General features: G+C 44.1%; 2 protein-coding genes, 1 long non-coding RNA gene and 4 other non-coding genes across 7 annotated transcripts in view; 4 read left to right on the top strand and 3 right to left on the bottom strand.

Moving 5' to 3' along the window:
* Window positions 1-19,275: 19,275 nt before the first annotated feature.
* On the bottom strand, window positions 19,276-47,454 carry LOC128467417 (uncharacterized). Its single transcript, XR_008345722.1, has 2 exons — window positions 47,380-47,454; window positions 19,276-19,330 (listed from the first exon to the last, which is right to left on the bottom strand). It is a non-coding gene; the product is annotated as an uncharacterized LOC128467417 (long non-coding RNA).
* A 3,079-nt stretch (window positions 47,455-50,533) lies between these two features.
* TRNAT-AGU (transfer RNA threonine (anticodon AGU)) lies at window positions 50,534-50,607 on the top strand. The gene has a single exon. It is a non-coding gene; the product is annotated as a tRNA-Thr (tRNA).
* Window positions 50,608-50,740: 133 nt separating this feature from the next.
* On the bottom strand, window positions 50,741-50,822 carry TRNAS-UGA (transfer RNA serine (anticodon UGA)). The gene has a single exon. It is a non-coding gene; the product is annotated as a tRNA-Ser (tRNA).
* A 306-nt stretch (window positions 50,823-51,128) lies between these two features.
* Window positions 51,129-51,201, top strand: TRNAT-UGU (transfer RNA threonine (anticodon UGU)). Its single transcript has one exon. It is a non-coding gene; the product is annotated as a tRNA-Thr (tRNA).
* A 618-nt stretch (window positions 51,202-51,819) lies between these two features.
* TRNAW-CCA (transfer RNA tryptophan (anticodon CCA)) lies at window positions 51,820-51,891 on the top strand. Its single transcript has one exon. It is a non-coding gene; the product is annotated as a tRNA-Trp (tRNA).
* Window positions 51,892-53,224: 1,333 nt separating this feature from the next.
* On the bottom strand, window positions 53,225-106,597 carry SLC25A45 (solute carrier family 25 member 45). Its single transcript, XM_053449040.1, has 6 exons — window positions 106,490-106,597; window positions 94,809-94,852; window positions 88,530-88,601; window positions 76,952-77,134; window positions 56,551-56,818; window positions 53,225-53,757 (listed from the first exon to the last, which is right to left on the bottom strand). The coding sequence occupies exons 1-6, from the start codon at window positions 106,524-106,526 to the stop codon at window positions 53,489-53,491; spliced, it is 873 nt and encodes a 290-aa protein (XP_053305015.1). The 5' UTR covers window positions 106,527-106,597; the 3' UTR covers window positions 53,225-53,488.
* A 24,437-nt stretch (window positions 106,598-131,034) lies between these two features.
* LOC128467409 (sulfotransferase 1 family member D1-like) overlaps window positions 131,035-134,177 on the top strand; it is a 13,554-nt gene continuing 10,411 nt past the window's right edge. The window contains 2 exon segments of the mRNA XM_053449055.1: window positions 131,035-131,105; window positions 134,006-134,154. Coding sequence (XP_053305030.1) covers window positions 131,083-131,105; window positions 134,006-134,154 — 172 coding nt within the window. The 5' untranslated portion in view covers window positions 131,035-131,082.

The following is a 134,177-nucleotide window of genomic DNA, read 5'->3' as shown; positions in this document are numbered from 1 at the left end:
GGGAGGTATAAGGCATTTCAAGAGGCAGAGTGGCGTAAAGGGGGTTAAAACGCATATCTGAAGGCAGAGCGGCATTAAGGGGGTTAAAAGGCATATCATAGAGCACTCTCCCTACAGAAATGCCTTTTGCCCCCCATTTAACACTCCCCCCAAACTCACCGGTGCTTCTGACTCCCTGGTGTGTAGTCGGGGCAGCGGGTAGACGTCTACACGATTCGCGTAGGCAACTTCCGCTACAGCATACACCTTCCGGCTGTCAGAGAGAATTCCCTGCAGCGGTGCGGGGAACTCTCCTCTCTGACAGCCAGGGAAGGACTGCGCGTTGGCTAACTGCAGCGGGGGTTAACATAATGTAGTTAGATAATTGGACATTATTGTGGAACAATAAAAGTGGATTAGCTGAAAAAATTAGTTTTAAGTCTTTTTTAGAAGTCTCTAAAGATGGAGTAGGAGCAAAGTGAAATAGCAGCATCGCAGAATGCATTGGAGCCTGAATTTGTGCGCACTCTGGGCACTGAAAGAAGAGAAAGATGTGTAGATTGAAAGGGGTGAGTTGAGATGTAGGGGCATAATAACTCTTTCAGGTAACAGTGGCCTTGGTTCTTTAGCACTGTAAATGTCAACAAACACATCTTAAAATAGATTCTGCATTTAATAGGAAGCCAATGCAAAGAGCGGAGAATAGGTGTGATATAGTATAATTGGGGCTGATTTGTTAAAATCCCGGCTGCTGCAATTTGGACCATCTGTAGGTGTGTCACGGACCAGGTCTGATAGGAGCCCAGGTGCAGGGGATACGAGGGGCTCTGTCTGTACCCCACAGTGCGTGATGGCTTCGGTTTGTTACAGACAGGCGCAGGAAATAAATCACAGACAGACGATGCTGATAATAGTTGTATTGCAAATGATGGTACAACAACATAAATATTTGGAAAATCTCTTGGCTGGAAGCCCTCTGGATGGGGCACACACGGCAGGAGGCCCTCTGGATGGGGCACACACGGCAGGAGGCCCTCTGGATGGGGCACACACGGCAGGAGGCCCTCTGGATGGGGCACACACGGCAGGAGGCCCTCTGGATGTTAACGTTAATGTCAAGGCCCAGACTGAAGGGCTGGGCAGGTTTATAAAGGCTGGCTAAATCAGGTAATAAGGTGCAGCTGGACCTGATAATCAGTCTGAGTGGTTCAGAGTGACAAGGGTGGCCACTAGTGGTTGGAAACGGAAATGAGCAGCACAAAGTTTAAACAATTCCAGACAGAGAAGGGTGAAACGTTACAAGGTGATGAAGTTCTTTTGCTGTTAGGCCTAGGTATAGTGCATTGACCAAGACGAGATGTCACAAAAGCATGGATTATATTTTTTTTTACCTCAGCTCCCACAGCAACCAGAGATGGAAACTGGTCCCTACACTTAACTACATAAAATAGAGGAGAAGTACAGAAGGAGAGGCTCAAGGGCAGGGAGAAGATTACAACAAAAGAAAAAGAGACAGAGTCCATCTTAGATAGGCATTTATAATTTAAGTGATAAACAATTAGATTCTCATTATCTGACAGTTTTAAACTATGGCTTAATATTTCAACCGACGGACAAAAAAAAAAATTCTAAATATGCAGATATCAATAAATATATACTCACCCTATGTTCGAAGAAACACTTTTATAATATTTATAAAGATAATCTAGAGAAAGATCCTATGGATATTCATACGAAATACAAACATACACTTTAAAAAAAGAGTTTTTTCAAACCCTAGTAGTGGAAGATTTTGAAATACAACATAGAAAAATAAGATACAAGCTTGTGGGGACAAATATTAACCTGCAATGCCATGATGGTGTCATACACAATCGCGGCATTGAAGGGGTTAACACTGCACGATCGCACTTAATGGGGCGACTGGGCTGGAGGGGAGGGTTGGGGCCGGTCTCCACTCATGTGGAGACCGTAGAAACCTTTTTGCCTGTCCCTAAAGCTGCCTCTGGCAGCTGAGACACAATCGCCGGTAAACCGGTGATTGCAGGGAGGAGTCTCTTTGATCACTCCTGTAGGAGTGATCAAAGGGCTTGTGGCGGCTCTTTTTTGCTGTTGCTGGTTTGCCTGGAAGCTTCAGGGACAGCAGCAGTGACCCCGTGATTGTGGTGATTGTAGCGACGTGAAAGCATTTTTTTTGGATGACGTACCAGGTATGTCACAGAACCGCTGAGCCCCCTTAGGCATGGCGTACCTGGTACATCACCAGACGTGAAGGGGTTAAAATAAAGCATTTAATTATGTGTAAAACTAAAAACGTGATCTATTTATTATCTTGTGCCTGTGGCCTACAACATGTAGGCCGTACATCTTGTCCGTTGTGTGTTAGAATAAGTGAACATGTAAGAAACATTCAAAATAGCTACACAAAACACAGTGTATCCGCCCATTTTATTTTCCATCATAATAGCTGTCCATCTTTATTGCAGTTCATTGGCATAGATATAGTTACAAAATTCTGGAGAGGGGAGGATTTCATAAAAAAAGGGGACAGGTGTAGATGAAGTGGTTATTTAAATTAATAAGGACAACTACTAATTATATTAACTATTTACAAATGTATACATATTATTTGGTACATTATTTCTCAGAATTCATCTCTTAAATATAGTAAGTATAACATAAATCCAATATTATAAATCAATGTATTCAAAATAAACTCATTAATGTAATTAATATATCAGATGGAGAAAACAAAAAGGTTAAAAATTAAATTCATAAGACAAAATATTCCTATTGTTAGTTTTTATTAGAACAACCACTAAACAACTAAAGTTTTTCTTATTTACAAATACTATATGCGATATGTTGTATATTTTGTTGTACCTTGATTAACCCCTTAACGTCCAATGACGGGCCAGGCAATCAGACAAAAACGGTCAGGTAACGTCATTTCATTAAGCAGACTTAGAAAGGGATCTACAACGTCAAGGCATTCAGATACACTGAGATCCATGTCTGCCCCCTCCCTGGGGCGTGAACATCCGCCATACACTGTATGGCGGCAGAGGCCCATGTTAACCCCTTCAATCCCAGGGATTTTTGGTACCTCAAAGCCCATTTTTGGGGTATGTCGGTTTAGCGATGATTCTCTTATCCTGTGAATAGTGTACCCATATAAACTATATATTGTTTTTTCAAGGAGAGATAGAGCTTTCGTTTGATACCATAGTTAGATGATTAGCTGAAAATTAGCTGATTATGAAAGGGACATAATCACATTAACATCAATGCCCTGCCCAGACAGCCTGGCTCCATACTCAGGACACCAAGCTCAGCAATGTCCGTATAACCCCAAACCGTTGTTTTCAGGGTGATCCCGAGGGAGCGGCGGCAATTCTGATGGATAGCTCGGAGTCCCTAGAATATTCTGTCCAAAAAGCGCCACGATCCGCTGCGGGGAACCCGAGCGATACCAGTTTAAAGTTTCCCCGGGACGGCCCATGATATAGCCGGGCGCGCGTTCCATAACCGCGCCCGATGATATATATGTTGTTTGCCCAGGGTGGGTTGATATACATATATAGAGATAGATGTTTTACTTTGGATATTTCACGAATCCGGTATCAAAATCGTAAGTGGTGGCAGACTACCTGGGGGGGATACAGGCAGGATTTGGGGTTTAATTTGGTATAATTTATGCCTCGTTAAGGGGGGAATTTAGTAAACCTAGAGGCCTGGTTTAGAGGCCCATTAACCCCTTCATGCCCACTTCCTGCACACCGTCACAGCTTGGCAAGTAGTCCTGACTGTGACAGTAAAATTTAAAAATAATTATGCAGTGATGTCACCATTAGGGCAACCATTCAGTTCCATTAAAATGTAAAATAAAACCCCTCAAAAAATAAAATAAACAAATAAATTAAGTTTATTATTATGAGCAAGTGCTAAAATTTGCTCTGTATCTTCCCAAAAATCTGGACATGCAAATACCCAAGGGGTGTCTACTTTGGCCTTTTAGCCCCGAAACATGAGACAAAGCCATGCATGGGTGGTATCATTGCTGAACACACATTGGGGTGTTTGATAGTGATGTATACCTGGAGCTATAAATTTAACCTGAAGGCTGGTGGTAGAATCTCATGCATGGAAAGGGTTAAAATACTAGCATTTGAAGTAGAGGTCTGACTGCAAGACTAAGATCCAGATCCCCCGCAGTGCTGCAGGGGACCTGGATCCTCCTGTTTGGCAGCTGGTGAATGCAACCAGCGGGCTGCTGTCTGGACTTCCGACGGGGCTTGTATGATGGAGCACTGGCATGACCATCCGGTGTTCAGTCATAGAAGCCCCGGTGGAACTAACAGGCAGCAGAGGTTGTCTACGCACATCGTGCAGATGTCCAACGGCTGCCCACACTAGACAACAGGGAGTCTGAAGCATGGGAGACAAGTCTAGAGATGCATTGGTAAATAGGGGGAGGCAGAGTGGCATATTGGGGGTATAAGGCATTTCTGGAGGTAGAGTGGTATATATATATATATATATATATATATATCATATTGGCCATTCTGTGGCTGGACCATTGCCCATGTATTGGCCACATGCTACCTTGATGATTGCTGTACCTGCGGCCTCCATCTGACAATGGGCTGCAGGGTTGTGTAGGTCCTCTCCTGCATTTAGGACAGACGTCTGTGGGGAAAATATAGGATTAACTAAGCCACTATCTAGACACTCTCTGCTTGACCCTCTACAATCTGGTTTCCGTCCACAGCATCCCACGAAGACCGCACTCACTAAAATTACTAAAGACCGCCTCGCCGCTAAAACAAAAGGTCACTACTTGGATCTCTCTTCAACCTTTGATACAGTTGACCACCCCCTCCTTCTACAAACCCTTCATGTCCATGGCATCCACTACACAGCTCTTTCCTGGTTCAAATGATTACTCTCTGACCGCACCTTTACTGTCTACTTCACTGCAACTTACTCCTCTCCCCTACTGCTATCTGAGGTGTTCCTCAGGGCTCAGTTCTTGGACTTCTATTATTCTCCATCTACCGTATTTGCTCGATTATAAGACGACCCTGATTATAAGACGACCCTTCAAATCTGAATATTAATTTAGGAAATAAAAGAAAAAGCCTGAATATAAGACGACTGTGACATTCTGCCCTGGTTTCCTGGCTCCTGTATTGTGCATTCAGGTTTTTGGACTGTTCCTAGTTCAGCCTCTAGTGGCCGCTCTGCCTATGTTCCTGCTCTCCTCCTTTTGTTGTCACCTGGCCTCGTTACCTGCTGCCCTGCAGTATAAAGGGCTGTAGCTTCCTGCAAACTGGGCCTTGGCATTGTAGTAATAGGACTGTTTTGCCCTGGTCCTGTTCCTGAATTATTCCTGGCTTCCTTTTTGTTCCTGATTCTGTATTGCTCCTGCCTTCAGCCCTGCGAGTGGGCTTCTTGTCGTGTGCCCTACGAGTGGGCTTCTTGTCGTATGCCCTGCAAGTGGGCTTCCTGTCGTGTGCCCAGCCTGAGGGCTTCCAGCAGCATGTCCAGTCCTGTGCTCTGCCAGTGAGCTTCCAGTCGTGTGCCCTGCCGGTGGGCTTCTATTTCAGCATCAACCTTGCCAGTTCCAGTCCCGCACTTCTGTCTGCTGTGTGCCTGTCTACTTTGCACCATGAATCGCGGTGTACAAACAGACAAGGCTATCCCTGCACCGAGGCCCCTCGCTAACCTGCTTACCCAGTGTGTGACAACGACCCTATAGGAAAAAAGTTTTACCAATAAATGTTAATTCATCTAAACTATATTTTTTTTAATGAAAGCTATGATTGAGAAAAATATTTTGGTTTTATTTCCTTCTATTTTCCAACCTGCCCCCCAGTTATGCACATCTGCCCCAGAAATGCCTTATACCCCCTATACGCCACTATGCCCCATGATATGCCTTTTAACCCTCTAAATGCCACTGTGCCCCATGATATGCCTTTTAACCCTATATGCCACTGTGCCCCATGATATCCCTTTTGACCCCCTATGTGCCACTCTGCCTCCAGAAATGCCTTATACCCCTATATGCCACTCTGGCATTTAGAGGGTTAAAAGGCATATTATGGGGAAGAGTGGCATATAGGGAGGTTTAAGGCATTCAGGAGGCACTCTGCCTCCAGAAATGCCTTATGCCCCCCATTTAACACTCCCGCCGCCCCCCCCCAAAACTTACCGGTGCTTCTGACTTCCCTGTCATGTAGCCGGGGTAGCGTGTAGATCCCACGTACTTACGCTGCAGCCGGAAGGAGGCGTGGCTAGCAGCGGGGGTTGTCTGCGTACATCGCGCAGACCTTCCCCGACTGTCAGAGATCTCTGATCTCCGACAGCTGGGGCAGACCTTGCCCCAGCTACACACCGGGGACTCAGAAGTACCGGTAAGTGGCGGGGGGGGGGACAGGAGGATCCAGGTCCCCTGCAGCCGCGGGGGATCTGGATCTTAGTCATCTCATAGTCAGACCTATTTGAGGTCTGATTATAAGACGACCCCGATTATAAGACGAGGGGTATTTTTCAGAGCATTTGCTGTGAAAAAAACCTTGTCTTATAATCGAGCAAATACGGTATAACTCTTTTCTTGGACAGCTCATATCTTCTTTTGGCTACCAATACCACAGTTACGCAGATGACACCCTGATCTACAGTTAGGTCCAGGAAAATTTAGACACTGACACAAGTTATGTTATTTCAGCTGTATAAAAAAGTTACATTTAAAAAATGAATATGGGTGTAAAGTGCAGTCTCTCAGCTTCAATATGAGGGTATTCACATCCAAATTGGAGGAAGAGTTTAGGAAGTACAGCTCTTTAATATGTAGCCCCCTCTTTTTCAAGGGACCAAAAGTAATTGGACAATCAACTCAAAAGCTGTTTCATGGACAGGTGTGAGCTATTCCTTCTTAATTTCTTTATCAATTAAGGAGGCAAAAGGTCTGGAGTTGTTTCTCATTTGGAAGCTGTTGCTGTGAACCCACAACATACGTTCAAGGAGCTCCCAATGCAAGTGAAACAGGCAAACCATAGGCTGCAAAACAAACAGATAGCAGGAACATTAGGTGTGGGCAGATAAACAGTTTTGGTAAATTCTGAGATAAAAAAGAACGCACTAATGAGCTTTGCAACACAAAAAGGCCTGGATGTCAATGGAAGACAACAGTGCTCGATGATTGTGGGAACCTTTCCATGCTAAAGAAAAGCCCCTTCACAACATCCAACCAAGAGAAGGACACTCTCCAGGAGGTAGGCATTTGATTATCCAAGTCTTCCATAAAGAGAAGACTTCACAAGAGCTAATACAGAAAGTTTACCACAAGGTACAAACCATTCATATGCCTCAAGAATAGAAAGGCCAAATTAGGCTTTGCCATGTAAAAAATCCACTCCAGTTCTGGAACAGCATTATCCCGACAGATGAAACCAAGATCAACCTGTATCAGATTGACGGGAACAGAAAAGCATGGATAAGGCTGGGAATGGCTCATCTTTAAAAGACGATGGATGCAGTGTGATGGCATAGGCATGCATGGCTTCCAATGGCACTGGGTTGCTAGTGTTTATTGACGATGTAACAGAAGACTGTAAAAGCCGTAGAGTAAAGGGATATATTGCCTGCTCAGATTCTGTCACGCCCCATCCAAGCTGAGGAGCTGCATATCTATGGTTTCCTCTGTTTCGCTACAGTTACCCTGTCTCGCTACAATCCATTCCTGGATTTCCTTATGCTCTGTCCTGAACTTCTGATTCTTAGATTCCAGTCCTGCCCTTAGCTTCATCTTCTGTTCCCTGTACAAGGTATGCCCCACCCATTAAGTTTGTCTCAGTCTGCAGGGATGTCTTTCTCTGATATGTGTTCAGAATCAATGTTTAGTTTGTTTATTCGTAGTTCAGTAGGCAGGGTTTAGTGTTAGGACCCTATGATATATTGGAGTACTTTGGCGTAGTGGTGGGCTAAGCATGCTATGGCCATTATATGTGACGGAATCTCCAATCTTGTTATCTTATAAAGGGGTTCTATTCATGTCCTTGTCTAGTCTATTCTGTTGAGTCCTGTTATTTCTGTAGTCTTGTCATGTGTAACCTGTTCAGTCTTGTCAGCCCTGTACTCTGGTGTCCTGTCCTGAACCCCGGCAGAGGGGTGTCCTGAACCCCGGCAGAGGGGTGTCCTGTCCTGAGCCCCGGCAGAGGGGTGTACTGTCCTGAGCCCCGGCAGAGGGGTGTCCTGTCCTGAGCCCCGGCAGAGGTGTGTCCAGTCCTGAGTCCCGGCAGAGGCAATTTCGTGTCCTGAGCCCCAGCAGAGGGGTGTCCTGTCCTATGTCGGATATTGTGTGTAGCCTGTCCCTGTAACCTGTATTCCTGATTCTGTAACCTGTTTCTACTCCTTTGGCTCTGTCCTGCGTTTTCTGTCCTTCGCTCCAGATATCTCTAATATCTGTATTGTATATCTCCCGCTGCTATCTCAGCATCTTGGTATGTGTCCACACAACCCTGATGGCCCAACACTCGGGGAAGTGTGGTTACCCTGCATCTGGTCCCTGCATCTCCTGAAATTCCATCATTGGGCGTGACTGATTCAGCCTAATTCAGCAAAGTTGATTGAATGGCTCTTCACTTTACAGATGAACAATGACCCAAAACATAATGCAAAAGCAACCCAAGAGTTTTTGTTAAGGCAAAGAAATAGAATATTTAGCAATGACCGAGTCAATCACCTGATTTCAACCAGAACGAGCATGCACTTTACTTGTTGAAGATAAAAGTTAAGGCAGAAAGACCCACAAACAACCGAAGACAGCTGCTGTAAAGGCCTGGCAAAGCATCGCAAAGGAGGAAACCCAATGTTTGCTAATGTCCATGCGTTCTAAACTTTAAGCAGTCATTGCCTGCATAGGATTCTAGACAAAGGATTAAAAAAGAAACATTTTATTTATGATTGTGTTGATTTGTCCAGTTACATTTGAGCCTCTGAAATAAGGGGACTGTGACTACGAAAATGGTTGCAATTCCTAACATTTCACACAATATTTTTGTTTAACCCATTGAATTGAAGCTGAAAGGCTGCACTTCAATTGAAAAATGTTGCCAGTATCCAAATATTTGCAGACCTAACCATATTTCTTCTCTCTCGTTCTTTTGCCATCTCTTCTACCCTGTCTCACTGACTGTGTTTCTGGAACTGCATCATGGTTGTAAGCTTGTGAGCAGGGCTCTCTCCACCTAATGTATCAGTTTGTCTTAGTCTAGTCATATCCTTTGTATCTATATGTATTGTATGAAGAGCTGTGTAAATTGTTGGAGCTATATAAATAAAAGATAATAATAATCATGGATGGCGTACAATTACCTGAAGTTTAACATCAAGGGGGCGAGTTTATGGTTATCCCGCCATCCCCTGCTGACATCTCTATCATTGTTGACAAGGCTACCATCCAACCAAATGACGAAGCTCGCTGCCTTGGTGTCCCACTTGACTCTGCCCTCTCCTTCATCCTCACCAAATCCTGCAATCTTCACCTGAAAACTATCTCCTAAATTTGCCCAGTCACGGGGTTCTATTCATGTCCTTGTCTAGTCTATTCTGTTGAGTCCTGTTATTTCTGTAGTCTTGTCATGTGTAACCTGTTCAGTCTTGTCAGCCCTGTACTCTGGTGTCCTGTCCTGAACCCCGGCAGAGGGGTGTCCTGAACCCCGGCAGAGGGGTGTCCTGTCCTGAGCCCCGGCAGAGGGGTGTACTGTCCTGAGCCCCGACAGAGGGGTGTCCTGTCCTGAGCCCCGGCAGAGGTGTGTCCAGTCCTGAGTCCCGGCAGAGGCAATTTCGTGTCCTGAGCCCCAGCAGAGGGGTGTCCTGTCCTATGTCGGATATTGTGTGTAGCCTGTCCCTGTAACCTGTATTCCTGATTCTGTAACCTGTTTCTACTCCTTTGGCTCTGTCCTGCGTTTTCTGTCCTTCGCTCCAGATATCTCTAATATCTGTATTGTATATCTCCCGCTGCTATCTCAGCATCTTGGTATGTGTCCACACAACCCTGATGGCCCAACACTCGGGGAAGTGTGGTTACCCTGCATCTGGTCCCTGCATCTCCTGAAATTCCATCATTGGGCGTGACTGATTCAGCCTAATTCAGCAAAGTTGATTGAATGGCTCTTCACTTTACAGATGAACAATGACCCAAAACATAATGCAAAAGCAACCCAAGAGTTTTTGTTAAGGCAAAGAAATAGAATATTTAGCAATGACCGAGTCAATCACCTGATTTCAACCAGAACGAGCATGCACTTTACTTGTTGAAGATAAAAGTTAAGGCAGAAAGACCCACAAACAACCGAAGACAGCTGCTGTAAAGGCCTGGCAAAGCATCGCAAAGGAGGAAACCCAATGTTTGCTAATGTCCATGCGTTCTAAACTTTAAGCAGTCATTGCCTGCATAGGATTCTAGACAAAGGATTAAAAAAGAAACATTTTATTTATGATTGTGTTGATTTGTCCAGTTACATTTGAGCCTCTGAAATAAGGGGACTGTGACTACGAAAATGGTTGCAATTCCTAACATTTCACACAATATTTTTGTTTAACCCATTGAATTGAAGCTGAAAGGCTGCACTTCAATTGAAAAATGTTGCCAGTATCCAAATATTTGCAGACCTAACCATATTTCTTCTCTCTCGTTCTTTTGCCATCTCTTCTACCCTGTCTCACTGACTGTGTTTCTGGAACTGCATCATGGTTGTAAGCTTGTGAGCAGGGCTCTCTCCACCTAATGTATCAGTTTGTCTTAGTCTAGTCATATCCTTTGTATCTATATGTATTGTATGAAGAGCTGTGTAAATTGTTGGAGCTATATAAATAAAAGATAATAATAATCATGGATGGCGTACAATTACCTGAAGTTTAACATCAAGGGGGCGAGTTTATGGTTATCCCGCCATCCCCTGCTGACATCTCTATCATTGTTGACAAGGCTACCATCCAACCAAATGACGAAGCTCGCTGCCTTGGTGTCCCACTTGACTCTGCCCTCTCCTTCATCCTCACCAAATCCTGCAATCTTCACCTGAAAACTATCTCCTAAATTTGCCCAGTCCTCACACAAGAAACTACCAAAATATGAATCAACTCCCTTGATATTCCATCTATATTATTGCATCAATCCATCTTTAACACTACAGCTAGATTCATCTTTCTCTGTCACCATTCATCATCTGTTGTTCTATTGTGCAAATCACTCCATTGACTCCCAATACCCTTCAGAGTTAAATTCAAACTCCTGACCCTGACCTACAGAGCCCTTAACAACTCCGCATCCCCTTATATTTCTACTCTCCTCTCCAAATATACCCCTATCCCAGGGGTGTCCAAGTTTTTTCTGCAGTGAGCCAGAAATGTATGTGTGTGTGGGCCGCACTCATTTTTCACTGAAAGAAAATATGGCCTTTTAGCTTTCTAATGCATATTAATATAAGGTTAATTTGGCGATAATGAAAAAAGCAGTGGACAAAGAGTTTTTTTTATCAACCTTTATATCTCATTCTATCAATACTAAATTACTTCAACAGTAAAACAAAGTCAGTCCACAAACCATTTAAAACAAGTTTAACCAAAAAAAACTGCACAAGGCTGGAGCACACTGTGGGTACAAGCTGGATTTAAGATGGCTGACGTACACTCGAGGAAGGGCCGGATTAAGAGCATCATGGGCCTAGTGCTGAGGATTTTGGTGGCCATTTTATGGAAATAAATAAAATAGACAGAATCTTAACGCCTCGGCATCAATGTGTGCTGGATAAAGATGACATCAGTGCTCTGCAGATAATACAAGATAGAATCTTATGTGATGGGATTGGGAGTAATCAATACACTAAAAAAGTCATCATACACGGGACGCCACTAATCCTTTTTAATAAAATATGCAGATTTAAACAGAGTAAATAACACAGAGTAAATAACACAAAACCTTTACTTTTCCTCTCACTGATTTCTGGACCAAGAAAGTTGTGTCCTCTGAAGTGACTACAAATTCAGGAGGGCGTTTTATCTCTGGATAAGTAAAAATTAAATAGATCAATGTATTCCTACAGTAAGTAAGGTGCCAGGAAACAGATGACCAAATACACACCAGCTTGCTGTCCAGGGGTTAAATGGGAGGAGGTTTAATTGCACCTCCCAAACACATTAATAAGGTTTTGGTAGCAGTATAAACTGCTTTGTGTGCCCACTATGTAGGAGGTGAGAGTAGGTTCTCACCCTATTGAGAGTGTGCCTTGACGGGTGAGCTTAATTATGCTTTGGCCAATTCATATAACCAAAACCTCTCATTTATATTATGTTTATATATTTGTTGCCAACTTTATTAGGGTGAGAAGCGCAGACAGTTTTTGTTTTTGTATACATTGTACAGCCAACACACTGTATTTGCAGCATGCTCACACTGTTTGGTAGGCCTCATATTATACATTTGTATTATTTGAGCCTGAGACTAGTTTAGCGCACCGACATTTTTTCTTTTCCCTGTTTGAAATACACACCAGGACAGGTTCTGCCACATCGACACCCAAACACACACACACAGACACCAGGACAGGCTCTGCCGTGCCGACACCCAAACACACCAGGACAGGCTCTGCCACACCGGAACCCAAACACACACACCAGGACAAGGTCTGCCACACCGACACACCAAGACAGGTTCTGCCACACCGACACCCAGGCACACACTCACCAAGACAGTAGGGATGCACCAATATATCAGGGGCCAAAACTTATAGGCCAAAATTAGCATTATCGGCAAAATGCCGAAACCAAAAAAAAACACCGGAAATAATCATCCGCAGGGCCCTGCCGCTTCCCTCTGTGTTGCTCAGCAGCATCTCTTGCTCAGTCGAGGGGACGCAGGAACCCAGCTGAGTCACGTGAATGCGCGTCACCTCACGTGACTCCGCTCCATTCACACTTCTATAAAGCCCAGGTTCCAGCATGTACTGGCTGCTGTACTAGCAGCTAACATCAATCACACTCATATTATGCCCTGGCAGCCAGTACATGCTGGACCCTATGCATGATAGGAGTGTCATCCTATCCCACAAGCCTATCCCCACATTTCATATACATGGTGTCATTCAATCACACTGACTACTATCATGCCCAGGCAGCCATCACATGCTGTAATCACTCAGATTCCAGCAGAGACAGACTGCCTGGGCATTATAGGAGTTTAATTGCAGTAATTAATCATATATATATATATACCGGGCATGGTGGTGGATAACATATATATTTCTCAGAAAATACTGCAGTGCAATGTATTTGATAACCCCAGGGAGAATGGTTTGTTACCGACAAAATAATGGTAATGTTGTAGTTATGTTTGGGTCCCTGGGCATTGAAGCATTTGGCGAGAAGGGAGGGCCAGTGCTCCACTCCACAGTTTACTTGCAGCAGGTGATGAAGCCAGTCCAGGAGTTCTGGTTCTCTCAGATTGTTACTCACCTGTTAGCAATGAGCAGCAGGGGGCTGCTACAAAAAAGAGCCCTGTGAGTTATTCAGGTGAGAAACACACAAGCAGTGAGTGAGACTGCATTTTTCTCCTAAAGAATCTGATGAACGATTCCTAAACGAAAAGGTCTGTGCTAAATGTTTTTGTTGGTAGCGGGTAAGCCGTCCAACGAGAGTTAGTGGCTGTTTGTCAGTAAGTGCTCAGAGAGCAAGGCTTTTCTTTTTGTGCAAGCACCAGTTGCTGCAGGACTGTAATATTTTCTTGCTGGACAGTTGTAGCTTGTTGCTGGGCAGTTGTAGCTTGTTGCTGTGTGGCTGCTGCCTGTAGTAAAGCCTTAATAACATCCTCCATGTTTATTTTTTGTGGTATTGTTTCCTTTTCCAGACTATCAATGTGGTACCGGCATTCTCCACCATATGTGAGCTGGGATCATGTAACCACACAGTCTTAAGGTTTGAAATAACACATAAGGCTGAATTCTGTTTTAGAAATTGTAGTCCTTTTTATTAAAAGGTCTGTAAACAAACATAAATAAAACAAACAAAAAGAAAAGCCTTGCTCTCTGAGCACTTATTGACAAACAGCCACTAACTCTCGTTGGACGGCTTACCCGCTACCAACAAAAACATTTAGCACAGACCTTTTTGTTTAGGAACCGTTCATCAGATTCTTTAGGAGAAAAATGCAATCTCACTCACTGCTTGTGTGTTTCTCACCTGAATAACTCACAGGGCTTTTTTTTTTTATTTTTTCCTGCTCTCCTCTGATGTGATGACCCTCTCCTTGCAACGAGGAACAACTTCCGGCTGCTTAACACCTTAATAACAATACTGTTTCTTACTCGTAATATATTGTGGGACAATAACATTTTTCACTGTTGCTGTTTAGCTGTGATTTTCTTCTTTCTCATTTCATGCTCCCACACATATTATATATTGTTTTTTTCAGGACAAACGGGGATTTCTTTAGATACCATTATTTTTATCATATCATCTAACTTAGGCAAGGTTTCCATTTGGTTTTTTTTTTGCTAAAAACGCCTATAAAAACGCCAATAGCGCCACCTGGCGTTTTTTTGTGAAAAACGGCTGCAGCCAGATGTTAGCTGTAATTCAATAGGAAATCGCAAAATGCCATATCCACTTGGCGTTTTTCTGTTTGGCGTTTTTTCAGTCCTCTTTGGCGTTTTTCTGCTTTTTTGGGCTCTGTGGCAGTTTTTCAAAATTGCAGCATGTTGATACTCTGGCGTTTTTTGCAAGAAATCTTGGCTTTTTTTCTCCAATAGAAGTCTATGGGAGAGAAAAAACGCCATGAAAAAGCCATGTGGGTTTATTGCCTTGGCGTTTTTTATGGCGTTTTTTCCACAGTTACAATGCAGAGGATGGACCCAGTATCTGTGTGTCCTACGAGAAATAGGCTGAAAACAAACAGTTTCACACAAAACAAAGTCCTGGACTGGTTCATATTGAATTTTACACCATTTGGAACAAACATGCCATTACAAACAAACATACGCGACCGGATCCTGCGTGCCAAAAGCAACAGCAAACAATTTGCACCATCATTTGGGGCCAATCTTCCCAGAGGAGCAGACATTCGAAATAAAGCATGCCTTACAAACCACAGAAAAGAGACAAAAGGGTCTACCAAGTAAATGACATCAGGAGAGGGCAGATACTTGCCATTTATCCTAATCCCTTTTAGCTGGGTGAAACTTCTAACTTGTAAAGGCTGGAAAAACTGCCTAAGGTCAAAAAAAGCAATTTCCACAGAAAGGCTAAAACGCCAGAAAAAACTGCAGAAAAAACGCCAAAACGCAGGTAAATGCAGTGGCAGTTTTCTTTGCAGTTTTCCTGGCGTTTTTCATCAAGAAAAAAACGCCGGACAAAAACCCAAGTGGAAACCTAGCCTAACTATAAAAAAATGATAAAATATGGTAAAAAAATTACTTTTTCCTCACTTTTTAAACAAAAAACTTTTACTCATCTGCAAAAACTAATGAAAAAACCTGCTAAATAGATTCTACAATTTGTACTGAGTTTAGAAATACCCAATGTTTTTTTGCTTTTTTCTGCACGTTATGGGGCAATAAGTACCAGTAGCGGTTTGCTATTTCAAAACCATTTTTTCCCCAAAGATGGTCATTCTGCCCCATGTGCTATTTCGGGTATCTTTGAAGCCGGCCAATGAAATTTATCCCATCAAACCATATATATTTAAAAACTAGACACCCCAAGGTATTTCAAATGCTGGTATTTTAACCATTTCCATGCTCTAGTTCTACCTCAGCCTTTGTCAAACTTTATGGTAGTAAAAGGTTTTTAATTTTTTTCACACACGTTGTACTCCAGGTATAAATTTACAGCTCCTGGTATATGTCACTTTCAAACAACACCCCAGTATGTGTTCCGCAACATCTCCTAAGCACAGTGATACCCCACATGCATGGGTTTGTTAGGTTGTTCGGGGACTAAAAGGCCCTTTTTGAGAGGTGTGCATTTTTCAAATTGGAATTTTGACATGTCAAAAACTCTGCCCACATATCCTATTTCGGGTATCTTTGAAGCCAGCCAATACAATTTACCCCATCAAACCAAATATTTTTGAAAACTAGACACCAAGGTATTTGAAATGCTGTTATTTTAACCCTTTCCATGCACTAATTTTACCACCAGCCTTTGTCAAACTTTATGGTAGTACATTTTTTTCTATTTTTTTCACACAGGTATAAATTTACCGCTCCTGGTATATGTCACTGCCAAACAACACCCCTTTGGGAGATAAAAGGCCACCTTTGTGAGGTGTGTATTTTTTTTTTTTTGCCATCTAGACATCTGGTCCTACTGCCCCCATGTCCCATATTTGGGACATATTTGAACCCGGCCAATTCTATTTACCCCATCAAATCATACATTTTTTAAAACTAGACACCCTATGGGCATTTATAATGCCAATATTTTAACTCTTTCCATGTGGGAATTTTTGTGAAGATAAAGAATTGTAGGACTTGCTCATAAAAAAACTTTATTTATTTTTGGTGACAGTGGGGATTTTTACATGTTACCATATTTTTTTTATTTTTGAACACTAATTTTTTTTTCATTTTTTTTTGTTATCCTTATGTCAACAACCTGTTGCCTAGCATCAAATGGGTTAAGGACCTACAAAAGCAAGGTGACTATATGGTAGAATTCACCCATTAATACTGAGTCCTTTCTTGCAGTCAATGACTATTGTATACGGATGCTCAGAAAATTACTTTTACTTACCAGGCAATGTGGATGCATCTTCTATGTCCATTCCCCACGGGATGCTGATTATTGTGGTAGCACTTGTGTTCTGTCTGAGCATTTGCTTCAATTAAAGATGATGTTGCATGGAGATCATCCATCTGTAGCCAGTTTCTTCACCACATGCTTGTAGTCAGTCCATCTCTTAATGGCATCCTGTGCCCTCCTCACTCTGCTGACACTATCGACACTCTCCTTTATTTGATTGCAATGTCCATCTCTTCTCTCCAGTGACTCTTTGGCCCTTTTCCCTTTGGAATAAGAGGGCTTTGTTATGCAGGATGTACTGTACAATAGTAAACTTATCTGTGTAGGAGAACTGTGGTCCCCTCACCCTATCATCATCATCATCATCACCATGATCATCATCATCCTCCACTGGACCATTACATGTAATGGGGGCCCTTCTTGCTGTGTGTCCTCCCCCTTGAGCCTCCCTCCCCATGTCCCACTAGCCTCTGTTCCTCAGGGTTTTATGTGTCTGCCTGTAGTCGGACATCCATTTCGCTCACTTTCTCAGTCTCTGTTGTCATCCTTGACTGAGCAGGTACCCTCTCCTCCTACTGCCTACTTTACTGCTCCTTCATCCATACTTCCCCTAGACCTCAATTGCATTCCACTTCCTGCCATCCTCTTCCTCTGCCCTTTACACTACACACTAACTTGCCCACTATTTGGAGTTAAAATGTGGTGCTTGTTTATGTATGCAGTGTATTATGATTAATGTACTACCGATTATTAAAGAGGTTTAATAATTCGGCACAAAGGTTTTGCACAACTTCATTAAAAAAGGTTGTATATCTGTGGTAGCCAGCCATGTGGAGAAGGCTACGACATCATTACCAAGGCAGTCAGCCTATCTGGAAATTTCCCAGGATCCCAGTAAACCAACTCAGCCCTTCATAAAATACAATTGGTGATTGACTTCCATTTTTAAGATTCAGTCGTCAGGCCTGGAATGGCCTTCTGGTACACCAGGCAAATGCCAGTCATGAGCCGCACTTATGTCATTAGGCGCTTGCTGGCCTTAAAGTCTTTCTTTAAGTGATATACACTATATGACCAGCAATTTAACAATCAATGAGCTATAACACAGATTCTCAGAAAAAAAGTTAAAATGCTTTTCCCCATGTACACACATATACATACATATATTGCTTATTTGATTCTGTAGTTCAGAGGCGTCCAACATGCGGCCCGTGGGCCAAATGCGGCCCGCGAGACCTCGAGGTGTGGCCTGCGTAAGATCGGCAGCCAGGGCAACCGATCTTACGCGGGCCGCACCTCGAGCCCTGCTACTTACCTGTGGGAGGGTCTTCTGTACTGCATAGAGGAAGCGGAACCTAGCAGAGTTCACGTGACATCACATGACTCTGTTCCAGTCCTGCTTCCTCTGTGCAGTACCAGAGAACGCAGAGGGAGGCCGCGCCCTCTGCTGAAGTCTGTCAGCGGCATCGAGGAGCTGCAGTGTAGGTAAGGGGGTGGGGAGGGTGTTTGAATTAGTATGCGTGATTGAGGGAATTAATCTGTGAATGAATGAGTATATGTGAGTATATGAATGAGTGTGTGTGTGTGATAGCATGATGGGGCTGTTAGCAATCACACTCCTATCATGCCAAGTCAGCCAGTACATGCTGAAACCTAGCTAGCTACCCCCCTTGTGTATTGATGCTGCCAGCAGTATGGGGTCTGCACATCACTTACAGCCACCATGTACCAGCATGTACTGGCTGACTTGGCATGATAGGAGTGTGATTGCTAACAGCAATCACAGCAAGCACAGTCCCATCATGCCTAGGTACCAGCATTTACTGGTTGCCTGGGTATGGTAGGAGTGTGATTGTCATATTGCAAATTTTTTTGTCCAATTGTTGTGTGTTTCCTACTTTTATTAAAAATGTGAGTTTTTATTATTATTTATAAAGGTGGGGGGTCATTTTTGGTTTTGGTTAAGTGAACTGTGAATGTTTTGGTCCAGAATTTTCATTTTGGTGCATCCCTAGAATAAATAGAACTATTTCATTTTTAATTATCCTGAATTTGTATTCACAAAACATTCTAGGCCCAGAAATCAGTGAGAGGAAAAGTAAAGGTTTTGTGTCATTTACTTTATTTTAATCTGCATATTTTTTCTCACGGTGAAAAATGAGTGCGGCCCTCGCACGTATACAATTCTGATGAAGTGGCCCACTGCAGAAAAAACTTGGACACCCCTGTATTAGACATATACAATTGGGCCAAGAATGATTCAGACAATTTTTTTGAATTTGTTTTGGCCCATTCGTTTTTGGGCAACAAATTACATTCCCTGCACTTTCGGTTCAAATGAAAGTTGAAAGGCATTTTTCATTCGGGAACGAAAGTCGTTGCTTGGTGCCCACATTTACTCTCGCTCACTTTCTCACACGCTCTCTAAATGTTTCCCTACCTACTTCCGCTTCTGCCAACCACTTCTGCTTCCACATCTTCTTGTTCATCTTTTCTCTTCTATCGTCTGTCTTTCATCTTCTGTCCTTTATCTTTATTTGCATCTCTATGGACATAATATGGTGGGAACCTCTACGAAAAATGGCCGCCGCCGCAACGATCATCAAAGATCGCAGTGGCGGCGGCGGGCTAAAACAGCTTAGGAAGCGATCGGATAAACTGTGTTGCTGACATGCCTCGATATCGAGGCATGTAGCAACACAACCCCCCCTACCCCGATAGCTTTGTGATTGCTCCGAAGAGCAACCACAAGTGCCATCCTGTAAATGATGTTGCCGTCATTCACAGGATGGCATTAACAATAGAAAATGAGTTCACAGAGGATCTCGAGCTCTGCATCCAACCATGCCAGGTCTATGGAGCCCAGCTCACTAATCAGAGTGATTAGTAAAAAAATAAAAAAAATGTAAAAATTAAAAAAAATTCAAAAATGTTCAAAAATGTTAAACAAAATATTAACCAAAAAGTTTTTAATAAGCAAGTCCTACAATTCTTTATATTCACAATAATTCCCACATGGAAAGAGTTAAAATATTGGCATTACAAATGCCCATAGGGTGTCTAGTATTAAAAAATGTATAATTTGATGGGGTAAATTGAATTGGCCGGGTTCAAAGATGTCCCAAATATGGGACATGGGGGCAGTAGGATCAGATGTCTAAATGGCAAAAAAATACACACCTCACAAAGGCAGCCTTTTACCTCCCAAATAACCCAACAAACCCATGCATGTGGGGTATCACTGCACTCAGGAGATGTTACTGAACACATATTGGGGTGTTGTTTGACACAGACATATACGGACTTTATACCTGAAGTACAACGTGTGTGAAAAAAATACAAAAAATATGTACTACCATAAAGTTTCACAAAGGCTGGTGGTAAAATCAGTGCATGGAAAGGGTTAAAATACCAGCATTTCAAATACCTTGGGGTGTCTAGTTTTTAAAAATATATGATTTGATGGGGTAAATTGCATTGGATGGCTTCAAAGATACCCGAAATGGCACATGGGGGGAAGAATTACCAGATTTGGAAAAAATGGTTTTGAAATAGCAAAATGCTACCTGTACTTATTGCCCCATAATGTGCAGAAAAAAGCAAAAAAACATAAAAGTTTTTTGTTTAAAAAGTGAGAAAATTTAATTTTTTAACAAAAATACCCATATTTTATCATTTTTTTATAGTAAATTGGGTGATATGATAAAATTAATCGTATCTAAAGAAAGCCCTGTTTGTCCTAAAAAAAAATAAAAAATATATAATATGTGTGGGAGCATGAAATGAGAAAATCACAGCTAAACATCAACACTGAAAATGTTACAAGAGCCATTGTCCCACAATATATGAGTAATAACCCCTATTGTCCTTAAGGGGTTAAATACTCCCAACAGGTTACACTTGTTTTGGACAGGTGGTGGTATTTACAATGAAGCAGCGATACATGAGACTAACTCAGGGGTGTCCAAGTTTTTCCTGCAGCGGGCCACTTCATCAGAAATGTATATGTTCGGGGGCCGCACTCATTTTTCACTGAGAGAAAAAAAGGCCTTTAATAGGACATGCAGATCGAATTAAAGAAAATGACACAAAATCCTTTACAATGCCTCACACTGATTTCTGGGCCTAGAAAGTTTTGTCCTCTGACACGACTACAAATTCAGGAGGGCATTTTATCTCTGGGTCAGGGCCGGACTGGGACTGAAAAGCAGCCCTGGAAAAATTTGGAGACCAGCCCCATATAGTTTATCTCACGGTCGCGCTCTTTAACCACACGCACCCCTCATACACACCCGACTCACACTATTCGCCATTCATTTTATCTCATTATTTGTATTAAAATGCCAGAAAGCAAAAGTGTTAAAAGGCCCTAATAAATTAAATACATTACACATAATGGGATCAAAACATTTGCTACAGCGAACATTTTAGATGAAAAAGTTCAGTGGAACAAAACAGTGATCACATTATTCTTCACGATATTCTGGTAAGAAACTTTTGTTTCTTTATTAATTCATGTAGACTATTTTTTTCATATTTAATATAAGCTATGATTGAGACATGTTTGTTTTTTTTTTCCTATTATTTGCCAACCTACCCCCGAGTTATGCACATCTGCCCCCAGGCTTGCCACTCTGCCCCCCTGATATGCCTTCTAACCCCCTATATGCCACTCTGCCTCCAGAAATGCCTTATACCCCCTATATGCCACTTTGTCCCGTGATATGCCTTTTAACCCCCTGTATGCCACTCTGCCATATAGGGGTCAAAAGGCATATCATGGGACAGAGCGGCATATAGGGGGTATAAGGCATTCCTGGAGACAGAGTGGCATAAAGGGGGTTAAAAGGCATATCATGGGGCACTCTGCCTCCAGAAAAGCCTTATGCCCTCCTATATGCCACTCTGCCTCCCCAATATGCTTTATACCCTCCTATATGCCACTCTGCCCCATGATATGCCTTTTAATCCCCTATATGCCACTCTGCCTCCCTGATATGCCTCAATCCTCCTATATGCCCCTCTGCCCCGTGATATGCCTTTTAACCCCCCTTTTGCCACTATACCTCCAGATATGCCTTTTGACCTCCTCTATGTTACTCTGCATCCAGAAATGCCTTATACCCCTATATGCCACTCTGTCTCATGATATGCCTTCTAACCTCCTTTATGCCACTCTGCCATATAGGGGGTTAAAAGGCATATCATGGGACAGAGTGGCATATAGGGGGGTATAAGGCATTTCTGGAGGCAGAGTGGCATAAAGGGGGTTAAAAGGCATATCATGGGGCACTCTGCCTCCAGAAAAGCCTTATGCCCCCCTATATGCCACTCTGTCCCATGATATGCCTTTTAACCCCCATATGCCACTCTGCCTCCCTGATATGCCTCAACCCTCCTATATGCCCCTCTGCCCCGTGATATGCCTTTAACCCCCTTTTTGCCACTATACCTCCAGATATGCCTTTTGACCTCCTATATGTCACTCTGCATCCAGAAATGCCTTATACCCCTATATGCCACTCTGTCCCATGATATGCCTTTTAACCCCCTATATGGCAGAGTGGCATATAGGGGGGTAGAAGGCATATCATGGGACAGAGTGGCATATATGGGTATAAGGCATTTCTGGAGGCAGAGTGGCATAAAGGGGGTTAAAAGGTATATCATGGGGCACTCTGCCTCCAAAAAAGCCTTATGTTCCCCTATATGCCACTCTGCCCCATCATATGCCTTTTAATCCCCTATATGTCACTCTGCATCCAGAAATGCCTTATACCCATATATGCCACTCTGGCATATAGGGGGTTAAAAGGCATGTCATGGGACAGAGTGGCATATAGGGGGGTAAAAGGCATTTCTGGAGGCAGAGTGGCATATAGGGGGACACACTTACATACACACACATGCTGATTTTTTTTGTTTTTAACACATACAAAAAAATATTATACATTTTGTACAAAAAAATACATTACTTTACTCACCTTCTACTTCTCTTGACTTCCGTCCTCTGGTAGCCGCACACTGTTCTCTTCTCTCTCCTGACAGGATGTCACTGACCTGACATCCGGTGCTGCAGCAGTCTGAGTGCGAGGGGGCGGAGCTTCCACCTCTCACGCTGCTCCCATCACTATGCAGCCATCAGACTGCTGGGAATGTAATCTAAACGGCTGCTGGGTGCTGATGCCGCCGGCCGGAGCTACTTTAACACTTTTTTTTTATTTATATGGTAAGCAGGATCGGCTCGCCATATAAAGTAAAAAAAAAAGTATTAAAGCAGAGCCGGCCGGCGGCATCAGCACGCATCGGCCGTTCAGATTACATTCCCAGCAATCTGATGGCCGCATAGTGATGGGAGCAGCGTGAGGGGTGAAAGGTCAGTGCGAGGGGGCGGAGCTTTCACCCCTCACGCTGCTCCCATCACTAGGCAGCCATCGCACACGGCTGCTGGGTGCCGATGCGGCCGGCCGGCGATACTGTAATACATTTTTAAAATTTAATATGGCAAGCCGGACCAGCTTGCCATATTAAATTAAGAAAAAAGTATTATAGTAGCGCCGGCCGGCCGCATCAGCACCCAGCGGCCGCTCAGATTAGATTTCGGGCAGCCTGGGGGGCAATTGCCCCCCTGCCCAGCCCGCCCCTGGTCCCAGCCCGCCCCTGGTCCCAGCCCACGGACCTGCCGGCCCACCGGGAAATTTCCCGGTATCCCGGTGGGCCAGTCCGGCCCTGCTCTGGGTATGTAAAAATTAAACAGTTCTATTTATTCTAGGGATGCACCAAAATGAAAATTCTGGATTGAAACAGAAAATGACCCCCCCCCATCTTTAATAAATCTAAATAAATAAAAAAAACACACTTTTAATAAAAGTAACACACCAAAATTGTACAAAAAAAAATAATATTATATATATATATATATATATATATATGTGTATACATATATATATATATATATACACATATTGTAACAAGGTGCGGGGTGTTGTTGTGGAAGGGGTATACATTCCCCCTCGATTTTGCAGGGTTTTATATGACATATAGGGCAGGCTGGTGCTCCACCCCGCAGTTTACATGCACCTGGACTGACACAGGATCCAGGCCAGGAGTTTAAGCTGACTCCAATGCACTGGTCAGCTGCAAGTAATTAGCTGCACTGACTGCAATATAACCTGACCTGTTGGACAGAGGGAAGAAGAGAGAGTTTGTTTGGAAGCAGCAGGGCTTGCTTTGCACAAGACAGACCATCAAAAAGGTTGGTGGGATTACGTTTTGTTTAGTTTTAGACCCTGAGTAGTGAGAGAGTTATATGTTAGTAAGCGCTCAGACGAGCTAGGCTTTTGTTTGTAGGGAATTTGTGTACTATGAAATTCTGTATATAGCTGCATACGTGGACTACAAATAAATCGTGGTTGATTACCTAACTGAGATGTGGCGTTAATACCCTAGAGGACCGTGCTGTTTGGTACCCTGTGTGGGTGCAGGATCACAATATATATATATATATATATATATATATATATGATTGTTAACAGCACACACAAATTCCAGCATGTACTGGTTGCCTGGGCCTGATAGGAGGGTGATTACTATTAACAATCATATATAACTTGATATTGTTATTGTATTTTTTCTCCAATTTTGGTGTGTTACTAACTTTTAATAAAAGTATGGTGTTATCACACCAAAAGTGGACAATAAAATACAACAACAATATTAATATATATATAATTGCTAACAGCAATCACACCCCTATCATGCCAAGGCAACCAGTAAATGCTGGAACCTGGGCATGATAGGACTGTGATTGCTGTTAGCAATCACACCCCTATCATTCCAAATCAGCCAATACATGCTGAAACCTGGCTAGTGGGCCCCTTGTGTATGGGGTTACTTACAGACTCACTGTGCCATGCCCCCACTTACACATCCATGCTATCACACATACACTCATTCATATACTCATTCATTCACAGATTCATTCCCTCAATCATGCATACAACCCCACCCCCACCCTCTTACCTGCACTGCAGATCTCTAACTTGCAGATTTACGCAGGGGCTGCTGCTTCTCCCTGTGTAGCTCGTGAGCAACGTCTCTTGTGCCGAACAGCGGAAGTGTGACTCTGCTAGGTTCCGCTTCCTCTGTGCGGTACAAAAGACACTGCAGTGCGAACAACCCAAAGAAAAGCAACAGGGACCTTGCGATTCTGCGATCCCGGTTGCCTTGCCTGCGCATCTCACGCGGGCCGCACCTCAAGGTCCGGCGGGCAACATTTGGCCCGCGGGCCGCATGTTGGACACCCCTGGACTAGCTATATTCCATTCGGTCACAGAAGAGTTCTCTTCAGGGTCAGTGCATAGCAGTTGTATCCCTTGGGGGCCCTTTGACCTTAATGCACTAGACCAGGGGTGTCCAAGTTTTTTCTGCAGTGGGCCACTTCATCAGAATTGTATACGTGCGAGGGCCGCACTCAAATGACACAAAACCTTTACTTTTCCTCTCACTGATTTCTGGGCCTAGAAAGTTTTGTGACTACAAATTAAGGATAATTAAAAATGAAATAGTTCTATTTATTCTAGGGATGCACCAAAATGAAAATTCTGGACCAAAACATTCACAATTCACTTAGCCAAAACCAAAAATGACCCCCCACCTTTATAAATAATAATAATTATATAATAATTATTACTTTTAATAAAAGTAGGAAACACACCACAATTGGACAAAAAAATTTGCAATATGACAATCACACTCCTATCATGCCAAGTCAGCCAGTACATGCTGGTACAGGGTGGCTGTAAGTCAGGGCTCGACAAATCCCTGGCGCCTAGGTTTTGTCAGCCTCTTACATCCATAAAAAATTGTGGATGTAAGAGGCTGAGTCACCACACGGGGCGCTGCTGCTGCTGTCTGCCCAGGAGTCTGGGCAGACAGCACAGCCACTCAGAGCCCGCTCCCGAGCCTGAGATCACTCCCACAGAGTGATCCTGTAGGCTGAAAACGCGGTTGCTGCAAAACCAGCAATCGTGTTTTCAGCTGCCACAGGCAGCTTCAGGGAAGGGGGTTGTGTGTTGATTGGGTCCTCACACAAGTGTGGGGGACCTGACACAACACCCCCCTGCTGCCTGATCGCTCCATGAGAGCGACAGTGCAGCGTTAACCCCTTCAATGCCGCCATCGCGGCATTTAGGGGTTAATTCCCGTTTTGTACGGGGTTCTGCTGCTGGTGGTCACCCAGGCAGACCCAGGCAGACCAGCAACAGCAAAAACGAGCCCCCACAAGCCCTTTGATGATTCCTGTAGGCATGGAAGCCTACAGCAGTCATGAAAGACTCCCCTCCCTGCAATGGCTGGTCTATAGCCAAGCAATTGTGTCCCAGCTGCCAGAGGCAGCTTCAGGGACAAGGGAGAGGGTTCCCCCCTGCTGCCTGATCGCTCCCTGAGAGCAACAGTGCAGTGTTAACCCCTTCAATGCCACAATTGTGTATGACACATTCGTGGCATTGCAGGGGTTAACATTTGTCCCCACAAGCTTGTGGGGACTAAATATCAGTCAATGCTGTGCTCCAATGGAACATCAGCATCGAAAGAGTTAAAAAAAAAAATACAAACAGCACTGACCTGTAAATCCAGGGTGCTTCCAGGTCAAACGCTGTGAGTTTAGTATGTGGGCCGGTGATGATAGGATCCCTCCTGACCTACTGTTAGTTTAAAAAAATCCTGGCTCCTAACTTTTTTACCTGGCGCCGAGATTCACAACAAATTTGTCAAGCCCTGCTGTAAGTGATGTGCAGACCCCATACTGCTGGCACCATCAATACACAATGGGAGTAGCTAGCTAGGTTTCAGCATGTACTGGCTGACTTGGCATGACAGGAGTGTGATTGCTAACAGCAATCACAGTCCCATCATGCCTAGGTTCCAGCACTTACATATCCATGCTATCACACACACACACTCATTCATTCATATACTCATTCATTCACAGATTCATTCCCTCAATCACGCATACTCATTCAAACACCCTCCCCACCCCCTTACCTGCACTGCAGCTCCTTGATGCCGCTCACAGACTTCAGCAGAGGGCGCGGCCTCCCTCTGCGTTCTCTGGTACTGCACAGAGGAAGCAGGACTGGAGCAGAGTCATGTGATGTCACGTGAACTCTGCTAGGTTCCGCTTCCTCTATGCAGTACAGAAGACCCTCCCACAGGTAAGTAGCAGGGCCCGCGGGCCGCATGTTGGATGCCCCTGCACTTGACACACACAGAGGTTTTGCATTCCAACAGCGAAGGTCCCCAACAAAACAAACAAAAATGAACGGCATACACAGTTTAAACACAATGCTGTCTGTGCACAGTGCAATGCTCTGTGCATTGGCATTATTTTTATGCTGTGACGGACCCGAATTTGACAGTATTGTCCCGCAAATTCAGGACTGTTGGCAACTATGCTATTGCTGCTGCTCTATATTCTTCTTTGCTCTGAGGATCAATTATTTCTTTTAATATTAAAAATTTGGGGGGAAATATGGTCCCGTACAAAACTAGGTGCGTCAATCTGGTAATGTTTGACCTGTACTCTGTCCTGCGTCTCAATCTCCTTATTAACTCTGGGGGATCAATTATTGTTCTTTTTTTCTAAAATTGTAGGGACAACTAAGTCTTGTACCATGTTGGTGGATATGTCTGTCTGCCTTTGCCTGGCTTGCTGCTGCTTCTCAGTCTCCTTCGTTAGTTCTCAAGAGCATTGACTTGTTTGTGAGCTGTTCTTCACCCGAGAAGACTGTGATTTGCCAATGATCTTAGACAAAAGTCCCCTATTCATGGGTACATTTTGTCTTACATTACATTCTTAATTCTATAATATTGTCAAGGATAGTGGGAGTTTGCCTATGTGCCAAAATAAATAACCCAGCCCTCATGTAAACTGATAACGTCTCCAACAGTTGCTTTGTTTGCCCATTACTAGCTAAACATAACTTAACATGTAAAACTGAAGTTCCTTTTCAGTATTACAACATACCATATTTGTTTTACAAAGTTGATATCTATTTTTCTACATTTATACAGTGTAGCAAAATCTTAAGAGTATTAAATATGCCCCTTGTGTACACGATTTACAATACATATTTAAATTCTACTAATCCCTTCACTATTCCTGGTAACTAGCTAAATCCTGCAGAACATGTTGCGCTAATAAAATATTATATATATTACTTAAACTGCAAGTACAAGTTGTTTGGCAAAAAAACATGCACAAGCATGTATAACATTTAGTAAAAATCCAATGAGAGCCACAGACCTCATCTTGCACACAGTTAAAATTAGTGAAAAGACCTCTCCAGGCATCTATGCACCAATATTCCCCTACTTCATGTCTGTTGGGGTGGTGGTTAATGTTACCTTTGGAAAGGCATGGAATCCATCCAATGCCTATCTCTTTATTTAATGCCCAGCAGCATGCTAAGGTGGTGCACTGCACCCAGGCTCTTACTTTCCAAGGTCTAAGGAAAGTCTGTGAAGCCATGGCAGATCCCCTGTGGCTGCATCAGAAGTGCCTGATGTGATGTCACATCCCGGTACTCTGACCCAGCTGTGCAGGACATTGACATGGCTTTTACACCAGACTATGATAGAACAGCAAGTTAGTGGGGGATAATAAGTGCAGGTGTCTTCTTCCTCCGTCTACTTTTCCGTAGACATGACCTCCAGGTGAACGGTTTGAGAAATATATGACTGATAAGGACTATTGTAGCAAATTGTACCACTTTGGTACCCAAGGTTGGATGACAGATAACACACAGTCATTTACAGTTATTTTTTTTTTCCCTTTTCTTTGGGATCCCACCTTTTTTTTCTTTAAAAACAGTATAAATAGTCTTTTTTCGTTGTTTTCTGCAAATGTTTTATTTATGCATAACATACATTAATTGATTCTAATTTAAAACCTTTTGATATTTAAATAAAATGTATATATTTGTAAAACTACAAATGATATACCGTATTTGCTCGATTATAAGACGACCCCCCAAATTCTGAATATTAATTTAGGAAAAAAAGAAAAAACCTGAATATAAGAAGACCAGTAAATGTTAATTCATGTAAACTATTTTTTTTAATAAAAGCTATGATTGAGAAAAATATTTTGTTTTTATTTCCTTTTATTTTCCAACCTGCCCCCCCCCCAGTTATGCACATCTGCCCTCAGGCTTGCCACCCTACCCCAGAAATGCCTTATAAAGCCTATATGCCACTGTGCCCCATGATATGCCTTTTATCCCTCTAAATGCCACTGTGCCCCATGATATGCCTTTTAACCCTCTATATGCCACTGTGCCCCATGATATGCCTTTGACCCCCTATGTGCCACTCTGCCTCCAGAAATGCCTTATACCCCTATATGCCACTCTGGCATTTAGGGGGTTAAAAGGCATATTAAGGGGCAGAGCGGCATATAGGGAGGTATAAGGCATTTCAGGAGGCAGATGGCGTATAGAGGGTCAAAAGGCATTTCTGGAGGCAGAGTGGCATTAAGGGGGTTAAAAGGCATTTCATAGAGCACTCTGCTTACAGAAATGCCTTATGCCCCCATGTAACACCCTCAAAAAAGACAAACAAAAAAAATTACTGGTGCTTCTGACTCCCGGTGTGTTGTCCAGAAAGCAGGTAGACGTCTATGCGATTCACGTAGGCAACTTCCGCTGCAGCCGGAAGGAGGTGCGGGGAACTCTGATCTCTGACAGCCGGGGAAGGTCTGCGCAATGGACGTAGAGAACCAATCGGCAGTGACTGCAGGGAGGGACAGGGAGAAAGAAAAGGGCGGCACCAATGTGCCAATTGACCCCGCCCATTTCCTATACTGTCCACATGGCTCAAGAACTCATCTAGCTGGTGAGTATAAAATTAATATTTGGGCTGCTGAAAGTTAAGGGCAATTATAGTTAATGGGGTGTTTAGGGTTAATTTAGGGGCAATTATAGTTAGTGGAGTGTTCAGGGTTAATTGTGGTTGGGGTCTTCAGGGTTAATTTAGGGGCAGTTGTGGTTGATGGGGTCTTCAGGATTAATTTAGGGGCAGTTATGGTTAATGGGGTCTTCTCTTCAGGGTTAATTTAATGCTGAGGACTGAGGGTTAATTTAATTAATTTAATAAGGTTAACTTAAGGTGCAGTTAAAGGTAAAGGGGGCAAACTGAGGGGAATCTAAATCCTGGGGGCAGTGAAGATTAACCCTGTATTTATTTATAAAAGTATTGTGTCTGTGAACGAGTCTGCAAATCTATGAGTGCACTATGACATATCAGGGGGGTATACGGCATACCTGGGGAGGTCGGAGTGACATATCTGGAGGTATAAGGCATATCAATGGGCCCAGCGGCATATCAGGGGGTATAAGGCATATAGGGGATATAAGGCGTACCTTGAGAGGACGGAGTGACATATCTGGGGGTATAAGGCATATAGGGTATATAAGGCACATGTGGGGGGGCAGTGTGGCATGTCTGGGAGGCAGCGTGGCATGTCTGGGGGTATGTGGCATATCTGGGAGGCAGTGTGTCAAGCCTGGGCTCAAATGTGCATAAGGGGGGGGCAGGTAGGGAAATAAAAACAAGAAATGCATTTTTATTCTGTTGTTTGTTTTTAACATCCTACGTTACTTTATTAAATTATTTTAAATAAATGACAAATTTAATTTTTTTTTATCCGATTAATCGAAAAAATAATCAGCCAACTAATCGATTATGAAAATAATCGTTAGTTGCAGCCCTACACATTTCAAGAAACTACAACCCTTGGAGCTTTAAATGAGGGGCTACATGTATTTCTAGGACAAAAGTTGAGTCCACAAATAATGAGGGAATATGTTGCTTTGGCTAGAAAATGTTTTTTCTAACCATAGCGACATGTTCATTTGTGTCTTGTGCACTCCAGGTTTGTACTAGAAACATATGCAGCCCCTCATTTGATGCGCCAAGGGGTGTAGTTTTTGCAAATGTGTGCTTTTTGTGTACATAATTTAACTTCCTAAGTGAGCTGTAATGCCACGTCAAGGCTTCAAACCTAATTACTGACCATTCACACGCCTTTCATATCTTCAGTCACTCGCAGAAGCACACACCATTCTTTCCCCTTACAATCCCAAAGAAATTATGGTAAAGGGAGAAAAATAATCACTTTTACAGCAAAAATAAATTTTGCAGTAAAAATGCGAGGAGCTCCAGGTTTGAGATGGTTACTCACCTACCACACAGGCTAAATGGGTGATTTTAATAATATTTGCAGTTCATTTACAGTTCATCCGGATTTCAAAAATTGTCTCCCTCTAACATTGGCTAAATGTAACCCCATGATCAAAGGGATCATGGGATTAAAATTTAGTATCGGCCATTTTAAAAAAAAGGAATTTGACTTTTCATAGCTATATGATCACTGTGGTAACATTGGCTACCACAGTGATCATTTAGCTAGAATACCGTATTTGCTCGATTATAAGACGAGGTTTTTTCCAGAGCAAATGCTCTGAAAAATACCCCTCGTCTTATAATCAGGGTCGTCTTATAATCAGACCTCAAATAGGTCTGATTATGAGACTAAGATCCAGATCCCCCGCAGCGATGCAGGGGACCTGGATCCTCCTGTGTTAATCCCCCCAACTTACCGGTGCTTCTGAGTCCCCGGTGCTTAGTCCGGGCTGCGTGTAGAGCTCTAAGTTTGGAGGAGGGAGGGGGGTGTTAAATGGGGGGTGTAAGGCATTTCTGGAGGCAGAGTGCTCTGTGAAATGCCTTTTAACCATTTTAATGCCACTCTGCCTCCTGAAATGCCTTTTACCTCCCTTTTATGCCACTCTGCCCCATAATATGCCTTTTAACCCCCTAAATGCCAGAGTGGCATATAGGGGTATAAGGCATTTCTGGAGGCAGAGTGGCACATAGGGGGTAAAAAGGCATATCATGGGGCACAGTGGCATTTAGAGGGTTAAAAGGCATATCATGGGGCACAGTGGCATATATGGGGTATAAGGCATTTCTGGGCAGAGTGGCAAGCCTGGGGGCAGATGTGCATAACTGGGGGGGGCAGGTTGAAAAAAAAAAAAAAAGGAAATAAAAACAAAATATTTTTCTCATTCATAGCTTTTATTAACAAACAATTGTTCACATAGTTTACATGAACTAACATTTACTGGTAAAACTTTTTTCCTACAGGGTCGTCTTATATTCAGGCTTTTTCTTTTTTTCAAGTTAATATTCAGATTTTGGGGGGCCGTCTTATAATCAGGGTCGTCTTTTAATCGAGCAAATACTGTACTTAAAACTTTTTTTTATTTTTAAAGTTAAACTAGTTTGTTTAGATAATTTAATTTGGGGGTCTCTATGCAATTTTGAGCTTTATTTATCTGCCTTTAGAGACCCCCAAATCATTTTTTTACATTTACTTTTTTAACTTTATATTTTTTACAAGCCTTATACCGTTGGAAAGGTGAGGTGATTACCTGTAGCTGCTTAGATGCCTGAGATACAGGCATACCTCTTTAACTGACAATAGTCAGTTGTTAATAAAGTTGCGCATGATATCACCGGGCAGATGGGGTGGCCCCGGTGATGCACTTCAGTTTGAGGGGCAGATCGCCGGGGTAGTTGGTGATTGAGGTCCACAGACCTCCATCAAGGTAGGGTAGTGCTAGCGATGGGATAGTGCTGTCGTTAGCACCTTACTGCAGGGCTCGACAAATCCCAGGCGCCAGGTCGCCATGGTGACAGAGAATTTTGTCCTGGCGCCTAGGTTTTGTCAGCCTCTTACATCCAGAAAAAATTGTGGATGTAAGAGGCTGAGTCACCACACGGGGGCGCTGCTTCTTCTGTCTGCCCAGGAGTATGGGCAGACAGCACAGCCACTCCGAGCCCGCCCCCGAGCCTGAGATCACTCCCACGGAGTGATCCTGTAGGCTGAAAACGCGGTTGTTGGAAAACTAGCAATCGTGTTTTCAGCTGCCACAGGCAGCTTCAGGAAAGGGGGTTCAGTGTTGATTGGGTCCCCACACAAGTGTGGGGACCTAACACAACATCCCCCTGCTGCCTGATCGCTCCATGAGAGCGACAGGGCAGCTTTAACCCCTTCAATGCCGCGATTGCGGCATTTAGGGGTTAATTCCCGTTTTTCAGGGGGCTCTGCTGCTGGTGGTCTGCCTGGAAGCCCAGGCAAACCAGCAACAGCAAAAACGAGCCCCCAAAAGCCCTTTGATGATTTCTGTAGGCATGGAAGCCTACAGCAGTCATCAGAGACTCCTCCTGCAATGGCTGGTCTATAGACCAGCAATTGTGTCCCAGCTGCCAGAGGCAGCTTCAGGGACAGGGGAGAGGGTTCTTTGGTCTCCCCATGAGTGTGGAGACCAGCCCCAACACCCTCCTGCTGCCTGATCGCTCCATGAGAGCGACAGTGCAGCGTTAACCCCTTCAGTGCCACAATTGTGTATGACACATTCGTGGCATTGCAGGGGTTAACATTTGGGGACTAAATATCAGTCAATGCTGTGCTCCAATGGAACATCAGCATCAAAAGAGTTAAAAAAAAAAATTAATAAAAAAAAACAAAAAAAAACAGCACTGACCTGAAAGTCCAGGGTGCTTCCAGGTCAAATGCTGTGAGTTTAGTAAGTGGGCTGATGATGATCAGATCACTCCTGACCAACTGTTAGTTTAAAAAAATCCTGGCTCCTAACTTTTTTACCTGGCGCCTAGATTCACAACAAATTTGTCAAGCCCTGCCTTACTGGGACTGCTAGCGACGGCACCATGTCGTCGTTAGCAGTGAAGGGGTTAATCCTCTCACAAACATTGAATTAACTACAAACAACTTTTTCCTGCTAACATTTGACACCTTTGATCTGGCATGTGTCAAATAGTTTTATGGCCCCTCTAACCAGGGAGTAAACTGAACAAAGATGCTCTGACAGTATCTATCTATTAGAGCTAGGGCTGCAACAACTAATCGATAAAATTGATAATAATCGATAACCAATGCCAACGAGTTTCATTATCGATTCGTTGAATCGATTTTTATCGATTATAAAATGAGGGTTTTTTCAGAGCCAAAAATTGGGTGTTTAGGGTTAATTTAATGATGAGGACTGAGGGTTAATTTAATAAAGTTAACTTAAGGTGCAGTTAGAGATAAAGGGGGGCAAACTAAGGGGAATCTAAATCCTGGGGGCAGTGAAGATTAACCCAGTACTTGTTTATAAAAGTATGGTGTCAGTGTGCTGTGAACGGGTCTGTCACTCTATGAGGGGACTATGAGATATCTGGGGGGTATAAGGCATATCTGGGGAGGACGGAGAGACATATCTGGGGGTATAAGGCATATGTGGGGAGGGCAGTGTGGCATGTCTGGGGAGGATGGAGTGGTGTATCAGGGTGTAAAAGGCATATCTGGGGCCACAGTGGCATATCTGGGGGTAGAGTGGAGTGGCATATGTGGGGAGGGCAGCGTGGCATGTCTGGGAGGCAGTGTGGCATGTCTGGGCAGGATGGAGTGGTGTATCAGGGGGTATAAGGCGTATCAGGCACAGTGACATGTGGGGGTAGAGTGGAGTGGCATATGTGGGAGGCAGCGTGGAGTGGCATATGATGGGAGGCAGATGGGAGGCAGCGTGGAGTGGCATAAGTGGGAGGCAGCGTGGAGTGGCATATGTGGGAGGCAGCGTGGCATATGTGGGAGGCAGCGTGGAGTGGTATATGTGGGAGGCAGCGTGGCATGTCTGGGAGGCAGCGTGGCATATGTGGGAGGCAGCATGGCATATGTGGGAGGCAGCGTGGCAAGCCTGGGCCCAAATGTGCATAAATTGGGGGGGGGCTGGTTGGGAAGAAATGCATTTTATCAAAGTTTTTTTTATTCTGCTGTTTACAGAATTTACATTCATTTTTTTTATCCGATTAATCGATTAATTGAAAAAATAATCGGCCAACTAATCGATTATGAAAATAATCGTTAGTTGCAGCCCTAATTAGATCTGTTAGTCCAGCTAATTTACTGCTGAGCAAATTCCCCAATACCTCTGTTTATTTTAACTTTGTTAACCTGTGAACTGTGCTTTTGTATTTAGAAAATTCTGTTTTAGCTTCATTAATGTCTGAGGAAGGGGCCCAACAACTTGGTCTTGAAAGCTTGCAATTGAACTATGTTAGCGAATAAATGATATCATTTTAAGTATACTTTTCTCATGCTCTAATAAAGTAACCTTTGTTTCTGAGAATCAGATTGCTGTATTTGGGCATATGAATACATAATTTAGCACTAAACTGAAGCATAGGCCCATCTAGTTTGTTCATTTTTCCTGATATAAAGACTTAATACCTTAATCATGCCTTGGTTTTGTCATACATTTCGTATAGCGATCTGCTTATCCCACTCATGTTGAAATTTTGTCACTGTATTAGCCTCCACATTTGCTGGAAGGCTATTCCATCTATATACCACCATCTCAATTCACATCCTCACATTACATATTGGCCTCTGACCCTCTAGTTTTACATCATGATCTCTTGTTATAACATTTCTCTTCTTTTGAAATAAACTTCCATAATGAACTTAAATCACTTTATTTACTTTAATATTTCTTTCACATCTCTCTCTCTCCTATCCTCCAAGCTATTTATATTGAGATCCCTTAGTCTTTTCTGATATTTGTTTATCCTGCAAACCATTCACCACTTTGGTAGCCCTCTTCTGAACACTCTCCAGAATGTCAATATCCTTTTGGAGATGGGGTCTCCAGAACTGTGCACAATACTCTAGAACTTTCAGTATCCACATCATATATTTTATGCATTTTTCACAGGGCTCAAAGAAAAAGAAACAGATCAACTGAGTAACACATGCAAACCCTGAATTGTGAGTATAGATCAAATGAGAACTACATGGAACCATACAAAGCATCTGATCAACACTTGCAAACCCTGCATTGTGGGGAAAGATCAAATAAGAACCCCATGGAAACATAGATTAACTGAATTTCACAAGCAAACCCTTCATTGCAGGTATAAATTATTTCCCCTTCACCCTCCACCTGCAAGCCCCATATTTTAATACTGTATTCATATTTTTGTATGTGTGTGTTAATCGCCTTACTTTCTTGCCCCTGGCCTATGAGTATCTCGGTCTACCTGCTGATCTACAGTGCTGTCTTGCTCTGCATGACTCCCTGTCAGCGCTGTGTTGGATATAATGTCATATCTGCTGCAATGCTGACTGGCAAATGTGTAGTGGATGAGAGACCTAAATTGGCACAGATCTCTTACTATTGCAGCCACATATATGCAGAAAGCTGTCCTCAAAACAGGCCCCAGGTAAGTCGGCCTACCAGAGGCAGCTTAAGTTGGTGTGGGCCATATGTGTGCCTTATAAGAAATCTGACTAGAGATCTACAAAGTACCATAACTACTTCACTCTTACTGCTAATAATGCAGATAGCTATATACCCAGCACCCTGCTTGCTTTTTCCAACTCTTTGTTGCATTGTGTGCTTAATTTTAAGTCTTCTATGAGCCAACCACTGAGCGCATTGCTGATTCCTGGTCGATACCAAAATATCGTCAGCTAAAGTTGATATAGCTACACCGAAGAACATTAGTCGAGACTGAATGCTCGAGGGTCAAACAGGAACTACTCACTTTATTAGGGGACCTGCACACATATTTATACCACCCCCCAGACAAATATGTACAATAGTACAAGTTCCATGTGAAAATTACATCAACAAATAAACAAAGGTCCCATAGGACAAGGTTTTCACACTCCAGTAGAACAATACTACAATTGAATCCTCCCCAGCACGTAGCAGCCAGTATGTGTCTAGCTAGATTTTGCAGGAACTGATTTTTCTCTCATAACGGGGAGGGGTCATCACAGTAACCTAATGATTCCAGGAGACCTGTACAATAAAACAAATGTTTCCATACATTTTATCAGGTGCAAATAATCTGGGGGAAAAAACCTTTTCAAAACTAAGGTACCACAGCTTTGCAACAGTAATATTCCATTGACCTATAGCCTGGCAGTCCCGGCTAGATCCACAATCCTTAGAGTCCCTAGTACTTGGGGAAACGTGGTAAAATCCATATCAGACAGGAAAGCTGTCTAAACAGACCCCCTATACCCACCTCTCCAAAAACAGAACCCCTTCCAAGGCCAAGGTCCATAGTCTACAGGGAGGAGGCTGGTCCTCAATCTTCTCAATGTTCCGAGGTAATTATAATTATTTATCGTTTTATATAGTGCCATCAAATTCCGTATTGCTGTACAACGGGTGGACAGGACACAACAAGTAGTATGTAACATAACAATTTGATTTACAGAGACAACAGGTGAGGAGGGCCCTGCTCAAATGAGACATTGTTAAACCCCAGACTACCCCAGAGTAAGGAAGGTGATAGCAGCACTAGTAAGACATGTGGCCTGAGCAGATAGGTACATGTAGCTCCCTGGCGCAGGACTTAATTTCCCCAATATTAAAAAGAAAGAACAATATTTGATACCCCAAACCAAGGCAGGAGATTGAGCCACAACAACAATAGAGGCCAGGTAGGGCACAAGCCATACACAGCCATCCACTTGGTAAAGGGCTAAATTTCAACAATATTCCTAAAATTAAAAGAATTGATCCCTCAGACTACAGAAGAAGATTGGGTAACAACAGCAATACCGTAGAGGCCAGGCAGGGAGCACAGCAGGCACAGGAGGATAGACACAGATAGACTATCTGCAGTTATAAAGCATGTGACCTAGGCAGACACTAGTAGATAGGCACATTCAGCTCCTTGGCGCAGGACTGAATACCCCCTTCAAAAAAAAAAAAAACAGATTTACCACAGTAACTCCTGCCATTATGCCCCTGAAGCATAGCTGTGCTGATACTTGCGGTGATGACCATCAGCTTTAGCTATTTCACACGGCTCTCTACGGAGTGACTTGGCTTGCAGTCCAGAGTTCTTTGCCAGTACAATAACGCTGAAGGTGTTACAGCGGCTCCATTGGCTAATCTTGCTCCAGAGATTCAGTCCAGGAAGTCCTATTTCACATTGTCTTTACCTTTTCCAGCACAGCTACTTCAGGCCACGGGTAGTGTGGTAGGAGATTTGGGTCAGGAGTCAGCTCAATCTTTATAGATTTTCACAGATCTTTAGACAGGTGGGAGCAGCTTTCTGGTTCAATGGGGCAACAGCCGCAGCTTCCTGCACATTTAAGGGCACCTTACAGTTCACATGAGGGCAAAATGACAATGTTTGCGGTGACATCCTCTCCACAGATTGGAGAATCTGGGAGATGCTGCCATATTGCCCTAAGTATACATGATTATATATAATATTATATATTTAAATAACATTGACAAAAAAAGAAGCATATAAAATGAGGTAACATCCAATTCTTGGATCTGAGGCAGATCCAAATAATAACCTACAATTAACTTGGAAATAAATCCCTTGACGCATGTAACTATGTATAACGGGGAGCCAGTTTCTGGGAGGTTAATTGTAGATGGAGGTTGCTATACCCTTTCCCCATCCTTGTAGGAGGGTGCAAGCAGACGCTTATGATTGGCCTGGAGTGTTTGGAATCCCTGAGAGGTTGGAAAGCCTCTTGGACCGGTACCCAAAGTAGAGCGGATCTGCTGGCGGTGGTCCTCCAATGCTGGAATCCCCTAGAGGCGTGAATGATTCAGGTATTATCGATTGTTGATATCAGTAGTTCACCAGAAAATGGGAAAGCTTGGAGAAGGGAGGGACAGCACTGTTGTTCGCAAATTCCGCCCAAGGTAGCAGGTTCAATTGGGGAGGTAGACATAGAGTGATGACAGACATATAATTGAATTTAAAAAGACAATGGCTAGGACATAGAGCTAACAGGATTAACAACTACTGGCTGTGTATTTAGTTGTTATATACAAAGCAGTAGGGGGTACACAAAAGACAGTGAATGGCAGTACTAACACCTAGCACCTAACACATTAATACACATTTCTTCACAACCCAGATAATCAGCCTTCTTCTTACACCTGGATGTCCAGCTGGCATTTACAGTTCTCAGTCTCTGTGTGGGAAATGTGGTAAAACATATAATAGGGGAAATCAGTTGAAAGTGGGTCCCTGTACCCACTTCCCCAAGATCAGAACCCCTTCTAACGTCAGGGCCCATTGTCAGCAGGCAGGAGGCTAGCCATCAGCCCCCTCCAAAAGCAGAAGGTTCCGTCACAGTTTTTGCCTGGGTGGCCCACAGATGTGGTATTATGGTAAGCGTAAAGTACTTTAGTGCATAAGTTATCGGGTACGAAACAATGTGTTTCAGTGGGAACACCAATTTTAGCCGCTCAAATTTTATCTTCCAGGAGGGGGAGATAATGCTGGTCTGAATGGTGGCTGGAATACGGTCTAAGAATTGACTTGACAGGACGTCAGCGCATATGTTTCTGGTCGCTGGCAGATATAAAAATGATATAATCAAACCAAGAGAGGAACAAAGCCCATCTGGCTTGCATAGGAGTCAGGCGTTTAGCCTCAGACAAGTATGTAAGGTTTTTTTGATCTGTAAGAATGAGAATTGCTACTGAAGTACCCTCAAGCAAATGCCTCCATTCTTTGAAATCCAGTATAATCGCTAAGAGTTCCCGGTTACCAATTTCATAATTGCATTCTGATGGGTGTCACTTCTTGGAAAAGTAACCACAGGGATGTAACCAGGGCCGGCCTTAGGGGTGTGCGACCTGTGCGGCCGCACAGGGCGCCATGGCAACAGAGGCACCTGCCCGGGACATAAATTAAAACATCTGGGTTTTTTTTTTTTACTTTATTTAACATCCTCCATGTTAAATAAAGTTTTTTGTAACTTTAATTAACATGGAGGATGTTAAATAAAGTTAAAACGAAAAAAAAAATGATGTTTTAACTTATGTCCCGGGCAGGGGCGCCGAGCGGTCGCTTGTGAAGTTTTCAGCAACCACTCGGCGCCCCTCACTCTCCGGAGTCTCCGGCGCCGGAATATTCTATCCCTCAGCTGTGAAGCGCGCACCGTGGGAAGATGGACGACTCCCGCTCCCAACGCAGGACTCAACAAGGTAATTAAGGATAATGAGAAGTCGGGAGAGGGGGTAGATAGTGAGAAGGGGGGAGGCAGTGAGAAGGGGCAGAGGGGGGGCAGTGAGAAGGGGCAGAGGTGGTAGATAGTGAGAGGGGGGCAGTGAGAAGGGGCAGAGGTGGTAGATAGTGAGAAGGGGCAGAGGGGGAAGGCAGCGAGATTTTTTTCCCTTTCTTTTTTGGGATGGGGGGGCGCCAGAGGAGTAGTCCACACAGGGTGCCAGAACACCTAAGGCCAGCTCTGGATGTAACCGTCTATTGGTAGTAGGACATTGAGACAGGAGAGCGCTCAGGTTTAGGATGCACCAAGATGAGTGCCACAGCAAAAGCTGAGGGTCTCAAAGGCTTTACTGGCTTCTGGGGACCAGAGTGGGGTTACCTCCCTTTTTAGTCATTTCGTTGAATCTATGTGCCTGAGTATGAATCTTAACCTTGCCCCAGGAGAGCTCAACAGGCACTAATGGATGTTCTTTATGAGGAGTTAGGAATGCAGAAATGCCACCTAAGGTCTGTCCCCTACAGGACCTTAGGTGCGGGCGTTTCCCAGGGCGAGTGCAGAAAATTCTCAATAGATTCCTTACTGCAGTAAAAGCACAGGCCCTCCCTCCTCCTCCTCAACCAATATACGAGTAAATCCAAGCTGCATGGGTTCCACACTGCCCGAGCACTCGAGAATAGGAGGCGTGGGAGATGAAGGAGTACGGGTGGGGAGGAAAAGTAGGTGCCAAACATATGGAAGAACTACGCAAGCGCTCCTTATAGGAAGGCCTGTCTCTGAGTTTGGAATCGAGAATGCTGCCAGAAGAGCCTCATTGTTCCAATGATGGCATATTCAGAGACATATTCAGTGTCTAATGTCAAACGGTCATAAGCTGCTTGGCCCCAGCGAGAATATCCAATACCCTTTTGAATGAGGATACACCTTGCTTCTGTCAGTGGCAAATGCCTGTGGAACCATTTCCATATAAATCCCAAACTGGTTGAAAAACCATCTGCACTGATTAGGGACTGGCATACTCTGGCAGTCAGGGACTCAGGAGACTACTGGAGTTGGAGTGGGAACAGCAACGGCAACAGGAGCAGCCTGGGTCATAGGGGGTTGCAGTGGAGGAGCCAGACGGGCTGTATGGAAAAGGAGAGTCTTATGCAAACTGGCCCATGTGGTGGTCCACCTGATCCAATCTAGTGAAAACATTTGGAACATGGGGGGTTGCCTGTAACCTCTGGATTAATGGCTCCTTCGTGCCCTCTCTCCATCTCTTTTATTCCTTTCTGCCCCCACCCCCTCCCTTCTCTTCCCTTGCTCCCTCTGTTTTTCTCTTTGTTTTCTTCCCTGGTGGAACTATAATGTCATATTCCGGAGCTCAGCCACAGCGACAGGGAGCACTCAAGCAGAGGTCTGCATAAACGCATCTTGGTCTCCTTTAATTTTGGGCCAGTTAGCGGGAGATCCATGATCTCCCCAATTGGCCAGCACTTGCAAATGCCAATTACCCACGACACGAAAGTACTGGGACAAGCTTTCAAATCCCAGTAGCTGGCAAAATCGAGACAATTGGCATGTATGCATAAACCCCTTTCAGGAACAGTACGTCATTAACTAAAACAAACTACACGTATGCACAGTCCTGCGCCCTGTCTAATTTGTCAACAATAGTTTATGATTTATTATGTGCGCTGTCCAAAATTATGAGGTTATACTCGTAGTTTAAATGAGCAACTTAAATCCAATTTAGGAACATTACTTCCAGTAATGTAAAGTTGTCCAAAAAATGGTTTTGCTGGTAGGAAATATGTAATATCAAGGCACAACATAATAGGAAAATTGGAACGTATTTAAAGAATTGGCTCCTAAATGTATTTTACATTGAAAAAAAGCCCACAAATAAATAATTGCATAAAACATCTCCTGCTGCAGTCCCTGTACAGCTTCTACAATCCAGCCCACTCTAGTGAATTTTCTGCACTATACTATCGACACCTGCAGTATGGTAGATGAGCCTCAGTCTCACCTTCAACACGGTTACTGTCACTGACTGTCTCACACTCTTAACTCCCATCAGTCCGTGACTGAAACTGACAATTTCAAGTGGCAGCGGGGCACTTATGTGCTATGCCAAGGGCGTTCCAACATCTGGGCCAGCCACCTCCGCCAACCACTTTATGATTTTGAAGCGGCCAGCGTGCAGGTACCATCTCCCCCAGTGCCTTAGGGTGGAAGGGGACCCATATTCAAAGGTGGGCTGCATTGGGGCAACAATTAAATAATACAAAAAAGGGGGCGGCTGAGGGTTATAAGCACACAACAGGGTGGTTGGGGCATCACATATATATCAATACAAAAAGGGGTGGGGGCATAAATGCACAAAGGGAGCTGGCTGGGGGCACAAATACACATGGGGCAATACACAAGGGTGTGGGGGGATTACATTAATACTAAAAGGGGCCTGGTTGGGCATCAATACACAAGGGGGCAAACACACAAACAACAAAGCAGTGGAAAGCATTTTTATGCTTTGTGTAGCTTCACCCATCCTGATGCGGGTGTCAGTGTGGCAGAGTGTGTCCTGGTGTGTGTGTTTGGGTGTCGGTGTGGCAGAGTCTGTCCTGGTGTGTGTTTGGTTGTCTGTTTCCTGGTACTTTACTTAGTGTACGAATAAATTGAACTATTTCATTTTTACTTATCCAGAGAAAAAAAACGCCCCCCTGAATTTGTAGTCACTTCAGAGGACAAAACTTCCAAGGCCCAGAAATCAGTGAGAGGAAAAGTAAAGGTTTTGTGTTATTTACTCTATTTCAATCTGCATATTTTATCAAAAAGGATTAGTGGCACTAAACTGTGACTTCAGGCATCCCGTGTATGCTGACTTTTTTAGTGTACTGATGTACTCCCAATGCCATCACATACTGATTCCATCTTGTATTATCTGCTGAGCACTGATATCATCTTAATCCAGTACACATGGATTTTTGGCTACTTTCACCTGTCAGTCATTTATATCTACCTTTCTAAACACTTTATCTCACCAAAGAGTGGAAAAAACGGGTCATAATGACACCAAAATGGGTTGTACTGGGATCAAAAGTTAATAAAACATTACAGAATGTTATCGAAATTTAGGAGATTTTGCCATTTGCTTTCATTTGTCTCCTCGTTATCGGAGATTTGTACAAACAGATAAAGTTTGTACAATAGTTTGTACAAATCCGAATGCACAAGTTTAGTTTACATTCATTTCCCAATTACTAATTTAAGATTTACTAGTCTGTAGTTGGATTAATTTTCCCTAAAATTTTGTGGAGAGGCACTGCAATTGCCAATTTTCAGTCTTCTGGAACTACACCTATCCATAATGACTGGTTAACCCCTTCAATTCCGGTGACATACCAGCATTCCTGGTAACTCTCCGGGTTTGACCCGGAGATAGCCGGGTGAGTGCTGCTCCTCCGGTTCTCCGGGTCAAGACCCGAATCCTCCGCATCGCGGGAGCGGGGTCTTGACACGCCCAGCTCCCCGTCCATTTTTTCCTTTACATGGGGCCGCCCACTGACGTCAGCGGGACCGCCGGAGCCGAGAACTTCCCAGGTATGCATACCAGGTACGTCTTGGGCCCAAGTGGGCCCATTGGTTCTTTGACGTACCTGGTATGTCATGCAAAAAGTTGCCCCCACGTCCCCCCAATTGTGGTGATTGTGGGGGCACTTCTGCTGCTGTCTGCCCAGGTGTCTGGGCAGACTAGCTCAGCAACCCCGAGCAATTCTACAGGCTTAACATACAATCGCCAGTAAACCGGTGATTGTGTTCCAAGAGAAGGGGGCTGTTTGTTGCTTGGGTCCCCACACATGAGAGAGACTTTAGGGATAATACCCATTTTATAGTTTGCCTGGAACCCTTGGCTCCACCAACAGGAATCTAGTGTTACCCCTATCAGCTCACCCCTATTTTCATCGGAGCCATACAGACGCCTATGCGGCCCGATGGCTGCGGGAAAGAGTTTCCCCACACAAAGCGTGAGTGCCAAAGCAAAAGGCTGCGGGCCTGTGTTAGGCTGCCGCTGGCCACCTGGACCCAGCAAACTGATCTGTCAAAATTCCACGTTTTAAAACTCTAACCCACAGTGCAGAAGAGACAAGCACATGGGGTATTCCTGTTTCAAATCAAATACAAATCACAAGTTATTTCCGTAATTTCGCATACCTAGGGGGAAAATTACTGAAATACTGTGTTTGGATAGAATGGGTTTGTTAAAAATGAAAAGAAAATTAAATTTTACTGTACTGTTTAAGACAGACTGGCTCTAAAATGGTTAAATAATAATACCACATTTTTAAATATCTTGTTTAGAAACAGCAATGCATATTTAACCCTGTTATTGCCAAAATAAATGAAAATGTCCAAAAACAGGACAAAAACCTTCTGGAGTTTTTTTTCCATTTACAATGTTTTTTTTGGTGAAATTGTTTCCTTTTTTCTGAATTTTCTCAACATTTTTATGATGATCACATACTAAATGATGGTTTATAATTATTATTTCAAAGGAAAACCCTACTTGTGCTGAAAAAAAAACCAATATAAGTTGTGTGTGGGTACACTAAATGAGTTAGTGGGCAGTCAGAGTTGAATAAAGTCATAGCAAAAGCACAAAAACTGCTCTGGTCATTTAGTGACCAGTCATTTACATGCTTATACCTGAATCCTCTGGATTATGAACTTCGATGACAACTTTATCCATGCCTAATAGTGATGTCCGGATCATGAACGAATCGTTCATTTGATCCGGTTCTTTTTAGTGATCCGGATGAATCGGTTCACTAGACTGAACGATTCATTTGTAGCGGTTCAGTCTGTGAATCATGCAGCTGTAACCTGATCCTAGAGCTGTGAGTCATCTGCAGAGCACTCAGCCACAGACTCTGGGGTCAGGTTACAGCTCATTAATTCACACAGGAAGGATGACTCAGAGACTCGTTCAAAGATTCGAATGATCCGAAGAGTCGAATGAACCGAAGAGTCGAATGAACCGAAGAGTCGAATGAACCGAAGAGTCGAATGAACCGAAGAGTCGAATGATTCGAATCTTACAGGGATCCGGATCTTACAAGGATCCGAATCTTACAGAGAATATTACTGATACCATACTTTTATAAATAAATTAATAATGTTCACACTGCCCCCAGGATTTAGATTCCCCTGAGTTTGCCCCCATTTACCTATAACTGCACCTACAGTTAACTTTATTAAATAAATTAAATTAACCCTCAGTCATCAGCATAAAATTAACCCTTATACCCCATCAACCATAACTGCCCCTGAAATTAACCGTAAAGATCCCATTAACCATAACTGCCCCTGAAATTAACCGTAAAGATCCCATTAACCATAACGGCCCCTGAAATTAACCCTAAATACTCCATTAACCATAACTGCCCCTAAATTAATTGCATATACTCCAGATAAATTACCTAATAAATTGGTATGGTTGATGGGGTCTTTAGTGTTAATTCAGGGGCAGTTATGCTTAATGGGGTGTTTAGGGATAATTTAGGGGCAGTTATGCTTAATGGGGTCTTTAGTGTTAATTCAGGGGCAGTTATGCTTAATGGGGTGTTTAGGGATAATTTAGGGGCAGTTATGCTTAATGGGGTCTTTAGTGTTAATTTAGGGGCAGTTATGTTTAATGAGGTGTTTAGGGTTAATTTGGGGCAGTTATGCTTAACGGGGTGTTTAGGGTTAATTTAGGGGCAGTTATGCTTAATGGGGTGTTTAGGGTTAATTTGGGGGCAGTTATGCTTAATGGGGTGTTAAGGGTTAATTTTAGGGGCAGTCATGGTTGATGGGGTGTTAAGGGTTAATTTTAGGGGCAGTCATGGTTGATGGGGGCAGTCATGGTTTGAATGTAAATCCTGGGGGCAGTGATTATTAATGTATTATTTATAACAGTATGGTGACATTCTCTGAATGATTAGAATGCCAATGAAGGCAGAGAGTCGTTCAAAGATCCGGATCTTACAATGATCCGGATCTTACAATGATCCGGATCACTGTAAGACTCGGATCCCTGTAAGATCCGAATCTTTGAACGACTCTCTGCCTTCATTGACATCACTGGAGGCAGGGGGGAGGATTCATAATGAAAGGGGCGGGGCCAATCGTTAGTGTGCCTGCACGGAGTTACTGGAAAACAGTAACTCCGTGCAGGCACACTGAGTGATCCGAAGATCCGGATCATGAATCGGATCATTTCAGTGAACGAATCGAAATGATCCGATTCACTTTAATGATCCGAACTTCCCATCACTAATGCCTAAACTTGTGTCACATGACTAATAAGTGTTCTGACCAAAATTATAAAGCTATCAAAATTGCATATGATAACTTATATTTTCCATGACAGATTTAAAAATAGCTAGAAGAAAGATGCATGTAGTTATTTAGTAATGAATGCTACCGGTGCGGAGCATGGGATGAGAGCCAGGGCAGGGCACATGCTCACATATCCCCCAAGGCTTATTTTAGTATCCACTCACCCTTCCCTTCAGTTAACATGTTTTTAATTTTTTTTTTTTTGTATTAAAATTTTGTATTCAAATATTTATTTTTTATTGTGGGAAGAATTGTTTACTACATTCTGCCCTCAACGAAAACTCACAGAATTGAAAGTTACCTGCACTTGCAATTAACTCATGTTGATAATATTTTAGTGAATATACCAGTTTTGCAAATGATAACAGGCCATAGGAATGCAACCACGATTTTCCTAATTAATAGACTCACTTGTTATTTTATGACCTGTCTAGTGATATGTTAGTTTGCTTATAATAATAACTTTTTTTGTTTAATCTGACAAGCGTTATGACCTCTCAGATCAAAATGGCCATGGTCAGACAAAATCCATCAGCCGCTAAAAGGTTAAAATGTAAGGTTTGAGTATTAAAAGATTTTGACTGACCATGACACACATTTTCCCAACCTTATTGCAGGCTCAACTTGTAGTGCAATAATTAATAATAAACACTACTAATAGCAAAAACAAAAAATTTAGATGACTATAAAAATACATGTTTCACATAACAGTGAAACACCAGACTACGCCATCACACCATTACTAAAGCAACTACTCAACAAATATATATAAGTAGTGAAGTTTTTAAAACAGAAAATATTTATACCCCTTACTAAACATTTTACAGCAGTCAGTCTTGCGCAAATACATAACATTTTGGGTTTTTTTCTGCCACATTTTAATATGCTCCCCTACTCTAACGTCATGCTGAGCTCAGTTGTAAACATTTTAGCCCCACGTAGCACGTTAAAATAAAATTAGACTTACAAATGGTGTAGAAAAGTATTTAATGGCCCACACAGAACTAAAATGTTCACAGTCAATAGAGTGGCAGAAACAATGCATTAACTTCTGAAAGTGGTAAAGAGATAGATCAAACTATATAAAGCTGTAAAATATACAGTACCTTTGCATTTGGCATTGTATAGTCAGCCTGGGATATGTTCTCAGCTCAGCTGCATCTTTCATATGAGCAGTAGTTTCTGGCACACAGCACCTGAATAACAAGTTCAACCTGCTTTTCTAAAATAAAGCAAACATGAGTATTCTTAACCCTTGGAACTAAAAGTTAGACATGCAATTTATTTGCTTTTCTAGTTGTAAAGCACTATAAGATTTTAGACCTTTTAGAAGGAGGTCTGAATAAGGTATTGTTTTAGTACGTATCTATAATCCGAGCTATTTTAAGACATAAAGGGGCCCAGGTCAACCTTGCCCCATGGGAACCCCAGTACTCAGAGCCTGACCAGCACAGACCTGTCCACTAATACTTCCTCTTCTGTCTGCATACTGCCTGCTTTTCAATGCTTAGATATGAAGTCATATTGCTTTTCAACAGTAACATAGCACACAATTGTAGTCCTGCCCCCCAAATGTTTTTATTAAATTTTGACAGTCATAAATTTAAAAACATGAAACATTTTAATGTATCCACTAAGCATATAATCAGACATGCAAGAGAATAGCAAAATTGAGGCCAATATAGCAAAGTTGCAATTTCCCCCATATGTACTTTTATCCCCCTTATTTTGTACTAACCCTCTCCTTGACTTTAACGTGTCTTTTTTTACCCCTCCCAATTTACTCCCCCCCATTTCTTTTGTAAACTTTTTCTTTACTACTCAATTTTGTCCTCCTTTATTATTCCCCTCCTTTGTGCCTCCCGCTATCATTTTTGTTGTTATTATTAAACTATGCCCCTCTCTTGTCTTGGTTTATAGCATTTTATATCATATACATTATATTTTAACACTGCCTTGTATATTTGTTATTGAACTAAATCGCCCTTTTATTTCATCTGTCTGCCTCTTTTGTATTTTATTGTACTATAGCAGTATCACCGAAGTACCCCATGAGTTTGGTCACACTGATCACAAAACAGTCCCCACGACTCCTTAAACAGCAACACCTAATCATCCCATACTTTACCATAATAACCCAGATCGCCTTGGAAACCAAATCCTTTATCCAGCCCTTCAGTCGTCCAGCCTAAGCCCCCTTAGCTCCATTGGACGTGGCGTCCCGGGATGTGCACTGCCCTACATGACACATTTAGGCAAAGGCAATGAAGAAAAAGCAATCGGACAACAGGAGGTGATGAGATTGTTGTCAGATTGTTAATGGCCTGCACAACCCCCAGGTTGTCACAATGGAACACCACCTTCTGATCACGGATAGATTCACCCCAGAGGACCATTACAACCACTATAGGGAACAGCTCCAGGAACGCAAGGTTCCTAGTGTGTTCAGACTCGTGCCAAGATTCTGACCAGCTCTCCACGACTAGCTCAAACCCAATATGGCACCGAAGCCATCTGACCCTGTAGCTTCTGTATAGAGATGTAGTTGAGAATTGGATACTTCCAGGGCCTGCCAATAACACCTCCTATTATAGGAGTCCAAAAAGGTGCTCTATACTGCTAAATCAGTGGGCCGTATGAAATGGCCAGGCCGCTTCGCCCCAGATGTGGCTTCTACTAAGTGCCTACTAACAACCATATTCATCTGCATAATTCAACAGGCAAAGTTCAATTTGCCAACAGTAACTGCAACTCACCCAGGCAAATCTTCCTGAGCACTCCAAAACCTTGTTACCTCAGCCTTCAAGTCTATTAATTGCTTCCACGCCATGGAATCAATCTCAATTCCCAGAAAACTCAGACACGTGGTTGGGCCCTTCGTTTTATCCTGAGCTAAGGGAACACCAAAATGCTGTATAATTTCCTGCACCAAAGACAGCAACAGGGCAAATGTTGGTTACTTATGTGGCCCAGTTGAGGGTCAAGCCATCGAGGTAGTGCAGGATGGAGCAAAGCTCAGACTCCATCCGCACCACCCACTCCAGGAGGTTGCTAAAACTTTCAAAATAAAAACATGGAGTTTAAACATCCAATAGGGAGGCTCAGATCCATGTAAAACTGCCTGTTAAACTGAAATCCCAGGAGGTGATGGCATTCCGCACCAGCAGAAGGCGGAAAGTCGATTCCAGGTCCACTTTTGCCACGAGAGAGCCGGCTCCAGCTACCTTAAGCAACTGAACCACTACACCAAAAGATGCATATGACACCCTACATAGTTCCGATCTTTCTTCAGGATCAAGCATTTTCCTTATCCAAGCTCTCCTTCTCGGGAGGAGGGGTCTCCTCCAGGGGCAGGAGGGAGACGATTTCTATGATCCCTTCCATAATTTTTCCCATACCCGGCACCCCTGAAGATGCCTCCATAGTCATAGGAGCCACTCGGGAGGTGCAGACAGATGGTACATCCTCCATAGTGGTCAATGGGGAAGCTGCTACCGGAACCGGGTTGCCAAGCATCTGTGCTGGCAACCCAGCTAAGGGCGACCTTGAAGCCTGGCTTGTTGTCGCCCACAGTGAACGCAGGTAAGTGTCCAGATCTACAAAGGAGCATCTTCTTGCACCCCGCACTCCCACTTATCTACGAAAGCCTTTAAACCAAATAAGAAAACCCCTATGGCAGGACCAAGAGAATGCCCATGACCACTAACTTCCCCTTAAGGACTCATAGGAACAAAGAATACTCACTGTTAGTGTGAAGAAGATTCGAATGGTCAGCCACCAGAAACTGAGCCTCTAGGTGAGAAACTGCTTATGTCTCAGCATGGAGAGGTGGTGGTGAAACCTGGAATGAGAAGAGGAATGGGACATCCAACCCCTCCTTCTGCTCAGGGGACCCAGAAATTATACAGGGCAGATGGAGTAAAGAAGAAAAGCCACCGTAGACATTATGGGGTTAACAGCCTCCTCATTAGAAGAGCCATATAGGGGGTATAAGGCATTTCTCAAGGCAGAGTGGCATTTAGGGGGTATAAGGCATTTCTGGAGGCAGAGTGGCATATAGGGGGTTAAAAGGCATTTCTTTTTATTTAATGAAATGGATTAGTTTTCTGAAAATTAATTAAAATTATTCCCTGTATACTGTGAAACCAGAATTCCACCTCATGCCAAGTAAGACTAGTAAAAATAAATATATTCTCTTGTAACATCCATATGTGTTATCTGCACGCACTTCTATTTGAAAAAAAGACAGCAATACACAGAGGCGCTGTGGCTTAGTTGGTTAAAGCGCCTGTCTAGTAAACAGGAGATCCTGAGTTCGAATCTCAGCAGTGCCTTTTTGTTCTATTATTGTTATTATTTTTCTTTTCTCTTTTCAACAATCGTTATTCAATATTGTATCATAATAATTGGAATACATTTATTTGATAGATAGATATATTTGAATTTAGAGGGAAAAGGAAAAGAAGTCGTAGTCGGCAGGATTCGAACCTGCGCGGGGAAACCCCAATGGATTTCAAGTCCATCGCCTTAACCACTCGGCCACGACTACACATATGGATGAATGAAGTAATACTCAGTGATAAAGGAACTAACGGGTGCATGGACGTTGCGGAAAAATACATATATTAGGACTTTAGAACCATCAATGAATTTCAAGAAGACACTTACCTCAGCCACCTTTAGTCTAGAATACTTCTTAAATAACCACTGTTGTATATCAGTAGATAAATGTGTCGCAAATAAACTCACACCAAATTCTGAGTGATTAATATTATTAGGTATACCATCAGTAATCTATTTGGAATTAAAAGGCATTTTTCAATTAATAAGTTTACCTGCCCTTCTCCAGTCAGCTGGCTCCATAGCTCAGGGGTTAGAGCACTGGTCTTGTAAACCAGGGGTCGCGAGTTCAAATCTCGCTGGGGCCTCATTTTTCGACCCCCCCCCTGTTTTCTTTGTTTCCTCTTTTTTAATCCAACGCAGTACGTGTTGGCTCAGATTTAACAGCAAGCGGCGCAATTACGGTTACAACAAGATTAATTATGAACTAGATTAAAACTTTCAAACAAACGATGCACAGCAAAGAAGTTTGATATTGAAGTTGTGAGTTCAAGAACTAAGCAGATCTCTTTGGTATCGTTTTCTTTGTTTCCTCTTTTTTTTAAATCCAACACACTACGTGTTGGCTCAAACGTAACAGCAGGTGGCGCAATTACTGTTACAACAAGATTAATTGTGAACTAGATTAAATCTTTCAGACAAACGAGGCACAGCAAAGAAGTTTGATATTGAAGTTGTGAGTTCAAAAACTAAGCAGATATCTTTGGTAGGGAAAAACATCATAGATGTGATTTCAGTGAGACATGAATAAACGCTTCTGCACGATTTAAAAACGAGAAACTGCCGTGTGAAACGGGCATGATAACCACTATGCTGCAGGACCACTCACATTATCCTTTTTTTTTTACTACCGATAAGTGTGCTTATAATAATGACCGTGCTACATACATCCTGATAAGCTTTAACAGCACCGCCTACAACACCAAGACCTCGTGGCGCAACGGTAGCGCGTCTGACTCCAGATCAGAAGGCTGCGTGTTCAAATCACGTCGGGGTCAAATTTTCAAAAAAAAAAAAAAAAATTCTATAACTCATTCGCAGAATTTGTGAGTTACTGATTTTAACATTTTACTGAAGTCAATGTGTCAAACATCTATTGGAGAAGTACTGACAATTGGCTATACATGTTTACACTGAAAAATGATCATGTTACATCACCACAGATTGGTGGTGGGTGAGTTTGGGTCCCTGGTTCTCAGTCTCACTGCTTCTGAGTACTGTTGCCTCACATTGATCTTTGGTCTTTTTGGGTCTTCTAAAAGGTAAATTTAGGTAGCTATTGTCATTGGTTTACAGTAGCACACCGGTAACTTCAAACTGCTTTTTATTGTGGTGTGTGGGTAACAGGAAGGAGGAAAACAGCAGGCTGTTTAGCATAGGTCAACTAGACAAACAGGCAGAAAAGACACCCGGTAGCATACAAAAAAACATGCTCTTATTTAATTCTAATCATATGTATAATTATCAATTATCTGAAACTGCTCATGTCTGTAATGATTGTTTGTATATTATAATATAAATATATTATTATCAATAAGCGATGGGGACCATATCTCTTTCAGATATAATAATATATTTATATTATAATATACAAACAATCATTACAGACATGAGCAGTTTCAGATAATTGATTCCTCTATTACCAGACATGTGCAGATTCAGAGAATTAACCCCTCTATTGCCATTACACACACTTGCACACAAACACAAAAACAGACAAACTCAGTCACGCAAACAGACAAACACACATACCTGATGCTGGCTGCAGCTGACTCTGAGCTTGGTGTGAAGGAGGGATTCAGCCTATCGGGAGAGGCTTCTGACCTTCACAGAATTCTTATTTAAGACAATGAGTTGTCCTAAATTGAGGCTGCCTGGGTAAAAAGTCCCATTGCAGGACTGCCCCAGTCAATACGGGATATGTGGTCACCCTATAGGTAACCCCTATCCTGAGTCAACAAATGTAGTTGTATGGGAGATGTACCAAGAATCTATAAAGGTCTAAAGGAGTTCTAATTTGTACAGCTTTTCCATCATAATCACCCGACCCAGGGCCATTACTAGTGGCATGCAGTTCCCATGGAAAAAATTTTCAGGGCTCCCTATTGGCAAAAACATTGTGTAACCGCCGCACGCTTTCTGCAATTGCTATCCCTTCAAATCTTGTGAGTGCCACCTTACCCCCAAGTGGCATATCACTGCCAGTTTTAAAACACTTACACACTCATGCTAACATAAACTCCATCTCACACAACTTACACATACATGGTCAAGCACAAACACTTACACATTCATGCTCATACATACAAATGCTTTCACAAACAGATTTATTTTAACACATAAGACATTAATTCTCACATACACTTATACAGACATTTATGTTCCAAAATTGGAACATTCACGTTTCAAAATTGTTCCAGATCAGAAGGGCCCTTTCTGAGCAATTTTGATCCAGCACAAAGAGACAGGAACAAGTGGGGTCAACTGGGCCCCTAGAGAGGCAGTCTCCTTCCCAGTTGCGACCTCTATAGTTACGCCACTGGATATACCTTAAGATTGCTATGTCTTCTTAACTGTGCAGTGAAAGCTGGATGTTCATTTGAAGGCCTGTAGCAACATTTCATAGCTTACAAAAGTCACTGCATTCACAGGGAATGCTCTGATGCTGTTAATTGTCAACCCTTTCAATAGGACTCTTGCTCCTTCTTGTTGAAAACTCTTTATCAAACAGTCCAATAGTCCTCGATATTTAACACCTTGGATCCCATCCATCTGTAGACGTGATTTAATTACATCCATTGGGTTTGCAGCAGCCCATCCCACAGTCCCAGCGCAGCCACCAGCAACAAGCATGCCCCATACACCTAGGAGTTAAATAAGTAAAGGTTATTTATATTAATTACTTGTGATTAGTTGTAAATTCACATAAAAGCAAAACAATTATTATAATGTATTAACAAATTAAGCTTAATAATTACAATTAAAAAGTAAACTATATAACTATATGGAGAACATTCATGCTAAGCAACAAAAGGGTCCAGCTTTTATATTTTGTACATACATTTTTAGAGATATTGTGTATGGTGTTAGAGTGAGTGTATACTACTATATGGCAGCAAAGTCAGTGGTGGATTCTGGCCTAGGTCCAGGGGTTGGCAGTCCTTTGCCACAGGACAGGAAGCCTATCAGTCTCTTGGGCAATCAGGATCCCTGTAGCACCATTGTTTAGCAGGACAGTTAAAAGAGATATAATTAATTTCCCCAACTGGCCCACTAAAACTAGGGAGGCCTGTGCTGAGTCGACACAGAATTCATAGTTCACTTCCGTCCGTCGCTGAGTGCCATTAAAATTATGTCATATCCTGGCTCTCAGCTGTAACAAAGGCTCACAAAATCAGCTCAGCGGGACGAAGAGTCTTACTGAGGCACTGAGCGACATGGTGCAGGCACGCCGGCACTTTAAAACTCGCAGCCGCATCGGTTACAATGGCATTGTGGTGTGCCGGCCCACAGACTGGCCGGCCCATCGCGGGTGAGCAGGCCTTTGCCCCGCATTACAGACAGCCCTGGCACAGTCGAATTGGCCCCTTCAGTGGGCGGCCGCACAGCCATTTAACTTAGATTCAGGGCGACCTGGGGGGCAATCTATACCTGAACCACAGGGAGTAAGTAAAAGAGAGGTGTGGTTTAGTGAATGGGGGGGGGCAAAGGGAAGACTGCACTGACTCTCACAGTCTCTCCCTAATCTGCGGTCAGCATGGAAAATATTTTTTTTGGTGCGGAGCGGAGGGAGTGATTGCATGCCGAGTGGGGCTCAAGGAAATGCTTGCGTAGAGTCCAATTTTTTTTTAATATAAATTGTATTGGCAGTAGGGTATAATATTTATATATATATATATATATATATATATATATATATTATCAGCAGGGTCTAATATTTATATATATTGGCAGCAGGGGCTAATATTAATATATATTGGCAGCAGGGGCAAATATTAAAGAATTACAAATAAATGCCAGTTCAGCTGTGATTTTGGTCTTTACTTCAAAGAGATAAGTACATATTATGTAGTTTAAAATGCATGCCTAACGCATATATATATATATATATATATATATATATATATATATATATATATATATATATATATATATATATATATATATATATATATATACTGTATTGGCGGGCCAGAACAGTGACCCTAATGCTATGTTCTGCCTTGGGATTTTTGTGTCCCAAGTGCATTATCAACATTAAACTGCAGCTGCCATATTATCTACCGTTCTTCTAATTTACTTGGGTCCCAATACCGATCCCTGAGGTTCCTCACTAGTAACAAGTAAGCAAATGTATTTTGTCTATATCACTAGTAACAAGTCCTGAATATACACCATTAACTACAACCTTCTGCCTCCTATCACTCAATTATTGCCTTATACATTCAGCTATTTTTACATCCAAACCCTAAGACTGCAATTTATTTATAAGTCTTCTATGGAGGGGCAGTGTTGAATGCCTTACTGGAATATAGGTAGGCTATATCAACAGCTCCTCCCTGGTCTATTATTCCAGTCGAAAAATAAATTAAGTTACTTTGACAGTATCTTGCTGTAGTAACCCTGTGCTGTTTCTTATCATACAAACCATTACGTACAGATATTTAACAACGCTATTTTTTTGCATGGTTTCCATCAGTTTGCCAACTACTGATGTAAGGCTTACTGGTCTGTGGCTGACCGAGTCTTCTATACTACCTTTTTTGTGCAGTGGTACTACAGTGGCCAACTTCCAGTCCTCTTAAACAACTTCAGCCATTAGTGGCTGGTTAAATGAGTCTGCTAGAGGATTTGCCAGGACAGTATATTGGGCACAGGTCCCACGACTGCACCGGTTGACTCATCTTCTAGTGGGGGACCCTGGAGTCCTGGAGGCAGTGACCCTCCTTATCTAGTCCATTGCTCCCCGCATCCTTGCAAGATCAGAGAAATATGGTGCCAATAGGCTCCAACACAGCCCCCGTGTGTCCTCTGTTTGTGGAGTGGTTAAGGGGGGTGCTAGAATGACACAGCCACAAGCCTTGTAAAAGCCCAGGTGTCCCTGTTACCTATACTCAGATATTCTGATATTACCTCCCTGATACAGTGTGTCCCCACCTCTGTGCTTTTTGCCTTATTTACCTTTTGACCGCTGCCTGCCTTGACCCCTGGATTGTACCTGGACTTTTCTTGTCACTACTTTAAGGGTCTCACCTTTACCCTGCTCGATCACTCCTGCCCTGGACGTCTATCACGGATCACCAAACTGGTTCTAACAAACTAGTAGAAGTACTACCAGGACCATGCTAAATAAAGTTAATATCAGGTGTTAATTGTAAAAAATACAATTATGAACCATATGAATGCTAGGATATTACCCTATGAGTGTAATATACGGTGTCACAAGAGGTTGAACATTTATCAGAAAATAGTGTGTAAAGATGATATTCAGATAAGAGATAACATTGATTTGTTTCAGCCTTAAATAATGTATTCCCTAATAAGACATATAAACTGATTACAATATTTTAATTAATTATCAAATAAAACCAGTTGATAATGATGAACACAGACCTTTGGACTTTATTGTATATGACAGAAGGTTGCAAAACTCTTACCTGGAACTTCCTCATCATTGGTCATCCACTTACAAAGAACTTCATAGGTGAGGAAATACAGGCCAACACTTGGCACATCCCTTAAAGCCAAAGCAACTGATCCTCTATAGAGACCGCTAATGCCTTCTTCATTAAAGATTCTTGCGGCACAATGAGCTGGCCCTTTGTACAGAGTATTCACATAGGCTGGTTTCATGTTGCTTTTAAATGATTCAGTCTGATTCTGCAGTCTAACCTTGATTAGGTCAACCGGAGCTGTGAAAAAAACCTATAGCAATTGGAACATAATATATTACTAATTATTATAAAGTCAGTATATTGGTATATGTGATGTTCATTGACTGCATTACTATAGCTTTGGATTATATCTGTACAGTATATTGAAAATGAAACAATATGATGAGTAGATGGTGATGTACATAATGTTACGTGGAGCCACAGTGCACACTCTGTGGTGGAGATATAGGGAAGTGAATGAGTAAGGAAAACTGTAAAAGCAGAAACCGTAGGGTTAAGTTAAAAGGAATATATAGCAAGATTACGATACTGTTGTATAGTAGACCTGTGCATGGCAAGCAAAATCAATTTGGGGAGGTCCTTACAGCAACAGCATCTCAATGTTTAGCAAGAGATCCAGGTGATTTTGCATTGCAGAACTACCACCACCAGCAGCTCTACACAATTCGATAGACACACCGAGCAGTTTGCCGTGTGGTGGAATTGATCCCTCAGAGTAAAGATAAAGCAGCAGCACTGGCGGGTAGACACATGCAGCCCCACACTACTGGACACTAAATTTCCTTCCGAACTAGAAAAATATTTAAAGAATCTTCCTCTCAAAGTAAGGAAGGAGATTGAGGCACAACAGGAGAGGTGGGGCAGGGGACAGAGCAGTTACACAGGCACACCCAACTAAACAGTACAAGACTGACATCCCCCCATATTAAAAAAAGAACAAGAATTGTGTATGAAAAATATGGATAAATAAAGTGAACTATACTATAAAATACAAAACTAAAGAAAGAAAGGCTAAAATAAATGAAGCTACTACAAACTAAGTATAATAAACTCACTATAATAAATGTAAGACAAAATAATGAAAATAAGGTATGAATACAAAAAAACAATTTTCCTATATAAAGTTTGTAAATAAAATGCATAGATAGGGAGATAATACAAAAAGTGATAAAGTGAAGAGTCCCAATAAGATGACAGCTGTGTTAGTACAAAAAAAACTAAAATATATACCGTATTTGCTCGATTATAAGACGACCCTGATTATAAGACGACCCCCCAAATCTTAATATTAATTTAGGAAAAAAAGAAAAAGCCTGAATATAAGACGACCCTATAAGAAAAAAGTTTTACCAGTAAATGTTAATTAATTTAAACTATTTTTTTTAATAAAAGCTATGATTGAGAAAAATATTTTGGTTTTATTTCCTTCTATTTTCCAACCTGCCCCCCAGTTATGCACATCTGCCCCAGAAATGCCTTATACCCCCTATATTCCACTGTGCCCCATGATATGCCTTTTAACCCTATATGCCACTGTGCCCCATGATATGCCTTTTAACCCTATATGCCACTTTGGCACTTAGAGGGTTAAATGGCATATTATGGGGAAGAGTGGCATATAGGGAGGTTTAAGGCATTTCAGGAGGCAGAGTGGCGTATAGAGGGTTAAAAAGGCATTTCTGGAGGCAGAGTGGCATTAAGGGGGTTAAAAGGCATTTCACAGAGCACCCTGCCTCCAGAAATGCCTTATGCCCCCCATTTAACACCCCCCCGCCCCACTTACCGGTACTTCTGAGTCTCCTGTCATGTAGCTGGGGCAGCGTGTAGACTCACGCTGCAGCCGGAAGGAGGCGTGGCTAGCAGCGGGGGTTGTCTGCGTGCATCGCGCAGACATTCCCCGGCTGTCAGAGATCAGAGTTCCCCACGCTGCCCCAGCTACATGACAGCTGCACACCTGGGACTCTGAAGTACCGGTAAGTGGGGCGGGGGGGTTGAGACAGGAGGATCCAGATCCTCTGCACCTGCCGGGGTTCTTAATCTCAGTCGTCTCATAGTCAGACTTTGAGGTCTGATTATAAGACGACCCCGATTATAAGACGAGGGGTATTTTTCAGAGCATTTGCTCTGAAAAAAACCTCGTCTTATAATCGAGCAAATACGGTATAATGAAGTAGTTGGTTTTAGAAATGTTACATTTTCAAGATATAGTGTATATGATAATACAGATAATGAATCCTTCTCTAACATGGTACCAATATATACTGATCAATTAGAATAAATAATGAATACATTAATACTCCATGATGACAATAATCCTAAAAAATCAATAAACCAATACACGATAATCGATTTCCATAATGATGGCAAATTACAATTCATAATAAAACAGATGAATAAAGAAGCCGAACGCCGAATGGATCAATAAACTAATAAACACGCTAAAAGACAATTTTATAATAGCAAAAACACATAAATCCATAAATGGATAAATGCTGTGAAAAATTATGCATAAATAAATAAAACCACAGAAAAAATACTCAGTAGAACAATTGATTATGATTACAAAAAATATAATCAGCTATTATCACGAATAAAAGGTGCGATTAAACTGCACTATAGTCTCTATCTGGTTTTGTGGTTCCTGACATTTAGACATCACATGGTTGAGCTTAGGCTCTATATACAAATGTATATGTATATTAATAATATTTTTGATAGCCATAAACTCTCGACTATAGGCAGGATATCAAAATTATGTACAATATTATTCTGAGACATTACTGGAAGTCCTATTAAATAAAATTCGCTTTCCATCTCTGTGTGAACCTCAACATATACGTTATAATTAACATCACACAGAAAGTAAGAAACATAACTACTTTTTTCCCAAAATACAAATCTGTCATCAATATAAAGACCATAATAAATAATATTGTCCCCAAATGGCAGCTCCTCACCAAGAATTAATTTATTACAATAATTCATATAAATGTTAGCGTTCAAATTTGCCCCCATTGCAGTGTGCCAGCATTGTAAATAATACCTCTGATCAAAAATGAAAACCTTACTGACTCTAAAAGGAAACAAATTACAGAATCTGAATATTTCCCTTTCGTTTTCAAGACATATTCGAGTTAAAAGACTCTACTGATGAGGAATGGAAGAGCAGAGTGCTTGAACATCAAGTGTTGGCCATATATAAAGTAGTATCTTTTAGTTAACAACTATGGCCCACTAATAGTGGTTGTAAGTAAAAGTCCACTGCCAGAAACAATAGGTTGTCTCTAGTGCTACTTTCAGGACTAGTGGACTTTTGGCTCCCGTGGACACAAAAATTGAGCCTCATCCATATTCAAAATACCTAAAAATTAGGATTATTTCTCTAGGAATGAGATAGTGGGGTTACCTGATAAAATATTACAAATGCTCTGTCATGAACCTTACCAGGATAGAGTCTCAGCTTGGTGTTAACAGTTACCTCAGAATGAAGGTCTTTATCCATAATGATAACCGGATACAAAGGAAAATAAGGCACAATCGTGGTTTATTAAATTAGGTAGAGAACAATTTAGGCAATCCGTCCTTGAAGAATGATTATTCTTATCAGGGGCGTACCTAGAGTATTTGGCGCCTGGGGCGGAACCTGTATGTGGCACCCCCCTACACACACACACTTTAAAACTGCATAGCTTCTATTGTTAGGCAAGCATTGACAGGGGTACAGCATAACAATTATCATTATATACTAAGGCAGGCATTGACGGTGGTACAGCATAACTGCTATCATTATATACTGAGGCACACATTGACTGGGGTACAGCATAACACCTATCACTATATACTGAGGCAGACATTGACAGTGTTACAGCATAACTGCTATCATTATATACCGAGGCAAACATTGACGGTGGTGCAGCATAACTGTTATCATTATACACTAAGGCAAACATTGACGGTGGTACAGCATAACTGCTATTATATACTGAGGTAAACATTGACGGTGATACAGCATAACTGCTATCATTATATACTGAGGCAAACATTAACGGTGATACAGCATAACTCATTATATACTGAGACAAACATTGACAGTGGTATAGGATTACTGTTATTATATACTGAGGCTGACGGCGGTACAGCATTACACCTATCACTATTCACTGAGGCAGACATTGACGGGGGTACAGCATAACATCTATCACTATTTACTGAGGCACACATTGACGGTGGTACAGCATAACACCTATCACTTTATACTAAGGCACATATTGACGGTGGTACAGCATAACAACGATCACTAAACATTGAGCCAGACATTGACAATAATGCAGCATAACCCCTATCACTATATACTAAGCCAAACAATGATGTGGTGTAGGCCTACCACTTCAGTGTCTGGCTTAGTGTATAGTAGGGATGCACCGAAATGAATGCGGCCTATATTCAGGGTTTAGCGCAGGAATGCGCAATTCGTATCGCCTGATGTCTGGGACATGCTGTTCCGGGCGCCGGGCAGGCAGCAGGATTAGGATATAGATCCCCCGCAGAGCTGCAGGGGACCTGCAGCCTACTCTCCGATACGCTGAGACAGCCTCTCCTGCCAGCACTTCCCACATCGTGCAGACGTGCCGGCAGCAGAGGTTATTTATGCTCGCATCGCCGCAGCCGGTGAACGTCTGCGCGATGTACGTTAACAATCTTCCTTGCCGGCACTTTCCATGGCAGAAGTGCCGGCACCGGAAGTTGTACATCGCGTATCACGCAGATATCCTCCGCTGGCCCTGCTAGACACCAGGCAGATTGCATTGGTAAATCTGGGGGGGCATATCTAGGGAGCAGAGTGGCAGCATATCTTGGGGGGGCAGAGTGACAGAATATCTTGGGGGGGCGCAGAGTGACAGCATACCTGATTGAAGCCCTGCCTTTAATAGACCTGCCCTGCCCTTCAGTCAGGGCCTTTGCATTAAAGTATTTGGACCGCTCTGCTTTGGCCCTGTACCTGACCCTGTGTTGATCCTGCCGTCTACCCTACCATTGGGCATCCTGCCGTCTGCCTTGCCATTGGGCATCCTGCCGTCTCTGCCCTGCCATTGGGCATCCTGCCGTCTGCCCTGCCAGTGGGCTTCCTGCCGTCTGCCCTGCCAGTGGGCATCCTGCCGTCTACCTTGCCAGTGGGCTTCCTGCTGTCCGCCCTGCCAGTGGGCATCCTCCTGAAAGACTTACTGCCTGTACTTGCTGTTCCTGTTACCTTCATTAATACAGTACCTTTCAAATTATTCTGCCTGTGCTGTGTTTCATTGCGCCTGTCTGGACCATCCCACTAGCCGTCATGCATCGTGGGGTATAGACAGAACCCCTTGTATCCCCTGCGACTGGGCTCCTACCCGACCTGCTTACCAGGGTCATGACAGAGCCGCTTCCTGTACCTGAGCTTGTGCCCATTCCCGAACCCGTGCCTGTGCCTGAACCCGTGCCTGAATCCGTGCCCTGGGCCTGTTTCTACCAACCCGTGCCTGTGCCTGAATCCGTGCCCTCGGCCTGTTTCTACCAACCCGTGCCTGTGCCTGAACCCGTGCCTGTGCCTGAACCGTGCCCTGGGCCCGTTCCTGCCTGAGCCTGTGCCTGTTCTTGCCAGTGGGCCTCCGGTCCCGTCCGCCCTGCCAGTGGGCCTCCGTTCCCGTCCGCCCTGCCAGTGGGCCTCCGTTCCCATCTGCCCTGCCAGTGGACCTCGTCTGTGCCTCAGCTCCCGTCTCTCTGCCTCAGCTCCCGAGCCTGTACCTGCCTCAGCTCCCGTCTCTCTGCCTTTCCAGTCCTGCTACTCTGTCTGTACCTATCTCTCTGTCACCATGCATAAAGGGGTACAGACAGAGTTCCCCGTATCCCCTGCACATGGACTCCTACCAGACCTGCTCGCCCGGGTCCTGACAGGCAGCATATCTGGGGGAGCAGAGTGACATATCTAGGGGCAAAGGTGCATTAAAATGGCTATAAGTAAGGTGCACTAAAATGGCAATTGGTTTTCTGTTTGTATGTAACATATGTTGACTAACTGCATAATAGATACCAAAAATGTTAAAATACAGTGTGTTAGTTAGAATACTGTTTTACTATTCCACAAATGTGTATTTTTTCTAAAAATCTAAATTTTTCTTTAAAAAAGCACCTAACTTTTAGGGTGCGGCCTATAATCGGGTGCGGCCTTTAATCGAGCCGATACGGTCTTAATATTGTTGTTGAATTGTTCTGTCCAAGTTTGGTGTGTTACTTACTTTTAATAAAAGTGTGGTTAACACACCAAAATTGGACAAAAAATCAACAACAATATTGACTCTCCTTCTTCTGTGCCCTTCCAGTGCAGTGAGCGCGGAAGGCGGTGGGCGTGGCTTGAGTGTTGTGCGCCAGGATATGACATCAAATCCCGACGCACAGCATCAGTTGCCGTGCCCATTGCAAGGGAGCAGGATCAGAGGTCTGCATTAACAGACCTCCCGCTCCCTTGATTGTCTTTAAGCCGGTTAGAGGGAGATCCTTGATCTCCCCAACCGAGCCTACTCTTCTAGCGGCGGACATTACTGTTCATCTCTGGAGGGGTGGTGGCACCCCCCTGATGAGCAGCAGTTAACTTTGGATTTGATAAACTAACCAGGCTAAAATCTTGGAGGTGATAAAATTGTATTGCTTTCCTTGAAACGACATACTGCTTCGGCGGATTTAAAAGCACAGGATAGTTAAGAGACAGAGAGTAAAAGTTATATTTCCTAAAAATATGACCAGCTGCGTAGCGTAAAAAAGAAGCAAAGGTACATTCTTTGTAAACGTTTTTAAAACATATGTTAAAGAACTTTATATATAAAATAAGCTTCACATCAGGCATCCCCTTACCACCATTCACGTTTTATTTGCACGCTTTCTCTCTTTTTAGTTTCTCACTTCTGGAGTTCCAGAAAAAACATAAAACAAACATGCATACGTTTCTTTGCGTACAAGTCAGAAGGGGGGAATACCGCTCCTAAATACATCATCAGTGCGTGTGAGTCTATTGGTCGCCTGCAGGAACCTCCTCTGGCATCAACCAATAGGCTCAATCGCACTGCCTTTTTAACTCCTGACAGCGAACCTGCGGATTTCCACTTCCGTCAACCCCTTCCGTCGTTCGTACAGACTTTTAAAATCCTAATGCAGCAACTTGTCCGGCAGATCCCACTGGTCTCCCTGTTCTATCAGTTAAATGTCCGTACAAGCAACTTTATTGGTCGTTCGTACGGACTTTTAACTGTTGCAGCAGGGAGAGCAGTAGTCTCTCCCGGCCAAGTTACGGCACCATTGGTTGATGGCAGACGAGCCCGTGCTGGCGACCAATAGAGTTGCTCATACAGACATTTAAACTCCTGGCGCCAGAGCTGCTGTAGTACGTGTTAACCCCGTATTTTTTCAAAATCCAAAGTTTATTGGGTTTTTCAAAATTTTATACAGAATGGGGGAAGGAAGGGTACAGAAGGCAAAAAAGGGGGGAAGGGGGAAAGGGGAAAGGGACAAAGGCAAAGGAAGTAAAACAGCAATTGCAATATAACATGCCAGCAGGACACAGTGTATAAAATGAGCAAACCTGAACGAATTAAACACAAAGGATACAGGTGAAACAAACATGACCAGGCGCCCATCCAAGCATCAACGATACAAATAGGCGAAAAGAAACATACACCCCACACGAAGGAGGCAATCATGGAGTGCGCCTACCCAAGAAGGAGAGCCAGTGGAGCCAGGTAGCGGTGTAAGCCTCCCTCTGTTTGAGAGAAGTGGCAGAAATGTCCTCAATCACCCTGATGTCCTCTACCTTGGACATCCAGGCATGGAGCGTCGGAGGATGGACCGACTTCCAATTTAGAGGGATAAGGCATCTCGCCGCATCAAGCAAATGACGAACGACCGATTTCTTATAACGCGAGACAGGGAGCGACGTGTGATGCAAAAGTATGGACAGCGCCTGGTAAGGCGGGGGTGAGTCCGTAAGCTCTGTAATAACCCGGTATACCTCCTTCCAAAACACCTGTAACACGGGGCAGGCCCACCAGATGTGAAGCATGGTACCAACATCACGGCCGCACCGCCAACAGCAGACGGAGGCAGTCGGGAACATGGCGTGTAACCTCTCAGGTGTGCGGTACCAGAGGGACAGGATTTTATAATTAGTCTCTTGTACCTTGGTGGCTCTAGAACTCTGATGGGTGAGGGAGAATATCTTGGTCCAGTCAGCGTCGGAGAGTCGTACGTCACACACAGATTCCCACGTCAGGCAAAATGAAGGGGGCGAGTCCGACAACCCAGACAGCAGCAATGAATAGAGCAAGGAGATGGCCCCCGCTGGCGGGCGCTTCTGAGAGCATAAGGCCTCGAATACCGTGAGGTCCCTGTACAGATTCTGCTGATTAGGAAGGGAGGAGACATAATGCGTTATTTGAAGGTAAGTGAAGCGATCCAGCATGGACGGTAGTCCGCGCGCGTGGAAATCTGCAAAGGGCAGCACTCCCCGATCACCCAAAAGCGAGTGCAAGCGTACAGGCGGAGGAACCCCCAAGAAAGCCAATCTCCCTCGGGCACGACCCGGCGCGAAGTCCGGATTTCCCCCGAGGGGCAACATGGGAGAAGGCGACGAAGAGAGCCGGGCCCGGAGACCCACGCTCTTCCAGACCGCCAGGGTGGCGGAAATCAAAGGATGCTGCTCCACACCACAGCCGACTCTAGGACCCCAGAGAGCATGATGGACACGACCCCTGAGCGCACCCAGCTCCAGTTCAACCCAGGGCTTAGCAACCGAACCATCGAGGTTCCAATCCAGGATGCGCAGCAAGTGGACAGCCCGATAATATGATTGAAAGTCGGGAAGAGCCAAGCCCCCCCGGGACTTAGGGCGGGTGAGAAGCGAAAATTTCTGTCGGGGGCTCTTATTTCCCCAGACAAACCTAGTGACAGACGAACGGAGTGACGAAAAGAAAACGCGGGGCAGCCGGATCGGAAGGGTTTGAAATAAATACAGCACTCTCGGGAGCAGGTTCATTTTGACCACATTGACCCTACCAATCCAGGAGAGGAAAAGAGGCGTCCACCTGCGCAGGTCGTCGGCTAACGCAGAGAGCAACGGTGCAAAATTAGCCCGGTAAAGGTGCGCAAGGTCGGCAGTCAACCAAATCCCCAAATATCTCATACGGTCCGAACACCACCGAAAGGGGAAGCTAGACACAAGCGACGGGACTAAAACAGGGGAAACAGAGATGTTGAGAATCTCAGACTTGGTGTAGTTAATCTTGAGATTCGATAGGGACCCATAAAGGTGAAACTCACGCAATATATTCGGCAAGGAAACGCTGGGGTTGGACACAACAAAAAGGAGGTCATCTGCATACGCCACCACCTTGTGGTGAGCGTCCCCTGCGCAAAAACCCTGTATGTCGGCGTTAGCTCTTATTGCCTCCAAAAACGGTTCGAGGGACAGCAGGAAAAGCATTGGTGACAAGGGGCAACCCTGTCTGGTGCCGTTCCTAATCACCACCGGGGGCGACAAGGCGCCATTAATGCGAATACGGGCGGTAGGAGTGGTGTATAGAGCCCCAATCCAGGCCAACATAGCTGGGCCCAGGCCCTGATGTTCCAAAGTCGCCCGCAGGAATGTCCAGTCCACCCTGTCAAACGCTTTTTCAGCGTCGGTAGACAGGAGCAGGACCCCGCGTCCCTCCTTCTTCACCCTATGTATGACGTTAAGCACCCTGACCGTATTATCGCGCGCTTCCCGGCGGGGAACAAAACCCGCCTGGTCAGGGTGAACCAGTAGGGGGAGAAACCGGGCCAACCTCAGGGCCATCATCTTGGCGAACAATTTTAGGTCAGCGTTAAGCAACGATATGGGCCTGTAACTCTGGCACAGGCTAGGGTCCTTCCCCTCCTTGGGAATAACGGCAATCGTGGCAGACAGAGCCTGGGACGGAAAACAGAGACCCTCCTGAACGGAGTTAAGAGCCCGCACCAGGTAAGGGAGTAGCCGGGCCGAAAAGGTCTTGTAGTACCCCAAGGGCAAACCATCCGGACCCGGGCATTTACCCCGTTGGCTAGATTTCATTGCCAGGGAAAGTTCCTCGACCGTAAAGGGGTCTTCCAGAGAGGAAGCCTGCTCAGGGGTAAGTCGGCGGCGAACATGACGGCTAAGGTACTCAGACACCCGCGCCAGCACCTCCGGCCGACCGTCTCGGGGGACCCCCGCCCGTATATTATAGAGTGAGGTATAGTAGGCATGGAATGCCTCGGTGATCTGTGCCGGGAATGGGGAGACCTGGCCTCCCACCGACCGAATCTTGTGGATATAGGAGCGACGGTCGAGTGGACGCAGCATTTTAGCAAGCAGGGTACCACATTTGTTGCCGTGCTCGTGGAAAAAACGTTGGCTATATAGGGAAGCCCTGCGGAAACGGGAGTGGAGCAGATCAGCGAGCTTACTCCTCAACGCCGTTAACTCGCGGTAGGACTCAGTAGAGAGAGAGCGTTTGTGCGCAGTTTCCAGAAGGGAGATCTGCCTAGTGAGCTCAACAATTTCAAGATTTCGTGCCTTCTTTCGTCGCGCCCCTTGCTGTATAAGAAAACCTCTGATCACACTCTTATGGGCCTCCCACAAGACCAGCGGGGACATCCCCTGCGTATCATTGCTCTGGAAGTAATTTTGTAATTCAGCCTCAATCTGGGACACCATAGTCTCGTCCGTCAAAAAAGAGTCATTCAGTCTCCACGACCACTCCCTGGCCCTACAAAGTGGTGACAACATGGTCATGAGCACGGGAGAGTGGTCCGACCACGTCAGCGGCAAAATAGTAGCGGACTGTAAAAGGTCAAGATGGGTGTGGGAGAGGAAGATATAGTCCAGTCTTGAGTAACGATTGTGGGGAGGCGAGAAGAAGGTGTAGTCACGAGTCGTGGGGAACAGAGTACGCCAGCAGTCAACCAGAAGGAGTCGTGTCAAGGTGCCGCGGAGCGAGCGCAGGCGACTATCAGGAAGGCAGCTGGAACCGGACGATGTGTCCGACTGTGGGAAAAGGGGGGCGTTCAAGTCCCCTCCAGCAACCAGGACACCCTCCCGAAAGGCCGACAGAGAGGCTGCGATGGATCGCAGAGCAACGTCCTGCCCCTTATTGGGGAGGTAAATACTCGCAAAGGTATAAACGACCTCCGCGATCGTGCCCTTAACAAATGTGTAGCGGCCCGAAGGATCCAAGAGGGTGTCCTTAACAACAAAGGGGACCGTACGAGCTATCAGAATGGCCGTACCCTTGGATTTGGCCTCTACATTATTGCTGAAGAACCCTGTAGGGAAATACGCGTCCCTAAGGCTGGGGGCCTGCCCCGCTTTAAAATGGGTTTCTTGCAACAGCACGACAGAGGCCATGTGGGACCGAAACTCCCGAAGGGCCCTTGAGCGCTTCTCAGGGATGTTAAGGCCCTTAGCGTTAGCCGAGTAGAACGTTAGGGGCGAGGGCCGGAAGGCCATCGTGTGAGTTTTAGTGGAGGAAGGGCAACGGGGAGGAAGGGAGCGGGGTGGCAAGGTAGGAAAGGAACCTGAGGGTGGGTAAGACGGAGGGAGAGTGGGGGAGAGTGGGAAACGTGTCAAGTACCGGTAAGTATACCGCGCCCCAAGTAGAGGGAGCGGAGACCCCAGTAGGAGGGGTATGACACCAGGTCCCTGAGGGGCAGGAGAGCCGGCAGGCGAGGAAGAGGGAACAACTACCGCAACCACGCGGCAACAAGTAACTTAGTGTAACAATGGAACAAAGCCCCGCCACCCGCCCAGGCAAAACAAGGCAGAATGACAACACCAAAATAAAGTCGCATGTAGATAGGCGTAAACAAACCACACCATGGCATATAACACTGAAAGAAAACAATGTAGCAACAGAGTAAATTAACCCCCGGGAATGGTGCAGAGAGCACCCAGACGCTTCGTGAGGAAAAAAAAAAAAAAAAAAAAAAATATAAAACCCCAAGCTCCTCCGCAGCGGGAGAGGCACATCGTGCGCCACCTAGAGGGCAAATAGGCCAATAGTATAAAGGCATCTCCAATTATGTTTCAAACGTTATTAAAGGAAGAGACGTCTGCGAGACCGACATGTTGTGTAATCACTGCTAGGCTGTCATTGAATTTGTAAATAAAATATACATGTCCTGACAGTATAAAGACATCTCTAAATTATGCTTCAAACGGCAATAAGGGGAGAGACGTCTGCGAGGCTGACATGGTATACAAACACAGTTAGGCTGACATTGAAGTGTAAGTAAAATATATATGTCCTGTGCCCCACAATGAACATCAACACGACCAGATGGTGAACATGCAGGTGCAGACTAGACACATAATATGACCTAGGTCGGCGGAGAAGCGAGTGGGAAAAAAAAAAAAAAAAAAAAAAAAACCCAAACTCCCCAACAGCGGGATAGGCACATCGTGCGCCACCTAGCGGACAAATAGGCCAATAGCATAAAGGCACCTCCAAATTATGCGTCAAACGTTATTAAAGGAAGAGACGTCTGCGAGGCTGACATGTTACACAATCGCTGCTAGGCTTACATGGAATGTTAAGTAAAATATATATTTCCTGTGCCCCACAGTGAACATCAACACGACCAAGTGGTGAACATGTAGGTGTAAACTAGACATACAATATGACCTAGGTCGGCGGAGAAGCGAGTGGGAAAAAAGAAAAAAAAAAAAAAAAAAAAAAAAAAAAAAAAAAAAAAAAAAAAAACCCCGGTGGAACGAACAAACGCAATATGTTATGTGACTTAGGGCCACCAGGTCACATTAAAAAAGGAAAAAAACAAAAACAAAAACAGGTGTCTCACGTGAGCCAGGAGTGCACTGGCGCAGGAATGTTCAAGGTCCACGAAAAGACAACGCCGTGAAAACGTCAGTTCACGAAGGGAGCCGTGCGCCGGGGAAATCAAATCCGGGCGTCCTCCCGCGCAGCACCACGTGGAGAGCGAGGGCGGCCATCTCTGTTCCGCGGAGGCCTAGGTCTGTATGGTCGCGGTACCGGGATCCAGTCGAGCCAATCGTCGCAGGCCACCTCCGGTAGTTGCAGGGACCGCAGGAAGGGCCCCACGTCTGCGGGCATACGAACCGTGGCCGTGGTGTCATCTCTGCGCGCTATCAGGGCAAACGGGTGGCCCCACCTGTAAGCGATTTTGTGCTCCTGTAGAACAGCAGTGACGGGTCGTAGAGCCCTTCTGGCCTGTAGGGTGTAGCGAGAGAGGTCCTGGAAGAGGGACACTTGGTGACCCTCAAAGTCCCAGAGCCTGCGGGCACGTGCCTTCTGCATGATGGCGTCCTTCAGGGAGAAGCTGTGCAGGCAGCAAATGACGTCCCGGGGGGGATCACCCGGGCCTCCTCCGGGGCGAAGCGCCCTATGCGCCCGGTCGAATTTCATGGGTTGGCCACCCGAAGCAGCAGGTTTCCCCAGGATCATGGAGAAAAGTCGATCCAACACCGTACGGAGGTCCTCAGGGCGTTCCCCCTCCGGCAGGCCCCGCACCCGTATGTTGGACCGGCGGCCGCGGTTATCAACATCCTCTAGATGATAAAACAAGTCAGCTACCTTGGCGGAGAGGGACCGGTCAAGAGCAGCAACACGGTGTTCAACGTCCCGCAGCCTGGTCTCCGTGGTGGCGAGCCTCGCGTCCATGCGCCCCATGTCGGCACGCAAGGCCGTGACTTCCGTCCTGACCGTCTGCTTCACTTCGGCCACCAACAAACTAAAGTCATCCTTGGTGGGGAGCGAGGAGAAGATGCGTCTCCAGTCCCTAGAGGTAGGTTCCGGGGAGCCCCCCGAGTGCTGCTGTGCCGAAGCGTCTTCCTCCGAGGCCTGGGAGTCAGCATGGGTCGGCGCCATATTGGAGTCGGCGCGCTCAGGTTGCAGCAGCGCCGGCGTGTGGAAGTACTCCCGCAGGGAGGACGATGGAGGTCGGGAACTGGTCCCCGGCGTGGCAGGGTCGGTAGGCACCCTTTTATTCCTGCCCATGGTGCAGTATGCGGGTGTGCGAGCGGTCAATTAGAGGCAGGTGGCACGGAGCTCCACAATTAAGCGGCCATCTTCGTCGCCAGGCCAGCCACGCCCCCGTTAACCCCGTATTAACCCCTTTACGAAGAAAACGAAGAAAAAAGAACATGAAGAATGTCCACAAATATTCGCCCGAAGAGAAGACAGGAATATTTTTGTTTTTGCCGAAGACGAGCACGAAGACGAACATGCGGGAGTTGACCTGGCCACTAGACCATGTTTATCCAGGGTCAGAGGGTTTTAAATGCCTCCACGCATCTTTCAATTTAAAATCAATGATAACATTTCTAAGCTGGCGAGAAGTTTTATCTACCTTCTGGTTCTCACCCCCTCCACTTCTCTTCTCGCCCGGTACTATACAATTAAAATCTCGAAGTATTAGAGGGGAAGAACCTGTGGCAAAGAAGGAGATACGCTCTAAAATTTATATTCTTTCATTCTTAACTGGTTAAGCATATACATTCATAAGACGCACATTAAAACCTTTAAAAACAACATCAATTAAAATTGCTCTCCTGGGAGCAATTTCAATAATAGAATTTACCACATGTTTGTTTTTAAAAAGGAAATAGGATCCCAACCCCAGCGGGGTTATCATTTGACCCGGACCAGTAAGAGGGCTCCGCGGTCCAGTCCATAAAGCAGTCCATGATCTATTGCACACCCCTGTAAGAAAATTATGTCCGCATTTAGAGTCAGTAAATATGCGAACAAAGCAGCCCTTCTGACAGAGCTCCTCAGACTTCTCACATTAAGCGAGGCAACAGTCATATCCAGCGAGAGGTCTAGTGTATTTTATCAACGTCCCTCTCACCTTCAGACTTCAAAACGTCTGATACGCTGCAGTAATCCATGATGAAAAAAGGATCAGACAGAGATAGACCCATCCCAGCAACACCTGCATAGCTCTGTATGTTCCGAGCCACCTTCCAGACAGATGACTCCGGAAGGTCTCCTTGCTCTGACTTCCGCTTTGATGATTCGACTGCGTCATCTCCAGGGCTCCCGGAAAACTCTACTTTGGATTCCTCCTCCGCGTTGTCTCCCAGGACCTCCACTTCAGCCCCCAGAAGGGGTGCCAAACAGCATTCACTGTCAAACCTCTCCCTCTTAGGCATAGGACCAGCTGGATACTCCACATCCGCTTCCATCAGAGCAATCGTATGCGCAGGGTTAATTGATATTAGGGATTGGACAGTCTTTTCTACAACAGCTGTAGTTAACTCTTGTTCCGGACTTGATGGTGAGATCTCACTGCTGGACTTTTCACCTCTGCCGTCTGGACTGCTCTCAAGGTCTCCCACAGGAATGCGACTTTCATGGCTGGTAGAAGGACCTGCACAGGGATTTAAAAACACATTGGGATCCACAGGACCCACCACTGGGGAGGGATCCATTGGACCCGAAACAGCCTGTTCCTTCATCTGATTACTTGAAATTACTGATGCCACTGCAACCAGCACAGCAGGATCATCCAGTGGTGGCATCACCATTACAGGCTCCTTCGGGTCAGCTGTAGAGGAGGGCTTACTTGGACCTGCATCTAGTTTGCCAGGCCGGCCAGCAGCCATATCTGCCCAGGACTGCCGGGGCTTGCTGGGACAGTCCTTATATACATGGTCTTGCTTGCCACGTCCGTTGCATAACTTGGATTTATCACAGCTAGCGGTGAGGTGGTCCCATTCTCCACAGCTCCTGCATAGGGGCCTAGGGTCAGCTGTGCATGTCGCCTGAGTGTGCCCATAGCCCCCGCACCTCCTGCACAGGAATGGCATCCCAGGGTAGAAACAGTATCCCCTGTTGCTACTGATGGAGAAACTCTGGGGGGCATGCACTATTCCACCGACCCCTTCCTTGTGTTCTTTTATCTGCACAAGGAACCTCCTCTTACTGTTCCAAATCCCCATTTCATTCCGTACCTTCTGTGGGTTAGACACTTTGCTACAATAGCGATATAGCCAGGCTGTGATAGGTTCGTCAGTCACATATGAGTTATACATGTGAACAGTACGAGGGATTTCCTCACCACCATACAGCAACGTGAAGCGGAGTCCATCCAATCGTGGGTCATCTTTCTTTCCTCTGAGGCTCTTATGACACACACTGATGTTCAATAATGTTACTACATATGTACCTTTAACTTGGTCTTCCAGGCAAAAGATGTCACTAAGATCCAGTCCAAGTGTTTTAATTAGCACCTCCTCTACAACATACTTTGTTCCTTTTTCTTCTCTCTCAGGAACTTCAGTCGAATTCCTTAGTCTCCTGTCCTTAGCAGACACAAAATTGATGGTTGCAGGCATTTTCCTTTCACCAGAGCAATAAATTACTCATGCTTAATGTAGGCAGCCTGCTGCCTTAAATGATTTTTTTAAAACAATCAGGACCCAAACACGCCGCACAGCAAAGGCTCTCCAACTGCACGCAGACTGACAGAGACCCAAGCCAGATTGCACAGCAGGACTATAAAGCCATCACATCAGTGTGTCCAGATATAGACCTGGTAATCAGGTAAATCCAGGTTGAAGTCAGACCAGACAATTCCCATGTAGAGTGACCCCTGAAGGTCAAAATAGGTGAAACAGAACAAAAGTAGGGTTTGACATAAAAGATCCTGCAGTCAGGATAGAATCCTGACACGCTCACTGAATTCAACCAACAACTAATGTTGGTGTTTCTTCTGTGGTATATTTGTTTATGCATATGCTTACACAGTATTTATGTGGAGGCGACATGACGCACATAGTGTTATGTCATTGGCTGGAGGCGGTGCTTGGCAGTGCGGCAGGTTTAAAAACTGAGCACTGACTTCCATTCAGCGCTCGGTTACTGTACTGGCTGAGCTGCTACTCTTGTAGTAGATATTCTACACTACTTGTTGCTGATCTGTGCTTGTTCCCAACTACTCTGATTTCTCCATTCCTGACCCGGCTTGCCTGATCATTCTATTATACTATGTTGCTGATATTTGCCTGTTCCTGACGATGCTGATCTCTCCATTCCTGACCCGGCTTGTTTGACCATTCTACTCTTGGGACTGAGTTTGTTACCTGTGTCTATCGTTGCAAACACTGCATACTGGGTTCCTCACTTGAATTCCACGTTACATCAATATATATATTTCTCCCTCGTAGATGCCTTTCAAAAGCTCTCTGAAAACCCACTTTTTTCGAGAGGCATACAAAATTTTTCTTCCTAACGCTCTCAGCCAGCATCCTAACCAAGCCATCTGAATGACCAATAACCTTTACAGATCATCCTGAGTTGACCAACTCATCCCCATCCAAGAAGTCCAAGCCCACAAGTCCATACCTACTGCATTCAGAGTAACCCTATCCCTGCTAAATAAGTCAGACTTGTTTTCAATTTCTCCATGCTTAACCACTTCAATTTCTGCATGCTTAACCCACACTGTATGCTACAAATCTTGATACTGCCCTATTTACCCTTCCTCTGGCTCTATTCACTACCACCATAGACCAGGCACCATGCCAAAACAGACAAGGTGTGATCTCAGACGAAATTAATATAAGAAAATAATGACTGTAACCTCAAAACAAAATTACATTTTTAATCTTTTCTTACCAGCCGAGTACATAAGTCATTGTCCCCAGTGCGTATTAAGAAAATCTGTGGTTTTCTGTTGGAAAGGCTGCAATGAAGAGGGGGCTACGATTCACGTCTGGTGGTCAGGTCGGTTTATTGCTACACTGTGGAAAGAGATTTTCGGGTTTCTACACTCAATACTCCATATTAAGTTGCCTTTCACCCCAGGTGAATCTTACATCCAGCTCTTTTACATATGTCCCTGGACGGCATCACATCCCATGTCAGGAAATTGGTCATTTCAATTTTTTTGGCTACTAAGCTTTTGTTAGCTCGAATGTGGAAATCCTCTGACATTCCTTCTATTGCCCATGTGTTACATCAAGTAGACCAACACAGGATTTTAGAGAGGATGACCTACGTTAATGAACATAAACTCCACATATATGATAAAGTGTAGTCTCCGTGGATGAATAGCGTGGCATTGGTATTACAATAAAAATTAAATTTCTAACAGTATTTCCAGAGATTTTGCCAAAAAAATAAAAAAATCTGTGGTTCCTTCTGTCACACCAGCTGCATATATGCTTCTAAAAAAATACCTTCCTGACGAAGATCTCAACTTCCTACTTGAGCTTCGGTGGCATCCAAATCTAATTGACACCCTTGTGGTGGAACCCCCCCCAAAAAAATTTAAGAATGCCCCAGGATCCAAACCAGACTTCCTGTAAAACCTAATACAAGAGAATGTACTAGGTTTGCGGGATCACTCGTAACCTTGTCCAATTACATAACCTTTGAAAACGCCTTGACTCCCATCTACCATTTAGCTGCTTGAGTGATCTGAATCCCCAAATCATAAGGATTCTCACCCAGCTTTCTAAAAAAACTGCTGTGAACTGAACCAGTGAGAGTGAACTGCCATTATTGTGCACTAATACCAGATTCTTTAAATGCAGCATAAAACCAGACACTTCCTCAAACAACAGAGCATAACTGAGTATTGCCCATGGCAAAAAGTTCCACTTCAAATACCCTGTCCCTTTGTCTTAGCATTTCTTCCCAACAGCTTAACAGATTGACAATACAAAACAATATCCTCCAACTGACATTATTTGAACAAACATTAGACAAACATGTGACTGGTTACTGCTTACAAATCTGTCCCAACAACCCAAAAGTGACTGGGCTTCTTGAATCGACTCTCATGTGACCTTCTAATGCTTGTGATACCAAAAATGCTTAGTTAAACCTTGCACATATTTTAGTATAAAATAGAAAGCCAAATCAGCCATACACTTTTCAATGTAGACAACTGATCTCACTTTCTCAAAATCTATACCTTATTTCCACAACGTAAATGCTTATTGTCCAATAACACTGGATTCCCTACCTCCCCCAATAGGGTTTCCCATTCCCATCACACCTTTGTCTATGCCACTGATGAAGGAACAGGCTGTTTCGGGTCCAATGGATCCCTCCCCAGTGGTGGGTCCTGTGGATCCCAATGTGTTTTTAAATCCCTGTGCAGGTCCTTCTACCAGCCATGAAAGTCGCATTCCTGTGGGAGACCTTGAGAGCAGTCCTGACGGCAGAGGTGAAAAGTCCAGCAGTGAGATCTCACCATCAAGTCCGGAACAAGAGTTAGCTACAGCTGTTGTAGAGAAGACTGTCCAATCCCTAATATCAATTTGTCTATGCCACATTCAGTCCTACTCTTAGATATCTATACGGAGACTCTACGGTTGTGTAATTCCTCTTTACCAATGCATACACTCATAAATGATTTAATTGCAAATGGATTTAAATGTTAATGCTTATGAATAAGCACCCAGTGCGAAACACGTTAAGCATGTCTGCTACTGTCTTTTTTATGATGCACATTTAATAGAGAAGACCATTATCATCACAGCAATGTTTATGAAATTTATTTGATAGGAGTAATCTTAAATGCTGCTTACCTGTGTTGCCTGAATGCATGGGGTTAGTGGCACCTGGCTGCGGAAAGGGTTAGCAAGAGAAAGAATGTGTGAGTGTATGTAAGTGTACTGGGTGTTAAAGTGACTTTGTATGCGTGTTAGTATGTATGCGTGTTAGTTATAGGTGGCCTTGAAGATATACCGTACCCAGGTTCCACTTACCCTAGGCTTACCCCTGATCCCATAAAATGTGATTATGAGATGATCTTTAGGCAGTGTGATTAGTGGGACAGTGGGATGGATATGGGGCAGACTGATGGGAGGGGCATAGAGGCCCAGACATTAAGCATGTATTGGGCCCCAAGATTTCTGATGAAGGCCTTCCTTTAGCTACTAATGTTTCTAGCTATACAACCCAGTACCCTGCTTTCTTTTTTCCAATGGTTTATTAGACAGCCTTTAAGTTCTCAGAAATAATTACTCTCAAATCCCTCTCTTCTGATGTTACTGATAGAACAAGCCCACAGTGCTATATTCGATCAGCAAGTAATGCTTATATTGTTCTTTTTCAGCACAAATAGGTCTATCAAGTCAACAGGTACAGTCAAGTGATCTCCCTGTCTGTTTTCAGTGAAATGTTTTCTTTTATATTTATGGTGTCTGAGGTAAAAGCAGTTTGGACACTTTTTTCATCTATTTAATTTTGATTTTGTAATTGAAATTCACTGTGCCACATGTTGCTTTGAATATATCATTTCCCACATTGCTCTGAATACATAAAGTATATAAAAATTAAACATGGATTATTATTTTCATGAAAATACTTACTTGCACAATCCCTGCAAAACATCCAGCAACGGTAATATGGAGATTCTCAGGTGGATTTTTCCAATCTTTATAATTTGTGCCACTTATATAGAGCAATGCGTTGCTATATGATCCAAACATTAAAGAATTGCTAACTGCCACAGTGACCACAGGGAAACTCATACCTTTAAAAAAGCCAAAAATCTGTAATACAGAATAGTACAATAAAAGACAATATACAAAACATGCAATTCAAGCAAGTTTACAAGTGTAACTTGCATGTTATATTTTATTTCATGTGACACTAGATACATTATCAATAAATTTTATCTTTTCTGTGTAGAGTAGAAAATTCACATGACAAAGGCCAGTTTTATTCGGTGACACATCTAGATAACACATAATCAAAAAATAAAAATAAAACTATCCATAAGTGTACTGTTCTACAACACAATCTAAATGATGTTCATTGTTCATAGGTGCCTCTATAGTGAGAAAATAATATCAATGCATTGCCTTGCAACTTTCTCAATAAGTAGCTTGTAGGCATGCAAATTGGCCAAAAACCATTCAGACAAATGTTTTGGATTGTTTTTGGCCCATTTGTTTTCTGGCGACAAATAACTTTTCCTGCCTATTCTGTTTGGCTAAAAATTTGGGAACATTTTTAATAAAATTCGGTGACCGGTGCTCACATTTACTCTCACTCACACGCTCTCTTAATGTTTCCCTACCTTCTCTGCTGACCACTTCTGTCTTCAATCTGCTATTGGGTGACAGGACGGCACAAAAGTGCAGTCATTTTGCCCTAATTTAAACTTTCTGTGACATACTCTTCCTCGAATGGAGGATCGGGGAGGGGACGTCACCGGCAATGCTGTCATATTGCCCTGGGTTGGTGGTGGCAGGCAGAAGAGGAAGTGGTCAACAGAGAAGGTAGGTAAACATTTAGAGAGTGAGCGAACGTGTGAGTGAATGAATGTGGGCCCATGTATTTTGGAGCTTTTTGCTTAATTTTCATCCATTTCTTGGGGGGGGGGGTCTGGCCTTGTTTTCATGGTTTAGTCTGAATTGCTGAATTTGCTAAAATGTGGTAAATTTCCAATTTTATGGCAAGACAAGATGCTTCAAATTTGCATAACTTCTTTACTCCAAACCTCCAGCAGCAAAGAAACAGTTAACATGTAATAAGAAAACAACCAATCAGGAAACAGGAAAAAGTCCATAACCAGCACTCCAAACATTCCCACTTCCTTCTTCTTTGCTGCTGGCCTCCAGGTGAGCACCCTCCATTCTAGCGTGCTACTCTGTGCGGCTAGTTGGATTTATATTTGGTTATTATTCGCCTTTTTTACTGATTAAATTGTCTATTTTTTCTGTGTTATTATTTGCACTGGGGACTATTGTTTGAGTTATTAGGGGTTAATTCCCTTCCGTTTTTTCCCTTGTGCATAGCTTTCCCCTTTTTTTTCTTTAAATACGGGTTTCTCTTCCCCTTTTTCTGTTTCATTTAGATACCTTTTGTCTTCTAGCCACTCGTTTGTCCTACCTGTACTCCTCCCGTTACAGCTCTACTGCGCGTTTCTGTAGTGGGCAGTCTCTCTGGGATTCATGCCCTTTTTTTCTCCTCAGTGCTTCGCGTGGACCACGTGCTTTTTTGCAGCGCGCAATCCGTTACTTCTCCTTCTCCGGGGGAGCGTTGCTCCGCCTTCGGTTGTATTGCCGGAGTGGGGGGTTTCTTTTTAAAACAATTAACCCCGCTCTCCATCCCCATTTACACCTACCTAATCGGTGTGTCTTCTCCCGTGTTGCAGCCTCTTTGTCGGCTGTTACTGTATGGTCAGTACTGCTGTGCCCTGTCCATTACCCAGGCTAGTGTGTAATAAATTAAAGAGACACACACGCACAAACTAAATAAATAACAAAAAAAATAATAATAATAATAAATAAATATGAATAAATATCATTACGTTACATACAATAAAAAAAAAAAAAAAAAAACACATCCCCCGCATTCTGGAGCTGTTTTCTGGATTATGTCACAGCTGACCTTTTACTTGTGGCTTTTAACCCGAGTCTGAGCTCCCTCTGCCCACAGCTCTCCAAGCATGGCTTAAGGCCGCCCTGCTTGAATCTCTGCCATCTCTGGATAGAGCCGCCGTAGCCTAGACGTTGCCGCCTACTGGCGAATCCCATCATGTGGATGTGTCCGAATCTGACGAGTCTAATCTCACCGCCATCAAGGTGGACCGTCCACGCAAAAGACTGTGGACTGAAGGGGAAGTCTCCCTCAAGGGCAAGACCCCCCTGAAGAGGTCTAAAGGTCCGTTACCGGGTCCCTTATGTCCATCTGCAGCCACTCTGGATCCGGCTGAGCTGGATAAGGATTACGATACTGGGGACGAATGTCTGGTTACAGCCTCAAGGCCAGTTTCTCCCCCCGCTCTGCCCCGGTCTTGGGAGATGACGGCAGACCCGCAACCTTCTACATCTTCTGCCGCTGCGGGGACCGATATATTGGACGCTGCGGGCCTCCCCATGTTCGACCCACGTGTCACCCAAGATCATCCGAATGGTCTCCCTCTGCACATGTTGCTGAATTCCTGCGGTTCTGGCTGCAGGACCTGCTGGAAAAGGAGGCACGCCAGAGACTTCGCTCGGAGTGCCCGAGGCCCACGATCCCGGACAAGGTGGCTCAGACGCCTGAATTCGATAACACCTTTGTCTCCTTCATGACTAGGCATGGCCATGATCCTCGCAACGGCATTGAGCAAGGTCTTCGATGGCGCAAGACAAGTTGCTAGACGTGACGGGTCCCCTGACCCAAGTGCTGCCCATGGCTGATGACGCCCTGAACGAAAGCCCCCAACTAGATCCCTGTTCGATTAGAGAATGGGCCCAACGGGCGGTATGTCTTTTGGGCAATGCCAACGCAGCTATTTCAGATGAGCTCAGGAAGGCGGCCTTGTTCAAGCTAGACACTAAACTGTCAAAATTGGTGCCTGAGGCCAAGGGCCTTCTATTCGGAGACAAATTCTTAAAAGAATTAAATCACCATGTAAACATCTTTACCTCCTTTAATAAGGCGCAGACGTCTCTTCGTAAGGTCTTCAGAGATGGGGACCGTTTTTTGTCCAGGGCTGGCCGACAGAGGGGCCGGGTCACCAGCAGAGCTGCCTTCCAAGGCAACAGGCCCAGATTTCAGAGTGGTACGGCACATCACTTCCAATACAAGAACCCGCTCACCAGAGGTTTGACTAGAGGCAGAGGCGCGTCCTCATCTTTCAGAGGGAGATCCGTGTCAGGTAAGGACCTCTATTTTTCTTCCACATATCTCTGTGGCGGGCAGACTTGTGCATTTTATTCCCAGTTGGGAAGGTCTTACGCGGGATCCTTGGGTCTTTCATGTGTCAGAGGTTTTCTCATAGATTTCCTTTCCTATCCCTGTGAGGCGCGCGCCCCTCTCCCTATTCGTATGTCATGGGACTCGCAGAGGTTAGTTCACGCGGATCTCTCTCTTCCCTTCGAGAGAAGGGCGTGATCGAACGCACTTGAGGGGAGACGGTTTTCGTCAGCAACATTTTTCTGGTGAAGAAAAAGAACGGAGAGTTCCGGCCTGTGATCAATCTGTGAGCCCTGAATGCCTACGTAGCCTACCAGCATTTCAAGATGGAAGGGATCCATCTGCTGCGGGATCTACTACGTCGAGGGGACTGGTTCACTCGGCTGGACCTAAAGGACGCCTACCTTACTGTGCCAGTTCACACAGAAGACAGACGGTTCCTCCAGTTTTGGTGGCAGGATACTCTCTGGCAATTCACTTACCTTCCCTTTTGCCTCAGTTTGGCTCCATGGTGCTTCACAAAATTGCTGAAGCCGGTCATGGAGTTTTTGCGGGAACGCGGCGTAAGGTCCATCATTTACCTGGACGACGTCCTCCTTATGGCATAGGACTGTTCCAGTCCCTCGGATTCATCATCGACAAGAAGTTGGAACTTTCTCCTTCCCAGTCAGTCAAGTTCCTCGGATTCATTGTGAAGCTTCCGTCAGAAAAACTGGTTGCCATAAGGAAGAATATACGTCGCATCTTCGCTCCCGTTGTGTCTCCCTGAGGGACCTTGAGCGCGTCCTGGGGTTACTTTCAGCCTCCATTCAAGCTATATTTCCGGGTCCTCTGTCTCAAAACATCTTACCTGCGTTGGTCGGATTCCTACGATCAACCGATTCGACTGACGGATGAAGTTCGGGTGGAACTGCAGTGGTGGCTCCGTCACATGGACACCTGGAACGGTCGAGCTATCTTCGGCCACGCTCCAGACTTTTACCTGGAGTCGGATGCCAGCCTCCTTGGTTGGGAGGCAGCTTGCGGGGATTCGGCCACCAGCAGGCTCTGGACAGAGGAGGAACGGGGTTTCCATATAAACTGCCTGGAGCTGATTCCCGGTTCCTTTGCCATCCGAAGTTTCACCAAGAACATAACACATTGTTATTTGGTCCTCAGGATGGACAGTGTGTCGGCCGTCCGCTACATCAATCATCTCGGGGGCTCCAGGTCCAAGCTTCTGTCGGATCGCATCAGGGATCTGTATCAGTATTGTCTGGACAATCATTTTTCCATCAGGGCGGTGTATATTTCGGGAAAGGAGAATATGATATGTTTCTCCAGACATTGGAGGGACGTCAGCAACTGGCATCTTCCTCCCGAAGTCTTCAGATCTCTGGATCGTGTTCGGGGTCCACTAACTCTGGGTCTTTTTGCGTCTAGGACCAATTATCAGTTGCAGGATTTCTTCACCTGGCTCCCGGATCCTCTCTCACAGGCAGTGGATGCTTTCCTTCAAGTTTGCTTCGGGGGGGTACACATTTCCGCCCTTCTCGATGATTCTCCGGACCCTCCACCAGGCGAGCAGGCAACAGGTCACGTGCCGCTGGTCACCCCCTTCTGGAAAATGCAGCTGTGGTTCCCTCTGTTGCTGGAGATGTCATGTGCAGACGCGCTTTTGCGCCCTCCGTTACAGAATCTTCTCCTGGATCCGGACGACAACCCTCACCCGCTGATCCTCCGCTAGTTGTCCTTAGTGGCCTGGACGATTTCCGGGGTTCATGGGGTTTCCAAGGCTTATCACAAGAAGCTAGAAGCCTTCTCTGGGATTCATGGGCAGCGGGAACTAGACGATCCTATCTACAGGCGTGGGGATCCTGGCAGCGCTGGTGTGTGGAACGACAGGCGGATCCCTTTACGGCACCTGTGGTGATGATCCTGAATTTCCTGGCTAACCTTTTCTCTTTGGGTAAGTCATATCGTTACCTCAACGTGGTTCGGTCGGCCATCTCCGCTGCCCATGTTCCTGTAGAAGTGTAGGTAAGGATCCGACCGTTTGCCGTCTGCTTCAAGGGATCCATCTTGCTAGACCCCCTTCCTCCAGGTATTCGGCCTTTTGGGATGTTTTGCTTGTTCTGGGATTTTTGGAATCTTGGCCGGTTAACGACGTTCTGTCCTTGTGTCAACTTTCGGCTAAATTGGCTGTCCTTCTTTGTCTGATTTCTTTTCGTAGGGTCTCGGATATTAGAGCTTTTGATGCTAATTCCTTTTTTTTTTATCCGGAAGGTGTTTTGGTTTCTATCTCTCACAGAACGAAATCTTCTTCTTCTTCGGTGGTTTACCCCTATTTTTCTGATCGCCCCAATCTGTGTGTGGCGGCATGTGTTCGTGCTTATCTCACGGCTACTTTATCTTTTAGGTCATCGGGGTCAGGGCTGTTGTTTCTTTTGTATGTCTCTCCCTTTAAGCCAGTTTGTTCCCCTACACTGGCCAGATGGATTAAATGGATTCTCAGTCTGTCGATGGTTCCTTCGGCGCACACTCGGTTCGGGGCGCCGCCGCTTCCGCTGCTTCCGCTGCTTCCGCTGCTTCCGCTGCTTTTGATTTAGGTGGTTCCCTTTCCAATATTCTTTCGGCGGCAGATTGGTCTAGGGAAAATACTTTTCATTGTTTTTATTATCGCCCTCGTCCTCACATTTCTTCTAGATTGTTGGAATCGCTTTAAAATTGCAAATATGAAGCCTCCTGTCTTGCCATAAAATTGGGGATTACTCTAGCCTTGGTGTAGAGACAATCTAAATTTTATTAAAGACAGGAGGAGAATATTTCCCATCTATCATGTTTCTCCCTCCCTGAGATTTTATTTTTTTGCTCCCTTTATTTTGTCAGGGCTTTATCTACGTGTCGGCATTATTATGTTTCTGCTGTCTTTGGATCTATTGCAGTTTATTTATGGGCTGTGTACTCTAGAGCTTAACTCTACTGCTGACGTTGTCCATGTTCTTTATGTTTTGAGTCCTGATGGAATTCCTGTGCTTCACGTTTCGGCACACCATCAAAGGGGCCCCCTGGACAGTCAGGAAGGGGGAACATGACTGCTGTCCCCCTGCCTGGGGTCAGTAGTTCATGGTCCGGTTGCAGAATGTGGGTTGCAACATTGCTGCTTTGATGTACTGGGGAGGAATAAAGGGGAAACTTACCTTGCTGAGCTTCAGTCATTTGACACTCTGGGCGAGCTTAGCATCACCATGGCGTCTGGACAATTAGAAATGGCCCTAGCGGCATTTTTACAACATCATGACAGGGCCTCGTTGATGGAGATGGTTGAGAAGGCTGCCCCAGCTCCCGTTCCTCCAGTTTCTGCCCAGGCTGATGCTGCAGAAGGGAACAGCAGGCGATCCAGGCGCTCCAGACCTCCTTCCCGTTTAAGCCCTAGTCCTTTAAGGGGCGGAGGGAGAAGATCTCGGCCTGTGTCCTGGGATCCGAGGTCTGCACGATCCGGCAGACCTCTGCAACGTCCCACGCAGGGAGAACAGCAGCGGGAGGCATGTCCACCTTCCCCCGCTGCAGAAGATGATCTGGGGCCGTGTGTGATGCTGGCCCATCCTGTGGACGCAGCCGTAGCCCCCACTCACAAGGCAGAAGCCCGAGAGAGGCGGCGAGTGTGGCGTCGGGACGGCAACAGCGGCGTGATCGCGTTTCTACGGGTCAACAGACGACTCCTCGTGAAGGGGGAGCCGGGCTTCCAGGGCAGCCTCTCGCCCCTACCCTGCTCCTGTTGCTGCACGGGGTCGGAGTGCAGCCAGCAGACGGCGTGAGGATTCTCCAGCGTCCATCACTTCAGGAAGCAGATCTGCCGCCCACACTTTCTCCTGCTAGCATCGATGGTGAGTGCTTGGGCCAGACGGCCTGGGGCACGGATGTTAGGGGATTGAGGGAATCACAGTATGGGAGGGAGGGTTCTGCGGCTGACCTGGCAAGGGTCCTCAGGGATTTCTTAGGTAAGCTGGGTGATACAGGGTCAGCTGCAGCTGATCCCTTCCCTGTCTTTGGGAACTCGCGTTTAGCTGCTGTTTCAGGTTCTCCCTCTACACCGGCTGTCCCTAATTTGTGTGAAGTTGCGCCGTTGAGTATGCATGTCGCTTTGGATGTTAGGGAAAACATTTGTAGAATAAAGTTTGTTGACTCGCTGTCATTGGTGCCTGTGGACAGAGAGACCGTGGACAGGCCACGGAGGATAGAGCAGAGTGAGGCTGAAAAAGGCAAACAAATTCCACGTACTTTTGGTAATTGGCTTCAAGGTTTTTCGTTTTTTTGCTAGCATTCTGTGCGAGCGCTTTCCTGACAAAGGTCCATCGTTGTTTGCGTATCTTGATCTTATCTGGGGTGCCTATAAAGTCTATGGCGGTCAGTGTTGGTTTAAATACGATCGGCAGTTTCATCGTCCCGGCATGCGTTTTGATGTGCAAGATGGCAATCTATGGTTGATGTTAATGGCAGGTGCCATGAAGGGTGTTTGCTGGCTCTATAATGAGAGTCATTGCAGGTGGTACAGCTCCTGCCGTTTCCGCCACGAGTGCTCACATTGTGGAGGACCGCACCTGGCGGTTAAATGTTTTAGGAAGACCAGAGCAGGTGGAAGCAAGTCTGGAGGGAAGGAGGATGCCAGCTGGGGTGAGGACCCCGGTGAACGTCCTAAAGATGCTCCCCTAGTTAGAACGGTACAACAATAGGGGGGAAGCCTTGCTGCTTATGGATGGTTTTAGTAGAGGCTTTTGGATTCCATTTGAATACTCTGATACTCCTTCCATGGCTAATAACCTTAAATCTGTGTCATTGAATGAGGATTTGGTGGCTGATACATTGCAGAAGGAGGTTGATTGTGGCCGTATGGCAGGCCCCTTTGTTTCCCCCCCTTTTCATAATTTGAGTCTCCCCACTAGGTTTGGTCCCTAAGAAGGAGCCTGGCAGTTTCAGGATGATTCACCATCTCCCATATCCTGTTGGTTCTTCAGTTAATGATGGTATTTCTCCTGAGGAGATTCGGGTTCATTATACTTTCATTTGATAGGGCATTGGAGTTGGTTAGGGTGGCGGGGCCTGGCTGTCTGTTGGCCAAAGCGGACATCCAGTCGGCTTTTCGCCTCCTTCCCATTCATCCAGAATGCTTTCATTTGCTCGGCTGCTTCTTTCGGGGTTTCTATTACGTTGACATGTGCTTGCCTATGGGCTGCGTAATTTCCTGTAATTACTTTGAAGCTTTTGCTTCCTTTCTGGAGTGGAAGGTAGTTCAAGATTCCATTTTTTCCTCCTTACTTCATTATCTTGATGGTTTTTTGTTTGTTGGCCCTGCAAATTCTGACTGCTTCCCTCTTTTGTTGAACGTGTTTCATAGAATTTTTGGTGAATTCGGTGTCCCTCTGTCTGAGGACAAAACGGTTGGCCCGGTTACATGTTTGTCCTTTTTAGGGATTGAAATTGATTCCTCTTCTATGGTATTCCGGCTTCCTCAGGCGAAGTTGCTGTCTCTGTCTCAGCAGGTAGCCAGGGTTCGGTGTTCTAAAAAGGTTCAGCTTAAACTCGGGGGGAATGGTGTTCTTAGGCTTGGCCTGATTCTTGGTTAGGTTCGGATTTGTGTCGTAACCTCATTTTTCTTGGAGCTGTTCCCGATAGTGGTGTCATTGGAGTTGTGGGGTCCCCTTTTGTCGGCTAAACGGGTTGTCTTTGGAACGGACAATATGGGTGTTGTTCATGTGATTAATCGTTCCCCTCCTGTTTTGGCCTTGTTAAGGCACTTGGTGCTGCGATGCTTGGAGTTCAATATCTGGATCAGAGCTCGTCATGTGCCTGTTGAGGCAAATGTCATTGCTGATGCATTGTCTCGCCTTCAGTTTCAGCGCTTCATGGAGGCTGCGCCGGAGGCTGCAGTCACGGGTCTCCCCTTTCCGCACTCTTTATGGAGCCTCACATCTCCAACCTAGAGGTCGAAGTTCCGGAATTCCTTGTCATCAAATACGTGGAGAGCCTACATTCGGGTTTGGAGAGCGTGGCTGTTGAGTCGGAGGATTGCTGGACTCGGGTAACGTTGTTGTATTTATCGGGCTTAAGGGCTTGTGGGGCCTCTGGTTCAACAGCTGAGAGGAACATGTCAGCCTTGTCATTTCTGTTCAGATTGTTGGGCTGGCACGAACTGGGTTCCAAGTTTGTTATTTCTAAGATTTTACGAGGTTGGAAAAGACATGTGTTTCTTGATAAGAGGCACCCAGTTTCCTTTGCCCTGTTGCATCGGATTTTGGCTGTTCTTCCTCACATCTGTTGTAATGGTTATGAAACGTTGTTGTTCCGGGAGCTTTTTCTTTATCTTTTTATGGAGCATTGCGGGTTGGTGAGGTTGTGGCTTCATAGGGCTGGCTCCATTTCCCCTCTCGCGGTTCAGGATGTTGTCTTACAGCCTAGGTTAGTTCAGGTATTTATTAGGCGTTCCAAGACTGATCAGGTGGGCAGAGGTGCTGTGGTCAGTATTCGTGCTACTGGCTTGGGCTGGTGCCCTGTTCGTCTCATTCATTCTTTTTCTGTTTCACGTCCGGCGGGATGGGTCTCCTTTCTAATTCATTTGTCTGGTTCATCCTTGACTAGGTTTCAGTTTTCCACGGTTTTTCGTTCCTGCTTAATTCAGTGTGGAGTGTGTCCCCGTTATTTCTCTCCTCATTCGTTCCGGATTGGAGCCGCCAATGAAGCTGCTCGGGCCGGGCTACCGGCGTCTGACATTCAGCGCTTGGGTCGTTGGGGATCCAGGAGGTTTCGCTTATATATTCGCCCGCAGTTACTTTGATTGTTTTTCAGGTTTGTCTCCTAGGCTCCTTTGATAAGCCATAATTGTGCACTCCTAGGCTCGCCTGGATAATCGGTCACTCCTTTATCTACTGAGTGGCTCGTCGGGCCGAGGAGCGGGTATATGGCAGGAACTTGGGTTTTCCGTACGTCAAGGCCAGAATTCGTTGGCGGGGTATTCGTGGCCTTCGTTGGGCTCAGATGTTTTCGGAGTTGTGTAGGTTTGTTCCGTCTTCTATTATCTTAATCATACATGCGGGTGGCAACGATTTGGGTACTGTTAGTACCATCGATCTAATTTACCGAATTAAGGGGGATCTTTCTCGTTGTTTTGCCCTTTTTCACAATGTCATTGTAGTCTGGTCGGAAGTTATTCCTCGACCTGTGTGGGCTCAGGGGTTGGGCGCTAGAGCCTTGGAAAAGTGTCGCAGGAAATTGAATGTTGCTGTGTCTCGCTTTGTTACCTCCATGGGTGGCGTGGTTATACGGCATTGCGACCTGGAGGGTGATAACAGGGATCTGGTTTCAGCCGACGGGGTGCATTTAAATCTGGGTTTGAGGTCTGGAATTGAAAAGGCGCTGGTCTTGGTGGGGGCGCAGCCATAGCTCAGGCAAGCCTGAGTTGGCGGGAAGTCATGGCCAGCACCTTTCCTTGGAATATCTGGTGTATAGAGAAGACTTGGGGAGACGAGTTCTGCGGAGGCTGATGGTACCCAGAACGAGAGCTCTTGGTAACACGACAGCTGGCAGGATGGTTATGTTTATGGTTACAATGTGCTGGTTCATGATGTTTAATAAAGCTGTGGCCAATGCCCTTACCCACAAAAGCTGTGTCGTTTTATCTTTTTGTGGGCTTGAGCCATGCTTGGTTGTGGTGGCTTGGGTCTAATCAGTCAAGAAGAAGGAAGAGGGAATGTTTGGAGTGCTATTTATGGACTTTTTCCTGTTTCCTGATTGGTTGTTTTCTTATTACATGTTAACTGTTTCTTTGCTGCTGGAGGTTTGGAGTAAAGAAGTTATGCAAATATTAACCCCGTGTCTTTAAAAAAAATTAGATTATCTCTACACCAAGGCTAGAGTAATCCCCAATTTGTAAGAATACGAATGGACACGTCTAGTAGCGGGTTGCTATTCTCTTACACTATTTAAAGTCTATAAATACTTTAGTGAGAGAGACAGCTTTCTTCACATGTTGCCTGTGATGTAAAAGGATTCTTCAACTTCATTCAGCTACCCTAAAATGTTCATATATTCCACCAAAATGTAGATATCCAGTTAATACTTGCCTTTTAATCTCATTGGTGCAACTATATCGTGTAGTTAAATATTATAAAAATATACTAACTATACCTATATTTCTATGGGGTGTACTAGCTCACATCATTTGTAAAAGTTATATCTACAATAACTGAATTTCAAACAATATTGAGAGAAAAATGTCCTAACCGTTTCCTTCCTGTATGTTTTAAGGATACAGTCCAGAATTCCATGGTATCTGGACTGTGTCTGCAGACGTACCTGCAAAAAAAGTTAATTGTTATTTTCTCTTTTGTAAAAACATCATTATAGTAACATAACTATTAACCTGTACTGCCAGGTTTACAGACAGGATCTACCTAACACAAGGGACAGAAGCTTTGTTTATCTGACATATCTAACATGGATGCATAACAAACTAAACAATAAATAGGTATGTATACCTAAGCAGGGGAGGCCTGGTACCTTCTAACCTGGGGGACAGGTAATGCCAATTGGCCTCGTCACCCCCCAGTAACACTGGTACACAAATATTCACACTTTCACACTTGTACACTCAGGCTAACATATGCACAGTCAATGGGACACATAGTTACACTAATACACACTTATACATTCATGCTAACACACACTGAGACATACATATTCATGCTCACATACACATAGACATTCATGCTCAAACACATATTTACACATACACTCTAACTCACACATCAACTCAGACCGGCCCTGTATGAAGACAATTGCCCCCTGCCTCTGGGGCCCTGTAGGCTCATGCAACTTTACTTAAGTCTCTCAGTGGCCAGTGAAATACTACCACAACAAAATGACATAGTCTTAAGCTGGAGGAGCAAATGTTTAAAAGTAACATCAGGAAATAGTACTTTACTGAAAGGGTAGTGGATGCATGGAGTAGCCTTCCAGCAGAAGTGGTAGATGTTAATACAGTGAATGCATTTAAGCAAGCATGGGATAAGGTTAAGAAAGATATAAGATAAGGTCAGGGACTAAGGAAAATATTCAGAGGTTGGGCAGAATGGATGGACTGAATGGTTCTTATCTGCAGTCACTTTTTATGTTTCTATGTTTCAGTGCATAAGATTCTTATTCAAAATGCAAGAATCAGAAGCATGAGATAACATAATGGCTTTAACCAAAGAAGGACAAAATAGAGTGAATTGGTGTTGAATTTATGTTACATTTCCTGAAATATTAAGCAGAAGCAAAAATAAAACAAGCCATAGTTACTATCAATCCACCTTACATCTAGACAATAGACTAGTTTGTAAAGCTTATATGTTGATTGAGAAAGAAAAGAGTGCTGCAACCTCTGGCATTGCAATCAGATTATGATTCTGTCTTGCCCCTTTTGGTACTGTTTGTTTAATTTGGATCCTCTAGAATTCGACCTTCAGGCTGAACGTTGACTATTCTTTTGGGTTATCCTACTATACTGTGCACTTGTCTCACTCCGTGCATGACCTTGAGCAGCCTGATTTCATCTGAATTCTTCCATCCGCCAGTTCCTACCACTGCCCTGTAGATGGCACATCTACATAGCACCATCATATTCTGTAGTCATGTACAATGGGGCTATATGTACAATTACCAATAAAACATACAAAGATACTACAGGCATTGACCCAAAATCTTCTAATCGAGGCAGCCATGGTGCAATTGGTGCCCTGCCCCCTTTCTAGACCTGCCCATCCCCTTCCATGATCTTGCATTAAAGCCATGGAAAGGTGTGATCTTGCAACCTTCTGCAATGGGTGAATGCAATGAGAGTAAGCAAACACACACACCCTTGAAACTGGATAGTTCCACATATGCTGTCATGGTGGTATCACTGGAGCATTATTTTTTCATATTTTATTTTTATATTTTACAATCACATAGTGATTAGAAAGCTGGGCTCCATTGACCTGGATTGGTTGATTGCAGACGCTCTAGGAACGCTTTACTTTTTCATTCAATATCGAGGCATTTCAGCACACCAGCTGAGCTTAGGGTTCATTAGTGATTACTCATTACTGCAGATGGGTGCCACCATATTCAATATGGCGAATGTGATCGCTACAGAGAGCGATCTCAGGGGACCTCAACAGTTTTTTGTCGAATGGACAATGCAAATCATTAAAAACTCCATCATGGCAAAGACATCTGACATTCAAGAAGAGACAATCCTTTTTGTTTCTAGCAGTTCTGATGGCGACCATACTGATGATTGATGGTTCTAAGGAAGATCTACAGATTTGACAACCAATTTATAGACAATTTAACAATATTCAAGGGTTCCCAGATATAATTAAGAAGAAAAGAGAAATTGATGATTTCAATGGTCATGTGTGTTTTGGTGTAATGAAAGGGTACTTATTAGTTTGTAACATTAGAATTAACATTACTAGACAAAGTAATGTGAGGTTAAATGTTATGATAGGGCCTAAATATTTATTTAGTTGGACTAAAGGGACTTACACAGAAGATGATAAATTTGGGTTTTGGGAACATATCATAAACAAAGTAGTTTTATTGAGTATAGTAATAGGATGCAGTAATAATGTATGTGAAGGTACATGTTTAATACCTATGGCAGATAAAGAAGAAACATTATTCCCTATGAGAGTATTGGGAGTACCTGTCAGTAGTACACAATTATTATTTTATAAATTAGAGTATCCTGATTTTGTTTTTTCCACAGATATGTCAGAACCTGAACAGTTAGACTTGTCTGCATGTTTACATTTTGTGTCCAAAATTATTTGTTTGTCGCATCAAGCTGAAACTATATATCATTCATGTTTTCATAACCAGAGCTCATGTTCAGGTACAAGTCAGAGCGTGAAAACATCTAATGATCTTGTAACGCCTATAGAGAAATGTGTAGAGGTAATGTCTAATGGGGAATTGATTAAAGCAATGTTTCCTAAATGTACGCATACAGAAATATTATCAAAAGGTCTGTATTGTATTGATGGCGATCCAATAGCAATCTATATATATGGAACTCAGATTAATGTTTCTCAAATTAATTCTCAAAAGTTAAATGTTTTGCCACTACAGTTTAATTTATCACAAGTAAGTGAATTTCCATGGCAAAAGTGGGGGAATGAGATAAGGAAAGATGTAGGATTTTTAAATGTCTTACAAAAACAATTAAAAGAAGCCCAGATTGTATTTCAGCATGAGCAAGGTAAACTCAAAAACATAGAACATGAATGGTCAATAGTCTCAGGTACATCTTGGTGGAAAAACTTTGCTAAGTCAACAGAAATTATGGCAAAATCATCTGTTGGCTCCGCTATCACCAATGTTTTGTTACATCCATTTATTATTGTTTTATTTGTGTCTTTTATATGTATTATTTTTCAAATATGTTTATTATGTAGAATAAGAAAATCGTATTTAACTATTCGAGAAAAGATAAAGCAAGGAGAGATGATATTAAGGGAAACTTTAAGACGTAGGATGCATCAGTCTTCCACAGATTCTTTTTTATAATATTATCGTTTACATATCTTCCTGCACTCACTGAATGTGATACGAATGTTGTATGAATGGACAGCAAACATTTATTTATGGTACATAACCATAAACAGGGGGAAGTGTAAGAAATCATTTTTATACTTTTATTTTGTTCTGCACATTTTAGGCCTGAATGCAACTTGAGTGCTAGGAAGATACGGTATCAATTAAGTGACGTAGTTTAGAGGGTCTTCTGTGGAATGCCGGTGTATCATATTACTGTTCCAATAGGATTCCTTTACGTATACCCTAACCAAATGTAAAGGGGTATAAATTGGCATGATTACAAGGACAAGGTCTCTTTCTACGCTCTTTCCACGCTCTCATCTTCATCTCACCAAGATACTTAGCCTACAATACCTTTTATCAACATTTGTTCCAGCATTGGTATTGTATGAATTGATAATTTGTTATCGAATAAACCTGATTAATAAGACATAGAAGCTGTGGTTTTGATTGCTGTTTGATCACTGGAGAAGCTTAGATATTCAAGACAAAGAATATTCTAACATTTAACCCCATGATGTCACTAATTGTCATTAATGTGGTGCATTTCCATGACATGCCTGGCACATCAACTGTCATCAAGGGGTTAGGGAAATTTTTGCAATGTTTTACTTTATCCAGAGGTAGATAAATGGAACAACGATCCAATAAGAAGGAGTAGAGTCTTACACAGAGGCTTATCTCAGTTTAAATAAAATACCTTGTGCTATTCTAAAAGTTGTGACAGAATCAGTGTCTGGGTCTTGGGCAAATGTCATCTTCTTAAAGTAATGAATTTATAGAGTGTTGTGTTTTCTATGGTTCTTGTAGAATAATTAATGCTGACACTCACTTCAGATGAACAGCTTATTCTTTAATCAGTAACAACATCACTGGTGGAGTAGTGATGTCCGGATCATGAACGAAACGTTCATTTGATCCGGTTCTTTTTAGTGATCCGGATGAATCAGTTCACTAGACTGAACGATTCATTTGTAACGGTTCAGTCTGTGAATCATGCAGCTGTAACCTGATCCTAGAGCTGTGAGTCATCTGCAGAGCACTCAGACACAGACTCTGGGGTCAGGTTACAGCTCATTAATTCACACAGGAAGGATGACTCATAGAGTCAGAGACTCGTTCAAAGAGTCGAATGAACCGAAGAGTCGAATGAACCGAAGAGTCGAATGATTCGAATCTTACAGGGATCCGGATCTTACAAGGATCCGAATCTTACAGAGATTCGAATCATTCAGAGAATATTACTGATACCATACTTTTATAAATAAATACATTAATAATGTTCACACTGCCCCCAGGATTTAGATTCCCCTGAGTGTGCCCCCATTGACCTATAACTGCACCTACAGTTAACTTTATTAAATTAATTAAATTAACCCTCAGTCATCAGCATAAAATTAACCCTTATACCCCATCAACCATAACTGCCCCTGAAATTAACCGTAAAGATCCCATTAACCATAACGGCCCCTGAAATTAACCCTAAAGACCCCATTAATCATAACGGCCCCTGAAATTAACCCTAAATACTCCATTAACCATAACTGCCCCTAAATTAATTGCATATACTCCAGATAAATTACCTAATAAATTGGTATGGTTGATGGGGTCTTTAGTGTTAATTTAGGGGCAGTTATGCTTAATGGGGTGTTTAGGGATAATTTAGGGGCAGTTATGCTTAATGGGGTCTTTAGTGTTAATTTAGGGGCAGTTATGCTTAATGAGGTGTTTAGGGTTAATTTGGGGGCAGTTATGCTTAATGGGGTCTTTAGTGTTAATTTAGGGGCAGTTATGCTTAATGAGGTGTTTAGGGTTAATATGGGGGTAGTTATGCTTAATGGGGTCTTTAGTGTTAATTTAGGGGCAGTTATGTTTAATGAGGTGTTTAGGGTTAATTTGGGGGCAGTTATGCTTAACGGGGTGTTTAGGGATAATTTAGGGGCAGTTATGCTTAATGGGGTGTTTAGGGTTAATTTGGGGGCAGTTATGCTTAATGGGGTGTTAAGGGTTAATTTTAGGGGCAGTCATGGTTGATGGGGTGTTAAGGGTTAATTTTAGGGGCAGTCATTGTTGATGGAGTGTTTAGGGTTAATTTAATGGTGAGGGTTAATTTAATTAATTTAATAAAGTTAGCTTAAGGTGCAGTTGCAGGTAAAGGGGAATGTAAATCCTGGGGGCAGTGATTATTAATGTATTATTTATAACAGTATGGTGATATTCTCTGAATGATTAGAATGCCAATGAAGGCAGAGAGTCGTTCAAAGATCCGGATCTTACAATGATCCGGATCTTACAATGATCCGGATCTTACAATGATCCAGATCTTACAGTGATCCGGATCACTGTAAGATTCGGATCCCTGTAAGATCCGAATCTTTGAACGACTCTCTGCCTTCATTGACATCACTGGAGGCAGGGGGGAGGATTCATAATGAAAGGGGCGGGGCCAATCGTTAGTGTGCCTGCATGGAAAACGGTAACTCCGTGCAGGCACACTGAGTGATCCGAAGATCCGGATCATGAATCGGATCATTTCAGTGAACGAATCGAAATGATCCGATTCACTTTAATGATCCGAACTTCCCATCACTATGGTGGAGTCTTTGCTCAACTAACATCAACATGTGCTCACATAAAACCCCTCCTACTCAGGGAATCCCCTGCCTATTAAAGCAACACAGTCCTTTAATATGCACATATCACCACATAGAGCACTGTCATTTGCTTCTGCAAAATGTTTTGCACTTGAACAAGTTAAAAACTTCAGTACATTAATAGCCATTCCCCAACAGATTCATCAAATACTATCATGTGATCAGTGCATTGGGGTGAATAACTGTTGTTGCACAATTAAATTACATTTCTTCTATTTCATATTCAGAAATAATTAATAATTTTCATGGCGTATTTACTCATCTAATGAATCTCAGACTGCACCTTAACCGTGTCTATAGGGTGTCCAATCACAAGACCAAGAGCTCCTGATAAATAAAAGAAAAAAGGAGGTTAGAGTAATAGTCCACATGTTCATATTGAGACAAAAGAACATTTACGTATCCCCTGTTAACATTTATATGCAAAGGAGGGGCAGGCCAACATAATATTTGGTCAAATTAGTAAATTTCAACAGTCAACATATAACAAAAATTGCACTTTACATAGTGGTATTCACTAGACTTGTGCATTAGTTTTGGGACAAACATGAAAACAAACATGAACAGTGCGTTTTCATCGTTCAAACCAAAAAATGAAGAAACGACGGTGGCGGCGGCAAAACGTACACAAAGACGAAGACGCACAAAACGCAGAGAATCTTCATTTCTTCGTGTTCGTCTTCGTGGCCCGCCCACCAATTTTTCAAAGAAGAGGAGGACACAGATTGAGTGAGCCGATCTTCGTTTATCCAATCAGCTCACTCTTGTGACATCATTCTGAGGGCTCGTCCAATGTCTGTGCTGCATTTTTTAAAATAGGAAACAGTCTATATAAGAGCACACACAGCTTGCATTTGAACTTACTCATTTTCGCTGTGACTGCTTTTGCAGCACTGCTGTGCTGCATCCGAGCATTACAGAGAGAGATTGTTCTATGTGAGACTGGTAATCCTCAGTGTGCTCTTACTGAAGTAGGTTTTTTCCCAGTGCTTCTGGGTCAATTGTGTAGTGCTGTTGAGTTGACAGTTTGCTGCACACAGTGCCTCACTGGCACTGGGGTGCCCTTGCCCTGGGCTGGCAGTGCCTACTGCCTGCCCTGTCTTCACTTAGTTTTTAAAATAATTTAGTTATTTAAGATAAACTGTTTCAATTATTAATTAAATAATCTGATTTATATATTCAATAGTACTACTGCTATAATATAATATATAATAATATTGTCATATAGTATACTAGTGTAGACGACTACTAGTGTGTAAAATAAAATCATTAATATTTAATAATAATAATAATATTATAATAATATAATTTTAGCTAGCTAAATTAGCTATATTAGCTTATTTTGCTTGAGACATTCTGTCAGGTAGATTAACCAGTCCACTGCTACCCTTAAGCTTAAGATAGAAGTTGATAATTAATTGTATTCATTATTATATTAATATAAGAAATCCCTAATAATTAATTACTTACTTAGTGTTACTTACCTGCCCCCGGCTCCCACGTTGCCTCCACAGCCACCACGCAGGAGAGGGAGACCCCCCTCCAACGCACAGCTACCGGAGCCGCCACGCAGGAGAGGGAGACCCCCCTCCAACGCACGGCCACCGGAGCCGCCACGCAGGAGAGGGAGACCCCCCTCCGACGCACGACCACCGGAGCCGCCACGCAGGAGAGGGAGACCCCCTCCAACGCACAGCCACCGGAGCCGCCACGCAGGAGAGGAAGACCCCCCTCCAACGCACGGCTACCACTGCAGCAGCCGCCTCGCAGGAGAGGGAGGCCGCCCTCCAACGTGGTGCCGCTTCCGCCGTCATCTGCTGAACTGCCGCGCAGGAGAGGCAGACCTCCTGGAACACGGCGTCCGCCTTCGGCGAACTCCCAAACTGCAGGCATATATGAGGGAAGATTACGCCACAACCGTGATGGTGGTGATTCCCGGACATTGGAAGTGACGTCATGAGGTTTGGCGGGAGATTTGAACTTCCTCTGCGGTTCCTATTTAAACCTCCTCAGTTCTGTCTGACATTGCCTTCTGTTGGTTGTCTATGCCTTGTGCTAGTACCCAGATAGCGTTTTGATCCTGTATTCTCGTGTATGATCTAGGCTTGTCTGACTTTGTTGATTTCCTGATTCCTGACCTCGGCTACGTTTACATATATCCTGTTTTCCTGAATCCTGACCTCGGCTACGTTATTTGACAATCCTGCTCTCCGGAAACCTGACCTCGACTTGTTTGACCTGTTCTGTCCTGGAGTCCTACCTGACCACGGCGTCTCCTAACTACTTAGTCAATAATTTAGTTAATACATTTTAATTTTAAAGTTAAGCTAATCTTACTAGTACTGGTGCTGCAGTGCTTTAGATGCTTAGTGCTTTGTGTTAGCAACAGCAAGAGACAAATTACATTTTTCTTCTTAATTTTATAATAACTTTATTAATTTTAATTATTTTTAATGTCATTTGTTTTGCTTACCTCAGTCCATCAGTGAAGTGAACGTTTTGGGCTAGTGAGTGCAGCTACATAAGTTCTGTTTTTTTGTTCAGCAGTGACGGTAACTGTTTTGCTAAATATTATTTTCTCATTTTTAATTTTATTAAAAACCCCTAAGTGTTTTGGTCACCTCAGTCTATCAGTGAAGTGAACTTGTTGGGCTAGTGAGTCCAGCCGCATAAGTGCTGTGTGTTTTTTGTTCAGCAAGCAGTGAAGCTGTTTTGCTGTTAAATTTAATTTCTAATTTCTCTTCAAGAAAGATTGACTGTGTGACGACAACTGTAGTAAGCAAAGCTTCAAGGTAGCTGTAGTACTAGTAAAAAAGAAAATAATTTAGCAAATTTTTGTAGATTTAGCAGAAGCAGTACAACTATATCTGTCTGCTTCTGTACCTGATTTAAAGTAAAAGTTGTTTAACCCCATAATATAATAATTAATTATAATTTATAATCTATTAATATTATATAAATTAATAATATTAATTAATAATTTATATAATATACTGATATAACCTCCCTTTAGCTTAGTGGGCTTGACAGCGTCTGCCCTTGCCTAGAGGTAGACTTAGAATAGGAAGGAAATATAGCTTTAGCATAGTAGTAGGCTCTTAGGCGCATTTAAACTGTAAATACTGCTAGTAGTTTTACTAGTTGGTGTATTATAGTTAAACTTTAATAACACCATTTAGTGGGTTTAGTTAACCAATTTTTAAATAACTTGAGCACTTTGGCAGACTGTACACAACAACACAGTGCAGCTGTGCATAGTTTTTCAGCAGTAGCACTGAAGAGATACTTCCTCTAATTTTTGTTTCCATTTTTTCCTTTTTTTTTTAATAAAGCTATTTTCCCTGTCCCCCTAGTTTTATACACAACACTACACACAACGTAAAATTTCAAATGGATCTTCCTTTTGTGTCTAAGAAAAGGGGGTACAGGCTCTATCTACCACCGCCACCACCACCACCAGTTCTTCTACGATGCAGCCTTTGCGTCAGTCTAGTCGAACAAGTAGGCCAAGCTCTCGGTTATCATTTGGGGAATCAGTGCTTGAAGGATCTATGTCATCAAGTAAAGGAAAGGCACCAATAGCAGGCAGTAGTAGTGCTGCTAGGCCCATCAGCTCTATGTTTTTTTACGGAAAGCCTAAAGCACCAGAAGCACGTTCAAAGTTTAAGGGTAGCAAAACTAGTACTACTACTAGCCCAGTGTGTAAAAAGAAGTGCCTTTTGCCCCAGCAGCATCTTTCTCATCCACGAGCAGCATGCAAGGTACGAAGCAGAGCAAATTTAGAGAGAGTGGTGTTCCCAATCCAAAGCAAACTCGTTGTTTCTCACAGAGGCTTTTTGTAGAAAATCCGCCTCCCAAAACCACCACCTCTACCAGCACTAGTGCTGCGCCTGCTGTTCCCAGCGGTACCGCCACACTATTTCCTCCTAGCACTACCTCTAGCAAGCCACCAAGTCCTTACAATATTTTTGTAAGGACAGTTAGAGAGAGGGCTACACATATAGCTACTCCATCTAGCAAGGTACCAGAGGAGTGTGAGACTGAGAGGCCAAGTGCAGAGTTAGGCTCTGTTCTTCCTGCTAGTACTACTACTAGTAGTAGTCAGGATATCAGTCTTAGCTCCAGCCTAGCAGGGATTCCATTTGATCTGGCTAATGAAGAACTTGAGCCAGAGGAAGTGGAGTAGAGAATAGAGGAGATGAGTGGTCAGGAATCAGATTCCTCAGGGAGCAGTGTACGAATGATTAGTGCACAATTTTCCCCTGAGCCTCCACCTTCTCCGCTACTATCATTATCACCACCTACAGCAAAACCTGCCAAAAAATTAGCGGTCCCACTAGCATTTCTATGGTCAGAACTCCTGTTTGCACTGGCACAGTTACCAGTGCCACCACCACCAGTACTGTAACTGTGCCAATAAGAAGAACAACCACTGTTAGTAGCAGTGTAGAGAGTCTAGAGACGGAGAGTGGGTCATCTCCCAGTGTTCGCAGAACTAGTCCTCATCCACCCAGAGCAGTAGAAGCAGCAACCAAAAGTGCACTGTCCAAAAGCACACTTCCAAAAATATTCTGCATACAATAAGGAAAATGTTTTGCCTTTGGATGGCAATGTTGAAGTTGGGTTTGTGGTAACTGACGGAGGTGCAAACATGGTGAAAGCGCTGCGAGATGGTCATATTGTTGGTGTGCGCTGTGCACATCATCCATTTTATAGTCAAGGCAGCAATATCAGAAGGAGGAAGTAATTTAGCAGCAGTAGTTCTGTCATGCTGCAGAAAGATCGCTGGGCACTTCCACCATAGGGAAGAGCAAGAGAGGGCTGGTCTTCCTTTACACTACGACATGATGTGAGTATGCAGTGGAACTCCACTTTAGATATGCTGGAGAGGATTTTGGAGCAGCAGAGGGCAATCCATAATCTTGCCTCAGAGCACAATATTGGGATTACATCTCAATTGAATAGGATGCACTTCATTAGTTGATGCCAGATGAGCCCTCTGCCAGCGACCAATAGAGTTGCACACTTGGACCTTTAAATCATGGCGCCAAAGCTGCTGCTGCTGCTGCAATGTGTTTGTTAACCTCGTATTAACCCCTGCTAGAAAACCGGGAGAACACAAATAACGTACACAAATATTTGCTCGAAACAAACTCAGAAACGGGTGAATATTCATAGAATGCAATAGTGCAGCAGGAAATACTAGCAGAATGCTTGGTTGTATAGGGAGAAGTATTGGCAGTAGAAAGAGGGAAGTGCTCACGACTTGGTACAGAGCACTGCTGAGACCTCAATTGTGTACAGTCTTGGAGACTGTATCTCCAGAACAATATAGATAGGTTAGAGAATGTGGCGAAGACCCGTACCGATATTTAGTGTAGTACAAACAGAACTCAGTTCCAGACAGCACAGATATTATACACAAAACATAATGGGATTAGGAGTATAATCCCATCAATTACCCGGCGCCTCCATACAGTTCTATGGCCAGCAATGCCCACCCAACAACGAGTCCCTATTTCCTGGTGATCCCGAGGGAGCGACGTCAATTCCGGGATACCAGTAGAGAGCTCAGGGTCCGAGTGTTATGCAAGCCTAGGCACCACAGGATGATGGACCCACTAAGCAAGAGCGGTGGCGTACAAGCAGATGGACAGCACGTAATCCGAAGCAATAGGACAAATCAGGACCTGAGGCAGAGGCACGAGAACTAAACAAGCCGAGGTCGGGGCGGGCAGCGTAGGGTCAGAATCAGGAAACAAAGCAAAGGTCGGGGTAGGCAGCGTAGGAGCAAAGTCAAGAACAATAGCCGAGGTCTGGTAAACGGAAAATCAAGCAGCGTAGGTACAGGAACCACTAACGAAGAACACACACACCCAGAGTACAATAATGACTCATTGCACGAGCACTAGATAACAGGGCAATGGACAAGGACAAGAGCCGGAGGCCGAAGGGACACGGCATAGCGGTTGGTGACATAGGGCTTTAGGAGGGACACATGTTGGGGATCCGCATAGAAGGAGGCAGTGCCAGGGACACAGCGACCTAATTGACCCGTTTGAGAATGCGGAAGGGACCAAGGAATCGGGGACCCAGGGACCTACAGGGTTGAAGAAGCGCAATGTGTCTTGAGGATAACCAAACCAGGTCACCGACCCTGTATCGAGGCGACGGAGCACAACCTTTATCGAACCTGGGCCTTGGCCAGTTGGGCACCGAGAGCCCTCCAATGGGCACGCATGTCTGAAACCCTTTCCTCAACCACCGGAATACCAACACTACTGGAAGTGGAGGGAGGCGGTAAGACCACAGGGTGGTAACCCAAAGCAGCATAGAAGGGCGAGCAGCGCAAGGAGTCGTGCAAGGTGTTGTTGTATGTCAATTCAGCTAAGGGCAATAGGGTGGACCCGTTGTCTTGTCGCTCGTTGACATACATGCAGAGATATTGTTTCAGGGTTTGGTTGGTGCGCTCTGTTTGACAGTTGGACTGTGGATGATATGCGGACGACATATGTATGTGCGGATTCCTAGCTTGTGGCAAAGAGTCCTCCAGTTCCGGGATATAAACTGAGGACCTCTATCCGACACTAAGTGGAGGGGTAGGTCGTGCACTCGTACCACCTCTCTGATAAACACGTCCGCCAACTGGGATGCCGTTGGAAGCTTGGGCAGAGCAATGAAGTGCGCCTGTTTAGAGAAGCTGTCAACCACAACGAGAATAGTGGTGTGCCTATGAGACACAGGGAGATCGACAACGAAGTCCAAGCGGGTTTTGGGACTGGAAGAGGCAGAAGCAAGCCATGAGGATGGGTGTGAGTGGATTTGTGTCGGGAACATTGAGGACAGGCGGCTACGTAGGCTTTGACGTCACTTGATAAGGATGGCCACCAGAACGTTTTCCGTATAAGACAGTCTGTTTTGCGAGAACCGGGGTGACCTGCCAACCGAGTATTGTGACCCCAGTGGAGGACAGGGGAACGGAAACGTTATGACACATATAGGCGTCCAGGAGGTGGACGTTGAGAGGCAGTGATGTGTGCCTGCTGCATGCGGATTTTGCACATCAGGGTGGAGCATAATGTAGAAACGACGTGTGTTTGTGGGATGACGAGAGAGGGCATCCACTTTGATGTTTTTCGAACCGGGTTGATAGGTAATGAGATAGTTGAAGCGGGTGAAGAACAATGCCCATCATGACCACGACAGGTAGTTTGGTTCCCTCGAGGAGATGGCGCCATTCCTCGAAGGCGAGTTTGATTGAGACAGAACTGCGCCTGCTCCATTCTCCGGCGCATCCACCTCAAGCACGTACTGCAACACAGGGTCTGGTCGCTGTAGGATAGGAGCTGAAACAAAGGCTTGTTTTAGTCTCTTGAACGCTTTGATAGCTTCCGCTGATCAGATCTGAGGATTAGCCCCCTTTTTCGTAAAGGCTATTGGGAGCTGCAATGGAGGCGTAATCACGGATAAAGCGCCGGAAATAGTTTGCGAATCCAAGGAATCTTTGCACGGCCTTCACTATGCGTGGTACAGGCCAGTCGGTGATCGCCTTTAACTTGTTGGGGTCCATCGCAAGGCCGTCAGCGGATATGATATACCCGAGAAACGGCAGGCTTTGTTTCTGGAACTCACACTTTTCGGCTTTAGCAAACAAGTCTCTGCAAGACAGAACGGAGATGTTCGCGATGGGTCTAGAGGTCTGGTGAAAACACAAGGATGTGAACATGTGAACATCCATTTTCACAAGGATGTGAAAACACAAGGCTTGGAATACAGCAGGCGCGTTGCAGAGGCCAAAGGGCATCACCCTATATTCATAATGACCAAACCTTGTGTTGAACGTCGTTTTCCATTCGTCATTTTCTTTGATACGAATTAAGTTATAAGCGCCTCTCAGATCTAGCTTGGTAAACACTGTGGCCCCTTTTAACCGGTCGTAGATCAACGGGAGAGGGTATCTATTCTTCACGGTAATACGATTGAGGCCTCTGTAATCGATACAAGGTCAAAGCGATCCCTCTTTCTTAGACACAAAGAAAAACCTGGCCCCCACAGGTGATGAGGAGGGCCGGATGAAGCCCTTCTCCAGACTCCCCTTGATGTACACTTCAAGGGCTTTGTTTTCTGGCTCAGACAGGGGATACGTGCGGCCTCGTGGTGGTGTGGTACCCGGTAATAAGTCTATGGCGCAATCATAGGGCCTGTGTGGAGGCAGACGTTCCACTTGTTTTTTGGAGGACACGTCTAAGAACTCCCAGTAGTGTTTAGGCACCAGGAGCCTGGGGTCGGTTGGTGTAATCTCCAGAACGAGATTCACTCGTTTACAGGGTATCAAACATGAGCGGTGACAAGTGGTACTCCATGCTAGTATCTCGCGCTTGTCCCAATCGATTCGTGGGTTGTGTAACTGCAGCCAGGTGTAACCCAGTATCAAGGGAGCGTGAAGTGATGCCTCAATGAACATCGGGAGGGGTTTAGTCTCTTGGGTGACCACTTCCGGACCCAATAAGTTGCCGTCAACAGTAGTCACAACAGAAGGAGTCCCTTTGGGATGGAGTGGCAAGCCGTGTTGTAGGGCCCAGCGTTTGTCAAGAAACACACCAGATGCTCCAGAGTCTATGAAAGCTTGGGTGACCACAGCGATGGCAACAGCGCCAACAACAAAACATGCTCTGCCTGTGCTACCTCCGCGGGTGACACAGAGGCACCACACAGGCAGAAGCGGTAATGGTTGAGCCCCGCGAGCGTGTTGCAGTGGTGTGGTGAAAACCACCCGATCGCCGCAGACATACCACGGGGGCTCGATCAGAGCCATCACTGGGAGGTGGCGTGCCCCTTCGCCGGCATGCCCCTCCGTGTACGTGCCGAGCACACAAAAGTGCACGGAGAGGACACGCGAGCGGCACCTCGAGGGAGCCGCCCACCAGAGACGGGACGTCGCGGGAGCCCGGCTGAACAGGTAAGCGCGACAAAAAAGCGTCGTGATCCAACTTCTGGGACAATGAGCCCCAGCGTCGGAAACTTTCCCTGGATTAGTCAATGCGGTGGACGGGCCTGAGTTCCATAGCCATGGCTGGATAAATCTCAGTCCTAAAAATTAGTAATAAAACCAGGGTTCCTCAATGAGCTCCCTCTCAGGCGCACTGATCATTTCCGGGCTTGTAGAGCCCCCATAGCCGACTAGTTCAAAATTATTTCTTCACCATGTTTACTGATAAACAGCACAGGGGCACAGTCATGCTAGAATAGAACTCCTCAAACTGTTCCCACAAAGCTGGATGCATAGCATTGTCCAAATTGTCTTACTATGCTGAAGGGAACATATCAAGTCATTTTAAACAGTGCTATGCTTCCAACCTTATGGGAACAGTTTGAGGAAGGCCACTGTAAGTGATAAAAATGTATCTGTTTTTTTAAACAATGCCTGTATTAGAAGTAACTGCTAAATTTACTTTTCATGCCAAAAGCGTGGCTGTCCACCAGGAGGCCTGGTTCACACTGGATGAAGGAAGAAGGCACAGGGAGACGATAGGGAGACTTCTTTTGGGATAGTGCGCCCCCAGTAGATCTGCGCTGTAGGCCAGTGCCTACCTAGCCTATAGGTAGCACCAGCCGTGGCGGGGCCCCTAGAACACGAGGCCTCCGTACAACTTGGAGAAGAAAAGGAATCACAAGTAGACAAGCGTCATACTAGAGGACTGCATTGGGAGGCGGGTCCTGCGGGTCCCGCGGGACCCACCAAAAAACTTGCGGGCGCAGGCGGTCTTGCTGGGGATGCGGCCGGGAGCAGGCGGTCAGGGACTGTACCTGCGGGTCCCGGTAATCCTGCGCAGTTCCGCAAGGCTGCCTTCTCGCTGCTCCCTCACAGCGTCACTTCTCTTGCTCCGCCCCGGAACAAAATGGAGTCATGTGATGTGACGTCACTTCCCATGACTCCGCCTTGTTCCTGGGCAGAGCAAGAGAAGAGACGCTGTGAAGGAGCAACTGGAGGGCAGCCTTGTGGGACTGCGCGAGAACCTGCAGTTCAGGTAAGGAGGTGGGCTTGATAGGCCACAAATGTGGCGGGAGCGAGCGGGATTGGCCACAAATGTTGCAGGAGTGGGCGGGATTAAAAAAGCAGTCCTGCGCAGGGCTCTACGTCATACAATAATCCTTTTACGCACACACTTTATATTCCCCAGGGAGCATCACTGTCCATAAACCTACTTCAACAGCAGGAAAAAAAAGACTGGAGCTCTCCTGGGTTTGGCAAGATTGCAACATTTAACAGCACATCAATTTCATCAGTTATTATTTGGGCTTAATAAAGCCAGCATCCTCACTCGTTTTAACCCCTTAAGGACAAAGCCCGTACATGTACGGGCTCAAAATGCATTGTTTTCAATGGGTTTTGGGACCGCCCATTGTCCTTAAGGGGTTAATGTTGAGAGGTACTTAACAGTCCTGCCAAACCGGGAAAGCTCCAGTCATATTTTTTCGCTGCACCTGGGCAGCACCGATTAAAACCTTAATTCATCCCCTAGGTGTTGAGAGTTTATTGACCCAATATGTTGTGCGCTATAATAACTTTGTCTACTTTTAGGCGTCGCCTTTTTTTGGTTCACTGGTTGATGATTTATTATTTATATAACATTGGACTGGGTAACCATAGTGATTATAAATTATATACCGTATTTGCCCGATTATAAGACAAGGTTTTTTCCAGAGCAAATGCCCCTCGTCTTATAATCGGGGTCGTCTTATAATCAGACCTCAAATAGGTCAGACTATGAGACTAAGATCCAGATCCCCCGCAGCGATGCAGGGGACCTGGATCTTCCTCCTGTGTTATGCCCCCCCAATTTACCGGTGCTTCTGAGTCCCGGGTGCTTAGTCCGGGTAGCGTGTGGAGCTCTACGCGATTCACGTAGACAACTTCCGCTCAAGCGCGTAGAGCTCTACATGCTGCCCGGACTAAGCACCGGGGACTCAGAAGCACCGGTAAGTTTGGAGGAGGGAGGGGGAGGGAGTGTTAAATGGGGGGGCATAAGGCATTTCTGGAGGCAGAGTGCTCTGTGAAATGCCTTTTAACCCCCTTAATGCCACTCTGCCTCCAGAAATGCCTATTAACCCTCTATGCGCCACTCTGCCTCCTGAAAGGCCTTATACTCCCATATATGCCACTCTGCCCCATAATATGCCTTTTAACCCCCTAAATGCCAGAGTGGCATATAGGAGTATAAGGCAATTCTGGAGGCAGAGTGGAACATAGGGGGGTCAAAAGGCATATCATGGGGCACAGTGGCATATAGAGGGTTAAAGGCGTATCAAGGGGCACAGTGGCATTTAGGGGTATAAGGCATTTCTGGGGCAGAGTGGCAAGCCTGGGGGCAGATGTGCATAACTGGGGGGGCAGGTTGAAAAAAAGGAAATAAAAACAAAAACAAAATATTTTTCTCAATCATAGCTTTTATTAACAAACTATTTTTCACATAGTTTACATGAATTAACATTTACTGGTAAAACTTTTTTCCTATAGGGTTGTCTTATATTCAGGCTTTTTCTTTTTTTCATAAATTAATATTCAGATTTTGGGGGATCGTATAATCGAGCAAATACGGTATTTTGTGTATTTTTTTATGATATAATTTATTAAACATTTTTACTAGTAAAATATGATGCCAATATTTAATAAGCTGTGAAATGTGCAGCCAACTAGGAAGGGGTTTAATTTTATGCAGAGAAACATAATTTCAGCAAAAGATAGGATATATAAATTGCAATTACAAACATCATTAAAACATGTATGTTTCATGAAATTACAAATATCTTTTAACATTTATGTAACACAAAGACTGTGTTTCGTGCTTTGTTAAATAATGTCTAGGTTTTTGGATCAACAAAGCCAGTTGTTAAAGCCCAGGCACAATTCAAATAGTTGATTTTACTTTTTTTTTTTAGCTTTAATGGGCAGTGTAAGCTCACCTGAAATCCAGCCGGCAATAAATTCAACAGCAGGCATTGCTACACCTCTAGAAAGGTGTATTACCTTACGAAAAGAGAAACATTTTAGCTGTCATGTATAGAACTTTGAACTTTGACTTACATGTTTTATGTGTAACTAGTTTAACTAGTAGGTTTGAAGGTAGGCTTGTGAAATCTTATCACTGGCAATAGCAAATAAAGCAAAAGGATAAAATATTACATATTAATAGCATGTTTCAGCTAAATAAAAATAAAATGGCATGGACCTGTTATATTATGTAAAATGTATACAACAGCTTGTAACTTATTTCACACCTAGAAATGCTTGTAATCAATTGACTTATTTGCAATTAGCAAAATAGTTTGCAGTGCCATGCATGATCACCAACAAAGATGCATATTAAAGTACTTTGTAAGCACATTCATTTTTATTTTTTACCTGCAGAAAAAGCCTTTAGGAAAAGCTGCTCTGCAATGTACCGCAATGTATGTGGTTCGTACGCATTGCAAATTTTGGCTGCCTGAAGTAGTCGATAAGTGGCAGGAAAACACTCCCTTTAATTGCAATGATCTCATTCGACCCCCTTGAACTCTCACATGAGCCCAATCTGGAGATGGCTGGTGGCGAGTATAGCGCATGTGTATGATAACAAACAGGAGATGTTTTTTGAACTAAATTTCTGGGGATTGGTGAAATAGTGCAAGTGTATAGGGGTATTCTGATGTATCCTTCCATAAATTTGCAAAAAACAGTAATTTAAAGAGAACGCTAAGCTACCATATGGATTAAATTGTCTACGATGGCTAGAGTTTCCTTTTAAAAAACAAAACAAAACATTGGGCTCAAATTTAACCAGTCTAAATGTTAATTGGACCAGAGAGAAAGATGCATGGTTAGCGATTTAATCACTTAAAGGTTTTCAGTTGTAGTATGTATACTATGACTGTTAAAAATACTACAAAGAACGCTAATGGAAATTTCAATGATTCAAGATAGATACGTTTAGTGAGATTAATTAGATGGTTGAAACATGTTGAGAAACTTGAAGACAGGTGTTTGTTGAGTCTAAGCTTAGTTACCTCACCATTAAAATGTAAAATAAGCACCCAGCATATGTACAAAGTCCAGAGGAAGGGTTATTTTTTTACATATATATATTTATTGTGCCAGAAATGCACAGAATTGTGAACATACCTTTTTTGACGAACTGGAAAAACAGGGAGCTTGATCTGGCTGACAGTTTATCAGGCAGGAGCCGGGCAAGGTGTTGAGAAGGAGGGGCAAAAAAAGATTTACTTCAAGCAGCAGCATGTTAGGACATAGCATGAGATAAAGATGAGATTTTGCATTGCAGAGCCACCAGCTGCAGTGGGCACACAAATCCAGCAGTATGCTATGGGACTGATTTACACCAATTATTGAAATGTATCCATCAGAGTAAAGAATTTGATAGGACAATAGAAACAGCAGTAGCAGTAGGGCAAAGATGGGAAAGACTCATCCAGCCATATAGTATGCCACTGAATTTCCCCCCAAATTGGACCATTTTTCTGAATTGATCCCTCGAACCAAGGGAAGGACAAGCAGCAGTAGGGTAATAGGCAGGCATTGGCAAAGAGACACATCCAGCCACATGGCATGTGGGATAGAATTTTTTTAAATTGATCCCTCAGACAGGGCCGGCCTTTGGGGTGTGCGACCTGTGCGACCGCACAGGGCGCCACACTCCAGGGGGCGCCGCCGCCGGGTCCTCCCCCGCCGCCGCGGGGTCCTCCGCCGCTGCCGCCGCCACCGCCGCCACCGCCGCCACGGGGTCCTCCGCCGCCGCCGCGGGTTCCTCCTCCGCTGCCGCCGCCCCCTCTGCACCTAAATGAAAACATTGTTGCTTTTTTTTGTTGTTGGTTTTTTTTTACTTTATTTAACAACCTCCATGTTAAATAAAGTTTTTTTAACTTTATTTAACATGGAGGATGCTAAATAAAGTTAAAAAAACCAACAACAAAAAAAACCAACAATGTTTTCATTTATGTCCCGGGCAGGGGTGCCGAGCGGTTGCTCGTGAAGTTCTCAGCAACCGCTCGACGCCCCTTACTCTCCGTGACTCCGTTGCGGTGCCGGCGCTCAACATGAAATGCCGGCAGGACTCCTCAAGGTAAGTTAGGATAAGGAGAAGTAGGGAGAGCGGGGGGATAGTTTGAAGGAAGAGGCAGAGGGGGGTAGTTTGAAGGGGCAGAGGGGGGTAGTTTGAAGGGGCAGAGGGGGGGTAGTTTGAAGGGGCAGAGAGGGGAGTAGTTTGAAGGGGCAGAGAGGGGAGTAGTTTGAAGGGGCAGAGAGGGGAGTAGTTTGAAGGGGCAGAGAGGGGAGTAGTTTGAAGGGGCAGAGAGGGGAGTAGTTTGAAGGGGCAGAGGGGAGTAGTTTGAAGGGGCATAGGGGGATAGTTTGAAGGGGCAGGGGGGTAGTTTGAAGGGGCAGGGGGGGGTAGTTTGAAGGGGCAGAGGGGGGGTAGTTTGAAGGGGCAGAGGGGGGGGTAGTGAGGGGGGCGCCAGAGGAGTAGTTCGCACAGGGCGCCGGAACACCTAAGGCCGGCTCTGCCCTCAGAGTATAGACAAACCCAGCTACATGGTATAGACTAGGCTTGTGCACGGCAAGCAAACCACAGGGGAGGTGGTAGCGGGGAATGAGTGCCTCCTCAAGAAGGCTGAGGCCTCACCACACCTTTTGCTCCGCTAGCTGCTGCTGGTGGCGGCTGTTTTCCTCAAAGCCTTCCGTTTCCCCCTGAAGGAAAGCTGCATTGTGGTGTGTACGTAGGTGTCCTTTCACCTTACTCCTGTTCACTACCTTATTACACAATGTGCAACTTTAACTGCATCCATCCTATACAGTCTCAAAATGTTCCCACTTTACTATGACGTTGTCCACCAGATGGCGTAGCAGTAGTACTGTCTTTGCTCTGAAAAATACCCTTCGTTTTATAATTCAGACCTCAAATAGAGGTCTGACTACAAGACTAAGATCCAGATCCCCCGCAGCGCTGCAAGGGACCTGGATCCTCCTCTCTGGCAACCTCCAGTGCTGCCGGCACTTCTGTCTGGGCTTCTATGACGGAGGGCCGGCGTGAAATTATCTTACCCATCACCATAGAAGCCCCGGAAAAAGCAGCAGCGGAGGTTGTCTATGCGCATCACACAGACGTTCACCGGCAGCCGGTGAACATCTGCAAGATGCGCTTTGACAACCTCCACTGTTACCCGACAGAACGGTCTAAAATTCCTCCTGAAAGTTTTGTAGGTCTGATCTGCAGCTACCTGAAACGTTTGATTAAGAAAGTTTGCTCAGTTATTAAATCCAAGGCTTCACTTACTTTTTCCAACAGCACTATGAATGTTTACCGAATGTATTCAATAACGACATGAAAGATAATACTTTTTTTTGTGTTATTATTTTAAGCACATTGTGTATGTCTATACTTAGATGTAGATCAAATCACATTTTATGAACCATTAATGTAGAAAAATAGGACTTTTTTTGCTACTGTGTGTTATCTTTACAGCCAATACAAGAAAACTGTACCTTATTGAAGAAACTGAATGACTGTGATCCCTAGCCTGTGTCTGCTATAAGATACCGATTCCCCCACCCTGTGCTGTACTTTAGAATACAAACTGCCTCTAGCCTGTGCCTATGAAATAGAGCACCAATCGCTCCAAAAGTGCTGGAAAAGTGCTTTATCGTCATCAACCAAGATTGCGGGTGCAACCTCGCCTTTACCCACCACCTGGAAGTGACATTGTGGAAACATGCCTACAGTATGAAGGACAGCATTCCCCTATGCTGCCATACTTGGATTGCCATTGGAGGGGGCCTGGCTTCTTCCTTCATACACTTAAAAGAAAAAAGTGTCAAAGAGAACCTGTATACCCACAGGATAGTGTATCAAATAAGTGAAATTGGGGACAGATTAAATAAGATTAAATTAAATACTTTCCCTGTATATTTTGCTTACAGCTGCCACCCGAAATCAACACTCTCCAAATGTTGTAAGAAACAAATATACGGCCACCAGGGGGCGCTCGTGTAAGACAAAAAATAGGGAAAAAACTGAAAAAAATATAGTGTAGAATGTTACTATAATCATACTAAAAAAATCAATGTTTAGTGCACTCACAAAGTGTTTTGTGCGTTTCTCAAGTTCTTTTTCTTGCCGTGTCTAAAAATGCAATGAAAAAGTACAAATAGTGTAGTAAATCATATATTGTGTATAAATGTTATAAACAGGGCCGGCCCGACAATGGAGCCGAGTGGGGCAACTGCTCAAGTCCTTTTTTTTTTTATTAAAGCGGAAGAGAGAGAGGGACGCCGAGTGGTTTTCGCTTACCAAGTTGTCAATACCCGATCGGCGCGCCTCTCTCTCTCCTCTGCGGCGAGTCTCCCTGTTCGGTCTCGGTGCCAGCTTGTAATGCATTACAAGCCAGCACCGAGACCGAACAGGGAGACTCGCCGCAGGATTGCTGAAAGGTAAGTACAAGGGGGGGGTAGATAATAGGGAGGGGGAGTAAGGGTAGATAATAGGGAGGAAGGGTAGATAATGGCGGGTGGCAGGGACGGAGGGAGAGGAAGGGTAGATAATGGGGGGGACGGCATTTTAAACTTCGCCCCAGGCGCCATTTTGTCTTGGACCGGCCCTGGTTATAAATGGTTAAACTCACAGGATCCCATGCACATTCAAAATGAGCAACCGAGCATGCGGGAGGGGTGCAACACTCAAGCGTTTCCAGGTGATGTCTGCGTGCTCCAGGACTTCAATCCATGCAAAAAAGCGATTATGTAAAATGTAGGAGGAATATATCCTCTAAAACAAATACTCTAATACTGTGTTAGTAGAGCATACATTTATTAGAAATCTAATTTTCAATAAGATAAATAAAATAAAATACTAGCGGTTTAAAAGTTATTTCGTCCCCTTCTTTTAAATCGCTAGTATTTTATTTTATTTATCTTATTGAAAAGCAGTTTGTCTCTGTTTCACTGTGGAGGGTGACCCCCTCTGCCTGTCCTCAGTGTGTTTCCCCCCCCCCCCCTTTTTTTTCTCTGGCTGTCTGCTGGAGTTATGAGTCCTCTGGTGGGAATTTTAGCAGGTTTAAGTTACACAAAAAATAATTTTGAACAATACGTTTTTACACAGCCTGTCTCAGCTGTAGATTTATTTAAGCTGCTTTGGTAGTTTTCTATCCTAGATCACTTTCACATGTCTGACACCTCCCTACCTATGCCCGCTGCCCTCCAGGCATGGCTGAAGTCTGCACTACTGGAGTCTCTCCCTGCGGCCCTGGTCCGCTTGGCCCTTGCCCAGACGGCTCCATCCCGCGTAGGGTCACCCTGGCTTGAGTCTTCGCACTCTGAAGAGTCACATCATGCCTGCGGAAATGGGAAATGTCAGTGGACGGAGGCAGATGTTTCAGCTAAGGGCAAGGGGCCTTTGGCATGCCCATCTACATCCAGGGCAAAATGCTTCTGGCTATGACGGCCTCTAGAGAGGGCAGTTCTGAGGTGCTGAGTTCGATCCTACATGAACAGGTCCGGAAAAGATCCTCAGACGGGCTTGGAGCAGGATCTGTGCTCTGCACAGGACAAAGTGCTGGACCTGATGAGGCAATGGCAGAAGCTACCCAGACCGATCCCTACCGGGTCATTGTCAAATTGTCAGAACCGGCACGTAAATATCTTCACATCCTTGAACAAGGCTCAGACCTCAATGTGCAACACCAAAAGGTAAAAGATAAACACCAGGTAGTGAATCAAAAATTAAAGTGAAGAATGAGTTAAAAATACTTCCCACAATACTGCAGCGGCCCAAACAACACTCCTCTCAGTGTTCAACAGACAATAACACGAATATAGGGGTGCATGTACATGTGGGGAAAAAATAAAGAATAATAGTGCAATAATGTCAGATAAAAAATATATAGTGTGAATGTGTAGTGTGTGCACTCACAAAGATACAGATGGTATACAGGCTATTCGGAATAAAATGTTCTTTATTTCTTCTATTTCTAAAAATCAATATAAAAGAGAAAAGGCCAATGGTGCAGTATTTTCCTGTGATATTGTAGGAAAGTTAGAATGCACTGACAAGATAGTAGATTTTGCCAGGCACTTCAACTCAAAAAGTCCGGAGATAAAAGTAGAAAATCCAAAAATGAACTGCTAAAATAAGTAGTCCTCAGGTAAGTCTCAACGCGTTTCGCCTCTCGGCTTCCTCAGGAGAAAATAAGTTCAGCTTTTTATCCGCAATGAAGGTTTTGGCGAGGGCCACTATTAACATGGCCCGTTCGGCCATTTCCGCTGCTCATGTCCCTGTTTCTGGTGTGAGTATCAGGAAGGATCCGACCATCTGCCGCCTAATGCGGGCATTTGGATCTCTAGGCATTCTTCAAGGCATTAATTTTTCTGGGATGTCTCCTTCATTCTTTGTTTCGTGGAGTCATGGCCGGATAATGACTCCTTGTCTCTTTGTCAGCTTTCAGCAAAGCTGGCTCTCTTGCTTTAGCTCGACGGCATGGTGGTTTCTATTTCTCATAGAACTATATCTTCTTTGGTGTCTTACCCCTACATTCCTGAGCGCTCATCTTCGCCGGGTCCTTTGTTTGTTACCCATGTTTTTGTTTAATTTTCTGCTGGTTTCGCTCCCTGCTTTGGCTAGATGGATCAAATGGATCCTTTGTTTGGCCAGTGTAGATGGGTCTTTTGGGGCCCATCTGATTCAAGGCGATGCGGCCTCAGCGTCCTCAGAGGCCCTTGACTTGGGCGGTTCCCTCTCTGATCTTCTTTCCACTGTGGATTAGTCCAGGGAATCAACCTTTTGCACGTTTTATTACCGTTCTCAGGCCCATGTTGCTTCTGTCCTGTTGGGGTAGCTTTAAAATTGCAAATATGAAGCCTCCTGTTTTGCCATAAAATTGGGGATTACTCTAGCCATTGGTGCAGAGATAATCTAAATTTTATAGCATGACAGGAGGCTAATATTTTGCATATCTTCCTTTACTTAGACCTCACAGCACCAAAGGAGAAAAAACAATGTAAACAATTAACAACCAATCAGAGACAGCCTTTGCATATATATAAGTCCCATTCAGCAAGACTGCCTCCTCTTCCTTTGCTGCTCCTCACGCAAGTCAGTCACATTTCTCATATTTGTCTAGTGGGTGATTTGATTTTTTTTCGTGCTCTTTTGACTACTGAGATATTTGCTACACACTTTTTTTCATGCCACTAGTATTTTATTATTAAAATTATTATTATTTATATATACATCTGTTGCCTAAGCATGTGTTTTTCGTTTAGAGCTTTCTCCCTCCCCTATAGCATTTTTTCCCCTTAGTTTACATTCATAGTTTATTCCTCTGTCTTCCCTGCTTCTGTCCAGGGCTCTCACCTCTGTCACTGTGTTCTTTAACAGACATTTTTCTCCATCTCCGGTCGCCATCTTGGATCTCAAAGCCATCTTAAATCTCACAATTTTTCGGCGGCCATCTTGGATGTCCTTAGTTTTTTTACAGGTTTTAAATTTAGTTTTCCTGTTTTTTGTTTTAGCGCTTGGGGTTGGGAGAGCAGTAGCTTTCCCATCAAATTGGTATTTGCTGCCTAGCTTGTTCCTTTGCTCATTTTTGGGACTTGTGGCGGCCATCTTGATGGGGACATGGTGCCTTTTATAAAAATAAGTTTTCTTTCCCGCGTTTACTCTGGTGTTTTAGAGTTTGTGGTAGCTACACATAGTCTCAATTTCAGGTGAGCCTCGAGATTAATATGTGCCATTACTTCCTTAAATCCTTCTCCTCTGTGAGTGAGCCTCATAATTTTAACCTCTCCTTTCAGATTAGGGAATTTATATAATTAACCCTATATTTATTCTTGCCCCTATATTACATTTGAACAATCCATTATGGCTGATACAGCTTCTGGCTCTAATGCTCCTTGATTCCAGCCTTGCTCTTTGCTTTAGCTCTGTTTCCTTTATAAGGTGTGCCCCACCCGTGTGTTCTGTTTGTCTCAGTCAGCAGTCTAAAGGTATGTATTTCTGATATGTGTTTGGCTTTCCGTTTGGTTTGTTTAGTACCTCTGTAAGCAGGGTTTAGCGTTAGGACCCACCATAAATTGGAATACTTTGGTGGTGGGCTAAGCATACTATGGCCCGTTATATATGTGTTACAGCAGGACCTAGATAACACAGAGGATGCACCCACTATGCAGAGACGTATTCACAGCACGGAGAGTTTAGGCAGTAAGTCCAAGGCAAACAAACAGTACAGGGTCAGAGGCAGATAAACGTAGTCATAAGGTTCTGAGGTTGGAGCAGGCAGCACGGGATTGAAATTAAGAAACAAAGCCAAGGTTTGGTACACGATGTAGGCAAACAAATAGAAGAAATCCGAGACGAGCACCCAGAGCAACACACAGTGACTCTTTGAATGGCCACTGAATGCTAGTGGAATCAAGTTTAAATTAAGTACAAAGGCGGGAAAACTGTCTAGTGGCCAATGAGAGGAGACGTGACATCATCGCGACTGACTCGATAAACAAATGTAGTGTCTGTGTGAGGCAGCTGCAGTACGGGCAGAGCATCGTGAACCTGTCGCAGCACCTCGCTTATGACTCTGCGAGTGCTGCTGTCACGCCACGGCAGCTCGCAGAGAACCGTTGGTGCGAACCGCCGTGATGACGCGTACATCCCTCTGTGTACGTGCAGTACGCACGTCACCCGTGTGTGTCATCGCGAGCGAACCATCCACCAGCAGTCGACCGACGTGGGACCGCGGCGGACACAGTAGGTACAACACAGAGCCTAACTATGTTAGTATGAGACCCGGAGGATTCCCCACACCCTCTGGTGGTCGATCATCGTCTTTCTCTAGTGGCGTGGTCGATTTCAGGGGCTCCTGGAATCTGCCATGCCTATCAGACTCGGCTAGAGACCTACTCCACGAATCCTGGGCTCCAGGTATTAGACGCACATACTCCACCACTTGGAACAAGTGGAGTAGCTGGTGTATTGCTCAACACGGTGATCACTTTACAGCCCCTTTGATGGACGTTATCAATGTGACCCGCTCTGCCATCTCGGCTGCTCACGTTCCCATATCGGGTCTTCCGATCGGTAGGGACCCCTTGATTTGCCATCTTTTGGGAGTGATGTGTCTTTCTAGAGCCCCTGCCCCTCGGTATTCCCATTTCATGGGACGTCTCCCTGGTGTTAAACTTGTTCAAGTCCTGGACGGGTTATTCAGAACTTTCAATGCGGCACTTATTCGCTAAACTTGTTTTGGATGCTTTCTCAATAAAGCCTTACGTCAATTGTTGAACTGCTCCAAATTATTTGAATATAAATGTATGTGCACGGAGAGAGAAATAAGACACACGACAGACACTGGGTCAGGTCCAAAATCACTCTGCTTTATTATGTTTATGTTATAGGTTATATAGTGCCCGGAAAGAGGGGCGTCAGATTACGTAAATCACATTAATTGGTTAATTCTGAAAGTATGCGGAAACAGGCAGAAAGTTGTGTGAGTTTATACGTGGTGGGGGCTGAGAGCAAGCTATCGTTATATACAAATTATATGGATTCGTTTGGGAGCCAGGTGCATAGCAGATCATTTTAGCATCATCTAGGTCAACCGTATAATTGAGGAAGTTGATATATGTCAAACTGAAAGCAATGCTACTTGTGTCTCCCGCATCCCTGCTTGAGGTGTGACCCTTTATATTGGTCGAAGCCAGCATATATTCATCTGGGCTGATATATTCTGATTCCATAACAAACTTACGACTCTACTGTGTTTGGGTTCGTTTCGCAGAGTTTCCGATGTCCAGGCGCTGGATTTTAATTAGTTGACTTTTTCCCCAGATGGGGTTTGTTTTCAAATTTCACGTTGTACTAAGTCGCTTTCGGCTTCTGTCTCATATCCGTTATTTCTTCGGAACCTCTTCTATGTGTTGTTTGTTGTCTTCAGGCTTATTTTAATAGAACTGCTGTTCCACCTGTTTTTCAGTCACTCCAACAATAATTTCTTATGCAAATCCGTATCGCCCGGTCTCTTTGCCTACCTTAGCTCGGTGAATAACTTTGGTTCTCTCTCTTGCAGGGGTGGACCCTCTGTTTGGTGCTCATTCAGTAAGAGCCGCACAGGCTAATTGGTGCAGGGAATCTACCTTTCAACGTTTCTATTGTCACCTAGTTGCGGCGGATTCTTTTTTCTCAGCGTTAAAAATGCTAATTATGAGCCTCCTGTCACGCTATTGGGGATTATTCTAGCTCTGTGACCGAATATTTTTCACACCCACTCGTGACCCGGAATGTTTTATCTTGGAACTTCTTCTCAAGTGTTTGTATAATTTGCACCAGATACTGTTATGGGTTTCTCTCTGTTTCTGCTTAATACGTTTTCTGCTGTGGTAGGTCCGGAAAGCCTGGAATTCCAGTTGTGGATTGTCAGGCTTGGACAGAAGTTTCCTCTATGGTTTTCGTTTTATGATTTCCTCATTCCAGCTTTCAAGTCTCATCTTTTCCATGTTCGGTTACATACCAAAGGAAGAGGAGGCAATGTTGCTGAATGGGACTTATATATGCTAAGGTTGTCTCTGATTGGTTGTTGTTTGTTTACATAGTTTTTTTATCCTTTGGTGCTGTGAGGTCTAAGTAAAGGAAGATATGCAAAATATTCCCCTCCTGTCTTTAATAAAATTCTGATTATTCGGTCACAGAGCTAGAATAATCCCCAATTTTATTAAAGACAGGAGGCGAATATTTCCCTCCCTGGGTTCTGTACTCCCTCCCACTGTTTCTGTGTTTGGTTTGGCTGTTTGTATTCTGCTGTTTATGTATTTGTGCATTGATGGTTATGTGTTCAGTTATGCTTTGAGGCTGTTTTTTCTGCAGTTTACTTTCACAATTACTTTCACTTTCACAGTTTATCCCTTTTCATATAGTCTGAGTTTCCCTGGATGTCCGCTGAAATCAGAAGGAGTTTTGTCCTCTGGTTCCTGGACTGTTGCTGTTCCGGTTCTTGGTTGAAGTTTTGTGCCACCTGTTCGGCACATCAAAGAAGAGGAAGTTGAGTGTTCTGTGGGCCTTCTTATAGACTCTGCATATTTGAATGGTTGTTTGTTTTTCTGTTATTAACCATTTCTTTGCTGCTGGAGGTTTTAGTAAATAAGATGATGCAAATATTTGCCTCCTGTCTTTAATAAAATTTAGATTATCTCTACAACAATGGCAAGAGTAACCCCCAATGTTGCTGAGTGTCTCAAATATAGGGACTGTCCTGACAAAATCTGGACAGCTGGCAGACATGCCCCCCCCCATGATACTCAGGTAAGTTTAGTCTTCAACCAGTATAGTGTGTTCACTAAGTTTAATTTATAAACCCATTTTCTACTGTTTCTATACATATTATTGTCACCTTTAGGGCTCCAGAACACAGATATACTCACCAGTCATCATGGTAGTATGGGGTTGAGGGGTCTTAATATGACCCAGGGTCTCCCTATGGAGAAACTCACCGTCTTGCACCCCAAGAGCCTGTCTCGGATGCCTGTTACTAAGACCAGCTCTATACTCAGCTAAACAATGTCAGCAGAGAGCCTTTGTAGTTTTAGTCAAAGAACAGCTGAAGTACAGCATGTTACCCCTTTTTTATTCAATGATTCCACACGGACAGGGCAAAAAAAGATTCAGCAACTATGCTGACAAGATTTTTTTTTACTCCAGTCCATTAATTTACATAATGTTTTTAGCTTCGATGACAATACTTAACAATTGCAAGGGACGGCTATGAGGACGCATTTTGCACCTCATATGCCAACATGCATATGGTATATTGGGAGGAGGATTTTTTCTTTGGCGAGAGCAATCCATATAGGTTTAATGTCATGTATTTTGCATGTTACATTCCTTGCTGTTTGTGTGGAGTGGTGATGTAATCTTAATATCAGGATATGTTGAACGTGCAAACAACCTTCCTTACATCCAAGAATGGAAGGGTAGTGAACATTTAACAACATTCCATAAAAAGGTAGCTGGTAATACCACTTTGCACTCTAGAAGCGGCCACCGTTGTAGCATGATACTGGGCATCCCAATCACCCTGTTCCAATTATTAAAAAACCCCCCCAGAAATTAGCTACCCCCAAACCCCTTAACACAGAACTATTGGAGCAAGCGTATTTCAGTTGTCAGACTTGGAATTTTGACAAATCACTCTACCCATGTTTCAATTTCACCACCACAAAAAAAAACATTTTTGAAAACACAACTAGAAAAAAAAAATGGTGTTTCATACCAATTTTGGGAATTGTTACCTCAAGTACAATTTTTATCATGAGGTGCTGTAATATTAGGACAATTTTGTACTGTTTTTTCCTAAATTATAGACAGACATGCCCTTTACCTTTAAATTTTAGCACCAGCAGCTCCTGCACATTCAACTTGTTTGAGGTGTTTGTCTTTTTTGGAAACCCCTTCCTATTTTGTATTCTATTGTGTTCTACAGACCACCGCATCAAAACAATACAAATTTTTTTATGAAGACACTTGTATAATAATTGTCAGTAGACAAGGGCTATCCATTATAGGAATAAACCAGATCCCATACCATTTATTTTGTTGATCCTCTCAAATTCAGAGCTAGGCTGCTGTCCCTAGCCCCGGAAATGTAAAAGACAGGTGTATATGGTGGTGCTTTTGCATAAATTATATTGTCATTCCAAACCTAAAACATAGAATTTGATGGCAGATAAGAACCATTCGGCCCATCTAGTCTGCCCATTTTACCTGATGGGTGAGTAGGCCGCAGGTAGTAACAGAGGGCTTCTGACAGAGCACACTTGAGGCAGAGGTCTCTTCAGAGGGCAGTGTTGCTGACAGCCCCTCCTCCCCTTGCTGCTTTCTCTAATCCTGCTGCAAACATCACCATGGAGGATGGGATTGGGGGGGTGCCTCTCACTGGTGCCTTTGTTGCAGCCCTCAGAAATCATTCCTCCTCTACATTCTCCTGTGATGCTGCCCTTTCATCCGTTGCTGTGTCTTCCTTCAGTCCAGTAACAGCTTTCACTTCTGCCTTGATGCATATTCCTTCTGCACAAGCTGGTGAGTATTTGCCCTGGGAATGGGGTTTGGGCGCTGGCACACCCAATGGGTGGTTGTGGTACAATCCAGGGTCAGTATATGGTTAATTTTATAGCGAGCATTAGGGGTCTTTTTGATCAGTGGGAATGGAATGCTGGGGGAAAGTGTGCTAGCTCACCAACTGTTGATTCTTTACCAGTTTCTTCTGTCCTGAAAGCTTTGGGGAGCAGAGGTAGTTACAGTACCTGATCTGCTGCAGACTGTATCACAAGCAACCCATGGGCCAGCATACATGTGCTGGTCGGGGCTGCTTGGCCTTCACTTAAAGTAGGAATTTAAGGAAAATATCTGGAAGGGGAATATTTTCATTGCTTCCACTGAAAGACTTGCCTTCACCAGTATAGGAAGGGAAGGAGTCTAATAAATAAAAGGAGAATTTCTGCTATTGCAGCATCCCGAAAACGTTCAGGAATTTATCGTAATTCAAGCATTCTCTGTTATAGCCAGCCTAAAAGTCCTGCTTGGCTGTCTTTTGTTTTTTGTCTGCCAGAGGTTAGCGGTCTGCCTGTCCATAGGTTGGGACCAAATGGACATTGGGCTATGGCTTGCGACCATGATTTGCCCAGCCTCACACCAAGGGGGGTTCTCCTTTTCTCAGGAGGGCATTGCAGCTTCATCGGCTGGGATGCTGTTGGAAGTACAACATCAGCCACTGATACAAGTAGGAGTGCTCCGGGTGTGGAGACTCCCACCCCTTTCCCCGATGTTTTAAATGCAGCCTGGGGAAAAAGAGATGTGGGCCAGAAGGGCAAGGATGCCAGCGGATGCAATTCCTTTTTATGATTGCGAACTCCATTCAAGACCACCTTATTGTGGTAAGGGGAAAAATGGGTAACAAGTCGTCCTGTACCCCGTCATTTCCTAATTTGTGTATATCTCCACTGGGTGTAGAGCCCAGGACCCGGGAAAGTTCTGTATCTTCCATCATTTATCATATTCCACTGGTGGTTCAGTCAATGATAATAATGCAAAGGAACTGTATGCTTCTTTTTATTCAGTGGTCTGCATTTTGCGTTTGCCAGTGCACCCGGATTTTGAATGTTTTAGTACCTTCTTGCCCTCTACCAACTTAATCATGCACTATATGGATGACTTCCTGTGTGTGTGTGTGGGTGCTGCGGACTTGAATGTTCGATGGCACCTCCAGCTCATTTGGGGTTCCCCCTAGCCTCAGATAAAACCGAAAGCTCCAAGATTTGTTTAAGTTTCTTGGGGATCAAAATGTATTTGGTCTCGAGGGAATGTCACCACCTTGCAGGTGAATTTGTATAAGGTCCAGCTACAGTGACTACAGTTGCTACTTTATGCCCATGGGCAGGGTTTTCAGCAGGGGCCTGGTGGTTAAGAAGTCCAGACTCATTAGGCTGCACCATTTTGTCCTACTAACCAACCCCCTACGAGAGGATTTAGAGGTCTGGGACCATTTCCTTAAGAATTATAATGGGTGCTCCATTTGGCAGGTTCCAGAGGTAGCTAACTTGGCTCCATTTGTTTACTGATGCAGCTGGATCAGTGGGTTTTGGGGCATTTTTGGATACAAATTGGTAGGCTACAAAAATGTGGCCTTCCTGAAACCATTACCAGTCATGCTGGTGGTGGAATTATTGGGTAGCACTCTTAGGGATCATAGAGTGCTTTACCACTGTGACAACCTGGGGTGGTCTGGACCAATAAACGTTCACGTCCTCTTTACCACATGTGATCAGGCTTCTACGGTGCCTGGTCCTAGGTTGTTTGTATATGAACATTTTATGTAGGGCAGTCCATATACCGGGGTCCACAATGTGTTTTGGGCAGCCACACCAGAGCATGGATTCATGCATCACTTTCGAAGTCCACATGGGAGCAGTATGGTAACACAAATGCCTCGCATTTGAGCGGTCTCCATCCAGATAGGGATCATTTTCAAGGTCTTCTGGGACTGATAAGGTTTGGGGGTAGCATCTGGTTGCTCACCCACAACCGTGTTTGCTAAGTCATCTGGGTTGAGTTTTTGGTTCAAGTTGTGCCACCTTGAGGATCTTACAAAGGAATTTTTGGTTAACTAGGTTATAAAAGGTGGACGGGTTCTCAGTCGGTGAATACACGTAAGCAAGGGCTGTTTCAGGCGTTGCCCAGTATTTACACATCGCATTTAAATTTGATAAAGTATGACGATTACAGGGGCCTACCTGGCACCTGGAGCGGATCCTATATGTGGCACCCCACACACACACACTTTAAAACTGCATAGCTTCTATCATTATATACTGACGCAGACATTGGCGGTGTTACAGCATAGCTGTTGTCATTCTATACTGAGGCACGCACTGACAGTGGTACAGCATAACACCTATCACTATATACTGAGGCACACATTGATGGTGGTACAGCATAACACCTATCATTATATTCTGAGGCACAGATTGACGGTGGTACAGCATAACTGTTATCATTATATACTGAGGCACACATTGCCGGTGGTACAACATAACTGGTATCATTATATACTGAGGCACACTTTTTTTATATAGTGAGACGCACTTTTATTAAAAGTAAGTAACGGCAAAAAAATCCCCAATGACAATATATATATAAAAATGATTAACAGCAATTACAATCCTATCATGCCCAGGCATACCCAGATTCCAGCATGTACTGGCTGATCTAACATGATATGTTATGATATGACAGACCTCCCGCTGCCTTGATTGTCCTTAAGCTGGATAGAGGGAGACCCTTGATCTCCCCAACCGAGCCTGCTCCTCTAGCGGCTTACATTACTGTCCGTCTCTGGAGGGGTGCTGGCGTGGTGGCACCCCCCTAATGAGTGACACCCAGGGCAGACCAACCCCCTGCTAGGTACGCTACTGAGCGATTACTAGTGAATTTCCCAAATGTTTGCTTGATGTGGTCTGAAGTGATCTCCAGTAATTACACATCGTTGTCCGATTCAGTTAAAGAGGCACACATCTACATTTGTGCTAGAGATTGGGGGGCTAAGTTCTGCCATACGGTTTTTCAAAATAACGCAGCAATTTATTTTAGAAGTGACAGCATCCACTGGGCTTGTAACTTAACATTACAGGATGCATTGGAGCAGACCATGGCTTTTCTGGTGGGGTGCTCTTACTGATTTTAGTGGTAAAAAAGCACAGCCTATGCTAGGGGTGTCCTTGCCAAATTGAGGTGCCTTTGGTTATAGTAGGGAGTAATGAGCCTTAAGGGGTGGTTTGTATCCCAGTATCTTGTTTTATGTTAATGTATGTTTTGCTGGATATATCCAGCCGTCTGAAATAAATCAGTTCTCCTCTTGTTGTACCTAAAGAGGCATGCCTTGAATACTAGTGTAGGAGATAGGGTTACATTTTACATTTAAACAAGCAGGTCTTTTCAGCATAAACAGAATATGAAAACTGCCGATTATGCTTTGGACAATACAGGCTAGTGAGACCTTGGTTAAAGCTCTGCTTTGTCCAAAAGAAGATAAGACTCTGCCTTGTCCAAAAAGGAGATAAAGATGTTATTTATTATGGAACTATAAGAGGTCCTTACCAGTGTCGTCAACAGGAGGGGCCAGAGGGGGCCATGGCCTCCCCTACATCATGCTGTGCCCCCCCCCAATTGAGGCTTCTGGCTCAGTCACGGAGCCAGCATTTCATGCTGAGCGCCGGAATATGATGTCATATTCCGGGGCTCAGTAGTGATGCAGCGCTCACCGCGGCAGAGCAGGGAGACAGAGGCCTTGCGATCCCACCGCAGGACTTCTACATGGTAAGTGAACTTCAAAGGTGGGGAGAGGGTAGATAGACAGAAGGGAGTAAATAGGGAGAAGGGAGTGAGAAGGGGTAGATAGGGCAGAAGGGAGTGGGAAGGGGTAGATAGGGCAGAAGGGAATGGGAAGGGGTAGCTAGGGCAGAAGCGTTATTCTGTAGATCCATATCTGCTATGGTATGTTTCCATACATTATTTATGTATGTCTTATTCAGTTGATCAATACCTGGAGTGCTGTTTCCATGTGTTGTTTATTGATCTATACAATAGGTGCTGAGTTTACATGTGATTTCCAGTTGATCTATATCTGCAATGCTGGGTGTGACAGAATGACCTGTCATACAGGGGCCCAAAGTAATCAGAGATGGCTCCAGCCTGGCTGCCAAACAGGCAGGAACTCCATTGTGTAAAGTAATCCCATTAACAGGATGGCTACCAGGGGGATATTAAGTAGCTAAAGGGGATTAAAGGTTGGGTTGTCTACATGTACCTGTTTATCAATGTTGATTTATGTTAATGAAGTTTTGTGGCTATATCAGTCTATGTTTTACAACAATAAACTGTTCATTCCTGATGCACTCAGTTCAAGGTAGTTGTATGTCTACTTATTGGGTGTCACGTTCTGCCCAGGCTGCGGAGCTGCATATCTGTCTTGCTTTAGTTTCTCTGTTGCTTCAATCCATTCCTGGATTTCCTTTTGCTCTGTTCTGCTCTTCCATTCCTTGCTTCTGCTTCAGCTCTGTTTCCTTTATAAGGTGTGCCCCACCTATGTGTTCTGTTTGTCTCAGTCTTCAGTCTAAAGGTATGTCAGTCCGTGACATTGGGTACACATAGCAGGGTTCCAAGGTGCGCATGCTGGCTGGTGCTGGAAGTGATTCCGGGGACAACAGGAGGATACATGTGGGTGATCTCTGGGAGTTACTATAGCTCTCTTGGTGAACCCATTACACTGGGTTTGTGTGTTCTGTTGATTTATACCTGCAATACTATGTTTCCATACATTATTTATGTATACCTGCAAATACAGGGTTTTTGTGTCTTATTCAGTTGCACATGCTGTTTCCATGTGTTGTTTATTTGATCTATACCTGATCTACAAGGAGTAAGTAAAAGAGAGGTATGGTTTAGTGAATGAGGGGACAAAGGGACTCTAGGGATTATTACTGGGGGAAGAGGACCTCTCAATGTCACGGTGCAGTCAGAAGGAGGGAAGACCGCACTGACTCTCACAGTCTTCTCCTGATCTGCAGTCAGTGTGGTGTGTTTGCGGAGGGAGTGATTGCATGCTAGGGAACGTGAGGCGGGGCCCAAGAAAATGCTTGGGTAAGGTCCAATTTTTTCACTATAAAATATATTAGCAACAGGGTCTAATATATAATATATATACCGTATTGGCTCGAATATAGGCCGCACTTTTTTCCCCCACTTTAAGACTTTAAAGTGGGGGTGCGGCCTATATTCGGGGTCTAGTGCCCGACGCCCGGGACATGCAGTCCCGGGCGCCGGGCAGGCAGCGGGGTTAGGATACAGATCCCCCGCAACGGTGCAGGGGACCTGCATCCTACTCTCGGATGTCCTCAGACAGCCTCCCCTGCCAGCACTTCCCACGGGGGGGGTGCCGGCACGGGAGGTTGTCTAAGCGCATCGTCTGGACAGTCACCGGCTGCAGCGATGCGGGTAAACAGCCTCCGGGTTGTTTACCCACATCGCCGCAGCCGGTGACCGTCCACACGATGCGTTTTACCTCCGCCCCCAAGACTTACCGGAGAAGACTCCCGGGTGTCTTGCGGGGCGCCGGCGGGGGACATCTACGCAATACGCGTATACAACTTCCGGTTGTATACGCGTATTGCGTAGATGCCCCCCGCCGGCCCCGCAAGACACCCGGGAGTCTGCTCCGGTAAGTCGGGGGGGGGAGGAGGAGGACAGTGGCAGCATATCTCGGGGGGGGACAGTGGCAGCATATCTCGGGGGGGGACAGTGGCAGCATATCTCGGGGGGAGGAGGACAGTGGCAGCATATCTCGGGGGGGGGACAGTGGCAGCATATCTCGGGGGGAGGAGGACAGTGGCAGTATATCTCGGGGAGGGAGGACAGTGGCAGTATATCTCGGGGAGGGAGGACAGTGGCAGTATATCTCGGGGAGGGAGGACAGTGGCAGCATATCTCGGGGAGGGAGGACAGTGGCAGCATATCTCGGGGGGGGGACAGTGGCAGCATATCTCGGGGGGGGACAGTGGCAGCATATCTCGGGGAGGGAGGACAGTGGCAGTATATCTCGGGGGGGAGGACAGTGGCAGTATATCTCGGGGAGGGAGGACAGTGGCAGCATATCTCGGGGGGGAGGACAGTGGTAGCATATCTCGGGGGGGGGGGACAGAGTGGCAGAATGTTTTTTTTTTTTTTTGGTGCTTTTTAACCCCTTCGTGACAAAGGCTGATTTTACTTTTTGTACCCTTCGTGACAATGGCCTTTTTAACATTTCTGCGCTGCTCGTGTTTAGTTGTAATTTTCTTCTTTCCCGTTTACTGAACCCACACACATTAGATATTGTTTTTTTCAGGACAAGAAGGGCTTTCTTTAGATGACATTGTTTTGATTGTATCATATTATTTACTATTAAAAAAAGTATAAAATATGGTGAAAAATTTAGAAAAAAATGACTGTTTCTAACTTTTAGTTGAAAAATCTTTAACTCATCTATAAAAGGTAATGAAAAAACCTGCTAAATAGATTCTACTATTTGTCCTGAGTTTGGAAATACCCAATGTTTTTATGTTTTTTTGCTTTTTTCTACCCATTATAGGGCAATAAGTACAGGTAGCGTTTTGCTATTTCAAAGCCATTTTTTCCAAATCTGGTAATTCTTCCCCCCATGTGCCATTTCGGGTATCTTTGAACCCGGCCAATGCAATTTACCCCATCAAGTCATATATTTTTGAAAACTAGACAGCCCAGGGTATTCCAAATGCTGGTATTTTAACTCTTTCCATGCACTTATTCTACCAGCAGCCTATGTCAAACTTAATGGTTTTGCATTTGTTTTGCCACACACATTTTACTTCAGGTATGAATTAAAAGGTTCTCGTATATGTCACTATCACAAAACACCCCAATATGTGTTCAGCAACATCTCCTGAGCGCAGTGATACCTCACATGAATGATTTTGCCTGGCTGTTTGGGGGCAAAAGGGCCACATTTGGGGCATGCACATTTTTCAATGTTGAACTTTGGCATTTGGGGATCCACTGCCCATGCCCTATTTGGTACATCTTTGAGCCGGGCCATTTCAGTGTGCCCAACAAAACCATATATTTTTGAAAACTAGACACCCCAGGGTATTTCAAATGCTAGTATTTTAACTCTTTCCATGCACCATATCTACCACCAGCCTTTGTCAAACTTTGTGGTAGTCATTTTTTTGCATTTGTTTTGTCACACACATTTTACTTCAGGTATGAATTAAAATGTTCTCGTTTATGTCACTATCACAAAACACCCCAATATGTGTTCAGCAACATCTCCTGAGCGCAGTGATACCCCACATGAATGATTTTGCCTGGCTGTTTGGGGGCAAAAGGGCCACATTTGGGGCATGCACATTTTTCAATGTTGAACTTTGGCATTTGGGGATCCACTGCCCATGCCCTATTTGGTACATCTTTGAGCCGGGCCATTTCAGTGTGCCCAACGAAACCATATGTTTTTGAAAACTAGACACCCCAGGGTATTTTAAATGCTGGTATTTTAACTCTTTGCATGCACACATTTTACCACCAGCATTTTTTCAAAGTTTGCAGTAGTATTTTTCCCACACACACCTACTTTATGTATGAATTTACACCTCCTGGTATATGCCACTGTCACACGACACCCCATAATGTGTTCAGCAACATCTCCTGAATGCAGTGATACCCCACATGCATGGGTTTGTCATTTTTGGGGGGAACTAAAAGGCCACATTTGGTACGTGTGCATTTTTCTAATTGGAAATTAGATGTGTGGCCATCCTTCCCCCGGTGTTAATTGGGACATTGTTGAACCCGGCCGATTCAATTTACCCCATCAAATCATACATTTTTTTAAAGTAGACACCCCACGGGCATTTAATATGCCAGTATTTTAACTCTTTCCATGCGAGAATTGTTTTAAGCTAATATGCTAATTTTAGGACTTGCTCACAAAAATATATTTTTTATATATATATTTTATTTATTTTTTTGCCTTTTTTTTTAAAAAAAAAATGTAACATTTTTTTTCAACTTGGAGGTTCCCCTGATAGTGACATCAGTGGTAAATGATTTTTACATTTTACTGGTTTTTTACAATTTTTTTTCTACTTATTATTAATTTTATTTTATTTTTTAATTTATTTTTACTAATCACACTGTGATTAGAAAGCTGGGCTCCATTGACTTGCATGGTGAATGCAGTACCTGTATTCAACCTGCAAGTGGAGCCAGAGTTCTCTAGATGTCTGGAGACTATCTAGCGAACTTTAAAACTTGTTTGTTTCTCTTGCAGGGCGGCAGCCATCTTGCTTGATGGCGAAGATCACCGGCAGCTGCGGCTGTGACCGCTCTCCGGAGCGGTCACAGCCCACCCAGAGGTTAGTGTTTGGTGTCGCTGGATGCCTCCTGATCGAGGCATTCCAGCTACACCATTTAAGTTTAGGAGGCGATCGTTGATCGCCTCCTAAACGCTTTTAAAACGGGCGTCCGCCGCCATACAAAGTATGGCGGATGTTGACGCCCCGTGGAGGGGCCAGAGATGGCCCCTTCGTGCCGATCGCGGCGTTGCTGAATGCCTCGAGGTCGAGGCATTCAGCAACGCTTTTGGGGTGCAGAAAGCGAAAGTAGATCGCTTTCTGCACCCGTTTAAAGACGTGCCGGTCCTGGCACGTCAATTGTCGTAAAGCACATGCTTTTCCGTGTCGTGCCAGGACCGGCAATTGTCGTTAAGGGGTTAAAGAAAAAAACTTTTTCTTTAAAAAAGCACCAAACTTCTAGGGTGCGGCCTATATACGGGGGCGGCCTATATCCGAGCCAATACGGTATATATACAAAAGATATAGAATGTAACTCACTTACTTTACTGGAAGCAGTTGCAATATGCCCGGGTGCTAACAATCAAAAAAATATATACAGCAAATAAAGTCTTCTTTTTATAAAATGTATTGACTTGTTGAAGGTCCGTTTCAGCTCTCAAGGGCCGCACCCTAAAAGTGAGGTGCTTTTTTTAAAGAAAAACATTTCTTAGTAAAAAATGGAGATTGTTAAAGCACATCAAGCAGATGTGCCGGCAGTGGATGTTGTTTACGTGCATTCCCGTGGGAAGTGCTGGCAGGGGAGACTGTCTCAGCGTATCGAAGCATAGGATGCTGGTCCCCTAACCCTGCTGCCTGCCCAGCACCCGGAACTGCATGTCCCGATCGTCAGGGCAATACGATTTGCGCATTCCAGCGCTAGACCCCGAATATAGGCCGCACCCCCACTTTAAAGAATTAAAGTTGGGGGGAAAAGTGCGGCCTATATTCGGGCAAATATGGTAAAATGGTTGAGGAAGTGTTTTATCTTTAGAGCTTGCATATTACTGGTATGAACACAATCCACTTTTGGGGCGCTCGCATAAAGAGAACACCATAGGGTTATATTGTCTTTAAGCTGAAAATGCCAGGAAAGTGCATCCTGATCCTGGCGTTTTCATCTTAAAGACAATATAACCCTATGGTGTTCTCTTTTTTTATGCTGTCTTGAACCACACACGAAACCCGAGGATATACTTAAAAGGACCTGTATCATCACATACACATTGTGAGTGCATAGAGTAAAGTCCACTGATTATGGCCCAACTTGTTTTACGTCTACACGATTAGAGTTTTTCTTTGTTTCTTTCATATCACCAAATACCGGTTTATGCGAGCGCCCCAAAAGTGGATTGTGTTTGTAACTTCCAACACCTGGAGAGTGTTGTTAAGGGTTGCGACTGCGTATCCGGCACAAAATAAGGAAGGAAAGTCTTTTACTTTTATATTGTCTTTTCCACTTACACTGGTTTTCACACTTTTTTATTCATATTACTGGAATGAACAGAAAATACATTTTCTTCCCGTTTTACCAAAAGTTCACTCATCGTCTGTTGCACTTTATTACGGAACGCGGAGTCAGACATGAAGTAAAAAACCTCTCTGCACCATGTCTTCAGTTCAAGCCCTATTGCAAGTTCCTGTTTCCTGTTCCTGCCCCTGCTCTCGTTCCTGCTCCCTAATTGTTCTATATGGCTTGCTTGGTACCAGACCTCAGCTATCCTTTTTGACCTTGCTACCTCCTGCCAGCCTCGACCTAGGTTCTGTCCTTGACTACGGCTTGTCTACGCCTTCTGTTGTGACGCTTTCGGAACTACCTTGTCACAGAATTACCTGTCATACAGGGCCCCAAGGTACTCAGAGGTGGCCCCAGCCTGGCTGCCAAACAAAGATAGCACAGGTAGGAACTCCATTAGGAACTAATACTATTAATAAGGGGAATTAAAGGTTGGGTTGTATACATGTATCTGTTTATCTATGTTAATGCAATTCTGTGGATATATATGTTTTACAACAATAAAATATTTATTCTTGTTGTACTCAATTGAAAGTAGTTGTGTCTACTTATTGGGTACACATGGACAACAGGAGGATACATCTGAGTGATCTCTGGGAGTGACTACAGCTCTCTTGGTGAACCAGTTACATACCTGAACCCCTTTTGGGTCCTTGCCATTGGGTTTCATCCTCAAACACCGCAAAGTTATTCTTCAGGCATGACAGTTTAGAATAGCATAACATTTGGCTCTTGAAGTGCTTGTATTATATTTTTTATGATGTTTAGCTAACCAAATGAATGTGTGAGAATTATGAAATGTTCATTCCACAACAGCTGCAGTTACAATCCATGACTGTATAAAAGCTAACCTTTGGTATTTGAGCTGTTAAGTACTCACTTTCTCAAAGTGCTCAACACTAGTGTCATGGGAAATTTAGTCTCAACAAACATTGCTGCAATATACATTTGAAATAAACTACCTCGTGCATGCACACTGTGTTTCTGCCCAGGTGGGGACTCTGTACCTGTAAAGGAGAAGCTGCCCGAGTGAAATGGAGGAGACCACACCACTCTGTTAGTGTACAGAATAAAATTTAAAAAAACATGTTTACTCCACTTGCCTGACTACCAGGTGTTTCTTTCTGCTCTCTATGTCTAGTTAACCTACTTTAAACAGCCTACTCTTTCTCTTCCTTTCTCCGATGCTGGACCACTCCGCCTCTTTGAAATCCCAGGGGTAGAGAGCTCTTGCCCATCCTTTCGTATGACCATCACCCTAATAAACAGGGCACTAAGCTTAGGTTAATATCTTGTTTGTGAGGCTGACAATTCAAACTGCAAATGTGTTTACAGTCTGAAGAAGTGAGCTTGAAATGCTTTTTAAAATCAACCCATTGCATTCCAGACATTTCATTAGTTTTGAATCTGATTTCTAGATATAAAATAGTTAATGGTTTACAGAAACTGGTTAATATAAAACTAAGCTAGCTGTTATCATAATTTATAAGCATAGATCACAACATTGCTGTAAGCACTTAACTCTCGACACTTCAGACATCTCGACAGATCTTCAAAATGATCAAATTTGAGTCAGATCAGTATGTTTTAATATCAAATTTGTTTATACATGACACATATATTTTATGTATACATATAAAGAATACTTGTATACAAATGGCACACATTTTCATAACCCTGTTTAGCTCAATTTTCCATGCGTTATACTAATAGAGCATGATTACTATGTAACACAAATCCTATTGAAATGCATCTGACTAAAAACTAATATTTGCTAATATGTACACAACTACAAGCATTATACTCCAAAACAATGATAAACATAAAATTATAAAATGTTAAAAATTTATTTTCTGGTCCCCTTTGCTTAACGAAGGCTTCTTTCTTGGTTTCTGTACTGACAACTTTGTCATCATTAGTGTTAAAATAAATAAAATAAATATGCTTCCATGTAACAGCAGTAATTTTTCAATTAATTTGCTTTTGTTGCACAGTTAATTGTCAGGGTATTGACCATTTATTTTTTATTTTTTGTGGGGGGTTAGACTGGAGGGCATCGCTTAGCACTGTGGATGGCGTTATGTTTGTAATGAGTAAATGAATGAATATGTGATAGCATGGATGTGTAAGTGGGGGGGACTTAATTCACAAAGGGGTGCTGGCTCAGGGCATCACATAAATCAATACTAAATGGGGCTGGGTGGTGGGATAAATATACAATGTGGGGCTAGCTGGGGCAATAGACAAAGGTATGGGGGCATTAGGTTGACCACATTGGCCAAGTTTTCCAGGACACAAATAACGACAAAGCAGTGTGGAAGATACATTTGTTTTTAATTGTTGTAGCTTAGCCCCTCCAGGTGTGGGTGTCAGTGTGACAGAACCTGTCCTGGTGTGTGTTTGGGTGTCAGTGTGGCAGAGCCTGTCCTTGTGTGTGTTTGGGTGTCAGTGTGGCAGAGCCTGTCCTGGTGTGTGTGCAGGTCCGGACTGGCCCACCGAGATACCGGGAAATTTCCCGGTGGGCCGGCCAGTCTGTGGGCCGGGCGGCCAGCAGACGAACATTCAAAACAGCCGCTGAGCGGCTGCAAGTGGGAATGAAAGCAGCCGTGATGCGGCAGCCTGCCCGCCTCCTCCGGCCGCCGGCACCTAATGAAATAAAAGGGGCCGGATTGCATGCACCGCGTGGCCCAATAGCCGTGCCTCAACATCCCTATAACACAGAGTGGCTTATAGGGGTATAAGGCATTTCTGGAGGCAGAGTGGCATATAGGAGAATATAAGGCATATCAGGGAGGCAGTGTGGCATATAGGGGGGGTATAAGGCATTTCTGGGGGCAGATGTGCATAACTGGGGGGGCAGGTTGGCAAATAAAAGGAAATTAAAACAAAAAATATATTTTTCTCAATCATTGCTGTTATTAAATATGAAAAAATAGTTTACATTAATTAATAAAGACATTTCTTACAAGAATATCGTGAAGAATGATGTTCCACTGAATAAAATGGAACTTTTTAATCTAAAAATTTTTGCAGTAGCAAATGTTTTGATTCCATTAATGTATTTAATTTATTAGGGCCTTTTAACACTTTTGCTTTCTGGCATTTTAATACAAATAATGTGATTAAAAGAATGTTATAGTTATAAATTATAGTTATTTGTATGGCAAATAGTGTGACTCGGGTATGAATAAGGGGTGTGTGTGGGTATAAGAGCTCGACCGCGGGATAAACTAAATGGGGCTGGTCTCCAAATGTTTCCAGGGCTGCTTTTCATTCCCAGCCCTGTGTGTGTGTTTAGGTGTCGGAAAAAACTGAACTATTTAATTTTTACTTATAGAGATAAAACGGCCTCCTGAATTTGTAGTCACTTCAGAGGACAAAACTTTCTAGGCCCAGAAATCAGTGCGAGGAAAAGTAAAGGTTTTGTGTTTTTAACTCTATTTCAACCTGCATATTTTATTAAAAAGAATTAGTCACACTAAATCGTTTATTACTTTTTTTGTGTGCTCCCAATCCCATCACATTACATCAATACGCGTTAGAAAGTCAGAAAAAAGATGGGCATGGATGGTGGGCTGATTTGGTGGCGCAATGGGCCACTTGACTAGACTTGCCCCCCAGGCCTTAGGCTGCAGCCAGTTCACATAGGCTCTCAGTTTAGTGAATAAAGCCATCTGTGGCTTCAGATAGATTAAATATTAGGGTCCCATGCATGCTATTGGCTGTACCAAAATTCCAGACTAGATTTAAAGATCCTAGCATAGACAAGATATTGACCATCCTTCTACAAAGATGTCCCACCACAGGGATAAATGCATGTTTTGTGTGCAGCATCTGTGTACACATTATTCAAAGCGACCTGCTGTTCTCATATAAGATAATAAGCAAAATGACTAAAGGATATATGCACCAGTTTGCATTACATAAAAAAGAAACACAACATCAGTATTGAAGACAAGCCTTTCCCTTTAACAGGTTGAGGTGACATACAAAAATCTGGCAGGAGTTCAGAAGCCAGGCCCTAGGAACATAACTCACTGATCTGCTTAACTTTATATTCCTTTATATATTTTAGAATAGTATACAAAAGGCTAATTACCTGTAGTGCACGTCTCATAATTATCTTAAATTAAAATATGCATAAGAATTGTGTATGACAGTATTCACTTCACGTATACTGAATTTTATATGAATTAAACGGTTTTATCATATGGCTAAAACTGGAAAGAATTAGTTTCAGGATATAGTAGCTTATACTTTCCTGTTTTCCTGATTCTACCTACAGAAAACTACATTACTATTTGTAGCAAGTATCAAAGAAGTAGCAGGAGTAGAGCTTCTGGTTATTATATTGTAGTTCTTATAAATAGGCCTTTAAATCTCTCCAACTATTGTTGTTATTGCAAAATTGAAAGTATGCAATGAATATGTTTATTTCAGTGAATGAAAAAAAATATATAATATGTTGTTTTTTTCTTAGATTAAAAGATATGGATATCACTTCACAACAGACTTCAGTTTTGCTACATGGGGTTCCCATGGGCAAAGATAATGCAGAAAACTGGGAACAAGTGGAAAGATTTCAAGCAAGGCCAGATGATGTAGTCATAGCTACTTATCCTAAAGCAGGTAAATGGTTGTAATGTATCTTC

Source organism: Spea bombifrons, chromosome 10 (assembly GCF_027358695.1).
Source record: "Spea bombifrons isolate aSpeBom1 chromosome 10, aSpeBom1.2.pri, whole genome shotgun sequence".
Lineage (NCBI taxonomy): Eukaryota > Metazoa > Chordata > Amphibia > Anura > Pelobatidae > Spea > Spea bombifrons.
The sequence above is the reverse complement of the archived record's forward strand: the minus strand, read 5'-3'. Positions and strand labels throughout refer to the sequence as shown.

Excerpts from the sequence above, each read along its gene's own strand:
- SLC25A45 (XM_053449040.1), bottom strand. The coding sequence starts at position 106,526 with ATGCCTGCTGTTGAATTTATTGCCGGCTGGATTTCAG. Across the intron at positions 88,602-94,808 it reads ACCCTATAGACACGGTTAAG|GTACGTCTGCAGACACAGTC; the intron begins GTGCAGTCTGAG and ends CTTTTTTTGCAG. Across the intron at positions 53,758-56,550 it reads CAATGATGAGGAAGTTCCAG|GTGTATGGGGCATGCTTGTT; the intron begins GTAAGAGTTTTG and ends TTTAACTCCTAG.